Genomic DNA, 144,179 nt, shown 5'->3' with positions numbered 1-144,179 from the left:
CACAATGTAACTTACATTTTGTTTTACTATAAATCCACTTCAATTTCAAAACCAATGTTGTTGTGAGATGGAAACCCAGAACTTTTCATTCTTAAAATGGCAAACCTGCTCGTTTTTGGCCATTTTGATTCCCCCCAACCCCAAAACAGGCAATTCCTTGAACCCAACCCTCTCCCGGAAGCAGTTCCCGTTTTCACAAAGCAGGATTTTCTGCCCACAAAAGTTTTGTCAAGAAATTCCCAACCCACTGTAGTCCTCTTCCTTCAGCCTTGTTTTTGTGTATTTGTCTTACAAGAGCATTAGAGATGCTAGCCCAGATCAGGGCCCTGTTGTGCCAGGCGCTGCACAGACACAGAGTGACAGACCCAATGAGCTCTCAAACTAAATATACGAGACAGAACAAGCTGGGTGACAGGAAAGACCCAGCCTGGTGAACTGGGGCCCAGAGAGAATCTGTTACGTGTCCAGGTTTGCAAAAGAAGCCACCTCCAATCTGCTGCGTCCCAGTCTTAGCTACAAGCCCATCCTTATTCTCAAACCTTCCTTCCCCCTGCTGCCTGTCCCATCCCTTTCTGGGAGTTACCCTCCTGCCCATCAGCTGGCTGCACAGTTGCTGATGGGACATCAGATCATGGCAAGAGCCTGAGTCCCAGGCTGGAAGTGCGTGGCGAAGCGATGACAGACCAGTACGGCGCCTCCTAATCGTTGTCTCCGGAATTAGCTCTTCCTGCCCGGAGCGCCCTCTGCAGGCTGGTGTCTTGCCTGTCGCTGGCCCCGTGTTCCTCCCAGACCCCGGTGCCTCTCTATGTCAGGGTTCTGCCCCCAGCAGTAACTCACAATCTGGGTCTCCCCACCCAGAGGAACCCCCAACCCTCTATCCCCTCCTTGCCTTAGTGGCTACTGCCAGTCACCATCTAGCCCCCGCTCATGGGGGCAGACTGCAGTCTGTAAACCACTCATCATCGGCAAGGGGGGTTGGACCAGCTGCCTCTGCCTATTCCCATGCTACACCTCTGTAGTCCCAGTACCTTTCCTGGCCTTTAGCAAGGCCTGCAGCCTGGGGGTTTTCCAGGCTGGAGCTCCCCAGCTCCTCTGGCCTTCCCTCAGCCCTGCTCCACTCTAGATACTCTGCTCAGGTATCTATAGGATACCTGAGCAGGGCACCTATAGAAAAAGGGGAAGAGTCAATGAAGACTACACCAAATATGAGCCCCAGGAGGATACAGGATGGGTTGAAGAGGATTACAAGGGAGAATAGGAATGGAAAGAACTTGCAGCCAGAGGGATCAGGGGATAGACTGGAGAATAGTACCGTCACCAGGAAAAGGCAGGTCTATGTGATCAGGGACTCTTTACTGAGAAGAATAGACATGCCTGTAACCAGAGCTGATCCAGAGAAGAAAAGGGTATGCTGTCTTCCAGGTGCTAAGATACGGGATGTAGACCTGAGGTTGAAAAGGATCCTAAAGGGAGCAGGAAAGAATCCCCTAATTATCCTTCATATGGGAACAAATGATACGGCTAGATTCTCACTGGAAAGTATTAAGGGAGACTATGCTAGGCTGGGGAAAACGCTTAAGGAAATCGAGGCTCAGGCAATCTTTAGTGGGATTCTGCCTGTTCCTAGAGAAGGGCAACAAAGGTGTGACAAGATTATGACTATCAATAGATGGCTTAGGCAGTGGTGCTATAAGGAGGGCTTCGGGATGTATGGCCACTGGGAGGCATTCATGGACAGAGGACAGTTCTCTCAGGATGGACTTCATCTGAGTAGGGAAGGAAATAGACTTCTAGGATGGAGGCTGCCACAACTGATTAAGAGAGCTTTAAACTAGGAATTTGGGGGAGATGGTTGGGAGATGTTCAGGTTATCTCCATGCTGGATTTTAGCATTGAGAGGGAAGAAAACGAAGTAAGAAAGGATACAGCCGTGGGTAGGAGAATGTATATAAGGAGGAAGGGCAGTGTGGATACCAGTCTAATAGAATGTAGAATGACCGTGCCTAATAGGGTACAGAATGTGAGCGAGGCCAAACAGCAAAAATGAAGATGTTTGTACAGCAATGCGAGGAGCCTAGGTAACAAAAGGGAGGAACTAGAGCTACTGGTGCAGGAAGGGAAACCAGATATTCTAGGGATAACAGAAACATGGTGGAATAGCAGTCATGACTGGACTACGGGTATTGAGGGGTATGTGCTGTTTAGGAAAGACAGAAATAAAGGCAAAGGTGGTGGAGTAGCATTGTCCATCAATGATGAGGTAGACTGTAAACAAATAAGAAGCGATGGAATGGATAAGACAGAGTCCGTCTGGGCAAAAATTACATTGGGGAAGAAAACTACTAGAGCCTCCTCTGGGATAGTGCTTGGGGTGTGCTAGAGACCGCCGGGATCTAATTTGGATATGGATAGAGCCCTCTTTAAGGTTTTTAATGAAGTAAATACTAATGGAAATTGCGTGATCACGGGAGACTGTCACTTCCTAGATATAGACTGGAGGACAAGTGCTAGTAATAACAATAGGGCTCAGATTTTCCTAGATGCGATAGCTGATGGATTCCTTCACCAAGTAGTTGCTGAACCGATAAGAGGGGATGCCATTTTAGATTTGGTTTTGGTTAGTAGTGAGGACCTCATAGAAGAAATGGTTGTAGGGGACAATCTTGGTTCAAGTGATCATGAGCTAATTCAGTTCAAACTGAATGGAAGGATTAACAAAAATAAACCTGCAACTAGGGTTTTTGATTTCAAAAGAGCTGACTTCAAAAATTAAGGAAATTAGTTAGGGAAGTAGATTGGACTGAAGATGCAAGACGCCTGGGAAACAAGCAGGGAGAACTGGAAGTCCTGGCACAGTCAAGGAATTATGATGTGATTGGAATAACAGAGACTTGCTGGGATAACTCACATGACTGGAGTACTGTCATGGATGGATATAAGCTGTTCAGGAAGGACAGGAAGGGCAGAAAAGGTGGGGGAGTTGCACTGCACATAAGAGAGCAGTATGACTGCTCAGAGCTCAAGTATGAAACTGCAGAAAAACCTGAGTGTCTCTGGATTCAGTTTAGAAGTGTGAGCAACAAGGGTGATGTCATGGTGGGAGTCTGCTATAGACCACCAGACCAGGGGGATGAGGTGGATGAGGCTTTCTTCCGGCAACTCACAGAAGTTACTAGATCGCAGGCCCTGGTTCTCATGGGAGACTTCAATCACCCTGATATCTGCTGGGAGAGCAATACAGCAGTGCACAGACAATCCAGGAAGTTTTTGGAAAGTGTAAGGGACAATTTCCTGGTACAAGTGCTGGAGGAACCAACTGGGGGCAGAGCTCTTCTTGACCTGCTGCTCACAAACCAGGAAGAATTAAAACTATTAAAACTAGTGACAGAGGATGTGGAAAAAGCTAATGTACTCAATGCTTTTTTTGCCTCTGTTTTCACTAACAAGGTCAGCTCCCAGACTGCTACGCTGGGCATCACAAAATGGGGAAGAGATGGCCAGCCCTCTGTGGAGATAGAGGTGGTTAGGGACTTTTTAGAAAAGCTGGACGTGCACAAGTCCATGGGGCCGGACGAGTTGCATCTGAGAGTGCTGAAGGAACTGGCGGCTGTGATTGCAGAGCCATTGGCCATTATCTTTGAAAACTCGTGGCGAACCGGGGAAGTCCCGGATGACTGGAAAAAGGCTAATGTAGTGCCAATCTTTAAAAAAGGGAAGAAGGAGGATCCTGGGAACTACAGGCCAGTCAGCCTCACTTCAGTCCCTGGAAAAATCATGGAGCAGGTCCTCAAAGAATCAATCCTGAAGCACTTGCATGAGAGGAAAGTGATCAGGAACAGCCAGCATGGATTCACCAAGGGAAGGTCATGCCTGACTAATCTAATCGCCTTCTATGATGAGATTACTGGTTCTGTGGATGAAGGGAAAGCAGTGGATGTATTGTTTCTTGACTTTAGCAAAGCTTTTGACACGGTCTCCCACAGTATTCTTGTCAGCAAGTTAAGGAAGTATGGGCTGGATGAATGCACTACAAGGTGGGTAGAAAGCTGGCTAGATTGTCGGGCTCAACGGGTAGTGATCAATGGCTCCATGTCTAGTTGGCAGCCGGTATCAAGTGGAGTGCCCCAAGGGTCGGTCCTGGGGCCGGTTTTGTTCAATATCTTCATAAATGATCTGGAGGATGGTGTGGATTGCACTCTCAGCAAATTTGCGGATGATACTAAACTGGGAGGAGTGGTAGATACGCTGGAGGGGAGGGATAGGATACAGAAGGACCTAGACAAATTGGAGGATTGGGCCAAAAGAAATCTGATGAGGTTCAATAAGGATAAGTGCAGGGTCCTGCACTTAGGACGGAAGAACCCAATGCACAGCTACAGACTAGGGACCGAATGGCTAGGCAGCAGTTCTGCGGAAAAGGACCTAGGGGTGACAGTGGACGAGAAGCTGGATATGAGTCAGCAGTGTGCCCTTGTTGCCAAGAAGGCCAATGGCATTTTGGGATGTATAAGTAGGGGCATAGCGAGCAGATCGAGGGACGTGATCGTTCCCCTCTATTCAACATTGGTGAGGCCTCATCTGGAGTACTGTGTCCAGTTTTGGGCCCCACACTACAAGAAGGATGTGGATAAATTGGAGAGAGTCCAGCGAAGGGCAACAAAAATGATTAGGGGTCTGGAACACATGAGTTATGAGGAGAGGCTGAGGGAGCTGGGATTGTTTAGCCTGCAGAAGAGAAGAATGAGGGGGGATTTGATAGCTGCTTTCAACTACCTGAAAGGGGGTTCCAAAGAGGATGGCTCTAGACTGTTCTCAATGGTAGCAGATGACAGAACGAGGAGTAATGGTCTCAAGCTGCAGTGGGGGAGGTTTAGATTGGATATTAGGAAAAACTTTTTCACTATGAGGGTGGTGAAACACTGGAATGCGTTACCTAGGGAGGTGGTAGAATCTCCTTCCTTAGAGGTTTTTAAGGTCAGGCTTGACAAAGCCCTGGCTGGGATGATTTAACTGGGAATTGGTCCTGCTTTGAGCAGGGGGTTGGACTAGATGACCTTCTGGGGTCCCTTCCAACCCTTATATTCTATGATTCTATGATTCTATGAATTAGTAGGGGAAGCTAAAGTGGATAGGAACCTGGGAGGCAGTGACCATGAGATGGTCGAGTTCAGAATCCTGACACAGGGAACGAAGGAGAGCAGCCGAATACAGACAGAAAAGCAGACTTTGACTCCCTCAGGGAACTGATGGGCAGGATCCCCTGGGAGAATAACAGGAGGGGGAAAGGAGTCCAGGAGAGCTGGCTGTATTTTAAAGAATCCTTATTGAGGTTTCAGGGACAAACAATTCTGATGTGTAGAAAGAATAGTAAATATGGTGGGCAACCAGCTTGGCTTAACAGTGAAATTCTTGCTGATCTTAAACACAAAAAAGAAGCTTACAAGAAGTGGAAGATTGGACAAATGACCAGGGAAGAGTATAAAAATATTGCTCGGGCATGCAGGAGTGAAATCAGGAAGGCCAAATCACACCTGGAGTTGCAGCTAGCAAGAGATGTTAAGAGTAACAAGAAGGGTTTCTTCAGGTGTTAGCAACAAGAAGAAAGTCAAGGAAAGTGTGGGCCCCTTACTGAATGAGGGAGGCAACTTAGTGACAGAGGATGTGAAAAAAGCTAATGTACTCAGTCCTTTTTTTGCCTCTGTCCTCTTTTGAATCTGATGAGGTTCAATAAGGATAAGTGCAGGGTCCTGCACTTAGGACGGAAGAACCCAATGCACAGCTACAGACTAGGGACCGAATGGCTAGGCAGCAGTTCTGCGGAAAAGGACCTAGGGGTGACAGTGGACGAGAAGCTGGATATGAGCCAGCAGTGTGCCCTTGTTGCCAAGAAGGCCAATGGCATTTTGGGATGTATAAATAGGGGCATAGCGAGCAGATCGAGGGACGTGATCGTCCCCCTCTATTCGACAATGGTGAGGCCTCATCTGGAGTACTGTGTCCAGTTTGGGGCCCCACACTACAAGAAGGATGTGGATAAATTGGAAAGAGTCCAGCGAAGGGCAACAAAAATGATTAGGGGTCTGGAACACATGAGTTATGAGGAGAGGCTGAGGGAACTGGGATTGTTTTGTCTGCAGAAGAGAAGAATGAGGGGGGATTAGATAGCTGCTTTCAACTACCTGAGAGGTGGTTCCAGAGAGGATATTTCTAGACTATTCTCAGTGGTAGAAGAGGACAGGACAAGGAGTAATGGTCTCAAGTTGCAGTGGGGGAGGTTTAGGTTGGATATTAGGAAAAACTTTTTCACTAGGAGGGTGGTGAAACACTGGAATGCGTTGCCTAGGGAGGTGGTGGAATCTCCTTCCTTAGAGGTTTTTAAGGTCAGGCTTGACAAAGCCCTGGCTGGGATGATTTAATTGGGGATTGGTCCTGCTTTTGAGCAGGGGGTTGGACTAGATGACCTCCTGAGGTCCCTTCCAACCCTGATATTCTATGATTCTATGATTCTGTCTTCACTCACAAGGTCAGCTCCCAGACTGCTGCACTGGGCAGCACAGCATGGGGAGGAGGTGACCAGCCCTCTGTGGAGAAAGAAGTGGTTCGGGACTATTTAGAAAAGCTGGGTGAGCACAAGTCCATGGGGCCGGATATGCTGCATCCGAGAGTGCTAACGGACTTGGCAGATGTGATTGCAGAGCCATTGGCCATTATCTTTGAAAACTCATGGCGATCAGGGGAAGTCCCGGACAACTAGAAAAAGGCTAATGTATTGCCCATCTTTAAAAAAAGAAGAAGGAGGATCCTGGAAAACAGGCCAGTCAGCCTCACCTCAGTCCCTGGAAAAATCATGGAGCAGAGTCCTGCAGTTAGGACGGAAGAATCCCATGCACCGCTACAGACTAGGGACTGAATGGCTCGGCAGCAGTTCTGAAGAAAAGGACCTAGGGGTTACAGTGGATGAGAAGCTGGATATGAGTCAACAGTGTGCCCTTGTTGCCAAGAAGGCCAATGGCATTTTGGGCTGTATAAGTAGGGGCATTGCCAGCAGATCGAGGGACGTGATCGTTCCCCTCTATTCGACATTGGTGAGGCCTCATCTGGAGTACGGTGTCCAGTTTTGGGCCCCCCACTACAAGAAGATGTGGACAAATTGGAAAGAGTGCAGCGGAGGGCAACAAAAATGAATAGGGGACTGGAACATATAAGTTATGAGGAGAGGCTGAGGGAACTGGGATTGTTTAGTCTGCAGAAGAGAAGAATGAGGGGGGATTTGATAGCTGCTTTCAACTACCTGAGAGGTGGTTCCAGAGAGGATATTTCTAGACTATTCTCAGTGGTAGAAGAGGACAGGACAAGGAGTAATGGTCTCAAGTTGTAGTGGGAGAGGTTTAGGTTGGATATTAGGAAAAACTTTTTCACTAGGAGGGTGATGAAACACTGGAATGTGTTACCTAGGGAGGTGGTGGAATCTCAATCCTTAGATATTTTTAAGGTCAGGCTTGGCAGAACCCTGGCTGGGATTTAGTTGGGGATTGGTCCTGCTTTGAGCAGGGGGTGGAAATAGATGACCTCCTGAGGTCCCTTCCAACCCTGATATTCTATGATTCCATGAATTTATGGAGGCCTGGGATTACTTTAAATCAAAGCTGCAGAATCTATCGGAAGCCTGCATCCCAAGAAATGGGGAAAAACTCATAGGCAGGAGTCGTAGACCAAGCTGGATGAGCAAGCATCTCAGAGAGGTGATTAAGAAAAAGCAGAAAGCCTACAGGGATCGGAAGATGGTAGGGATTAGCAAGGAAAGCTACCTTACTGAGGTCAGAACATGTAGGGATAAAGTGAGAAAGGCTAAAAGTCAAGTAAAGTTGGACATTGCAAAGGGAATTAAAACCAATAGTAAAAGGTTCTATCGTTATAAAAATAAGAAGAAAACAAAGAAAGAAGTGGGACCACTTAACATTGAGGATGGAGTGGAGGTCAAGGATAATCTAGGCACAGCCCAATATCTAAACAAATACTTTGCCTCAGTCTTTAATGAGGAGGTTAGGGATAATGGTAGCATGACAAATGGGAATGAGGATATGGAGTAGATATTACCATATCTGAGGTAGAAGCGAAACTCGAACAGCTTAATGGGACTAAATCGGGGGGCCCAGATAATCTTCATCCAAGAATATTAAAGGAATTGGCACACGAAATTGCAAGCCCATTAGCAAGAATTTTTAATGAATCTGTAAACTCAGGGGTTGTACTGTATGATTGGAGAATTGCTAACATAGTTCCTATTTTTAAGAAAGGGAAAAAAAAAGTGATTCTGGTAACTATAGGCCTGTTAGTTTGACATCTGTAGTATGCAAGGTCTTGGAAAAAATTTTGAAGGAGAAAGTAGTTAAGGACATTGAAGTCAATGGTAAATGGGACAAAATACAACATGGTTTTACAAAAGGTAGATCGTGCCAAACCAACCTGATCTCCTTCTTTGAGAAAGTAACAGATTTTTTAGACAAAGGAAACGCAGTGGATCTAATTTACCTAGATTTCAGTAAGGCTTTTGATACCGTGCCACATGGGGAATTATTAGTTAAATTGGAAAAGATGGGGATCAATATGAAAATTGAAAGGTGGATAAGGAATTGGTTAAAAGGGAGAAAACAGCGGGTCCTACTGAAAAGTGAACTGTCGGGCTGGAGAGAGGTTACCAGTGGAGTTCCTCAGGGATCAGTTTTGGGACCAATCTTATTTAATCTTTTTATTACTGACCTTGGCACAAAAAGTGGGAGTGTGCTAATAAAGTTTGCGGATGATACAAAGCTGGGAGGTATTGCCAATTTAGAGAAGGACTGGGAAATCATACAGGAAGATTTGGATGACCTTGTAAACTGGAGTAATAGTAATAGGATGAAATTTAATAGTGAGAAGTGTAAGGTTATGCATTTAGGGATTAACAACAAGAATTTTAGTTATAAACTGGGGGCGCATCAATTAGAAGTAATGGAGGAGGAGAAAGACCTTGGAGTATTGGTTGATCATAGGATGACTATGAGTCACCAATGTGATGTGGCCATGAAAAAAGCTAATGTGGTCTTGGGATGCATCAGAAGAGGTATTTCCAGTAGAGATAAGGAGGTTTTAGTACTGTTATACAAGGCACTGGTGAGACCTCATCTGGAATACTGTGTGCAGTTCTGGTCTCCCATGTTTAAGAAGGATGAATTCAAACTGGAACAGGTACAGAGAAGGGCTACTAGGATGATCCGAGGAACGGAAAACTTGTCTTATTAAAGCAGATTCAAGGAGCTTGGCTTATTTAGCCTAACTAAAAGAAGGTTGAGGGGAGATATGATTGCTCTCTGTAAATATATTAGAGGGATAAATACCGGAGAGGGAGAGGAATTATTTAAGTTCAGTACCAATGTGGACACAAGAACAAATGGATATAAACTGGTCACTGGGAAGTTTAGACTTGAAATTAGACGAAGGTTTCTAACCATCAGAGGAGTGAAGTTTTGGAATAGCCTTCCAAGAGAAGCAGTGGGGGCAAAAGATCTATCTGGCTTTAAGATTAAACTCGATAAGTTTATGGAGGAGATGGTATGATGGGATAACATGATTTTGGTAATTAATTGATCTTTAAATATTCATGGTAAATAGGCCCAATGTCCTGTGATGGGATGTTAGATGGGGTGGGATCTGAGTTACTACAGAAAATTCTTTCCTGGGTATCTGGCTTGTGAATCTCAGGGTTCAGCTGATCGCCATATTTGGGGTTGGGAAGGAATTTTCCTCAAGGACAGATTGGAAGAGGCCCTGGAGGTTTTTCGCCTTCCTCTGTAGCATGGGGCATGGGTCACTTGCTGGAGGATTCTCTGCTCCTTGAAGTCTTTAAACCACGATTTGAGGACTTCAATTGCTCAGACATAGGTGAGAGGTTTTTTGCAGGAGCGGGTGGGTGAGATTCTGTGGCCTGCGTTGTGCAGGAGGTCGGACTAGATTATCATAATGGTCCCTTCTGACCTTAGTATCTATGAATCTAATCTCAGCTCCCAGGCAGCCAGGTCCTTCTCTCCCTACAGCTAGAGAGCGAGTCCGGAGTGTCTTGCTCACAGCCCTTTTATAGGGCCAGCTGTGGCCTGATTAAGCCAGGCACACCTGTGGCCAGCTAGTCACTCAGCTGCTTTTCCCAGCCACAGCCCTCTCCAGGGCTGCTTTTACTATTGGCTCCCCAGGCGCAGCCCTCTCCCAGGGCTGTTTTAGCCCCTTCAGGGCCAGAGCGGGATGACCACCCTGCTACAAGGCGCCACAGGGCGTTTTCTCCCGGCCACCCCTCGGCGATGACACATGCCCAGAGTGGAATGCTGGAGCACAGCGTTCAGACTTTATGTTCATAAGAATACATCCATCAAGTGGTGACAGGGCCAATCAATCCAGCGGCTGCTCTGGAACAGTCCTCGGGCAGGGAGCAGCAGTACCTGCCAGCTAGGCAGACCACTGCTCAGCTGCAGGATGGATTAGGGGACAGGTTGACAGTGGATGATGCCCCCTGCGCACACCAATTGAAACTGAACTACTGTGGGTGCAGGGCTGCCTACAATCTGCCAGGGGAGACGGGGACCCAATACAGTGCAAGGGCAGCCTCTCAGCAGGGGCTTCCCACCTGCGACCCTCGGGGTTCTGAGCAGTGGCCTGCAGGGCAGCTGTGCTAAGGGGAACTGTGACAGGTTTGCTCTACTCACCGCTGGCTGGCACCACCTTCTCGAGCTTCTGGGGATTAGCTGGGTCAGGCCAATGCCCCTTCCAGTAGGCACACCCCATCAGTGTCTCCTCTGCAGCTCCTCACTCTCTCTCAGAAACCAGTGTCATCTTCGCAGCTCTGCCCTCTGGCCAGGTGACTATTGGGGTTTCCCCTTCTGGGGGGAGAGTATATCAAGGTTCACGGTCTCAGGCAGTCTTCTGCTTCACTTCGGGTGACCAGGCATCCAGTTTTCAACCAGAACACCCAGTCGAAAAGGGACCTGGTCAGCACTGCTGACCAGGCCATTAAAAGTCTGTTTGGCAGTGCTTTGGCACTAAGGCAGGCTAGTCCCTACCTGTCCAGGCTGGTGCTGTGCCCTAGAAATGGCCAGCGGGTCTGGCTCCTAAGCGGGGGTCCACAGGGCTCTGGGAGCTCCCCCAGCCTGAGCACCAACTCTGCATTCCCATTGGTTGGGAACTGGCCAATGGGAGCTGGGGGGGTGATGCCTGTAGGCAAGAGCGGCACATGGAACCTCGTGGTCCCCCTGCCTAGGACCTAGACCTGCTGGCTGCTTCCGGGGCATGTGCAGCGTGGTGCCACGACAGGCAGGGATCCTGCCTTTATTGCATTCCAGTTCTCTGGCTCCCAATCCGCACATAGGTACAGTACAGTGAGAAGTTATTTAAAAACTTTGTTCACTATACAAAATGTTCTTCTGACCCTAAAGGGCCAGACATGTTACCAGGTCAATATTAGTTTGGATCTTACCCAAAATACCATGCTGCCAGCCAATCCTTTAGCATCTAACACTAAAGGTTTATTATAAAAGAAAAGAACATAAAGAGAGTTGTTGAAAGGTAAAGCAATCAGATACATACAGAGACTTCAAAGTCCATACATCAGGTCCTTAGCAGTATTGGTGAGTTTGCTGGCTTGAAAGTCCCTCTGCAACACCTCCAAAACTTGGATGGGTCAGTCAGTCCTTTGTTCAGAGCTTCAGTTTGTAGAAAAGTTACTCCAGGGGTAAGAAGCAGGAATGAAGACAAAATGGAGAAGATGCAGCTGCCTTTTATATTCTTTTGTCATGTGGCATGTACTTCCTTTGTCCCAAACACAAGCTTTGCAGCACATGGCATGGAAAAGCCTTAGGAGTTCTCTGTCCACAGGCATGCCCCTATGTCTTGCTGTGTCATAAGGTGTATCCCCTGGCTCCTTTCCATGGGTTCATTGTACCACTGATGACCCTTGATGGGCCATCTAACAGGCAACGCAGTGCTGACGCCAACCTGTCTGGGGGTGTCACTCAGAAACACAGCACAAGTTTGGAAATACAGATATACCCTACATATCTGTAACTCATAATTCAAAGGTGATACAAATATATAAACAAGATCATAATACTTGGCAAATCATAACATTTTCACTGACACCTTATATGGCATATCTGGCATGATTCATTGCAATTTTATAATACTGGTATTAATAATAATATAGAGTGTTTCACAATTCCCTACAGCGTCACAGACTCCTACTGGCAACAGACACTTGTGAAAAAGTTCACATGTCCTGAAAATGTCACTCATTTTAGTCCAAATGTTCATGTCTCTAAAAATGTACATCTGGAGATGCATTATTTACTATTTGCTTTAAAAGTTTGGGTCAATCAGTCAGGGAATAACAACACGTGACTGGTGACCAATCACCAACAATGACCAGTGAGCAGTTGATGAACAGCACAAAAAGGGCCAGCTTCCTCCAGGACACAACTGACTTTCTGCTGGGGTCCTCCAGAAACTCAACAAACATTATCCTTGTTATACACCAATGCCCCACACAGTGACGGCATCGCTACCTGCCTCAAATATTTACAAGATAATGGACAATCCCCAGATATCTACCCTAAACACATTGCCAAACTCATCCATTCCATCCTCAGCCACAAAAATTTTACATTCAACAACAAACATTTTGTCCAAACCATGGGAACAGCCATGGGTTCGAGGATGGTTCCCCAACACGCCAACCTTGAAGAAGAATTTCTGGATGAATGCACCACAAAACCAATGATATACCTAAGATACATCAATGATATTTTCATCCTCTGGACAAACAACCTAAACTCCTTCATAGATTTCCACCGCAACTTCAACCACCACCACCCATCCATTAAACTCTCTCTAGAACATTCCTAGACCAGCATCAACTTCCAGGACATTATCAGCTTCAACAATGGAACCCTACAGACTATATATAAGAAACATGTGGATCATCAAACCTACCTTCACAGATCCAGTAACCACCACTAAACACACCAATAAAACTGTTCTCTACAGCCAGATACCACAGAATATGCTCCAAGGAGAAAGTCCGGTATATACACCATAACACACTGCACCAAACAAGGACACTCTACCAGAGATATAGATCACTTCATGGAACAGGCCACCCAAATACCCTGAGAAAATGCACTTCAATACAGAAATAAAACTTTCTCCAACAGAACACCCCTAATTGTCACCTGCCACTTCATCCTGGAACCCAGACTGGGTATCAGCAAACAATTATACCCCATACTCAATGCGGACCACACCCTGAAAGAAATCTTTCCTGAACCCCCTCTTCTGGCCTTCAAACAATCCTTGCAACCTCTCCCAGCTCATCATCACAAGTAGGTTCCCCCACAGGCCAGGACACACCAACTCAAAGTAGTATGCCATGCTGCAAGAACAGCAGATGCAAAACCTGTAGACATATCTTCACTGCTATGATGATCAACACAACCCCCCACAACACACTGTCAAGATTCATGGTTCTTACACATGCCTATCACAACATGAAGTGTACCTCAGCCAGTGCACTAAATACCTCAATAATAACTATGTGGGTGAAACCAGACAATTACTATGGTCTCAAATAAATTCACACAGAAAAATGAGAAAAGACTAAAACACCATATCACCGGTGGGTGAACACTTTTCACAAAGTGATCACTTCATATCTGACCTCTCAGTCCTTGTCCTCAAAGGAAACCTGCACAACACCTTCAAAAGACGAACCTGAGAGCTTAAATACATAACTTTGCTAGATACTAAAAATCACGGCCTGAATAGAGACACTGGATTTATGGCTTATTACAACAATCTATAATCCACTAAACTCCACCCCCAAGCTTTTTTTCCCCCCACCTATGGCTGGAGAGGTGTCAACGGGCCACTTCACCTTAAATGGTCCCTTGAAATATGTATTATCTATTCCACCTTGTATTTAGCTATGACACTGAATACATTTCCCAGACCTGAAGAAGAGCTCTGTGTAAGCTCGAAAGCTTGTCTCTCTTACCAATAGAAGTTGGTCCAATAATATATATTGCCTCATCCACCTTGTCTCTCTAAAGCCCAGAGATACTCAGCTACAGGGAAGAGTCTGGAATAAACATAATTAAAAACCACAAAAAGAAGCTGACAATGTCTCTAAGGTGATCTATCCCTACACATAGCCTTCTATATATCTATCAGAGATGGTCAAAGAACATAAGAATGGCCATACTGCATCAGACCAATGGTCCACCTAGCCCATTATCCTGTCTTCTGACAGTGGCCAATGCCAGGTGCTTCACAGGGAATGAACAGAACAGGTAATCATCAAGTGATCCAGACAGAGGCTAGGGACACTCAGAGCATGGGGTTGCATCCCTACTCATCCTGGCTAATAGCCATTGATGGACCTATCCTCCATGAACTTATCTAGGTCTTTTTTCGAACACTGTTATAGTTTTGGCTTTCACAACATCCCCTGCCAAAGAGTTCCACAGGTTGACTCTTGGAACTCCATGGAACTCTTGGACTCCATGGGAAAATGTGTTTTTGTTAAAATCAAAACGTTTTGTGGGAATGTGTTGATTTTGAAAATTTTTTGACCAGTCTAAACAAAGTGTTTCAACTTTCCCATTTGGATTCTTTCTGTTTAAACTTTTGTATTACATTAAATGTTAATTTTAATATTACATATATAGGTAAGGTCTTATACTAGCAGTGGAAAAGTTAATAAGCTCATGGCAGAAGGAGGACATGCTCATTTGGGGCAGCACTTGGGCCTAAAGCTGCCAGCTCAGCTGTTAGATTTGCATTACACACTTGTTGTGTCCCAGGGTTAGGGTGAGACATCATTACAGTGCCTCACCATGAGACCATGTCATCAAGAAACATCATCATGCTGCGACATAGGTGATAACTTCACAACACAATGCTCAGATCAAAGTAACCTTCAGGAAACCTCCAGCAGTGGCTAATAAGGGAAGCTAAAATCAGGATCATCTCACTGAATTCAGGCTGAGGTGATCTGAGAGGCCTTGCTGGTGACTAACTCTGGTGCCCTCTTCCGAGAACGTCAAAAGGGCTTTCTCTAGATCTGTGCCAATGCTCAGCTACAAGTGAAAGATACTGTGCCAGTGGATTCTGAGGGCACCATGCAACGTAGGCTGGGAGATGTAGAAGGAGACATCAGTCAACACTGAATTCACTGAAAGAATAGAAACAAGGGATTGCAGAGAATTTTCAAAGCTTAGCTACGTCTGGGCCTGCTCCCCAAGGCATGACTGTTGTGCACCTTGGAGCCAGGGGTCTCACCCTGACTATGCAGAACCCTGTTGCTACCACATAATTGGCACTTTTTCACAGTGTTGTTGCCGGCACCCAGTGCCGAGAGGCTAGACAACAGCTGGAGTTGGTTCGCTACCCGGTGTGCTACACCCAATAATCACAACGGGGTGGAGAAGCAGAAAAGTTTATTTGCAGCTGCAAAAAGGTACAGGGAGAACAGAATCTCAAAATCTGCACCCAGAGCAGGAAGTTACACAGGCTTTTATACATCCTTTTTCCCAGCATACTTGTCCAATAGCAAGCTGCCCCAAGTATCCATATAGCCAGCCAATCCAGTTCCCAGCTAGTTCCCTTGTTCTCTGTATCATTTGTTAAACCATACATAAAGCTGCTTTATTCAGCATTGTTCTTCCATATCTGCCCTGTTTGGCCTTGCTTAGTTTCAGGCAGTCTGACTCTGCAACATATTGTTGCAGATCCTCAGCATAACTGCTGCAAGTGCCTCCAGGCGGGGGGGGCCAAGGACACTTGGGCCTAGTACGCAGAGCTTCTGCGAGTGCCTCCAGGCCGGGGGGGAGAGGGGGGGCAAGGACACCTGGGCCTAGTGCGAGGGGGCTTCATTGACACTCATGGTCTTCCATCCCCTCGAGTTACCTAGTGGCCATGCCCCAGTGTCCCCAACAGTGTTAACAGCTGGCATCTGAGAGTCCCAGCTGCCCCCACATCAGGGAAGCAAGATAAGAGAGGAGACTGTCTCTTCCCTCTGGAAGATAAATGCCTCCAGATTGTAGCCACTTGAGAGGTCCAGTGAAATTCATCAGTTTTGACTTGAAATGAAAGCTGTAATAAATCTTCACATTGAATAGAAGATCAAAGGCAGATCATTAGAGCTCCTGGATTCCCCTCTGAGATTGCATCCCAACACTGCCTTACTGCCAGCCTTTCTGGTGTCCAGAACCACCCTCCTCGAAAGCAGCGCTGATACGCAAGACAAAAGGACAATTTCCTCTGAACAGGCCCAGCCTAAGTCAACCCCCTGGCCACTCCCCCTTCTCCCTCTCCCCTTCCACAGGCAGCCTGCTTGCTGTAAACCACTTACTTTAAATGGCTCCCCCAGGAAGTCCTCACTACAAACCACAGCTTCACCTGGTCTTGAGATTGGAGAGCTAATAAGGGCTGGAATGGCATAGTCCTTCTGCAGACTGGGTTCACATTGCAGCAGACCTTTCCTTCCCTGTCCTGCAAGGACGCACACTGCTGCACTCTGGCCATTTCCCCCCATATGAGAAACGTCCCTTTCCTGAGGATTCAAGTCCCACAGCCTCATGGAATGGGTAATGTGCAACACAGTGGCGAGCCCCTGCCCCTCTAGCACACGCTGGGGAGTGATGTAACTTAGCGTTGCCTTCCCAGCTCAGGGCTTTGGTCCTTCGTGACAGAGTCTTGCCACCAGCAGGCACCACCAGCTAGTGATTCAGCAGAAGGAGAAAATTACTCATAATGCAACTGCAGTTCTTCACATGGAAGAAATTCCTCCCCTGACTCTATTGGGAACAGCCGATGCCCAGTTGATTATCCTTCTTCCATTACTGGGGAGTGATGCTGCGAGTGACTGGCGCTCGCCACTATATTATTACAGTGATGCCAGCCCCGGAGGCCAAAAAATCATGAGATTGGCCCCAAAACAATGGGACTTTTTAAAGAAATATCTTGGGTATTCATCTGTCTTCTGATGTTTGAATCCCCCTGCCCGGCGTAGCGCAAGAGGCTAGTGGCACTTCCCAAGCTCCCAAATGTACTAAGGTGATCTTGGGCCCTGCTGCAAAAGCTGTCACCCTACATCTGCCCAGTCCTTCAATTAATTCTGCACCCAGCCCCCCTGCAAGCTCTGCCCCCTGTCTCCCATCAGTTCTGCCCCAGCCCCCCCAGTGAGACCATCCTGTTCACGTTGCTCACAGAAGGGAAGGGAGAAGGGGGGGGGAAGAGCCGTCCTAACCTGCTGGATTCCTTAGCTCCCTCCTCCCACCCTGTGAGGACAGCCCATCCTAGGATGGAGCCCTGCCTGCTCTCCGCCACTGTTCTGATTGGCTGCTCTTCCCGAGGAGGTCGGGGGGGGGGGGGCAGGCAGCCAATCAGAGGGGTTTTCCTCAAGCCAGGTTAAATTCAGAAGGTGATAGAGTGTCCCCATCTGGCCAGAGAGCCCAGAGGGCATGACGAGCTGGCAGCTGTGCTGTCATCAGCCTAGAGGGTGGCACTGTGGGGCTGATCCTAATCAGAGATGGCCCTCGGCCATGGTGCTCGGAGGCGAGTTTCTCCAGGTCGCGTCGGTGTTTGAGCCAATCTCGGCTGGGCCTGTGTTATCACGAAACGCGCGGGGAGCTTCTCTCACTGGGGATGAGTCCCCTGTGAGCTCAAGTTCCCTCAAGGCAGCTACACGGCACAAGTGCTGTTGAGCTGGCAGCTGCAGGGTGACTCTGGTATAGGAGCAGCTCTTCTTGTGCAGCTGGTCCAGAAATGTGGGACTCAGACTGATCAGCATGTTCATGGCATTCAGTGCATCAAGAGAGGGACGTGAAGGGCAGCTCTTCCTCCCTCCACACCAGGAATAGCCCTCTGCCACTGGCAACGCAGAGACACAGAGACCTGGGAGTGCATCTGCACCGTGCTCAGCCCACATCGGGATCTCAATACCTGGAGAGAAAGATACCGAAAATAAAGCACAGCAGCAGACTTAGCAAAAACAAAAAGTAGCACGTGTGTGTGTCTGTGTGAGTGTGTGCATGTGTACACGCTCGTGTGTGCACACGTGTAGGTGTGCGTGTGCATGTGTCACGGAGTCCCTGGGCGATGCTCTGGAACTGCTCCCCATGAAGCCAGTCAGGACTCTGGGGCAGTCGCCTTTCTGTGAGCAGCCTGTCTTCAGGACACACAGCTCACACAGCTTCCACCTTCCTGGGTCTGACCTCAGAGCATTCAGCATCCTCTGCCCCTCCGTGCGCTTTCCCCCAGCGAGTCCGCTCAGGCGGGGCTCCTGGGGAAGCCAGAGGGTCCTGCACCCCAACTTCGCAGTCAGACGTGACTCTCAGCCAGCCAGTAAAACAGAAGGTTTATTAGACTACAGGAACATGGTCTAAAACAGAGCTTGCAGGTGCAGAGAACGGGACCCCTCAGCTGGGTCCATTCTGGGGGGCAGTGAGCCAGACAACCACGTCTGCACTTCACTCCATGTCCCAGCCAGCCCCAAACTGAAAACCCCCTCCAGCCCCTCCTCCTCTGGGCTTTGTTCCTTTCCCGGGCCAGGTGGTCACCTGATTCCTTTGTTCTCCAACCCTTTAGCTCTCACCTTGCAGGGGGGAAGGGCCCAGGCCATCAGTTGCCAGGAAACAGGGAGTTGGCCATTCTCTGTGTCCAGACTCCTGCACACACCTGCCCTCTAGGGCTCTGCAATGATCATACACCCTTACCCCACCCCCTAGATACTTAAGAACTGCCTAGGGGAAACGGAGGCACCCCCACACTATTCAGAGGAAACATTAAGAACAGTCCCACTTCGTCACAGCATGTTAATATATATGTGTAGAATTGAGTTACAAATCAAGTGAAAGGAAGAAAAAAACTATTTCCATTGCTGTGGGTGAAAAGTCAAAGCTACATTGTTAAAAATGCAGGAAATGTTCGATTCCTCCTCCCCTCCCCCCCCCCCCGCCCCAGTTTAAGGCATGCTGATCTTTTCCAATGCCCAGAGTTAGCTCCCATTGTTTGTTACTGGAACAAGCTGACAGGCATCATCAAATTCTCCCTCAGTCAGCGCCTGTCTGTCCAGCTGCTTCCCTCTGGGCTCCGACATGACAGAGATGACAGAGCCGGGGGCAGGTTCATTCCACCTCTGGCCAGAGGGGCTAGAACAGGCAGCCACATATAGGGGAAGGGCTTCTGTGTGCTGATCAGGATTCAGAATGAGGATGGAAAGGTGGTTTAACTCTGTAGCAAATGAGCTCCTTTGAGGGACATTGGAGTAATTAGCATTATTGGTGAGAGGTTTCCTTTGCAGGAGGAACCGACGTCAGCTGTTACTGAGCTTAACCTTAGAAACACAGGGTGAAATTTAACCCTTGTGTAATAGGTCCATTAACCTCAGTGGAGTTACCCCAAGCATAGGACTTGACCCACTGACCCCATTTTTATTGAGGACCAAATTCAGAGGGGATTCAAAGGGTGTAAAGCAGTAAGTGGGCATAACTGTCGCAGAAAGGGACAGATGAGCAGGTTGTAACAGGAAAAACAAGCACTAGGAGGGTGTGAGACGGTGTAAATCAAAGTGTCCGTGGGACTGTGGGATCAGTTGCCCTATCTGACATCCTGCTGCTGGTGACTGTTCCTGCTACAAAGCTACCGTTCCCTACCTGAAGTATGTGATGCTTCTCTTAAAGCCCCAGCTCCTAGAGTCAGGGGACTACAGGAGAATCTCAGTTTGCATACTTTTAAAAGTGAGTTTCTAGCCCTCCTGGTTCCAGAGACAAGCTTGACAAATGTTACACCTAAAGGCTCAAGAGCCAGAAGGCAGAGAAAAAAAGTCATAGGACTTGGAAGGGAACTCGAGAGGTCATAGTCCAGTCCCCTGCAGGACTAAGTATTTCTAGACCATCCCTGACAGGTGTTTGATTAACCTGCTCTTAAAAATCCCCAATGATGGAGATTCCACAACCTCCCTAGGCAATTTCTTCCATTGCTTAACCACCCCGACAGTTAGAAAGTTTTTCCTAATGTCCAACCTAAACCCCCCTTGTTGCAATTTAAGCCCATTGCTTCTTGTCCTATCCTCAGAGGTTAACAAGAACAATTTTTCTCCCTCCTCCTTATAACAACTTTTTATGTACTTGAAAACTGTTATCCTGTCCCCCTCAGTCTTCTCTTCTCCAGACTAAACAAACCCAATTTTTACAATCTTCTCTCATAGGTCTAGAAAACATGACCTATAATCATTTCTGTTGCTCTTCTCTGGACTTTCTCCAATTTGTCCCCATCTTTCCTGAAATGTGGCACCCAGAGCTGGACACAATACTCCAGTTGAGGCCTAATCAGTGTGGAGTAGAGCGGAAGAATCACTTCTTGTGCTTTGCTTACAACACTCCTGCTAATACATCCCAGAATGATGTTCCATTTTTTTGTAACAGTGTTACACTGTTGACTTGTATTTAGCTTGTGATCTACTCTAAGCTCCAGGTACCTTTCTGCAGTACTCCTTCCTAGGCAGTCATTTCCCATTGTGTATGTATGCAGTGATTGTTCCTTCCTGTCCTCATTGAATTTCACCTTATTTACTTCAGCCCATTTCTCCCAACATTGGTTTTAAAACCATGAGATTTAAAAAAAAAAAAAATCAATCTCTTGAATTTGGGGGCCTGTCTCGTGGTTTTTGAATGCCTGGGTTGACCATGCAGTGTGTGGGACACACTGCAGAGAAAGGGCTGTGTAAGTTTCCGTCACCTCTGACGTTCGCCCAGGTCTCCTGGTAGCATCAGCGGATCTTTAAGCAAAGCCGATGCCTGGTGTGTGCATGCCCTTGAAACTGCTCAGTCAGATCAAACCTGAGGCATTCGCGGGTCCCCTCCCTTCTTTCCCCAGCTGCCTGGCAAATCCTTCAGAGTGAAAGGGGAGCTGAATCCCTGAGTGGTTTTATGAAACAGGAAACTGAGATGAGCCCCCTTGGCATGGGGATAATCACAACATCCCAGCCGCCTGGCCCAAAGCCCTGGCACATGCACGCCGGGGAGATGAACTCAGGAACTGTCACCACTTCAGTGCTTGGATCCAGCAAAAACCAAACTTTTTGTTTCAGGTGGTGGTAGTTAAAACATGTGGCTTTGATCTCAAGTAAAGCTTTTATCACAGAGACTTCAGCCCCAGTGAGCGGAGAGGATTATCTTCCTTGCACACAAAAGGTCACATCTCTGCATGGGTCACGGGAGGGAGGATTTCACTCGAGTGAAAATGGTTTTCTCAGGGGCTCTCACCCAGAGTCCAGCTGGCAGCAGCTCCCAGCAAAAGCCTTTTATGAGCTCACTTACTGCCTCAGACTCTCCACGCCACTTCCTTTCATGTGCAAAGGGGGGGGAAATCTACAAAAAGTTCAAGTAGTGCAGGCTCAGAGGCTTTGCACGTTGGTATCACCGGGAGCCACCCTTAATAACAGGCAGGGCGAGAGCCCCTGGCCAGTCGCTCCCATTCCTCCTCTCTGCTCAGAAGACAGGCTGCTCTGCTGAGCTCTTGTAATGCTCAGTGGACTCCAGGGACAGTCAGCACCAGAGGCCTTGGACCATTGCTCTGGGATACGCCGGCCTGACCGGGCAGAGTAACCCTGACGAAGCCAGCGCAGTTGCTGTGGCTTTAGCCCTGTGTGGCTGTGATCTGGATCCGGCCGTGATAACAGAGGCTCCTGGCCCAGCCGATGAGAATAGCGACGCTTCACCAGCAAAACAGCTCAGCCCTTCCCTCTCGGTGCTGACCGCAGCACAGGGGCAAGGGAGTGCGAGGGAGACAGGGTTTGAGCACCCCACAGCTCATCACCTTGGTGAGCTGGTAGCCAGCAGTGTCTAGAACAAAGCCTCCCCCACTGCGGTGTCTGCATTAGCCATGGCTCCCGGGACCTGCAGGCAGAATCCAGCTAAGGGGGGAAATGAGGGAAGCTAGGGGGCCTCACGGCATCACAGCATAGGAGGGAGGTCCAGGAAGGGACATACTCAGCACGAGGATCCACAGGTAGGGCCAGCCAGGTGAAGCTAAGGTATCTCTGTGGCTAGAGAAGGGGTTCAGATTTCTCAGGCACTGGGGACCCTTTGGGGCAGGAGGTCCCATCCTGAGAGGGCAGGTTTATGGAGAAGTCACTATTATCACTACAGGCTCCAATTTCCTCACCCAGGAGCCGGGCTGCTGGCAGCTAGACACGGGGTTGAGGGGGGAGGTGGGGGTGTCAGCCCTCAGAGCTGGAAGGAGCCACAAGGGTCACTCAGGTTGGACACAAACATTGCACATGCCTGCGGGGGGCAGGAGAAGAGACCGGCCGGTGTCCAAGAGGAGAGCAGCTAATGAGACAGGGCTGGCGGATAATGAGGTTTGACCCCCAGGGAGGAGCTTGTGGGCGTGTGGGACAAGGTACCGTGCGGGGATTCTTCGTGATGGGAGTCCTGGGCAGGAGAGGTCATGGGGTGGGAAAGGGAGCCTGCCTGTTTTATAAAAGAGCCTCCAAAAGCGGGGCATGGAAGAGACAGCTGGGTGGGGCAGGGGGGATCTATTGAGTTAGAAATACTAACAGAACTGTAGCTCCCAGCTCCGAGCCAGGCTAAAGGTCAGGGTATGTTAACAGAGATTCAAGAGGCTGAGTTTTGCACTTAAAGCAGAGAGTCCATCTCTGTTATGTGTGAACAACAGAGTCTCCCCCTCAAACATACAGCACTTACGCCATGGGCCCCAAACATACTGGCACATCAGTCATTTAAAAAGGAGTATTTAAGAGTTTGGGAGGGGGAGTCGGGGTGAATCGAACCTGTTTCCATATCCCTTTCACCAAATCGTTACTGAATTGTGAGATTTAACAATTGCCTCCCTTCCAGATTTCAGCCAATGCTAAAGCACAGGGCTATTTTTAAAGTTTATTACTGTGTTGAATCTAAAATTACTACTAGACGTTATTCATGTATTTCAGTGCCGCAATGATGGGCGAATGTTTTAACCCTTGAATAGATCTCAGATGAAATGGAGGTTCCAGCATCTCAGCTTTTGTTCAAACAATCTGTGTTTTTGTGCCCTATGACTGAGAAGATAATCATAGAATATTAGGGTTGGAAGGGACCTCAGGAGGTCATCTAGTCCAACCTCCTGCTCAAAGCAGGACCAATCCCCAACTAAATCATCCCAGCCAGGGCTTTCTCAAGCCTGACCTTAAAAACTTCTAAGGAAGGAGATTCCACCACCTCCCTAGGTAAAGCATGGCAGTGCTTCACCACCCTCCTAGTGAAAGTTTTTCCTAATATCCAACCTAAACCTCCCCCACTGCAACTTGAGACCATTACTCCTTGTTCTGTCATCTGCTACCACTGAGAACAGTCTAGAGCCATCCTCTTTGGAACCCCCTTTCAGGTAGTTGAAAGCAGCTATCAAATCCCCCCTCATTCTTCTCTTCCGTAGACTAAACATTCCCAGTTCCCTCAGCCTCTCCTCATAACTCACGTGTTCCAGTCCCCTAATCATTTTTGTTGCCCTCCGCTGGACGTTTTCCAATTTTTCCACATCCTTCTTGTGTGGGGCCCAAAACTGGACACAGTACTCCAGATGAGGCTTCACCAATGTCAAATAGAGGGGAACGATCACATCCCTCAAACTGCTGGCAATGCCCCTACTTATACAGCCCAAAATGCCATTGGCCTTCTTGGTAACAAGGGCACACTGTTGACTCATATCCAGCTTCTCATCCACTGTAAACCCTAGGTCCTTTTCTTCAGAACAGCTGCCGAGCCATTCGGTCCCTAGTCTGTAGCGGTGCATGGGATTCTTCCGTCCTAAGTGCAGCACTCTGCACTTGTTGTTGTTGAACCTCATCAGATTTCTTTTGGCCCAATCCTCTAATTTGTCTAGGGCCCTCTGTATCCTATCCTGACCCTCCAGCATATCTACCTCTCCTCCCAGTTTAGTGTCATCTGCAAATTTGCTGAGGGTGCAATCCACACCATCCTCCAGATCATTTAGGAAGATATTGAACAAAACCGGCCCCAGGACCAACCTTTGGGGCACTCCACTTGATACCGGCTGCCAACTAGACATGGAGCCATTGATCACTACCCGTTGAGCCCGACAATCTAGCCAGCTTTCTATCCACCTTATAGTCCATTCATCCAGCCCATACTTCTTTAACTTGCTGGTAAGAATACTGTGGGAGACCGTGTCAAAAGCTTTGCTAAAGTCAAGGAACAATATGTCCACTGCTTTCCCCTCATCCACAGAGCCAGTTATCTCATCATAGAAGGCAATTAGATTAGTCAGGCATGACTTGCCCTTGGTGAATCCATGTGGACTGTTCCTGATCACTTTCCTCTCCTCTAAGTGCTTCAGAATTGATTCCTTGAGGACCTGCTCCATGATTTTTCCAGGGACTGAGGTGAGGCTGACTGGCCTGTAGTTTCCAGGATCCTCCTTCTTCCCTTTTTTAAAGATGGGCACTACATTAGCCTTTTTCCAGTCGTCCGGGACCTACCCGATCGCCATGAGTTCTCAAAGATAATGGCCAATGGCTCTGCAATCACATCCGCCAACTCCTTTAGCACGCTCGGATGCAGCGCATCCGGCCCATGGACTTGTGCTCGTCCAGCTTTTCTAAATAGTCCCAAACCACTTCTTTCTTCACAGAGGGCTGGTCACCTGCTCCCCATGCTGTGCTGCCCAGTGCAGTAGTCTGGGAGCTGACCTTGTTCGTGAAGACAGAGGCAAAAAAAGCATTGAGTACATTAGCATTTTCCACATCCTCGGTCACTAGGTCGCCTCCCTCATTCAGTAAGGGGCCCACACTTTCCTTGACTTTCTTCTTGTTGCTAACATACCTGAAGAAACCCTGCATGTTACTCTTAACATCTCTTCCTAGCTGCAACTCCAGGTGTGATTTGGTCTTCCTGATTTCACTCCTGCATGCCCGAGCAATATTTTTATATTCTTCCCTGGTCCTTTGTCCAATCTTCCACTTCTTGTAAGGTTCTTTTTTGTGTTTAAGATCAGCAAGGATTTCACTGTTAAGCCAAGCTGGTCACCTGCCATATTTACTATTCTTTCTACACATCGGGATGGTTTGTCCCTGTAACCTCAATAAGGATTCTTTAAAATACAGTCAGCTCTCCTGGACTCCTTTCTCCATCATGTTATTCTCCCAGGGGATCCTGAGATAATCCTGAGTCCATAACACATTTGTGCACAAACATCTTTCTGGCACCGTAGGGAGAATGCTGGGAGGGCGTTAGTGTGGTGGAAGGTGGGGATAGCAGTAAGCAAATGCTTGGAGAGTGGTTTCGAATTGAGTCTGAATGCTGTCTTCAGAGATGATTGCTGGGCTTTGCAGTGTTTGTGGCTTTATAAGGAAATACATTCCAGCCATGTGACGCCCAATGAATTCAAGACTTATTTTGTGCAGGAATAACCACAGCGGGGTGATGACCCATCACCATCATCTCGACGAGCAACATATTGTCAAGCTGGACCTGCTTTTCAGAGCAGCTTCGCTTGGTGCCGCCAAGAGAGAAGGCGAGTGGGACTCTGGCTAGGCAACTCCAGTGTGGGGCTGATAGCAGCCCCAAGCTCCGCTGGCCGTGTGGTTGTCTCTGCACTGTTAGGCCAGTTACCAACAAGTGCACGGAGATGCCCTGAGAGAACACGAGGAGGAGGAGCTCTGAGTGGGCAGATTTGGAAGCTGGTGAACAGATGGCAGAAGGGCTAAGTTAAAACAACTTGTCAAAGCGTGGAATGAGCCTGCAGGCAAAGAGAGACTCCATGTTCTAGGCACAGATGGAGCATGTGCCTACAAGCAGCAGCTATTGCACTATGGGGAGGGAAGTCAGAGAAGGGCACTCATTTGGGGGAAAGTGCATCCCACTTGGGAGGGAAGAACTGGACGGGAGCCTAAACAGTCCTGGCTAGGGTGCAAGCCTGGCATACAGGAGAGAGACACAGACCCATGAATGACCCCAGCACCATTCCCTCGCCAAGGAGAAGTAGGGAGGCTGCACAGGTCCGTGTGGGGCCCCAGCCTGGACAGGGTCATCACAGAGGATGGGAAACAGCAGGGCATTTTTTGGCTTCAGCCTGCCCTGTAGAAAAGAGAGGGACATGCCTGGTCCCAAATGCACAGTCCCCAGGAAATAGGCGTGCCTGGAGCAGAGCTGGCTCTGAAGAGGAAGCCAAGGAACTAGGCCCCTCGAGAGGCCTGAGGCCAGCTTGTCCCCAGGGGTGAAATAGCAGAGATGTGGATGAGGAAAGCAACAGCCTCAGCAACAGCAGCTCCTCTGGGGCCACTAACATGGAGCCAAAGGAGAGTCTCAGCATCCCTGAGCTGGCAGCCTCCCTCCAGGGCTAGGGACACACCTGCTGAGAGAAGAGGGAGAAATTGCATCCTCCACCCCACAGTGCTGAGAGCTGCATATGCCCCTCCCTCTGGGGGGGTGGGAGATGGCTCCTTCCCACAGTGTTACCCCATCAGACCCTGCAGGGATTTCCCACATACATCACCACGGACCCTACTCGAGTGACCCCCTCTGCACGCTGCCCCTGCCCCAGACCGGGGCTTGTATCAGCACTGCTGCTGCGGGAGCTGGGCTCTCCAAGTGGCTGGGCAGTTCTGGGGAGCAGCCCTCTCCTGCCCCTCCCCACAGCTGTGCACATTTGTGTTCACCACCCCAAGTGCACTGCACTCCTGTGATGCTATTGGAAGCCTCAGAAAGCCACACCCCTAGCAAGGAGCCCCACCTCCCCAAGAAGATCAGCACTCAGAAAGTCCCTCTGCAGGCCATCCCCCATAGGAGGATGGGTTAGGGCAGCAGTTCTCAAACTTTTGTACTGGTGACCCCTTTCACATAGGAAGCCTCTGAGTGCGACCCCCCTTATAAATTAAAAACATGTTTTTATATATTTCACACCATTATAAATGCTGAAGGCAAAGTGGGTTTGGGGTAGAGGCTGACAGTTTGCGATCCCCCATGTAATAGCCTTGTGACCCCCTGAGGAGTCCCAACTCCCAGTCTGAGATCCCGTGCGTTAGGGATAGGCCAGTGAGGGGCCCACCTGGCCTCCCATCGACAAAGGTGCAGGCCAGCTCCTCTGTCGTGATGGGATGATGCACTGCAATGGCCTCCCTGGAAAAGCATTTGGTGTCTTTACAGTGTCTACAGTGGGGGATTGTCAGGGGACCAGGTCGTAAGCGGTCTGGCATAGTGGTCAGAGCAGGAGTCAGGCCTACTGGTTGGAGCAGGAGGTATAGCCATGTAGTAATCATAGCAGTAGTCAGAAGATAAAGGGGGTAAGGAATTGATAGCAGGAATGCAAGAGACTCATAGATGTAGACCTGTCAGAACAGCTTAAGCAGTTAGTATGAGTATATGGCCTTCTAGCCTGAGTAGGAGTAGATGCTCAATAACTCAGCATAAGTAAGTAAACTAACAGTGACCTAAAGCCTCAAGATGGCATAAGACTTTGTTTATGGTTTTGTAATAATCACAAGTGTTGCAAACTGCTGGTCGGTAAGTGCAAGAAGGCAGGTTGTAGTACAGTAGAGTACTTTTGGTGAGGAATATCAGCAGATTCTCCACCGCAGATAACCACAGTAATCCAGTTGATGTATATATTAATACACTTAATTTCATTAATATACTAAGCTACAGAGTAAGGACACCCCAACGTAATGAGGTTGAGAAAGTTAAGATATGGTCAAGGAAGGAAGAACTATGCATACATATCCATGAGGACCATCAAGGTCTATAAAATGCCTGGTCTTAGGTACAGCTGTTGGAGTTCTTCATCACCATGCCAGAGCATCTGTCTCAACCTCTAGAGCTCTCCCCAAGGACAGAGCAAGTATATACCTGTAAAGGTGCCGGTCACTGACAGTGTTATATTACATCATCATAGTTGTGTAACCCTTCTGCCAGGTGGAGTCGGCAGCAACAAGGGCTGGGTTCAATAGTCAGGGATCCATCTTAATACAACACAGAACCGGCTCAAGCCCCCTCAGGTTTCTCAGTAACCTGAGAAAATGAAACACCACCCCTTGGCACCTCCACGAGGCAATACTTCCCTCTCACAAGCACAGAGCATGTGTATAGCAAAGAAAAGTTTAATAAAAAGGAGGGAAGTTACCCAGAATTAATTTGGGAAAATACTGCAAGCAGGATTCATAAACATAAAACCATGAGCCAACCTCCCTCCCCTCCAGAGTATGTTGGCCAGTGTCTTTTGCCTCAGGTTCTTGAGTCCAACAACCAAAAGTTCCTTTAACGTGTCCCTCCCTCATCCCTCCACCACACCCCACTCACAGTTGTTGTCCTTAGTCAGTGAAGACCCAGAGTTCAGAGGTGCTGCTGTATGAGTTCACCTCCCATCCCGGCTGAAGCGGGAGGCACCTTTCTCGCTCCATTGTCTGGGTGCTTGCTCTGGTGTCAGCTGCCCTGCTGGGTGACTGGCCACTTGCCGCTCTGCTCACCACCCGCCACTCCACCATCGGCCGCTCTGCTCCGCCAACTGCCCTGTGGTCATCAGCGATGCACAGTGTCACCTTCTGCTGCCACCTGCCTCTCTACTATAACCTCTGCAGGTTGGTTTCTTGAGGTTCCACCCGACTCTCAGTCATTGTCAGCTCTTAGTGGGGGAACCTCATTGCTGAAGCAGGCTGGACACAAATGCTGTCCCACAACTGATGATTTCAGCTCTAGTAATCACTTAATAAAACAAAAAAACTCCAAATAGAACCTTAATTATCTGTATCTTTGACCAGTGGGGAGGGGCACGTTAAACCATGCCTAGGACTCAGGCAGAGCCCACACCTCCCAGCAGGAACACCTGTCCCCACCCCCTCGAACCCTTCCCAGGCCTCTGGCATCTGAGCCCCCTGCTTAGCGAATTCAGTTCAGTTGAGGGTGACCCCCTCAATCAGGACAGGCCAAGCACAATTCTGCTGCCCTTTACTCCTACAACATTTCATTACCCCTGCACTCAGTACTACAGTGATTTGTAACCCAGCACCAGCCAAAGTTGATCACTTTGCCAACACAGCTCTGTCTGGCTCACACCTAAGCGGAGTGGGTGTGTCATGTAAATAAAGTCTGGCCCTGAAGCCTTTCCCCCCGCAGCTCATCACTAGCTGTCAGGGGAGAGCTCGTTCAAATCTTGCTTAGACTTATTTGGATTGTTTTATTTATTGGACTAATGATTGTAACAATAAAACTGTTACAGTTACAGAAGATCTTCCCTGAGTGTCAGTGTGTTTGTCACTGCTGTGCCCTGCATGGCTCCCAAAGCAGCAATTCTGACAATACTGGGTCTGCTCTTGGGACAAGAACCTACCAAATTACAGTGTCCTAACTGGGAAAACTAAAATCAATCATGACAGGTTTCAGAGTAACAGCCGTGTTAGTCTGTATTCGCAAAAAGAAAAGGCGTACTTGTGGCACCTTAGAGACTAACCAATTTATTTGAGCATAAGCTTTCGTGAGCTACAGCTCACTTCATCGGATGCATACTGTGGAAAGTTTAGAAGATCTTATTATATACACACAAAGCATGAAAGTATGAAAGCATACTTTCAACAGTATGCATCCGATGAAGTGAGCTGTAGCTCACGAAAGCTTATGCTCAAATAAATTGGTTAGTTTCTAAGGTGCCACAAGTACTCCTTTTCTTTTTTAAAATCAATCATCTAATCAACAAACAATCCATAGATCCTGCAACAGAGATCAGAGTCCAAATGCCAGAGCCAAAAGAGACAGAATCAGAACCACACATCTCCCTCTTGCATGCGCACCAGGTTATAGGCTCCGCACAGGTCTACTTTTGAGCAGAACGCAGTCAATCTAAAAGTTTGTGGATGAAAGGGAGCAGAGAGTTGTTCCAAACGGTCATCTTGTTGAGTGCCCAATAATCAGTGCAGGGTCCCAAGGAGCAGCCTTTCTTAACAAAGAAAACTGATGTGGATGGATGTGATGTGGATGTGGATGGATGGAGAAGATGTGGATGGATGGAGAAGCCCCTTCTATAGGTTTTCTTGCAGATAGGTGTGAAGAGACTGAAGTTCTGGTTCAGAAAGAGCATATCTCTGACTGAATAGAACCCCAGCTCTGGCCTGAAGGTGATTGGGCAGTCAGAAGTCTGGTGCTGAGACAGGGTGTTGGCGTTTCCTTTGTTAAACACGTCAACAAAATTGTGGTTCTTGTGAGGTATCTGTGGCAGCAGACTTGCCTGTGGTGGGGACTATGCATTCTTGTGGACTTGTTGCCTTGCAGCAGGGATTCTCTAGGAGGCAGTGGGAGCTGCATAGGGTACTGGGTTTTGGGAGACAAATTGCCAGTAATACTGGAGAATGATATCATCCCCTTACTCCAGTAGACACAGGGGTCATGGGAGATGAGCCAGAGCACCCCAAGGATAACCTGCGGGTGGGAGGCCTGGATTAACCCAAATTGGAAGGTTTCCTGATGGCCCTGGAGGGTTACCACCACTAAGAGAACAGTCTGACGGTTACTGGGCTGGAGAAGAGGAGGTCTCAATGGTCTCCAACAGGTTTTGTGCAGGAGTCTTAGCAAAGCCCTACTCCATAAAGTGGTAGGAGGCTCCTGAGTCAACAAGCACCTCCAAATGGAAACAGAATCTGCAACAGAAGCTGGAGGTGCATTGGGTGCTGACTTGCTGTTGCTACCATTCGGATGGGGGCACACCAAGAACTGCAAAAGGGAACAGGGAGCCACCCAATCCAGACCCCCTTGTTGGGATGTTTCAAAGATGGCTAACGTGGCTTGAACAAACTCTTCCAGTTGGCCTAGGAAGGGACTGGATTGTTCCAAGAGGGAAAAGGCTCAAGCCAAGGCCTTGCCAGTCAACAAACTAATGATAAGGCCGACTTGGGCTTGGTCGATGGGGAACAAGCAGGGATGTAATAGGAATAGGAGCTGGCACTGATTCAGGAATCCTCGCAATCGGCCATGATCACTGTCAGTTTAATCTGGAAGTGGGATCTTTGGCTCCCAGGGGGTTGGGGCAGCTGGCGGAACAGAGTGTGCCTGCAGGGTCATGTTCTGCACCCACAGGGCAGACACCCCTGCCTGTAGGTTCTGTACAGTGTCTACCAGCTCCATCAGGGAGAAATTGGTCTTAATGGGATTCATGTTGGTGAGCTGAATCCCTTGCCTTTGCATTTTTGGGGCTGGGCAAACTGTCAGGGGACTGGGCTGTAGGTAGTCTAGCCTTGTGGTGGGATCAGGAGGTCAGAACTTGAGTCAGAGTACAAATGCCAGAGCCAAGTGAGACAAAGTAAGAGCCAATAATCAGAGCTGTGGGTCAGAACTGGGTTACCTGGAGTCAGGGAAGGCAGGAGCAGGGCTGGTTCTGAGGCAGAAGCAAGGCTGGGACAGGACTGGAATGAAGCTAGGTGCAGGGCTGGGTCTAGGAACGAGGCCAGCACAGGAAAGCAGAGAATCTATGGGCATGTGTGTTGACCAGCTAATCTCTGTTGTTGCTGCTGGACTTATAAACCAGGCTGCTGATCCTGCAGGCAATCAGGTGCTGCAATTAATTTGGCAGTTCCAGGACAGTGTATCTGAGCCAATTAGTTGCCTAGCAGGCAAGTTAGCAGGGGAGCAGGCCAGTAGCTGGTCTTAGCTGGACTGACCCTGACAGGGATAAAGAGGCACTGCTGGCACCCTGCAACCTCCCAGCTCACTGGCCACCAGGCAGTGCTCCATGAGCTGAAGCTGGGGCCCTCTGGGCTTGAACAATCCTGGGAAGGGCTCATCTACACTGGAGAGTAAATTGGGATTAAGAAAGTATGATTTAAAGTGTAATAGCTATTACACTTGAGTCACTCCAGGTGTGTGGATGAGCCCTACTCGCCCCAACCAGCAGAGCGCAGTGAGGTTTAGCCCTGGGTAAGGGAACAGGGAAGGTTTTTTTTTTTTTTTTTTGAAACAGAAAAGAATTTTATTGTGTAACGCTTGCAAAGAGTTACCAAAGAAAACAAAACAAACTATGCAACAAAACAGCGCAAACAGAAGGTATAACACAGCAGCTTTCAGGAGGGATAAGTGTTCAGGCTAGCCTGGGCCCAGAGCGGGAGGGCTTCCTCGACACTCGTGGTCTTCCACCCTCCTGAGTTACCTGGTGGCCTAGAGCGGGGGGGCTTCCTCGACACTCGTGATCTTCCACCCCCTCGAGTTACCTAGTGCCACGCCCAGTGTCACCGATTATCCCTCTCCTGAGAGTGCCCGGCAAGATGGGCACGGCTGCGGGGTGGGCGGTTTGGGGGGGGTAGACACCCATGTATTATAGGACCCCTCCTAGATGACAGTAATGATGGTATCCACAGCGGCAACGGCTGGGGCTGGCGTCTCTCGCTCTTCCCCTCAATCAAAGGGTCAGACGGAGGGAACCGGACGGGGTCACCGAGCAGAGAACCCCGGACAGCGCCCACTGCTCCTCGAAGGCGTCAAGGGAGTCGGTGGACGCCGCCCAGAGGAACTCCGCCCAGATACGTGAATGAACTGAGGATCGAAAAAAGGCCTACAATCGCAGGACGCTTCATGGGCCAACCTCCCCTCTCTGGTTTTATAAATGGCTGTTTTAGCCAAGGCTAGGAGGAGGTTAACCAGGAGATCTCGTGATTTTGTGGGGCCACAGATGGGGAGTGTATAGATAAAAAGGTGAGGGGAGAAATGAAGCCAAAAGCGCAATAGAATATTTGTGAGGAGCCGGAAAAGGGGCTGCAATCTGGCACACTCTAGATATACGTGCGCCAGGGTTTCCCTCACATTACAAAAAGGGCAAGTATCCGGGATGGGTGTAAACCGTGTCAGAAAGACGCCCGTGCTCACAGCTCCATGAAGGAGCCACCAACTGATGTCCCCGATGGGCCTTGGGACCAAGGTGGAATACAGGCTGGCCCACCGAGGTTGCTCACCCTCCAAAGGTGGCAGGAGGTCCCGCCGCTTTGTATCAGGGCGGGACACCAGGGTGTGGGCGTGAAGGGTGTGAAGCGTGAGTGTGTATAAATATTTCCGTGGTGCGATTTGAAAACTGACCGGCTGCAGTTCATGCAGCCGGCTTGCAGTGAAAGGGTGAGGGGTTTGTTGGGATCGGCAGGGTAGGGGCCCAATGGAAAGGTCCGGCGGGCCTGGGGTAGAGGATGGCCAGGGTGCGCTCTCGCGCAAGGCTCGGTTGACATAAGCCCGAGCAGCGGGGGTCAAGGCGGCCTTCACCTCCTGAAGTACACACCGGGGGGTACAAGGGCTGGAGAGCCCCATGTGCCGAGTAAGCATCAGGGGATCCAGCCAGTCTCTCCGGTTGTAATCCAGGAGGTCTCCGACCCTCGTGACTTCCGCCAGGACCAACCTCTGGCGCACCGAGCGGGACTCCGCCACCTGCACACGGAGTTGGGGATTGTGTAGCAGGGGCTCCGTGAGGAGATCTGCTCCCACGGTGGCCGCCACGGACCTGGTCGTTAGAAACAGTTTCCAGGTCCGGAGGAGGTCCTGGTAGAAGACCGGCAGCCTGGAGAGGTCTCGCGGAAAACCTCTTGGACAAAGATAAAAGAGCTGCCGGTCGTATCGGAGCCCTTGGAAGCGTCGCAGGAAGGCGTGCGCCAATATGCTCCACGTTGAACTACCTGCACTATAAAGGAGCCTCTGCAGGGCCTGGAGGCGGAAAACGCGGACCTGAGTGTACAGACACTTCAGGCTCTGCCCTCCTTCCTTCAGGGATAAATGAAGAACTCCAACAGGGGCCCAGTGCATTCCTGACCAAAAGAACTCTAGAATCAATCTCCGGAGGTGGGTCAGGAAACCCAGGGCCGGGGCCAGGGTGTTGAGCCGGTACCAGAGAGTGGACAGGACTAGTTGGTTAAGCACCAGTGCTCTCCCACGGAGGGAGAGACATCGAAGTAGCCTCATCCATTTCCGAATCCGCTCTATCACCCCGCCCTCTAAATTTTGCCAGTTCTCTGGCGGGGAAGGGTGCGTGGCGGAAAGGTAAACGCCGAGATAGAGCAGTGGACCCGCACTCCACCGGATGGTCTGAAGCGCGGGTGGGAGAGAGCTTACCTGCCGCCAGTCCCCCACCGCCAAGCCAGAACTCTTGACCCAGTTGACTCGGGCGGAGGAGGCTGCCGAATAGATGGCCTGGCATGCCTCCACTCGCGCCAAGTCGCCCAGGTCCTGGATCACGAGGAGCACGTCAGCGGCGTACGCTGACAGGACCAGCCGCAGCTCCGGCTCCCGCAGCACCAACCCTGTCATCCTCCTGCGGAGGAGACAGAGGAAAGGCTCAATCACCAGAGCATACAGCTGGCCCGAGAGGGGGCACCCCTGCCGCACCCCTCACCCAAAGCTGACCGGTTTGGTCAGGGTCCAGTTGAGCCTAACCAAACACTCTGCAGAGGCATACAGCACCCGGAGAAAACTCACAAACTGAGGTCCGAATCCAAACACCTGCAGAATGCTCAGGAGGTACCCATGGTCTACTCTATCGAACGCCTTCTCCTGATCAAGAAACAGGAGGGAGAACGACAGACCATCTCTCCGCCCGAGTTCCAAAAGGTCTCAGACTAGAAATAGGTTGTCAAAAATGCTGCGACCCGGGACAGTATAGGTCTGGTCTGGGTGGATCACGTCCGCCATCACAGACCCTAGCCGCAGCAAGATTGCTTTTGCTACGATTTTGTAATCCATGCTAAGGAGTGAGACGGGACGCCAGTTTCGTAAATCGCGGCGGTCCCCCTTCTTCGGCAACAAGGCGAGCACCGCTCGCTTGCACGACAGAGAGAGGACCCCGCTCTGCAAGGACTCAGCCCAGACAGTGACTAAGTCTGGGCCGAGGATGTCCCAGAATGCGAGGTAAAACTCCATGGTCAGCCCGTCCATGCCTGGAGATTTATTGGTGGGCATGTAATGGAGGGCTTCCAAGAACTCGGCCAGGGTGGGAGGCAGCTCTAGCCAGTCTCAGTCGCCCACGCTGACTGTGGGGAGTTCCTCCCAGAGCACCCCGCAAGCGCCAGGATTGGTCGGATCCGGGGAGAAAAGGCTTGTGTAGAAGTCACGGGCCTTCCCACACATCTCCTCCGGATCCGTGAGGAGGGTGCCGTCTTTCGCTAGAAGGCAGGTGACGTGTTTCTTGGCCCCCGTCATTTTCTCCAGGGCATAGAAGAAGCGGGAGCCGCGGTCCATCTCCCGAAGGAGGCGGATGCGGGACCGAACGAAGGCACCTCGGGCCCAGTGGTCCTCGAGGGCCTGGAGCTCCTCCCGCTTCTCCCGGCACGCTCCGCAGAGGGACGGGTCCTCGGGGTTGGCGGCCAGGCGCCTCTCCATCTCTAAGACCTCCCGTTCCAACTGCTCTATCGCCGCATTTCTCCGTCAGCTGGTTCCCCGAGTGTAGTCATGGCAGAAGAGCTTGGCGCGCACCTTCCCTAGATCCCACCATCGCCGCACCGAGGGAAAGGCACGCCACTGCTCTTGCCAGGCCAGCCAAAACTCCCGGAAGGACGTCATGAAGCTCTCGTCCTCCAACAGGCTGTTGTTAAAGTGCCAATAGGCCGGCCCCGGTCTCTCTGCATGGAGGGAGACCGTTATGGTGGCTAAATGATGGTTGGAGAATGGGGCTGGCCGAATGGTGGAGGAGTGGGCCTGTGAAAAATGGAAACGGGATAAGTAAATACGGTCCAACCGAGAGTGGTGTGACCGATGGGCCTCCACCTGGACAAAAGTGAACGTGGAAGTGTCATCTGGGTGATGGTCACGCCCGACGTCCACTAGGGAGTAATGTTCGACTATTCCTCGGAGAATTTTCGCGGCGGCTGGGCTCGGCTCGGCCCCTGAGCGGTCCTGTTCCTCGAGGGTGGTGTTAAAGTCCCCTCCCAGGACCAGGCACTCGTGCGAATCTAGGGTGCCGAGAAAGTCGGACACCCGCTGATAGAATTGTGGCCGCTTTGGGCTCGTTTGCGGGGCATAGATTTTAACAAGGTTGACCACGAGCCCCTCCATATGGACTCGAAGGTGCAGCAGGTGGCCTGGCACGGCCTCAGTGACCCCTAGCACCTCGGGCCGTAGGGTGGGGGAGAACAGGGTCGCCACTCCAGCTTGCCAAGTCGTGAAGTGGCTAAAGTATACCCCGTCCCCCCACTCCAGCCACCACCTGTCCTCGACGGTCGGGTCCGTATGGGTCTCCTGCAGGAAAGCTACAGAGTATCCCCCTTCCCGAAGGTAAGGGAGCACCTGGGACCTGCGGAGAGCCATCCTACAGCCCCTGGTGTTCAAGGTTGCAATAACGAGAGGCGTCATGCGGAGGGCTGCGGGGGTGGGGGTTCCTTATTGGTGGGGGTGTTCGTGGCCCCCGACGGGTTGCGCAGCAACTCGTGACCCATCCCGTGGACGAGTAAAACTTTTCGGAAGCTGCGGGCCCGCTTGTAGGCCGCAGCACCGCACTTTCCTTGCCCCCTGCCCTCCTTTATAAGGGCCCTTGTGGCCTGAAGAATTTGATCAAAGTCCCCCCATAGCTGAAGAGCTAGCTGTACCCTGTTGCGGGCGCCATGGGTGTGTTCTAGGAACTTCCGCAGTGCATGCCGCAGCTCATGGGGGGGTGGGGTTACGACTTCCGGGGTGTTCCCTGGTGGGGCTCTTAATGCAGCCTCGTGGTCCGCTAAGGCGGGTAGGCAGGGTGCAGACCACCGGCGGGGCGTCTGACAGGCTGGAGTTATTAAATCCATTTCACGCCTTGGGGTGGAAGGGGATGGCGGGGGAAAAATTGCAACTCCTAATGGGGTCGCAGCTAGAAAGTGCAAAGGCTGCTCCCTGTGGGGGATCTGCGGAAGGCGGGAAAGAAATAACCCCAGGGGCGGCAATAGCATTGCAGGAGGAGGGGAACTGGGCAGGGACGGGGTGGGGGCAGGGGCAGAGGTAAGGCTCTGGGCTTCAGGAGGCGAGCAGCTAAAAGAAGGTGCCTCCTGAGCAGAGTCGAGGGTTAAAGGGTAAGGGAGGGGGCTCTCAGTGACGCTAGGCACTTAGTGATGCTAGTAACTTAGAAACCAATTTCTGGACCAGGCAACGGAGCTGAAACGTGGCTCAGCAAACTTGTTGGTTGGCCAGGGCCGAGAAGAGCGGAGATGGAGGGAGTGCCAGGGACAGGTGCAGATCACCCAGTCTGCCAAGGGCACTGGTAACTACAGGGCTGGGGTGGGGGGAGGCCAGGGGACACTGCGGTTTGTCAGTGGTGTGGCGGAGTGAAGTCAAGGTCTATGTTTAACTTGGTGGCATTTCTCTGACTGTAACCCACCCACCTGAGCAGTTCCAGACGGTCAGGAATGGTCTCGGCAGCACGGGCCAGAATGGGCCACAGGCCCAAATCCACGGGCCAGTGGATTTGGGTGAAAATTGGAAAAACCAAAAGGGGGAAGTGGGAGATACACATGGAGTCCCTGGCAGCTGGCCAGCAACTTTAACCAGCTCTGTAATGGCCCATCTGTCATCGACCCCGTCCAGCATCCTTCCCAGCTCCACCCTGTCATCCCAAAGGAGTCTGCCTGGGGACACCCGGAAATACGTTTCTCCCAGACGGAAAGAAAATACATGAGAATGGAGCGGGGGAAAGAATGTGGAGAAGAAGTTGCACACTGCAGCCCTGTGGGAGGAGGAATAAGGGACCCTGATGGGGGAGGAATGGGGAAGAAATGGGGGGGACACAGAGTCCCTGGCACTGTGGAGAAGGGGGACACAGGGGAAAAGGAGGAATGAGGAACCACACTGGCAATTCCTGTCTCCTGCCACCAGCTGTATGCACACAGAACCCCTGGTGGGTGAGGGAGGGGGATGGGTAGCACACAGAGCCCCTGGAATGAGGGAGGGTGCAGGGAGTCCCTCAATAGAGGGGGATTGGAGGGAGGCGTGGGGGAATAGAAGGAGGGATACAAGGGGCCCCTGCAGGGTGCAATGCACTCAGCCTACACAAGCTAGGAAGCGTCCATGCTTTTCTGTCAGGACCTTTTCATGTTGCTGTCACACTTTATTTTATTCCCATCCAAATCTCCTGGGAGTTTTCCTCTCCCTGCCCAATTTCATTGTTACAACTCTTCTGGCTTCAGCTCTCCCAGCTAGGATCCTTCCCCCAGACACCTTCTCCAGTGGTCCCTAAACCTGGAAAAGCATTTGCACTTAAAAAGCTGAGGAACACATAGCATGGGCCCACATGAGCAACAAAGCACGTGCCCCTCTAGTCTCTAATAGGAGCTGTTAGCCTGCAGAACTGCTCAGTTCTGTGAGTGTAACTCATCTGAAACCAGTGGAGTGACATGGGATTTGCACAGGAGAAAATGGGAACAGGATTGGGCCCGAGACAAGGGTAACTTAAGCTCGCACTTAAAAGCAGGAGCTGGTCACATGCAGAGCCCAGAAAGGATTTTATCCATCTAGATTATAGCGTAAGTGCCTGGATAAACGGGGGGTGTTTCCCTTTCCTGAGACATGTATACTATTGGTCCTGGCCAGAGGCAGGACACTGGAGGAGCAGGCCCAGTGGTCTGATCAGGTTTGGCAAATCCTATTTCCTCATTGATTTTCTCGAAGGGATGCTCGCTGGAGGACGCCGGATATATGTATTTGTGTGAGTGGGGCATATTAGAGCATCAGGGAGTGAGATTATAGCCTGTACTGAAGGTCATTCTCTTCTAAACCCCTCTTTGCAGTCACTAACAACTTTGAGAACGAATTCTTTGTGCTGAAATGTCTTATGCTTCGTCCTGGAGCAAAAGGTTGGGGGGAACTGGGAAGGAGATCTCTGGACATGCTCTGTTTTACCAGAGTTTAAAACCAGGGGGCATAAATACATACGTCACTCCCTGGTAATTCCATTCGTTGTAACCCTCCTCCTCCTCCTCCAGCGACAGCCATGCGGCCCCACTAGCGGATGCAGGGACGCAGAGGAGCCAGTACATGAGCATCCGTTGGCCCACTTCCTTTCCCGTTAGCAATGTCCAGAGCAACGTCATAGCTGGAAAGATCAAGGAAGAAGGGAAGAGACGCTCCAACCAAACACCCTCCCACACATCCCCAATGGAGAAGAGGGGACTCTGTTTACCAGAATAGCCAGTGTGTCGGGTGTTCCTCTCCTCCCAGCTGACCCAGCAGCTGCAATTGCAGAGTGCCCCAGGCTGTGAGCCAACGCAAGTGGGATTGCATTTCAAGGATGCTTGGAACCCCCACCAGCCACTCCGTGCCAAGAGACCCCATGGGTAATGCCAGGCTCAGGCATGAGATGACATAGAATCATAGACTATCAGGGTTGGAAGGGACCTCAGAAGGTCGTCTAGTCCAACCCCCTGCTCAAAGCAAGACTAATCCCCAATTTTTGCCCCAGATCCCTAAATGGCCCCCTCAGGGATTGAACTCACAACCCACGGTTTAGCAGGTCAATGCAGAAACAACTGAGCTATCCCTCCCCCCATGACGAGGTGCCTGCCTCTTATTGGAGAGGCAACTGCTGCTTCCCTCTGAGCCCAGGGGGCTGCCCTACCTCTTACCAAGAGCCACTCAATAATACCAACCTGGTCCTATACCAGTGGGGCACAGTCCACAGAGCCACTGTGGAGGGAGGCTTCTCATTCTTGTTTCACTCTTTAAAATGAATAAGCTGCTACGTTCCCTGCAGCTGCTGTGGAAAGGCAGAACAAGGAGCCAATGGCTGGAGGTTAAAGCCAGACAAATTAAAATGAGGAATTAGGCACACACTTTTCCCAGTGAAGGTGATTGTGCCAGTGGTTAAACTGCTAGGGGAAGTGGTGGATTCTCCATCTCTTGATGTCTTCATAACCAGACTGGTTGCTTTTCTGGCAGAGGCGTTAGCCAGACCCAAGTTACTAGGCTCAATGCGCTCGTAGCAGGGTGAAATTCCCTGGCCTGTGTTACACACGAGGTCTAATGGTCCCCGCTGGCCTCAAACTCTATGAATCTCTGAGTACAGGAGAGGTAAACCTGCAAGTAGAACTCATCTGACTCAGAGAGAGGGACAACAAGGAGAGATCAGCAGCGAGGTAAAGCAATTGGTTCATTAACACACAACTCCTCATTCAGAACAAACTCAGTGGGTGTAATGCTTTCGCTCTGCAGGCTAATGCCACTGGCACAGAACATGCTGCTTTCAGAGAAAGTGGTTTCCACCTACCTGAGGGGATACAGTCTCAGGCTACATCCCCTAAAGGTTTGAAGAGGATTCCAGGAGCACCTGGGACACCAGAGATAAGGTTTCCCCAGAGGCCCATTGGTCAATGCTTAGATCTCTGCACGTCGGGATAAGAGCCAAGTTCTCCACCTTTGTTGGGAGTGCAAGTCACTGAGATGGCTGGGGAGGGCCTGGGGCCAGGTTTCTCTGTCAGCCATCTTGAAACCAGCCAGAAGAAAAGCAAGGGACATACTAGAGGCAGCAGGAATGCACGTCACAGCGAGCAGCTTTCCTAACTGGTGGCATCCTGCTATGAGGAGCAGCCCCCTCCCCACCATCTAGCTATGTGGAGCAGCCCCCTCCCCGCCATCTAGCTATGTACCTGTACCTTCAGTTTCCACCTTGTCATTGCAAGGGTTGCGGCAGGAGGGCAGCTTGGACCTAAGAGTGGCCCCCCAACTCTAGGGGCGAATCCAGGGATGCGGCACAGTTAGGCTCATGTTCAATGTGGGTCTCATAAAGACAGGGAAAGGTTGTGCTACAAGAGCACTTAGCTAAAGGCCCCGTTGGAAAGGGTAGGGAAGGGGGGGATCTTGGACACGTGCAAATAGGGCTCGGTGGAGGCAGAGAAGGCAGCTGCGCCATCTGCATCCATTTCTATTGATCCACATCCTGAGGCTAATCTGGAAAAGCAATTCACTGGGGAATAAAGAGATCTTGTCAGCTTCCCTTGGGGACAAGGGACCTGAAGGCTGACTGGCCATTAAGCTATCCCCTAATTCCCAGATGCTTCCCTGCACGTCACTGGAGACTCACTAATGAGGGAAGCCTCCCCTACTGGCCAGTGTAGGTTCAGAATAAAGTCCTCAGGCAGCCTGGATCCAATAGCACTGCTGCCCTAACAAAGAGGCTAGAGCATGTACCTGTGACGAGGCTGGATGGGCCAAATCCCCAGAGCTGGGATGGACACTGTAGGATCTTCATGGGAATTCCAGGTAGGCACCAGGGAGCAGAAAGTACCAATCCGCCCTGAGATGGGGGGGGGGCCCTGCAGAGTTCACACGCTTGGGGTAGGTGGAGGCCCCAGGTAGAAGCAGTCTCTGCTATGGAGAGGGGTAGGGGCCAGGCTCTCCCCCTGCAGTGCTCAATGACCCATTGGTGAAGCGCCTATGGGGTAAAGTTGTGATAGAAAGCTGTTGTTTTCCTGTGTATGACAAGCCCACCCCACTGCAGCCCTGCCAACCTGCTCCCTCTACCCACTCCTCCCCTCCCCTCCCTAGAAACAAGCACAGAAACATCCCGCATCAGCCCTAGCCCATGTGACAAGCCTGCTATTTCCTCCCTGCCAGCTGGCAAATCCAGCAGCAGAACTTTGCATTGGCCCTGGTGTGACCGATGCTGGAATACTGTGCCATGTTCTGGTGCCCGCAGTTCAAGGATGTTGATGAATTGTAGCGGGTTCAAAGAGCCATGAGAACAATTAAAGGATTAGAAAACTTGCCTTATAGTGATAGACTCAAGGAGATCCATCTATTTTGCTTAACAAAGAGAAGGTGAAGGGGTGACTTGACCACAGTCTGTAAATACCAATATGGAGAATAAATATCTAATAACAGGCTCTTCAGTCTAGCAGAGACAGGTCTAACATGATCCACTGGCTGGAAGTGGAGGCTAGACAAATTCAGACTGGAAATAACAGGTACGTTTTTGACAGTAAGGGTAATTAATCACTGGAACAATGTACCCAGGGTCATGGTGGAATCTCCATCGTTGACAATTTTAAAATCAAGACTGGATGTTTTTGTAAAAGTGCTGCTCTAGGCATTATGGGGAATTTCCCAGGCCTGGCTTACACAGGAGGCCGGACTAGGTGATCACAATGGCCCCTTCTGGCCTGCAATTCTATGAATTAGTTGGGGATTGGTCCTGCTTTGAGCAGGGGGTTGGACTAGATGACCTCCTGAGGTCCCTTCCAACCCTGATATTCTATGAATCCCTGAACCCACCATCCTCTCCATCTTCCCCAGGCCAAGCGCAGCCATTCACATGTGGGATCTGTTGCTAAAGCACCCAGGCATGATGTTCATTCCCCTGAGAACTCACCAGCACACTGGGGTGACCTCTGTGACTCGACAGCGGGATCTGGTCTCTGGGCAGGGGGCTTTGCTGCTGGTAGAACCTTTGTGCTCTCCAGAGTGCAAACAAGCCAGGCTGCTTTTACGGACACTGGTTAGCCCAGGGGTCGGCAACCTATGACCCGCGTACCAAAGGCGGCATGCGAGCTTATTTTCAGTGGCACTCACACTGCCTGGATCCTGGCCACCGCTCCGGGGGGCTCTGCAATTTAATTTAATTTAATTTTAAATGAAGCTTCTTAAACATTTTAAAAACCTTATTTACTTTACATACAACAATAGTTTAGTTATATATTATAGACTTATAGAAAGAGACCTTCTAAAAACGTTAAAATGTATCACTGGCACGCAAAACCTTAAATTAGAGTGATTAAATGAAGACTCGCCACACCACTTCTGAAAGGCTGACGACCCCTAGGTTAGCCCCTCATTACGTATCTGTGTACACCTCCCCTGAAGGGAAATGACTGCTCCTTGGTATACAATTGTCCCGATGCGTCTAATCAAACTCTCAGCCAGCACCTGCCAGCCCTGGTTCTGTTCTCTCCAGCTGCTAACAGGCTTGTTACATGGGAAAGGAAATTGGGTTCGATTGGTGCAGTGAGGTGAGTGCCCAGCACCGTGTGGGTCACGGAGGAAGCACGGCAGCTCTGCCCAGAGCCTTCTGGCTAAACCCTTCACGCTCACAGCCAAGGTGTAATAGGGGAAGAGACAAGCAGCTGACATACCAGGTAAAGAAAGCAATTTGTCGTGCCAGGTTGTCTGACAGATGAGTCTGAAGTTGCCAAGGGAAGCGGCAGGGCTCCAGCCTGCATTCGTTGTGGCACATGGCAGTCTGGAGGAAAGGTGCTGACAGCACTGACACTGTCAAGGGACCCTTCTCTGCTGCTTCTGCGCCGAGTTGCTCCGACAAGTTCAGAATGATCACTCAGCAACGCCTGATTCCCTGTCAAATGCAAGGCCATCTTTCTGCAATGTCTAGCATTAGGTATGCGAAAGCAGTAGAGCCTTTTGCAGCCAGAAGAACCGGAGTAGAGGAAAACAACAGGTAACAATATGAGGGGAACACGACAGATACTAGCAATGAGGCTCCAGCTGCATTCTCTATTATTCCATCATTTCTGCTAATTCCAGTGTGTACGAGGGGCTGGGAGCTTGCTGCCAGCCCGGGCTAAGTTCCCAAGTCAAATCCCATAAGCAACACAAAGCTGGGACTGGCTAATACTTGGATGAGAGGTCTCTATTCCAGAGTTTCTCAACCCATGGGTTAGGACCCAAAATTGGGTCGTCAGAATGTTTCAAAGGGTTGCATGGTGGCTTCTGCTCCATGGGGCTGGCTGGGCTCGCCTCCCTGCTCCAGGCACGGCAACTTCTGGGGTCTCTGCGCCACTCAGATTTGGGCCAGCCGTCATGACAATGGGAGTCCGAGTAGGCCAAATTTGAGTGAGTGGCAGTGCAACCCCACAAGCCAGGTCACAATTCCACTCACACAAATTTGGTCCACTTAGGAGGACGGGGCCAAATCTGAGCAGCACTGCTACCTTGAAGCCTGCAGCACCGGGAGCAGAGAGCCTCACCCAGCCAGCCCCACAGCACAGAGCTGAAGGAGCCATCACTGTGGGGTGACTTCTGGGCAGGACCCAACCCTCTGGGGAGCGGGATGCAACCGAAACCACCCCAGGGCCTCCGTCCCCAGGTTATTTACTGGGTCACGACAGGCCATAAATTTTTACAAATAGGTCCTGAGCCCAAAAAGGTTGAGAACCACTGCTCCAGAGAAAGCCTAGGTGCCAGTGAAAGTGGTTTTGACAATTCAGTAGGTGGTACAATCCCCTGAGTCAGCACTGAGCCAGTGCTCCACTAGGGTGCTAGGGGGTGCTGTGCTGCTGGAGATGTCGTGTCTGATGTGATGTATAACCACAGTCCTGGTGATGGATGCCATGGCACTTTCTGCAAGAGTAGGAAACATTAGCCCCACTGTTTTGTCACATTCCACTCAGAGGGTATGTCTACACTACGGAATTAGGTCGAATTTATAGAAGTCGTTTTTTTAGAAATCGGTTTTATATATTTGAGTGTGTGTGTCCCCACAGAAAATGCTCTAAGCACATTAAGTGCATTAACTCGGCAGAGTGCTTCCACAGTACCGAGGCTAGAGTCGACTTCCGGAGCGTTGCACTGTGGGTAGCTATCCCACAGTTCCTGCAGTCTCCGCTGCCCATTGGAATTCTGGGTTGAGATCCCAATGCCTGATGGGGCTAAAACATTGTCCTGGGTGGTTCTGGGTACATATCGTCAGGCCCCCGTTCCCTCCCTCCCTCCGTGAAAGCAGCAGCAGATGATCGTTTCGCGCCTTTTTTCTTGAGTTACCTGTGCAGACGCCATACCATGGCAAGCATGGAGCCCGCTCAGGTAACCGTCACCGTATGTCTCCTGGGTGCTGGCAGACGTGGTACTGCACTACTACACAGCAGCAGCAACCCATTGCCTTGTGGCAGCAGACGGTACAGTAGGACTGGTAGCCGTCATCGTCATGTCTGAGGTGCTCCTGGCCAGACATGGGCGCAGGGACTAAATTTGGAGTGACTTGACCAGATCATTTTCTTTAGTCCTGCAGTCAGTCCTATTGAACCATCTTATGGTGAGCAGGCAGGCGATACAGATTGCTAGCAGTCCTACTGTACCATCTTCTGCCAGGCAGGTAAGAGATGAGGATGGCTAGCAGTCCTACTGCACCGTCTGCTGCCAGCCAAAGATGTAAAAGATAGATGGAGTGGATCAAAACAAGAAATAGACCAGATTTGTTTTGTACTCATTTGCTTCGCCCCCTCCCCCATCTAGGGAACTCATTCCTCTAGGTCACACTGCAGTCACTCACAGAGAAGGTGCAGCGAGGTAAATCTAGCCATGTATCAATCAGAGGCCAGACCAACCTGCTTTTTCCAATAAGAACAATTACTTAGGTGCACCATTTCTTATTGGAACCCTCTGTGAAGTCCTGTCTGAAATACTCATTGATGTAAAGCCACCCCCTTTGTTGATTTTAATTCCCTGTAAGCCAACCCTGTAAGCCATGTCGTCAGTCGCCCCTCCCTCCGTCAGAGCAACGGCAGACAATCGTTCCGCGCCTTTTTTCTGTGCAGACACCATACCAAGGCAAGCATGGAGGCCGCTCAGCTCACTTTGGAAATTAGGAGCACATTAAACACCACACGCATTATCCAGCAGTATATGCAGCACCAGAACCTGGCAGAGCGATACTGGGCGAGGAGGCGACGTCAGCGCAGTCACGTGAGTGATCAGGACATGGACACAGATTTCTCTGAAAGCATGGGCCCTGCCAATGCATGCATCATGGTGCTAATGGGGCACGTTCATGCTGTGGAACGCCGATTCTGTGCTCGGGAAACAAGCACAGACTGGTGGGACTGCATAGTGTTGCAGGTCTGGGACGATTCCCAGTGGCTGCGAAGGGCACTTTCATGGAACTTTGTGACTTGCTTTCCCCTGCCCTGAAGCGCATGAATACCAAGATGACAGCAGCCCTCACAGTTGAGAAGCGAGTGGCGATAGCCCTGTGGAAGCTTGCAATGCCAGACAGCTACTGGTCAGTTGGGAATCACTTTGGAGTGAGCAAATCTACTGTTGGGGCTGCTGTGATGCAAGTAGCCCACGCAATCAAAGATCTGCTGATATCAAGGGTACTGACCCTGGGAAATGTGTAGGTCATAGTGGATGGCTTTGCTGCAATGGGATTCCCTAAATGTGTTGGGGCCATAGACGGAACCCATATCCGTATCTTGGCACCAGAGCACCAAGCCGGCGAGTACATAAACCACAAGGGGTACTTTTCAATAGTGCTGCAAGCTCTGGTGGATCACAAGGAACGTTTCACCAACATCAACGTGGGATGGCCGGGAAAGGTACATGACGCTCACATCTTCAGGAACTCTGGTCTGTATCAAAAGCTGCAGGAAGGGACTTTATTCCCAGACCAGAAAATAACCGTTGGGGATGTTGAAATGCCTATAGTTATCCTTGGGGATGCAGCCTACCCCTTAATGCCATAGCTCATGAAGCCATACACAGGCAGCCTGGACAGTAGTCAGGAGCTGTTCAACTACAGGCTGAGCAAGTGCAGAATGGTGGTAGAATGTGCATTTGGATGTTTAAAGGCGTGCTGGCGCAGTTTACTGACTCGCTTAGACCTCAGCGAAACCAGTGTAACCCTTCTGCCCATCAGAGTTGGCAGCAACAAGGGCCAGGTTCAATATCTAGAAGATCCATTCCAATAACACAATGCAAACCGGCTCGAGCCCCCACCCAGTGACCTGGGACAAATATATACCACCCCCGCTGGGCGCCTCCCAGAGGCAATACTTCCTCTCTCACAAGCACCTAGTCTGAGTGTAGCAAAAAGCCTTTTAATAACAGAGAGAAACAATGTGGCATTATGTTGGGGAAACACCACGAACAGGATTCATAACACAACCCATGAGCAAAAAAACTCACCCCAAGCAAATTGGGGCATGTCCTTTCCCTTTGGTTCTTGAGTCCAGCAACCCCAAATCACCCAAAGTCCCAAAAGTCCAATGACCCAAAAGTCTCTGTCCCTGGTCAGGGCAGCCCCAGATTTCAAAAGTTTATCTGCAGAGCTTTACCTCCCAACCTGGTGGAGATGGGGGTGGGGGTAAAAGGCACCTTTTTTGATCTGATCTGATGATCTGAAGCTGACTGCCCCACAGCTCCATAGGCCTTCGCTCCGCTCCACCAGCCGCCCCACAAACTGCTTCGCTCAGCTCCGCTCCGCTCCGCATCCCACCAGCAGCTCCCACTGTCCCATGAACTGTTCCACCAGCCAGTCCACGAACTGCTCTGCTCCGCATCCCACCAGCAGCTCCCGCCGTCCCATGAACTGCTCCACCAGCCTGCCCACAAGGCACTTCAGCCGTCCCATGAACTTCTCCACAATATATCTTCAGGCTCCCCCACTACTTAACACAATGCTCAGGGATTTCAGCTCTTAGGTGAATTCAGCTTGTAGTAGGGGAGCCTCAGTGCTGGTGCACCATTAGCCCAAAGTGGACTTAGCAGCCTGTAACTAGACTCCTAATGGAATCAAAATTAGCTCTGATATTCCACAGTGAAGAGAGGAGGAAGTGCAATTAGCATGTAAGGCCCTCAACAAGGGGCCCATACCACCTAGTATTAATACTTGTCCCCAACCTCTCTCAATTTACAGAGTTTTGGAACCCATGACCCTTGCCTAGCGAGTGCTACTTAGTTGATGGTGAGTCCCTCCATCATAACAAAAGGCCAAGTACAGTTCCAAGCACAGTTCCCATAATCAGGGTAATAACAATTTATTCTTCCTGCCCCAATAACAGAGACACTGGGGATCCCACAGCAGCCAAAGTGACCATTTGGGCAGCTATGGCCTCATTCTAGGCGGGGTGGGTGTGCCTATGCAAATGAGATCAGCCCCTGAAGTTCTTTTCCACAACTTGCCACACCTCACCACCAGATGGCAGGGTGGAGCTCATCCTGACACTGCTTACACCAGTATTCCCACTGTTATTACTGCTTGCTGTGTGCTCCACAATATCTGAGAGAGTAAGGGGGAGACGTTTATGGTGGGGTGGGAGGTTGAGGCAAATCGCCTGGCTGCTGGTTACACGCAGCCAGACACCAGGGCGGTTAGAAGAGCACAGGAGGGCGCGGTACACATCAGAGAAGCTTTGAAAACCAGTTTCATGACTGGCCAGGCTACAGTGTGAAAGTTCTGTTTGTTTCTCCTTGATGAAACCCCCCACCCCTTGGTTCACTCTACTTCCCTGTAAGCTAACCACCTTCCCCTCCTCCCTTCGATCACCGCTTGCAGAAGCAATAAAGTCATTGTTGCTTCACATTCACGCATTCTTTATTCATTCATCACACAAATAGGGGGATGACTACCAAGGTAGCCCAGGAGGGGTGGTGGAGGAGGGAAGGAAAATGCCACACAGCACTTTAAAAGTTTAAAACTTTAAAATTTATTGAATGCCAGCCTTCTGTTTTTTGGGCAATCCTCTGTGGTGGAGTGGCTGGTTGGCTGGAGTCCCCCCCACCGCGTTCTTGGGCATCTGGGTGTGGAGGCTATGGAACTTGGGGAGGAGGGTGGTTGGTTACACAGGGGCTGCAGTGGCAGTCTGTGCTCCTGCTGCCTTTTCTGCAGCTCAACCATACACTGGAGCATACTGGTTTGATCCTCCAGCAGCCTCAGCATTGAATCCTGCCTCCTCTCATCACGCTGCCGCCACATTTGAGCTTCAGCCCTCTCTTCAGCCCGCCACTTACTCTCTTCAGCCCACCGCCTCTCCTCCCGGTCATTTTGTGCTTTCCTGCACTCTGACATTATTTGCCTCCACGCATTCGTCTGTGCTCTGTCAGTGTGGGAGGACAGCATGAGCTCAGAGAACATTTCATCATGAGTGCGTTTTTTTTTTCTTTCTAATCTTCACTAGCTTCTGGGAAGGAGAAGATCCTGTGATCATTGAAACACATGCAGCTGGTGGAGAAAAAATAAAGGGACAGCGGTATTTAAAAAGAAACATTTTATAAAACAGTGGCTACACTCTTTCAGGGTAAACCTTGCTGTTAACATTACATACATAGCACATGTGCTTTCGTTACAAGGTCGCATTTTGCCTCCCCCCACCGCGTGGCTACCCCCTCAACCCTCCCCCCTCCCTGTGGCTAACAGCAAACATACGCTGCAATGCTTTGTTGTATAATGATTCCTGAGTACGTGTTATTGGCCTGGAGTGGTAAAGTGTCCTACCATGGAGGACGCAATAAGGCTGCCCTCCCCAGAAACCTTTTGCAAAGGCGTTGGGAGTACATCCAGGAGAGCCGCGAATGCCAGGGCAAATTAATCCTTTCACATGCTTGCTTTTAAATCATGTATAGTATTTTAAAAGGTACACTCACCGGAGGTCCCTTCTCTGCCTGCCGGGTCCAGGAGGCAGCCTTGGGTGGGTTCGGGGGGTACTGGCTCCAGGTCCAGGGTGAGAAACAGTTCCTGGCTGTCGGGAAAACCGGTTTCTCCGCTTGCTTGCTGTGAGCTATCTACAACCTCATCATCATCTTCTTCGTCCCCAAAAACTGCTTCCGTGTTGCCTCCATCTCCATTGAAGGAGTCAAACAACACAGCTGGGGTAGTGGTGGCTGAACCCCCTAAAATGGCATGCAGCTCATCATAGAAGCAGCATGTTTGGGGCTCTGACCCGGAGCGGCCGTTCACCTCTCTGGTTTTCTGGTAGGCTTGCCTCAGCTCCTTAAGTTTCATGCAGCACTGCTTCGGGTCCCTGTTATGGCCTCTGTCCTTCATGCCCTGGGAGATTTTGACAAATGTTTTGGCATTTTGAAAACTGGAACGGAGTTCTGATAGCACGGATTCCTCTCCCCATACAGCGATCAGATCCCGTACCTCCCGTTCGGTCCATGCTGGAGCTCTTTTGCGATTCTGGGACTCCATCATGGTCACCTCTGCTGATGAGCTGTGCATGGTCACCTGCAGCTTGCCACGCTGGCCAAACAGGAAATGAGATTCAAAAGTTCGCGGTTCTTTTCCTGTCTACCTGGACAGTGCATCTGAGTTGAGAGTGCTGTCCAGAGCGGTCACAATGGAGCACTCTGGGATAGCTCCCGGAAGCCAATACCATCGAATTGTGTCCACAGTACCCCAAATTTGACCCGGCAAGGCCGATTTAAGCGCTAATCCACTTGTCAGGGGTGGAGTAAGGAAATCGATTTTAAGAGCCCTTTAAGTCGAAATAAAGGGCTTCATCGTGTGGATGGGTGCAGGTTTACATCGATTTAACGCTGCTAAATTCGACCTAAAGTCCTCGTGTAGACCAGGGCAGAGACAAGATAGGTGAGGGAATATCTTTTACTGGACCAAGTTCTGATGGTGACACAGACAAGTTTTTGAGCTTACACATCCCGCTTTGGGTGATTACATTCTCCCTATATTGCTCCTGTATTTTCAGCATTCCTCAGCATTCTTCTGCTACGCTGTCATTCAGCATTGCCCTGTGCAGTTAAACAACTGTTTGCATCATAAATCAGAGAAATATGGGTTAAGAGATTTTGGATATATAGCAGGTAAGACAGTCTGGGTTTCTTCAGAATTAAAGGCATTATAAAAATGTAAATCACTATGCACACACCATCCAAGTACTGCACGCCCCATGCCTCTTCAATAACAAAAAGTGCAATTCCAAATAAGCAAAGAAGATTCTATGACTCAGCAGACTCAGCTGTACCAGGGTTGAAACAATAATTTAAAAAGAGAATTGTAAAACACAGAGGAACCAAGTAGTATAGTTTCCATAAAGGAAAATCATGCATCTGCTACTAGAATTATTTGTGTCAATAAAGCAATGGATGAAGAAGAACTAGTTTATTTAATTGATTTGGACTTTCCAAAAGCCTCAGTAGAGATTGTTAAAAAAACCAAGAAATCACAGGGTGGGAGGTGAAGTTTGTCATGGATCACAAACTGGCTCTTCATGGCAAAAGATGAACAGTGAGGTTCCCCCAGGAACTGCACTAGACTTGTGTGTATTTAACAGAATGACTAATTATCTGGCAAGAGAAGGGAACAGTGAGGTGGCTAAATTTGCAGATGACACAAAATTATTTAGGTTAATTGAGACTAGAAAGATCTGTGAGGAACCTCAGAGGGAGCTAACAAAGCTAGGAAAGGGGGCAACACAACAGCAGATTAAATGTAATGTTGACAAATGCTAGGTAATGCACATTGGAAGGAACAATTTGAATTGATCTTGCATACTGCTAAATTTGAAATGTACTGTAATCATTCAGGAAAAAGACCTAGATGTTATTGTGGGCCGTTCAATGAAAATAACTTCTCAGTGCACAGAGACAATAAAAAAAGCAGTATGTAGAATGGGACAGTAGAAAATAACAATGAGAATATGGCCATGCTGTTAAATATAAATTGATGCCATGATCTGACTTTCGATATTGTTTTCAGTTGTGGCCACTTACAACGGGGCACTCACCTCCGGAGTTCCTGGAAGCAGCTAACTGGAGTTCCGCAGTCCTTTTCTCACCTCTGGTGCTCCCTGCAGGCTACCGGCCAACTTTGATGGGTCTTCAGTGACTTGGCCTTCCTGCCTGAATGAACCCCCTCTGGGGTAGAAGGAGTCCAATAAGTAGACAGTCTATTTGCCTTCACTAAGATCTTCAGCCCTAGATCTGGGCCCTTCAAACTCAGCCCTTTGTTCTGGCTTCCAACTAAGCCTGCTCCTCTTCTTGGGGTTTATACCACTTTAAACGTGGCCAGTGTGGGAACTCCAGGTTCCAACCCAGAGATTCTATAAACAGCAGCCACGAACAGCTCGATCCAATTCATTGCTGCTGCTTCTTCCCTGAGCCTCTTCCTACCTGGCCCCTTTAGCTTTGCCCTTATACTGTGGTATGGTTCTTATATCCTCTCTCTCCTTGCAAATCCAGTTTTGCAAAATGCAGCCAGAAAACAGACTCTGGCTAGCCCTCGAGTTTTCATAGCTAGAGAGGAGCACCATTCGTTCCCCCTCAGGTCCCAGCCATGAACTGACCTGCTAAGGCCTGGCAGTGCCTTTGATCTGAGCCTGCTGGGCTCTGATTGGCTGCTTCTGTGAGGCTTCTCTAGGCAGACTTAGAGGAATCCTTCCCCTTCACTTTGCTGCTTCCTGGGGCAGGGTGTAGTAGGACTGCCTCGCCACCTGTGGGGAGCAGCAAAGGCCAGATGTTACCCCGTCACACCACTCTATGTCAGAAAAAAGCAGAACTAGATAAGGACCAGTGATGGGGAACAATTCATAGGTTCGTAAAAAGAAAAGGAGTACTTGTGGCACCTTAGAGACTAACCAATTTATTTGAGCATAAGCTTTCGTGAGCTACAGCTCACTTCATCTGATGAAGTGAGCTGTAGCTCACGAAATAAATTGGTTAGTCTCTAAGGTGCCACAAGTACTCCTTTTCTTTTTGCGAATACAGACTAACACGACTGCTCCTCTGAAACAATTCACAGGTTGTAGATTTTAAGACAGCCCATCTCCATTAAAAGACTTCAAACGATAGAGAATCTGCCACCCCTCTAAATAGTTCCTCTGCTTAATTACCCTATTTAAAAATTGCACCTTATTTCCAGTTTGAATTTTTCTAGTTTCAATTTTCAGCCATTGGATCTTGTTCTGCCTTTGGCTATTAGATGAAAATACTTTCTAGTATCAGAAATATTCTCCCTGTGTAGGCGAGAAGCTGGATATGAGTCAGCAGTGTGCCCTTGTTGCCAAGAAGGCCAATGGCATTTTGGGAGGTATAAGTAGGGGCATAGCGAGCAGATCGAGGGACGTGATCGTCCCCCTCTATTCGACATTGGTGAGGCCTCATCTGGAGTACTGTGCCCAGTTTTGGGCCCCACGCTACAAGAAGGATGTGGATAAATTGGAAAGAGTCCAGCGAAGGGCAACAAAAATGATTAGGGGTCTGGAACACATGACTTATGAGGAGAGGCTGAGGGAACTGGGATTGTTTAGTCTGCAGAAGAGAAGAATGAGGGGGGATTTGATAGCTGCTTTCAACTACCTGAGAGGTGGTTCCAGAGAGGATGGTTCTAGACTATTCTCAGTGGTAGAAGAGGACAGGACAAGGAGTAATGGTCTCAAGTTGCAGTGGGGGAGGTTTAGGTTGGATATTAGGAAAAACTTTTTCACTCGGAGGGTGGTGAAACACTGGAATGCGTTACCTAGGGAGGTGGTAGAATCTCCTTCCTTAGAAGTTTTTAAGGTCAGGCTTGACAAAGCCCAGGCTGGGATGATTTAATTGGGGATTGGTCCTGCTTTGAGCAGGGGGTTGGACTAGATGACCTCTTGAGGTCCCTTCCAACCCTGATATTCTATGATTCTATGATTCTATGAATTGCAGATTGTGATCAAATCACCCCTTAATCTTCTTTTTGATGCACTAAATGGATTGAGTTCCCTAAGTCTCTCACTGTAAGGCAGGTTTCCAGATCTTGAACCATACTGGTAGCTGTTCTCTATACCCTCTCCAACATCCCTTTAAAATGTGGACACCAGCATTGTGCATAATATTCCAGTTTCACAAATGATCAAATCTACGATGCGTGCAGAGGTAATACAATTTTCCTACTCCAACTTGATATTTCCCTTTTAAAGTATCCAAGTATGGTCTTAGCCATAGCATCACTCGGAGTTCACATTCATTTGGCCAAGTCCTTTCCAACATAACTGCTTTGTAGGATATCTCTGTAAATGTAAGTGGCTGATGTACTTTGTTTCTAGTCATATAACCTCTATAACCTTACATCTGGCCATACTAACATATACATTGTTTAATGGCACCAGGCTTACCCAGAAATCTAGATCACTTTGTTATAACTCAGCTGATCTCTGCATCATGAGCAAATATTATCTGCAATGACTTTATATTTTCTTTCAGATCACTGACAAAACACTGGGCTGAGAACCAGCTCCTGGCAGGGCTCCACCAAAAGACCCCCGTTTGATGATGAGTCCCCGTTAACAATTATATTTTAAAATCTATCAGTGAACGCTACACAAAATCAACATGGCACATCATAAATGGATTAAAAACTGGCACATTTTAAATCAGATTTCTATGTGTGGGGAGATGGATAACATTAGGACAATTTAGAGAGGACACAGAAAAGAGGGGACAGGGCAAAGCTTTAGACCAAAAAAATCATCTAGAGAAGGTAAAGTGAGGGCTCCCGTTTGCACTTTTTGACATAATACATAATTAACTTGTGGAACTCATTGCGATAAGGTATCACTGCAGTCAGGGGCATATTAGTATTAGCCATTTATTTGGATAATGGAAACATTAGTTAGGGTAAAAAAAATATTCTAGGGACAGCAGGTAGTGACCCCTGTATTTATTCTAACACTCAACTGTTTCTTTGAGAAGCTCTCACACCTTCATTGTTAGAAGCAGACATTTGATATTCAGGAAGGTGAATGCCCTTGGACTACAGAAGTGCCTTTTCTTTGTCCCATGAAATTCTGTTAAGACAATCTGCTAAAAATCTCCATTTCCTTTCTCTGGCTTGCATTCTTTATACTTTTGGCAGTCTGGCAGAATAATAAGTAAATATGCCAAAGCAGCAGCAGCCACTATACAAGGAACATCGGGGAGCTCCTAGAGCAGCTTTGGGTGGTATAAAGGAAGTTGGTATAAAGGAAGAGAACCAGGATGAGGTCCTCCCGAGCTGGCACATAGTCCTAGCGGCCCTTTCTTCCTCCCCTCACTCTTGGAGCCACCACATAGAATCATAGAATATCAGGGTTGGAAGGGGCCTCAGGAGATCATCTAGTCCAACCCCCTGCTCAAAGCAAGACCGATCCCTGACTAAATCATCCCAGCCAGGGCTTTGTCAAGCCTGACCTTAAAAACTTCTAGGGAAGGAGATTCCACCATCTCCCTAGGTAACGCATTCCAGTGTTTCACCACCCTCCTAGTGAAAAAGATTTTCCTAATATCCAACCGAAATCTCCCACACTGCAACTTGACACCATTACTCCTTGTTCTGTCCTCTTCTACCACTGAGAACAGTCTAGAGCCATCCTCTTTGGAACCCCCTTTCAGGTAGTTGAAAGCAGCTATCAAATCCCCCCTCATTCTTCTCTTCTGAAGACTAAACATTCCCAGTTCCCTCAGCCTCTCCTCATAAGTCATGTGTTCCAGTCCCCTAATCATTTTTGTTGCCCTCCGCTGGACTCTTTCCAATTTTTCCACATCCTTCTTGTAATGTGGGGTCCAAAACTGGACACAGTACTCCAGATGAGGCCTCACCAATGTCGAATAGAGGGGAATGATCACGTCCCTCGATCTACTGGCAATGCCCCTACTTATACCTCCCAAAATGCCATTGGCCTTCTTGGCAACAAGGGCATATTGTTGACTCATATCCAGCTTCTCGTCCACGGTAACCCCTAGGTCCTTTTCCGCAGAACTGCTGCCGAGCCATTCGGTCCCTAGTGTGTAGTGGTGCATTGGATTCTTCCATCCTAAGTGCAGGACTCTGCACTTGTCCTTGTTGAACCTCATCAGATTTCTTTTGGCCCGATCCTCCAATTTGTCTAGGTCCCTCTGTATCCTATCCCTACCCTCCAGCGTATCTACCACCCCTCCCAGTTTAGTGTCATCTGCAAACTTGCTGAGGGTGCAATCCACACCATCCTCCAAATCGTTTATGAAGATATTGAACATGTGACTAAAGCTCCCCCTACTCCCAAGGAGGGTGGAGAGAGAGCCCTCACAGCAGGCCAGGTTCCCTCCTACCACCATTGGTACCACCATACGGACCCAGCATCACATCCCCCCCTCTTGAGGCAACAGAAGGGACGAGAACTCCTCCAACTTCAGGGAGGAGGTGAAAAGAGAGAGTAAGGCGGGACTGAGCTCTCCCCCAAGCCCATCCTGAGGACTGAGTCCACCACCAACCCTCCAGGCTCACAGAGTTCTCTTGCTGCCCACTAACGTAGTTAGTCCTGAAGCTCACGTGGTCTAAGTTGGTGCTGTAATGTTGAATGTTCAGGTTCTAACTCTGCTGAGATGCCTGATGGGTATTCTGTACGTACTAGAATTCAGTTTTTAAACTTCCTGAAAAGAAAAGGAAAACAAAAACGCAACCCAAAACAGGAAATTTCCTAGAAAAGACTAAAGAATGTTATTTAGAATGTAAAGTCAAGCACTCAAAAGTTAAGAAATGCCACTTTACCATTACTGTGCAACCTTATTATGGGCCCCTTGGGTATCTACTTTATGAGATAATCTTTAATTAGATGATTACAGACTGTTTTTTCAACAGGATCCTGCCTCACACAGTGCACACAATGGACACATGAACGGGATGGGCAACAGTTGTTTCCTAACTTTCAGATACTCAACTTTAAAATGTAAACATCATCATTTTAACAGATTAAAAAAAAAACCCCACAATAAGGGCTATAAACTTTCCTGCTTCAGGGCATAAGCCAACAACCATTAATTGATCCTGGTCAGGAAGAAATTTCCCCAATGGCCTCGTTATTCCCTGACTGTCCATTACAAGGTTCTTTTGCAGGTTCTTTCTTGGAAGCATCTGATACTGGGCACTGTTGGAGACCGTGTAAAGGGCTAGATGGGCCCAGTTCTGCTCAGGTCTGGCAGTTCCTATGCAACACAGCCTATGCTGCACGTGACTTAGGCCCAGCACCTGGCTGCCTTCAGGATGGCGCAATGTTTTAGAGACACAACAGAACTCCACAAGTCCAGGTGCCCACTTTCTACCCCACAGCTGGGAGAGCAGTTGAAAATCACAGATACAGGCAATTTCTAAAACCGCATTTTCCTCCCAATCAATCAATTCATTTACATTTTGCAGTGCAGTTACATATTTCATCTTTCACATTTTATTTTTATAGAAGAAAAGCAAATGCAGCATAAAGTAAGAAATTAGCAATCAATACCTTACATTGTACATACTCCATGCTAATATATGCTCTGAAAAATACACTTTCTTTCTAGATAGAATGCAGGTGCCATTAATGTTGCCATTTGCTCTGACATATTCACTGCAGAAAGAGCTGGAAGTGGGGGGTTGAAGTATTATTCTCGCAATGATGCAGGAGATGCTTGATGGACTTTGTACAATGGCAATACTCTGGCTAACAGTTCACAGTGCTGGTGCCATCCTCTATCTCCTTTCTGGGGTAGGCCTTGCTGCAGCACACAGTGGCACAATGCAGGAGTCTGGAAGGGAGATGTGGCTGTGCCCAGGAAGACATGCATAGGGCCCCGTTCAGGTCTTCCACGGGGTTTATGCTGTTGCAACCCCACTGCTTCAGTGGAATGGCTCCTGGCTGAGGGTGATGGAGGAGCTCAGAACCAGAACCGTGCAAAGAGCTACTCCCCTTCCCAAAATGATTTGCTCACATTCGATAAGGACATCCTTACCCAGCCACACCCTCCCTCCATTGTTGGTATCTTCTCTACCTCTAGCCATGAATAGTCTAAAGAAGCAACTTATTACAAACGGACCCAAACTCTATGTGTAGGGCCCTTAGTTCCCAGCTTTTCACCATGATAAATCTGCTTATTTCTACCCATTACTAGGACCACTTTCACTCTGATCCACTACAAGCATAGTAGGACACCTCTGGTAGAATCGTCAGCAGTGGGGATTGAACCCAGGATCTTCAAATCTAAAAGCAGGAGGCTTTACTGTCAGCTGAAAGACCCAGCTCCATTAGCTGAGGCTTGCTCACCAGTGAATTCCCATCTAACATCCGCCCTGGCTTCTCCAGAGACTTTCAGAAGTGAAGACATCCTGCTGCATTGACCCAAAGGCTAGCTCTTCACCCCTTGCACTGTCTGGGCTTGATCTGGGATGTCAGCTCTAGGGTCAGGCTCTGGGCCACTTAGTGCAGAGGACACCTACAGAATTGAGATAACATTGTCCCTTGGGCACAAACCTGTTTTCCCGTCTCCGGGGAAACGCCTGCAGGCACATCACTACTCTGGGGATTGCAGCAGCACAACTGGCTCTGCTATCACACTGCCCATTCTGAACACCAGCAAGGATTCCTATGAAAACCAGGTTCGGCCTGCTGCTGTAGGGAGCAGGAGTCTGCCATGCAGCACAAGGATCCAAGGACAGGACCTGGACCTTGGCGGGAGGAAAGCACAATGGAAGGGATTTCCATAGGGGAAGAACATGTTGGGAGTGGGAACCTTTGGATCTTGAGGGGGAGTGGGGGAGCGGGGAGCTTAAACACCTCAGGCCACAGTCTGCAGAGAGCAGCAGAGCTTATTGGTACAAACCTCCTCCTGAATAACTGCCCAATGTACAGGGAATTTGAGTAGATTAAACAGATGCCATGGGAGTCCTTCAAGATACCCACAGCATCGCAGATCCTGCAGGATGGACACTCCTGGGGGTTTGGATCCCCAGAGGGGAGGGTATTTTGTTTCCAACAGCCCACGTACAAATGCAAGAAGCCGACACCCTAAATGGGTGGACTAGTCTGTTGGTTAAATCAGACCTTGTGTTAGATTGGGTGAGAACACCAAGAGCAGAAACAGCGCTGCCTGGGGCTGTCCTGCTGGTGAGTGACTGCACCGAGCACAGGGCTGGAAAGGCCAGGCCTATCATAAGTTTCCACCTCTCAGGAGCAGTCACTGCAGTAACAAATTTCTCAGGCATGGCTCCAGCCCCAGCCCCTAATTTCACGCACTGTAGAGGGAAGCTTGAGGCATTAAACAAGAGTGCTCAACTAGCAGCTGAGATGCTGATGACAGCACAATAGTACTGGGGGCCTGAGGCCTAATCCATGGCAGTCAGAAAGAGTTACTCACTAACTGCGGTCCTTCGAGATGTGACTTGGATGTCCGTGCATGTCCCGAGCACCAGAGCCAGAGAAATTTGCCTAGCAGTACTCACAGAGGGGCAGTACTCTGATGCAGATGGGATGGAGAGTAAGTCAAGGAATACACGTCTGCTTCACATCTTGAAGAACCAGTGACCATTTCTTCTTCTTCTTCGAGTAGATGCAGCTATGTATTCCACCTAGGCAACTCACAAGCAGTACCCTCACCCCAGGAAGCAGGGCTTGGAGTCCAACTAAACAAGGACCGCAGGACTGCTCTACCAAAGCTTGCATCTGCCGTGGAAGACACGGTTATGGCATAATGGTCCATGAACGTAGGTACTGACAACCATGTAGCAGTCCTGCAAATGTCCAATATGGAAACGTCACTGAGGGATGCTACAGGCATTGCTTCTGCCCTTGGAGAATGAGCTCACATCTGCTGAGAGGGGGTAGCCAAGGCTATTTCATAAGCAGTCTTGATGCAGGATGTTATCCATTTGGAGATCATCTGCGAAGAGACCACTCGGCCCTTCATGCGATCTGCACATGACCCAAACAAACGAGGCAAAGCATGAAATGGTTTAGTCCTGTCCAGGACATCGCCTGACATCTAGGGTGTGGACCACACTGCCCCTCCTGAGATGGATGCAGCTTAGGAAAACACAAAGGCAAATCTATCACCTGGTTCAACTGAAACCGAGAAACCACTTTAGACAAACATTTTGGATGCTGTTGTAAAGCCACTTTGTCTTTCGAGAGTTGTGCATAAAGAGGCCCAGCCATCAGAACCTGCAATGCATACACTCTCCTGGTAGATGCTATTGCTACCAGGAATGCAGTTTTCTGACACAAAAACAGAAAGGGACAAGATGACAGGGGCTCAAATGGAGGTCCCATTAAGACCGCTAGGACTGAGTTAAGGGTCCACAGAGGAACTGGCTTTCGGATTCAAGGATGTAGACAGAGACCTTTTAAGAATCTTGCTGCCATGGCATTGGAGAAGACTGATCTTCCTTGAATGGGGGGATGAAATGCTGATATCGCTGCCAGATACAATTCTAACGAACTAAACACAAGCCCCAACGATTGACGTGCAGTAGCTACTCCAAAATGTCCTGGATAGAGGCCAGTGTTAGTTGGATTCCATGAGCTAATGACCACACTGAAAATCGCTTCCATTTAGCTGAATAGGCCATCTGGTGGAAGGTTTTCTACTGTTGAGGAGCACCTGCTGGACAGCCACCGAAGATTTAGCCAAGCAGCAGCCATGCCATGAGATGCAGGGAGCTAAGCGCAGGATGAAAGGTGCAGCTTTGGTTCAGAGTGAGTAAGTCAGGATGGAGAGGAAGCGGTATGGGAAGTTGAATAGACAGTGTGAGAAGGTTGGAGAACCAGAACTTACTGGGCCATGCTGGGGCAACGAGAATAAGCTAGGCCCAATCCACCTTAAGCTTGAGGATGACCTGAGGGATGATCAGGAGAAAGGTATATAGGAGAGCCGACTGCCAGCTGAGGTGGAAAGCATCAGACAGGGAGCTTGGACTGAGGCCCCCCCAATAGCAGAAACGACATTTCCTGTTGTCCCTTCCAGCAAACTGGTTGATTGTTGGGATGCCCCAAGCTTTGAAGATGACCTGGAGAACACTTGTCTTTAGGGACCATCCGTGACTCAGGGAAAAATACCTGCTGAGATGGTCCGCAAGATGATTCCAAACCCCAGGCAAGTGAACACTTATTGGAGTAATGTTCTCCTCAGGGCCAAACTTCCACAGCCAGAGGAAGAACTTCCACAGCCTGTTGCTTCCACAGGCAGAGCAACCTGGAGCATGCTCCCCCTTGTTTGTTCACATAATATATCACAGTGGTATTGTTGATAAGCATATGAACTACGAGTCTCTGATACGATCCCAAAAAGTGTGACATGCACTGTAGACACTCTAAATCTCCACCATGTTGTGAGGACTCCTGCTCTGACCACAATCCCCCTACTTTCAGCACCCAGGTGCGCCCCCCAAGCCATCAGGGAGGGATTGGTAACAACCAACCTGGTTGGCAAGGGATGGACAAAGGGAACACCTTGGCAAATGTTCTCTGGACACATCCACTACTACAAGGAGTCCAGGAACCCTGGAGGAAGATGAACTGGTCTGTCTAGAGCAGGGGTTCGCACAACAAAATTTGTCGTGCTCAGAGTTCCTGCTGGTGGCTGCTCTGACACTTTTTCATAAAATAAATTAATTAATTTTAGAAAAAACAAATAACTATGCACATATACACACCCAAATCATTGCAATGTATTTATGTAGGTTTATTTTTTGCAGACTCAGTAATAAAAATAATGCACAGTTGTCTCTGTTCTTTAGTGGACCTAAACACCATGGTTTGATGTCTGTATTGGGGAATAGGGGGGGCAGGCATGGCAGATTTAACCAGGGCTGGTCTTTCAGGAGGGAGATGTGGGTGACCTCCCAGGGTGCCACTGCCAGATGGGGGGCCGTGGTCAAGAGGTGAGGAGCAGGGGCGGGTGGGGACTGGGTTGTGAGGCAGCAGAAGAGAGTCCATGGCAATGGGGGAGAGAGGGAGGCAGCCAGGCCTGTGAGCGATTGGCTGGGGGGAGTCCGGGGAGGCAGTGGGGGCCAGGGGCAATGGGAGGGGTGGGGACACTGGAGAGGCAGCGGGGGACATGAATGATGGGATGGGAGAGAAGCCCAGGGAGGAAGTTGGGGGTCAGGGACGATGTGGGGGTGGGTAAGTGGTGAGTCCTGCCAGCCTGGGGCTGGAGCCTGAGCCCAAAGCCAGAGGTGGATTAAGATTTATTGGGGCCCTGGGCACAAACATTTGGGCCCCCCACATTCCCTTTCCCCCGTGATGGGCCCTGCCCTCTGCTCCTCCCCAAGAGCAGCCCCTGGCACATGTCCCTGACCCCCAAGGCATGCTGCCCAGGGCAGGTGGTGGGTCCAGGGCTCCCCACAGCAGCCCAGGCTCCCTGGGCAGCTCTGACCACAGCCTAGGGCAGTGGGTCCCTAAAACTGTAGGGCACGCCTCCTAGGCGGGCACAGAGAAATGTTCGGGGGGGCACAGTGGGGCCCTGACCTGCCCCTGCTGTGACTCTGCTCCTGGCTGCAGCCCCAGCTGCAGCTCCAATCCTGTTCCCAGCTGCGGCCCCACTCCTGGCCCCCAAATCCAGCCCTGCTCCTGGCCCAGCTCCCAGGGTGGCACGGACTGGGTAAGGGGGGAGGGGCATAACCAAAAAAAGTTTGGGACCCCAGCCTAGGGTGACCATATGTCCCATTTTGGCCCCAGATGTCCCAACTTTTTTGGTAAAACTGGGCATTTGTCCAGTTTGCTCTTGGCAACTGATCACCAGGGCAGCAGGGCTTGGGCTCAGGCTCTGGCCCCGGGATGGCAGGTCTTTGGACTCCCTGCGTGGGAGAGGAGGGAGACTTGGACAAGTGGCTCAGGCCAGCCCTGCACAGAGGTATGGAGGGGCCAGGGCCAGCTCAGCTCAGCATGGAGGAGGGATGACCCTCGGGCCAGCTCTGCTCTGCATGGGGGACAAAGGGAGAGGGGCTCTGGTGTGCAGCTCAGCCAGCTCTGTGTGGGGGCAGGGGGAATAGCTCACCTTACCACAGGTTCCATCTTCCAGCCAGGCCAGGGGGCAGGGCCTCAGGGGGAAGAGGAGGAGCAGTGAGGAGGAGCCCGGGGCAGGGAAAGGAGCAAATTGTCCGGGGCCCCTAGGCACGGGCCCTGTCGGCCCATGCAGTAATCTGCCACTGCCCAAAGCACCGCTGCCGGAGCCCTGGGGCCCAAGCCTGAAGCCCTGCCATGCCGGAGCCCGAGCCCTGCTGCCCCTAGGAAGGTGGGTTCCCAGCTGCCTGCAGAGTCCAAGGCTCCCCTGGCACTGTGCCCCGAGTGGCTCCAGAGGTGCTGCAAGGCACCGCTCTATGCTGGCGGCGCCAGCAAACACAAAGTCGGCGCATCCAGGAGCAACAGGGAGGGGAGGGGCTGCTGCTTTGTCCCCCAGTCTCCCAATCACAGCTCAGGAAAAGTGGTCGTGGCCGCAAAAACAGCCGCTGGTGGCTGTTGGAGGCCACATTTGAGAAACGCTGGTCTAGAGAATGACGAGTAGGATGGTAGATCATCCTGAGACACATTTGAAGGGGGTGAAGGCACATCTTTGCAAAATGGACTACCAATGCACATGCAGACATGTGGTCCAAGAGCCTCAGACATGTCTGAACTATCATGGAGGACTGAGATTGCAGACTGAGGCAAAGATGGCTAGTTATCTGAAAACGGTTGGTTGGCAGAAACACTCTCAATGTCAGGGAATATAACAGGGTTCCAGTGACCTCGATTTTTTGAGTAAGAGCCAAGGTTGACTTTCCAGTGTTTAGAACGAGACCCAGACTGTTAAACAAATGCAGTGTTGTGCTGACACCAGCAAGAACTTCTCTGAATCTTCTCCTCAGTAACCAGTATTCCAGATAAGGGAAGATGTGAATTCCCTTCTTCCTGAGATACAATGACCACACATTTGGGAAAAACCCAGGGGGCAGAGGAGAGGCTGGATGGAAGCACTGTGTACTCAAGGTGGTGTTCTGTCACAATAAATTGAAGGAACTTTCTGTGGCTCAGCAAAATTGCCACATGAAAGTGGACATCTTGAAGGTCCAGAGCATCAAACCAATCATTCTGAGACAACATAGGGAAAATAGTTGATAGAGTGACCATTCAGAACCTCATGTACCTGATATATTTGTTGAGGCTGCGAAGGTCAAGGATGTGTCTTACCCCTTCTTTGGATTTGGGTATCAGGAAGTACTGGGAGTAGAAGCCATGACCCTGGTGTTTCAGTGGAATCTCCTCCACCGCTCCAAAAGCCAGCAAAAGACAGACATGCTTGAAGAGTGGTATTTCATGAGAGGGATCCCTGAAGAGGGGTGGGGAGTGAGAATGGGGAGATGCTGTGGAGTGCAGTCAACAGGGAATAGCTCCTCTGTTTTTTCAGAGAGGCACCTGCTCCAGAACGTGAGGCGGCAGTGCTCTTGGAACCCAAGGGTGATCTAAACAATCTGCAGATTGTACTGTTACACTGCATCCCATATTCCTCATAATGGTATAATTATGTTATGATCATGACAATTATGATGCACCTTGTACAAAGTGTATCAAGTGAGGTGTCTATTGAAAAGTTATGATTTGCTGACTATGATTATCCTATGTGTGCATCTATCATTTTTGTATCTGAAATTATGAATATTGACTATGTATCTGTATTTCAAATGTGCTTCCTCTGGGTAACACCCACAACTAGCCTTTCAGGTACAACAAGAAGAAGCTAGAGACAGTGCTAATGGCCCATCAACAAAGACAATGGACTATGGAAAAGGCTTGTCCTCATCTGGGAATGCTTCAGCCAGCCTATGATTAATGGCTGCTATGAGTCAGCAAAGCATGCAACCAGACCACATGATACTGAATTCCATTTTGGTACATGTATTTTTCCACAAACTGGGCTGGGAACTTGGCTTAGGACAAAGGGGTTCCAGCCCTATGGAGAGACTATAAAAGATAGGGAGTGACATCTTTTCGGGGCATAGGCGCCAACTTCCTCTCTGCCCAGTGAATGCTCGACATCCCCCCATACCTGGCCCCACCCCTGCCCTGCTTCTTCCCACCCCTGCACCGCCCTCACCCCACCCCCATTCCACCTTTCCCCAAAGTCCCTGCCCCACCCCGCCTTTTCCCACTCCAGCCATGCCCCCCTTCCCACCCCTTTCCCCCAAATCCCCACCCCTGCCCTGCCTCTTCTCCACCTCCTCCCCTGAGTGCGCCACGTCCCTGCTCCTTCCCCTCCCTCCCGGAAAGTCCTAAGCTCTGCCAAACAGCTGTTAAGTGGCAGGGGGGTGGGAAGCGCTGCGAGGGAGAGAGTGGGGATGTGGCATGCTCGCGGGGGGCGGGGGAAAGGAGGTGAGGAAGAGGGAGCTTGGCTGCCGGTGTGTTTGGAGCACCCGCTAATTTTTCCCCGTAGGTGCTCCAGCCCTGGAGCACCCATGCAGTCAGCGTTTATGTTTTGGGGCCTCATTCCCCACACAAGAGAACACCTGGAAATGCCTGAGGAACAAAGACTAAACTGGGGGAAGTGCTGGTCTTGGGTTAAAGGGATTTCTAGCCTGTATATGGAAACTTGGTGGACTGCTTGTATCATCAGTCAGGGTGAGATATTGCTGATTCAAATCCTATTAGTATATTAGGCTTAGTTTGCATTTTTGTTTAATTTCCTAGGTAACCAGCTTTGATCTGTTTGTTATCACTTATAATCACTTAAAATCTGTCTTTCTGTAGTTAGTAAACTTGTTTTATCTTAACCAGTGTGGTTTTGAGTGAAGTATCTGGGAAAATCTCAGCTCAGTTAACAAGGGCTGGTATGCATTGACCTCTCCACATCAAGGGACAAGTGAACTGGGTAATAAATTCATACCGATCGGGTTTTTGACCAGAGCAGGACAGTACAGTTCTGGGGTCCTAGGCTGGGAAGTGGGGGGTATTTTGGCTGTAGCCTCTCTATTGTTGGTTCATGCAGTGGATGGCTAGAGCCTACATGTAACTGCAGCTGGGTGTAGTCCTGCCTGTGTGAATGCTGGTGGAAGTGTAGGACCAGGAGCAGTCTACAGCTTTGTCACAGCAACACAGTGTGAGAGGAAACCCAGGCTGGTGAATCAGAGGTCTCAGTGGTATCACAGTTCCAGGTTGCACCCCGGGGGGGGGAAGACGACGGGGGGGACTCATCACACGTACAATGCTCTTTGATGTGGGCCTTGCTGAGATTGAGCAAGCATCGTGTGTGGGGATTGCTCTCCCACATGACAGACCTATGTTTAAACCCCAGTGAGGACACCACCGAGGGAAACAAACTACTACAACGAACACTTCTCTAACATGAAGGGTACTACTAACTAGATCAGGGGTAGGCAAACTATGGCCCGCGAGCGACATCCGGCCACTCAAACCATTTAATCCGGACTCAGCTCCCGCCGGGGAGTGGGGTGGGGGGTTTGCCCTGTTCCGGCGCTCCAGCCAGGGAGTGGGGTCGGGGGCTTGCCCTGCTCTCAGTAAGCAGCTGGCATGACCCAGCCTCCAGCTCCTACATAGTACACAGAGGGGTGGCCAGGCGGCTCTGCGCGCCGCCCCGTCTGTAGGCGCCGCCTCCACAGCGCCTATTGGCCAGGAATTGCGGCCAATGGGAGCTGCAGGGGTGGTACCTGCAGTCAGGGCAGCGTGCAGAGCTGCCTGGCCACGCCTTGGAGCCGGAGGGGGACATACTTCCGGGAGCTGCTTACAGTAAGCGCCGCCCAGAGCCTGCACTCAAGCCCCCACCGTGCCTCAATCCCCTGCCACAGCCCTGATCCCAATCCTGCCTTCCGAACCCCTCGATCCCAGCCCAGAGCCCCGCTTGTATCCCAAGCCCCTCATCCTCAGCCCCACCCCTAGCCAGAGCCCTCCCCCATCAGCCTGCCCCATCCCTGATCCCACTCCTGCCCTCTGAACCCCTTGGTCCCAGCCTGAAGCCCCCTCCTGCACCTCAAACCCCTCATCCCCAGTCCCACCCGAGCCCTCATCCGCCCCCACACTCCAACCTGGAGCCCCCTCCCACACCCTGCACTCATTTCTGACCCCACCCCAGAGCCCGCACCCCCTCCCACCTCCCTACTCCCAATTTCATGAGCATCCTGCAAAGGAAAGACGATTATATTTAGATATGATAAGTATCAATGCTATTTTCTTCACTGTTCTTGTTCGAAGGAGGAATTGTTCCTGGACCATTTCATTGCTGCTAGCAGTAAGCAGCAGCATTTTTACCCTCCCTAGGGAGAGGGGGTTGGCCCTAAGCCTCATCAAACCAGTTTCATGCTGTGTTAACAGAGTGGTGCTTTAACTCTTGGGGTGCTAGGTCAAATTCTCAAGAGGCCCAAGAGCCCAGCAGCGAGAGAAGGTTTGGAAATGTCCAAGGAGAGCTTCAGCAAAAGTTAGCAGAGGCCTTTCCACTGCAATGACCTCCCAAGACCTTGAGCACCATCTCCTGGCCATTCTTGGATTCAGGGTTAATTTAAGTGTCTTCGATTTGCTTGGATTCAAGGTTAATTTAAGGGTCTTCGATTTGCTTCTGACTTAAAATCCCCAGGGACAGACAGCCTGAGCATGTGCGTGCCTGAGGGAGAGATTCAGAGGTAGGAGCACATCACTACACACTGTGCAGCATTTCAGCGACATCATCATCCGTCACCCACAAACTCATGCTGCAGAATGTCTGCTTCTCTGGGCCTTTGCTCTCAGCAAGGAAAATGGCACCTTGGCCATTTGCTCACATCCTTCAAGTTGAAATAGGGGCATCAAGCAAGGTGATTGGCAAGGAAAGCTTGGACTATTTAACAACAGTCTCAGGCTAGTGGTTGCAAGGAACCAGCACAGGATGCTGTTGAAAAGCCAGGGTCTGTTCATCTTCTGCTCTTGTGTGGCTCTGGGCAGTATGATTACATGGGTATAGCTCACTGTGGGGGCTCGGCCCATGAGGATCACTGTTCAGCATGTAAATGGTGCAGTGGCAGAGTTCAACCTTCTGGCATGAGGAAAAGGAAGATAAATGCTACTACTTCCCTCTGAGCTGCAGGAACCCCGCATCCATCTACTCGCACTTCGTAATGGGTTCAGCAAACCATTAATTATCAGATTATATTTTAGGAAACTGCAGATAAGAATGCTTTGTGAAATTTATTCTTAAAGGGGCCATTACACAGCAATGAAGGTTTTGCATTGTGCTGGCACAGACAGCGAGCTTTATGCAAGGTATCTGAAAGCGTTTCACAAAGCCATGTATTGTGTGCTGCAGGGGAATGGCTGTGTACAATTCTGGCAACCATTATGTGCTCGAAGAGAAATATTTGCATGAGCGCCAATTCATCGGTAATAGTATTAAACGCCTGAGAAATGATGGGCCACAGCACTCAGATTAGCTGCTTCTCTCTTCAAACACTGCAGCTTCAGCTGCACTAGAGGAGGCAGGGAGATCTTGCGGCTTTGTCATCTTACAAAGAGGCTACAAGCTGTAGCTGTCCAGCTGTGGGTCTGACCCTACTACTTAGTGTAGGGCATGAACTGTTCTGATAGCCTTGGAAGTGATTTGGCCAGGATTAGGCTCTGCCTACACAAGGCATTGCTAACCCTTGCTGGAGACAGGTTAACGGAGCCAGCTGCAGATATTAGGGGCTATTGGAGGCTAGTGTTTTTTGACTTTGGGTTAGAGCTTCCTGTATACCATTTTAAAAGTTGTGCAGTGCTGAGGGGGATGCAAGATGTGGGATGGATGGACAGCCAGCTTTCCCAGGAGGACTCGGCCTGAGAAAGGCAAGGGCCACTTGCTGAAATCCTACAAGGCTCCAAGTAGTCCCCAAGTTAGCAAGATTGGTGCTTAACGGTCCTGACTAAAGGAGAGAATGAGGCTGGGCCATTCCCACCTGCTTAGCAGCCACTTTCTGAATAACAGACAGCTAATTAGATATGCTACATCTGCTGAGAGAGGTAACCCAACATCCTGTAACTGTGCACAATGGTTTGTCCCACGTGCTTGATCCTGAGACCCTACAGCTGCCAGCCCCAGACACCTTATTTTCATTCCCATGACTAAGCTTTGGATTTCCCTTTGTCAGGTTAAGACAGACACTTAGGGCAATGCCCCTGAAACTTCAGCTTGAGCAGAGATCCAAGGGGAGGGCCCAGCTGCAGCCAAATTTTCTATGGGTATGTCTGGGCGTCAGAGCTCAAGCCCAGTCATGTACATGGTTGTTCTTAGTGCTGTAGAGTGAACCCTGTGACCTTGAGCCTGTAGACCCAGGCTCTAAGACTTGCTGCCAGGGGTTTAAAATGCAGTGTAGACACATCAGAGGCCTGAGCAGTGTAGCATGTGAGAGGGGGCAAGAGAAGAAATGAAGCAGTGTACCAGAAGCTGCCTTATCCACACAGATCTATGCTCTCGCAAATATCGTGTGTGTCCATGTACAGCCTTTATACTCTCTGATTTCTCCATAAGCATCTGTCACCAGCACCCCAACATAGCTGAGAGCAGCGCTTAGTCTGGTTCTTGATTATTGAACGGGCAGCCCCTAACTCTTTCTATGACTGAATGAAATTCCCTCCATCTCCCTCTTCTGCTCCCCACACAAGCCCCACACATGCTTGTGCAGAGCCTTTGCTTAGCTGTGCTCCATCTCTCTTTTCCTATTACTCAAACCTGGGCTGGAAGGGACATGTGGCCCGCTCCCTCAGAACCAAAAGCTGCTGCCCACCGCCCCTGCTAGGGAAGGACGCCATCCTGGATCCATGACTTCCAAGCAGGGTGAGTACTGCCAATCTCTCACATTCTCACATGTGCTGGGCCTGCAGTGTGTGTCACTTCTTTTGCCAGTCTCATATATCCCAGTTTTTTGCTGCAAAAAACCAGAATTTCACTGCCAGAGCAGCACACCTCGGTACGTACAGCCGATAAGCCAGCTTGGTGGTTTCCCCTCCAAGTGCTCTCAGCCATGCCTCACTTAGCCTCTTCACAAATCAGAGTTACTTTGTCATCAAACAAGTCCTCCATAGTCACTGCCACCAGCTCCGAGCCAGCTTGGTTAGTTTGGGGATCTGGCAATGTCACAAAGAGTTGGGAGTCAGCAAGCTGGGCTTCGTCCAAGGTGATCATCTGCTCAGCTGCTTCTCCTTGCTCCGATGTCTGAATCACCTGAATGAGAGAGTCAAGGAGACACTTAGAGCATGCTTTCCTCTAAATTGCTCCAACGTCTGCATCATTCATTCTCAGCCCAAGCTCTAATGATAACATTTACTTTCACGCCAGAGGACTGCAATTACAATACGCATGAGCCTAATGGGAAACTCCAAGCTGCACGCACCAGTGATGCAAAAGAGAAGTCAGGCAAGCAATTTTAATATTTCTCTTCACAAAGCTGCTATAATTTAGCACCATATGCAGTCTTGGATCATAAAGATTCTATGATAACACACGAGTGGAACACCATCCCAGGGAATCTCACACACCGGGCTCCCACATCCAAAGAGTTATTCTCTACTGATAGCGTCAATATTAAAGGGACAGTATGGGGTTCCAGGCCTAATTTGGCCTTCTACAAAATAGTTATAATCTAATGGGGAATGTCATCTGGATTCCAACAGACTCTTCCTTTGAGTAATCAGTCTGCTCCACACATCTCGCCAACACCTCTGTCTGAGTTCCCCGAGAGCATGGGTGAGAATGGGAGTCTGGGTCTGTGGAATGGAAAGCGTGGAGGTAAAGGGCTGTTCATGATGGGGAACCAATTCAGTTTGAACAAAGCCTCAGCACTTCCTGTTTACCCAAACCCTGACTGATGTTAAAGTATTAACATACTGACAGGGCTCCCTCCTTCCTCCCCACCAAACCAGTCACACCCCTGTGTTTTGCATACCAGAGCCCAGGGAGCTCCAAGCAGCCTAAGGACCTATCAGACATGGGGCTCACTGGAGTCACGCTTTTTTGCGGGGGAGCTGTGGAGCAGGAGTGGAAGTAGGGGAGCTGGGGATGCCCACCAATGCAGAGAATAATGGGGCTGGGAGGAGGCAGGGGAGGAAGGAAAGGGATGGACCCCTCAACCCTTAGTAGGGGAAGCTGAAGTGGATGGGAACCTGGGAGGCAGTGACCAGGAGATGGTCGAGTTCAGGATCCTGACACAGGGAAGAAAGGAGAGCAGCAGAATACGGACCCTGGACTTCAGAAAAGCAGACTTTGACTCCCTCAGGGAACTGATGGGCAGGATCCCCTGGGAGAATAACAGGAGGGGGAAAGGAGTCCAGGAGAGCTGGCTGTATTTTAAAGAAGCCATATTGAGGTTACAGGGACAAACCATCCCGATGTGTCAAAAGAATAGTAAATATGGCAGGCGACCAGCTTGGCTTAACAGTGAAATCCTTGCTGATCTTGAACACAGAAAAAGATTACAAGAAGTGGAAGATTGGACAAGTGACCAGGGAAGAGTATAAAGATATTGCTCGGGGATGCAGGAGTGAAATTAGGAAGGCCAAATCACACCTGAAGTTGCAGCTAGTAAGAGATGTCAAGAGTAACAAGAAGGGTTTCTTCAGGTATGTTAGCAACAAGAAGAAAGTCAAGGAAAGTGTGGGCCCCTTACTGAATGAGGGAGGCAACCTAGTGACAGAGGATGTGGAAAAAGCTAATGTATTCAATGCTTTTTTTGCCTCTGTCTTCATGAACAAGGTCAGCTCCCAGACTGCTGCGCTGGGCAACACAGCATGGGGAGTAGGTGACCAGCCCTCTGTGGAGAAAGAAGTGGTTCGGGACTATTTAGAAAAGCTGGACGAGCACAAGTCCATGGGGCTGGATGCGCTGCATCCGAGGGTGCTGAGGGAGTTGGCGGATGTGATTGCAGAGCCATTGGCCATTACCTTTGAAAACTCATGGCGATCGGGGGAAGTCCCGGACGACTGGAAAAAGGCTAATGTAGTGCCCATCTTTAAAAAAGGGAAGGAGGAGGATCCTGGGAACTACAAGCCAGTCAGCCTCACCTCAATCCCTGGAAAAATCATGGAGCAGGTCCTCAAGGAATCAATCCTGAAGCACTTAGAGGAGAGGAAAGTCATCAGGAACAGTCAGCATGGATTCACCAAGGGCAAGTCATGCCTGACTAATCTAATTGCCTTCTATGACGAGATAATTGGCTCTGTGGATGAGGGAAAAGAGGTGGACATGTTGTTCCTTGACTTTAGCAAAGCTTTTGACACGGTCTCCCACAGTATTCTTACCAGCAAGTTAAAGAAGTATGGGCTGGATGAATGCACTATAAGGTGGATAGAAAGCTGGCTAGATTGTCAGGCTCAACGGGTAGTGATCAATGGCTCCATGTCTAGTTGGCAGCCAGTATCAAGTGGAGTGCCCCAGGGGTCGGTCCTGGGGCTGGTTTTGTTCAATATCTTCATAAATGATCTGGAGGATGGTGTGGATTGCACTCTCAGCAAGTTTTCAGATGACCCTAAACTGGGAGGAGAGGTAGATACGCTGGCGGGTAGGGATAGGATACAGAGGGCCCTAGACAAATTGGGGGATTGGGCCAAAGGAAATCTGATGAGGTTCAACAAGGACAAGCGCAGAGTCCTGCACTTAGGATGGAAGAATCCCATGCACCGCTACAAACTAAGGACCGAATGGCTCGGCAGCTGTTCTGCAGAAAAGGACCTAGGGGTGACAGTGGATGAGAAGCTGGATATGAGTCAACAGTGCGCCCTTGTTGCCAAGAAGGCCAATGGCATTTTGGGATGTATATGTAGGGGCATTGCCAGCAGATTGAGGGACGTGATCGTTCCCCTGTATTCGACATTGGTGAGGCTACATCTGGAGTACTGTGTCCAGTTTTGGGTCCCACACTACAAGAAGGATGTGGAAAAATTGGAAAGAGTCCAGCGGAGGACAACAAAAATGATTAGGGGACTGGAACACATGACTTCTGAGGAGAGGCTGAGGGAACTGGGATTGTTTAGTCTGCGGAAGAGAAGAATGAGGGGGGATTTGATAGCTGCTTTCAACTACCTGAAAGGGGGTTCCAAAGAGGATGGATCTAGACTGTTCTCAGTGGTAGCAGATGACAGAACAAGGAGTAATGGTCTCAAGTTGCAGTGGGGGAGGTTTAGGTTGGATATTGGGAAAAACTTTTTCACTAGAAGGATGGTGAAACACTGGAATGCGTTATCTAGGGAGGTGGTGGAATCTCCTTCCTTAGATATTTTTAAGGTCAGGCTTGACAAAGCCCTGGCTGGGATGATTTAGTTGGGGATTGATCCTGCTTTGAGCAGGGGGTTGGACTAGATGACCTCCCGAGGTCCCTTCCAACCCTGATATTCTATGATTCTATCAACAGAGGCATTTCAACTTTGGGAGCTTATTCCAGCCTCCCCTACATGAGGTGTGCCTGGCACTCATGGTGACTGCCAGTGACTGGAGGAATCAGTTACCTGCACAAGCTGGGCAGTGGTGGCCTGGCATTCCATGAACGTCACCTTTGGGTGCGCAGCGCTGTAATGACTCTGCAGCTGCTCCCGAGTAGTGAAAAGCTCCCCACACAGCCCACAAGTGAAGGTGCTCTCTGTCTGCTTAAAGTGCTCCGTGGTGATATGGTGCTGCAGGGCCCCCGGGAAGCGGAAGGAGGCCATGCAGTACAAGCAGCGAAATGGCTGGGTCCCTGTGTAAGAGACATGGAGAAAGCATCACTCTGAGTGGAACATACTGGAGGAGCAGAGAGCCAGGGCTGGGGTAGGCATGGGAGGAAGGAGTGTGATGCTGGAGACAATGAGGAGCAGTGTGTGAGAGGCTCTGCAATGAGCCGCACAGTAGTGTGTGCAGGGGTGGGACACTGAATACGATGGTGAGGGATCCTGCCCGCACTTTGTGATGCAGTATGGCATGGATTGTTGTGGGGGTTTGGTTTTATCTTGCCCATCTGCCTCTCACCCATAGCTCTCTCCACCCCCCTTCTGCATCACAGCCTCCATCCCCCTCTTCCCTGCATTGATTCAATTGCCTCTTCCTGTTACCCTCACCCCTCTACAGCTCCCACCAGCTCCCGCCTTCTCTTCCCATCTCCTTCCACCAGTTCAAATCCAGATCCTATATCCACACTCCCCTTCTCACCTCGGGAGATATTTGCCCCAAACTTGGCCCTCCCTCCATCCCCCAACCTCTCTACCTGCCAACCCCATCCCTGCCACCACCTCCACCCCTCATACCCATCTCTCGCCTTCCCCCTTCTCTTGCTGTCTCTGGAACACCCACTCCATCTCCACCAAGATCTCAGCCATCCACGACCTCTTTTTACCTCGCTCTCTCCAGCTCCTGGCTCTCACACAGACCTGGATCCCTTCAACTTGATACTGCCTCTACAGCTGCCCTCTTTCTCTCATACTCCTTGCCCTGTATCAGACTGTGGTGGGGCTGTTGGGCTTCTTCTCTCCCATTACTACTGCTGCCAACCTCTCCCTCCTCACTCCTTCTCCTCATTTGAGCAGTCCTGCATCTGACCCTTCTCTCCTCTCCCCTGCCACGCTGCTGTCATCTATGATCCACCAGCCTTCCTCTCCAATCTCAACTCATACATTCATAGAACATAGGGCCAGAAGGGACCACTGTGATCAGATAGTCTGACCTCCTGCACAACACGGGCCATAGGACTGCCCTGAATTAATTCCTGTTTGAACTAGAGCAGATCACTTAGAAAAAACTTCCAATTTTGATTTAAAAAGACCATTGCAAGATCTGCCTTCACAACGCTCAGCCCCAGCTCACCCCCAACATCTGCTTCCTCCACTTCTGCTCCAGCGTGTCTTGGGCCAAATTCCTGGAACCAAAGTGACTTCCTCCACTACATATTTGTTCTCTCCTCCGTCAATTCTGCCATCTTCCTAGCTAAACACATTCCTTCTCCAACCTAACTGAACACCATGTCCTCTATCCCAGCCGCGTTTTCTGTCACCTTTGACTCATTCCTCCCTCCTTGTCCTGCTTCCACTTCTGTTTCTACATGGGAACTTGCTGATTTCTTCCATGAGAAAATTGACAAAATATGACAGTGACCTTCCCCCTCCCCTCAGCTTGCCTTCCCTTCCCGCCTCCCCACCTACAACATTCTCCTCCTCTGCTCACAGACACAGAAGTTTCTCATCTGCTCTCCTCCTCCAACCCCTTGACTTGCCCCACTGAATCCATCCCATTTCCTGATCTCCCTCACACCCTCCCTTATTCTTCTCCTTAAACTCTCATTCTCCTCTCTCATTCCCCTCACAAGACAAACATGCTTTAGTTTCTCCCATCTTAAAAACACACCCTTGACCCCACCTACCTCACAAACTATTGCCCCATCTCCCTCCTTACTCTCTACAATCACTGTATGGAACTGGAAAAGTGGAACTCCATTCCAGAACCTCTCCACAGTAGCTTCCTCCCCTTCAGCTCTACTGAAACTGCTCTCATCAAAGTCTCCAGTGTCCCCCTTTTAGCCAAATCTCAGAACCAGTCCTCTATCCTCATCCTCCCTGACCTGCCAGTCACCTTTGACACCACTGACCATGCTATTCTTCTTGAAATCATCTTCTCCCTTGGCTTCCCTGACTGTCCTCTCCTGGTTCTCCTTGTACTTCTCTAATTCCTCCTTCAGCATGTCCTAGGAGGATCCTCCTCATACCCCACCCCAGCTGTCTTGTGGTGCTATCACAAGGCTCTGTCTTTATCCCCTTCTCCTCTCCCTTTACAACTCATCTGTGATAATCTCATCTGCAAACACAAATTCAACTACCATCTCTATGTTGAGGGCTCACAGATCTACTTCGCTACTCCAGACCGGTCTCCTTCTGTCCTAACTAAAATCTTGACCTGCCTCTCTTACATCCCCTTATGGATGTTTAGCCATTAACTGAGGCTCAAACAGAGCTCTTAATCTCCCCAGCCCTCCAAACCTTTCCCCTACCTCCTTTCTTGATTACTGTGGACAACTATCCAACCAAGCTTGTCACACAGGCCCATAACTTGGGCATCATCTGTGACTTGGAATGCACTCTAGGGCCTCACATCCAAGCTATGTCTAAATCTTGCAGATTCTTCTTCCATCACATCCTTAAGATACGGCCTTTCCTATCCATCCACACAGCTACATCTCTCCTCCGGGCTCTCATCTCATGTCTTGATTACTGCAAGATGCTTCTCTCTTGGGCCTTGACAAAGGCAACCTTGCCTCACTCATATCCATTCAGAATGCTGCTGCAAGGATCATTCTCTTAGCTCGCTGCACGGACCATGACATCCCCCCTGCCTTTTGCGTCCCTCCACGGGCTCCCTCTTCTCTAGCGTACCATACATAAGCTATTTGTATTCACTTTCGAGACCCTTCACAGCCTATCCCCACTCTACCTATCATCTCTCATTCACTATTGAGATGTTGACTCCCACCTCTAATTGGCTCGTGATGCCAGCCTCCATCACCCACTTGTTAAATTTTCAAACAAGAACCTTTGTGCTTTCTCCTACACTGCCCCTCATGTCTGGGAGGCGCTCCCCATAAACACCAACAAAGCCACTTCATTAGCCTTCTTCACATCCCTCCTTCAAACTCTCCTTTGCCATGATGCCTACAAAACACTTGACAACAGTTAGGCTGCTGGTGAGCTGAGTCCGCTGGTGCTGACCAGTAGTGTCTGACTGTTTCCTTGTACTCCCCCTTCTGTTCAGTAGCCATCTGTTGTCTTATATTTAGATTGCAAGCGCTCTGGGGCAAGGGCTATTTGTTCTGGGTTTGTACAGTACCTAGCACAATGGGGGCCTGGTCCATGACACAGGTTCCCTAGGTGCTATGGGAATACAAATAACAATAAAAAAAGACCTGAGTGCCTGCACTTGACATGGACCTGCAGCAGAGCCAGCGTGGGGAAAAGCTCATTACACTTCTCACACTCATGGAACTTCACATCTGAAAAGAAGAGCATGGGGAGAGGTGTGGGCTCAAAGTTCCTTCCAGATCAGACAGTCACTGTGGACCAGGGCTCCCGACCTAGACAGACGCCATTTCTCAAGGGGCCATGGCAGCAAGAGCCCATCTCACTACAGTAACAAGAAGCATCTTAGGAGAGATGACTTAGCAAAGGGAAGTTGTTACAGAATGAGTTAAATCACACAGAGGGTATGTCTACACTGCAATTAAACATCCACGGCTTGCCTGTGTCAGCTGACTTGGGCTCGGGCTGTGGAGCTGTTTAACTGTGGTGTAGATGTCCAGACCTGATCTGGAGCCCAGGCTCTGGGACCCTCCCTGCTCATGAGGCCCTAGCTCCAGCCCAAGCCCGAATGTCTACCCTGCAATTAAACAGTCCCGTAACCCGAGCCCTGCAAGGCTGAATTACCTAACACGGGCCAGCTGCGGGTGTTTAATTATAGTGTAGACAGTCCTAGAGAGGGGACTCACTGGAGGAGACTGGTTTGATGGGATATAGTGAATTTTAGTGCCGTCTCAGGAGACGGCTGTGCACAATCCTGCCAGGTTAGGGCTGTTTATGCAGCTCACTTCGAACTGCACAGCACTGGCTCCCCAGAGCCCACAGTGCTGGATTCTTACCTGCATGTTCTGCCTTGACGTGCTTCTTGTGAGCAGCAGTGCTGGAGAAGGTTTTGTCACAGGAGCTGCACTGCAGTGAGGAGAACTTGGAAGAGCGGTGATTCTGAGCTGCAAAGACATCAGGGTGATGGGTCCGGTTGTGATACCATAACCCTGACAATTGCTGTAAAGATAGAAAGCAAACCATGTTACGATGGCAAAGCTGTCCCACAGGGTAATGTGACAGCAACAGGCTGTGGTCATAAGGCCACATGGATACAGCAGCTGTGCGCCGTGGGAAGAGACACAGCAAACTGTACTGCTCATCTGATCTGATCCCAACCCACCCTGTGCCACTCAGCACAGTTGATACTTTGCTTGTGTTACTGTAACTCATTTACATCAGCAGTACAGCATCCTGAGTGGGGCTTAGAAAGCATGTGAGCTCTACTAACAAAATTCATCCCACAGCCTCTGAAAAGCCCAGCACGACTCGTTCTCTCCCATCCTCCTCACTACAGGCCCATTTGGCGCTAAATTTTCATACCTGCTGCTTCACTAGGGAGCCATTTGCAAAATGGGGAATTCTATTCTAACGGATCTTAGCAGCCAAGAAGGCTAGAAACTTTATATTGAAGCCAAAGCTCAGATTCTGGGGAGTCCAGGGCAGGAATTTATCTAGATCTTTGCAACTGGCACATTTTCAGAGCCTACAGATTTCTATTGTCCTTGTTTGTACGCCTCCCTTCTTTCTACTGGTCACAAGACTACCCCTGCTCTGAACAACGAGTCGTCTTGTTCCTTTTGCAATGGAGGCATTGCCCTGTGTGAGTGTCTAATTGCACACTGTCAGTGAGTGGTTTCTCTGAAAAGCAACATGCAATGGGGTATGCTGGAGGGGTGGGATAACACGTGCATTAGGGTACTTGGGATGTTGGGGTAACATGTGCACTGAGCCCAGCCCACCTGATAGGCTTTGTCACAAATCTCACAGCTGAATGGCTTCCCTCCAACATGGGTCACCATGTGGCGCTCCAGGAGGGATGGAGCACTGAAGACTTTCCCACAGGTAGTGCAGGGATGGTACTCCCTGGAGTGGGCCTCATGAATGTGCTTGCGATGCTCCTGCAGGGTGGGGAAGCTCATCCGACATTTCTTACAATCATACGGATCCTCAATATCTGCTCCCACAAAGAGGTGGTGAAAAGCGGGGGGGGGGGAGGGGGTGAGGAGAGAGGAAGACAGACAGATCAAGAAGAAAAGAAATGAGAAGAGGCAGAAGAAAGAGGGGAGCAAGAGAGGAAAAGAAATGCTAGTTATTTCCAGGCAATAGCAAACATTTGAGTTTTAGGATCTTTGCAGGTAAGTACTATTCCCCTCTTTCTTCCCCCGTCACTTACAGTGATGAAGATTCCCAGTTGGTTCTTTGGAGCCCCACTTTCCCTTGGCCTGTGTTGTTAGACGGTGCTGTTGTTTCCTTGAGAAGATCCCACCCCTACCTCCACCATGTAAAGCTTAACAGCCTTTTCCTTTCCAGGAGGGAAAGTACCATCATGGAAGCACCAGTGAAAGACCAGACTGCAGTCCTTCATATCGCCCATGAAGCTCCAGGACACCAGGACTGCCCCTTGCATTGCCTGGCAGAGCAAGGACTGCTGTGGTCTGGAACATCAAGCACTTGAACATGGCATTGCCCCTTCATCTCTGCCTCTCAGTCACATTCTGATGGCCATTTGTTTAAGGAGCTCCAACAGCTCTGTTCTGCCTTATGGGAAGGACTCTATTTGAGGCATGGCAGGGCTCAGATACTCACTGTGGAAGGTGCGCAGATGGATGGAGAGCCCATTAGCCTGCCTGAATCCTTTCCCACACTCCCTGCAGACATATGGCTTATCTCCGGTGTGAGTCCTCACATGACGAGACAGCTCAATGGACTGGGCGAATACCGCATCACAGTACTGGCAGGCATACATCTTCCCTGCAGTGAGAGCCAAGATCAGAGGCTGGAACTTCTCCAGCTGGCCCTGACAAGGGGGACAGAATTTCTGGACATCATAAGCTCACTTCTCAGGAAAGGAGGCTGGAGGTTACGGAACACAAAAGCTCTCATGTGAGCAAGGTGTCGGTTCCAAGACAAACTTCCAGACAAAAGCAGTCCTTCCCAAAGACGCTGGCATCAGAACCACAAAACCTTGTGTGCAAAAGGTGAGCTCTCTCTGACTATAAACACAGACAATACCATACGTGCAGCTACAGTGCAGACCATTTAACTACTAGCTGTTCTGTAGACACAGTTTTATTATTGTAAAACATCTATGCTGTGCCACAAGTTTGCAATGTGCTTCACAAACATAGCAACACGTTCTCTGCTCAGAGGAGCTTACAAGCTTCCACGAGACAAGGAAACACACCCAAGGCAGCAGTCTGTCAGGGATGGTCTAGAAAATACTTAGTCCTGCCATGAATGCAGGGGACTGGATTAGATGACTGCTCGAGGTCCCTTCCAGTCCTATGATTCTATGATTCTGTGAGGGAGGATGTAGGAAGCATTGATGAGTAGAGTGAGGTGGAATATTTCTACTGAAACATTTTCCAGCCTAACGTGCAATTTCCTTGAAATTTAAATGTTTTGGAAAAACAGTTTGATTTTTATATTTTTCAGTGACAAAAATTAAAATGAAGCAACATTTTTTCATTTAATTTAATTTTTCAAAACCTTCCAAAAATGGGTTTTGATTTTGGGGGTTCCCCTCACCTTCTCCCCATTTCCTACTTTTTGTACCTTTTTTCCAGAAGGGAAAAAGAGGAAGGAAGCTTTTTCTTTGTTTTTTTTAAGAAGAGAGACAGAGAAAAAAGGAATAATTTTTTTTTTTTTTAAAAAGCAGGAACTTTTTCAGTTTTCGAAAACCAAAATGGAAACGTGTTGTGTTTGGATTTGTTATCAAAATGTACCATGGGAAAATCTATTGCAGAGAAGAGGGGAAGGCAGGCTGCTTTCATAGATGAGGCCAGAAGAGATAACTATACTAGTCTGACCTCCTGCAAAGCATGGGCCATAGAACTTCCATGAATTCAATCGTGTTTGAAACAGTGAGATTGGAGGCAGAGAGGGCATCAGGCAGGCAAGGACAGCAGGGCTGTTCCAGGCAGAGATGGAAGTGCTTAGAAGGTATAAAGCTCAGAAAAGGAGGAAGAGACAAAAGGGGAAGAGAGGGGCAGAGGCCTGGGACGAGAATGGGGGGGGGGGTGCAGTGGAGGAGGAGAAAGAAACAGGGACTAGGTGGGGACAACAGTATGTGCTGCCTTCCAGGCAAGGTCTTGGAGCTTGTATGGGAGACTGTAGAAGTCAGAATGCCAACCCAGGGATTCCAGGAGTGGGTACTGAGGTCAGAGGAGTTTCACAGCTGTGGCTGGGACAGACTAGAGAAGCAGGACAGCCAGCAATAATCAAGGCAAGAGATGACCCAGGTGGGGATTGGGGTTTCAGCAGTGGGGATGGAGAGGAAAGGGCAGGTTTACCAGACAGGGAGAAGCATTGATTCAGCGAAGGACTCAATGTAGGGCTGAGGGGAGGAGTCAATAGACACTGGAGCTGTGGGCCCAGAAGACAGGAAGGGCAGTGGACACAGAGAACAAAGGCAGAGAGAGGGAACACAGGAAGGTCTGTTTCAGAGACAGAGTGAGATGGTAGCTGGGCAGTGACAGGGTGATGTTAGAGGCAGCTGGAGCTGGGGAATGATCTGCATCAACTGCTAATGTGAGTAGCTGAAACCATTGTCAGCAGATAAGGTTAGAGAAAGGCAGGCAGTCAGGGAGACAGGCACCAGCCAAGGACAAAAGCAGAGGAGCCATTACCAGGGAGGCTGAGGCAACAACCCACCAGCAAGGCAGGAGCAGTAGAGGTAGCCAGGCGTGGATGGATGAAGCCATGACCCCTCACATATGTAAATACTAATATCCCATTCTGCAGCCAGGGCACCTATAGTGCGGCCCTGTGCTTTAACTGCCAGGCCATGCTCCTCCTCTAAGCATACACAAAGGCACACAGGCCCTGGGGCACAACAGGGACACAATGACTCCAGCAGGCTCACCCTCAGAGTGCTTCTTCTTCGTGTGATAGGCCAGGGCGGAGGCCTGTGTAAAGGTCATGAGGCAGTGCTTGCACATGAAGGGGCGGTCTCCGGTGTGCAGCCGCAGATGGTTCTTCAGGGTGGAGTTGGCCGCAAACTTGGCACCACACTCTTCACAGGAGAAGGGCTTCTCGTCAAAGTGCTCCGTTAGCTTATGGTACTGCATTCCTGGGGGTAGGAGACCAAGGGCAGCAGTTAATGCCCGGCACAAAGGTATTTTGTACAAAAGCAATACCCCATCCCAGCCGTGACACCAGGTGACTGCCTAACTTCACATCCAAGGAGCTGATTTTCTTAGCAGCCAGCAGTCCCACACTGCTTCCCTAGCTGCCACTTGCTGATAAGAGGAAAGAATGACATGGCAGTGAACTCCTTCTTCCCATAGAGCAGTGTTACCCCATCCACCACGCTGAGAGCAGGGAGGCTTGGGGTAAGGGGAAAAAGAACCCAGAGCACTGAGAAGCTTTGGCCCTTTTCTTACCACCAGCTGAAGAACTGAACAGGCCATCTTGCAGTGCAATTATTTCTGGAGGCCTTTTTAAATTGCCAGCAGCCCCACTTTTCCGACATAAGCTTCATGCAATGGTGGAAAAAACAATCACGCAAGAAGCTGGGGCAATCAGCAGGGCAGGTGAAATGAATTGAACTGCATTTCCCTCTCCACAGTGCAGTTCAGAGCTTCTCAATCTCCCCTAGAGTCCCCAGTGCATAAGTGAGGAAAGGGGCTCTGATTTCAGGCTATCTAATGTGTTGTCATTATGGCCATTACCCTGGTATCTAAGCACCTCTTCCCCGGCTGCTTGTGGAATCTCTCCCAGGTCTAATCCTACCTGAGGCATGAGCAAATTCTCTTCCACAGATGTCACATGTCACTGGGAGCCGCTTCTTCTTCTTTTTGGCTGTCCCTGCAGCTCCAGGCCCTCCGTGGGCTTCCAGCTGATGCTTTTCCAGCTCCTTCTTGGAGGTCTTGATCTCACTGCACTCTTTACACTGCACTTGCTTCCCCTTGGCCACACGACACCGCTTTATGTGCACCTTCAGACGGCAGTAGAAATGGAAGCTCTTATCACAGGCCTTGCAGACAAAGTTCTTCTTGGAGGGAGCTTTCTCTTGGGGCTCCTTCTGCTCCTTGGCGCTTGCACCCCCAGCCTTCTCCTCCTCCTTGTCCATAGCTTCAATCTGGGATTCACTGTTCACCTTCCATTTCCTGATTCCAGCCTTCTCCCCACTTCCTTCGGTCAGGAGCCCTGTGTGCACAACTCCCATTTCAGTGCTTACTGACAATTCCAGGTTCTGGCCTTCCTCACCCCATGCCTACTAAGAGGTGTGAATGGATGCCTGAATGTGTACAGAACATGGTCACATCCAAATGGCAGCACTTCACATTCACTTTGTGAAGGTCGCAATGACAATATCAGGTGCAAGGAAGTGGAGCATCAGGCCTGAATTTCTCTGTCAAAAATGCCAATATCTACAGAGGGTTGGATAAAGCGACAGAGCACCTGGGCAGAATTTCAAAAGAACTCAGCTCTCATTTCAACACCAATGAGAATAACCAGAGCTGCAGGGAACTCAGCACTTCTGAAACTGCCTCCTACTCACATGAGTGAAATTACTGTGTGGTAAAGATTTGCAGGTTTGAGGCCTTTGTTATGATGGCATCCTAGTGGCACCAGAGATAAGGCAGCATTGAATTTTCCATTTAAAGTGAATACAGATCCCTTAATTGAACAGGGTAAGTCCCAGGAATCCCTCTCCATCATAGCCTGTTTCTAAGAGGACACACTAACGCTCTGGGGTGCTTCATGCTCTTCTGGGAAGACCGCTACTGGATTTAAAATCACTCATTAGTGCCCCCTTTCCAGAGATTCTAACAATTTTTCAAGCCCCAGCAACAGCACAATCCCAAAAGGCACAAACTGGAAAATGTACACCAGACTCCAGCCTACAGGAACCCCCCCTGTGGTAATCAGTGTGGGGGAGGCAATACAAATATAAACAGTTATTTGGCTTCTTCATTATAGGTAGAATTCTGCAAATCTGTGGCCATGGAAACTAGTGCAGAATTCAGCCCTTGCCACAGCACGGTTCTCAGGAACTCCAGGCTGCATTTTTGAAAGTATGTTTCTAACTTTTGTGGTTATGGAGTGAACCTTGCAAATGTAAACTGAGTGTAACCAATGCAGTGTTGTCACCCTGAGTTTGTAGGCAGCCTGAAAAACAGCTGAGGGACGTTAAATACCCATGCATTTTAATGCATCATTAACTCTGAAACCTAAAGATGTCACTCTGTGGCATACTGAAAATGTAGAGAGTGTAAAATAAACTCTAAGATAAGCCTCCAGTTCACCCTCCCTTGCCAAGACAGCACCATCCATATCTCACCTCTTCCATTTCAGCCCCACTAAAGTTCCACTCTACTCCCCTCCCACAGACCAAATCTACTCCCCTGACACCAGCACAGGAAGCTTTTCCCACTCACAGCATTGAGGCTCCCTGTAGCCTTCAGCACCTTAAATCATCTTAAATAGGTTTTTGTGATTAGACAATACACACTCTTTTGGATATGCTACAGAGAACATTCTCTAAGATATGAGCGGCAAGGAACTTGGGACTTAAGATGTTCCCAGGCCCTGGCTGACTGATACGGCATCCTGGGTGAAAATCCTGACCCTACTGAAGTCAGTGGGAGTTTTGCCATTGACTTCACTGTGACCAGGATTTCACCCCCTGAATTGAACTTGCCATTGAGCTGCAATACTTATTATAGTACATAAACTACCCAAAGAATGCACAGGATGTGTATATGAGGCAGGTGCGTAAGGAAGACTCTTAGAGCCCACCTCCTGTAATCTAGGTCACTGCTTGTAAGACACCAGCAGTCGAATGTATATAGACAAGCACTCAATGAAGAAGAAATGATTTCTCAAATTACAGGAACTGTAGTTCCTCAAGACTGGTTGTTCAAATATATTCCATAACCTGCCCTTCTTCCTGCTACTGCGAGGTCTGATTAAGCCTGGACTCTGTATTGGTGAAGGAACTGAGGGGCAGGTGGGGTCACCCTGCCCTTTTGCCCTTGGTTGGGAGCACCTGGACACTTAGTCCCCCAACAGCCACCTTTGGCCAACAGGTGCTGAATTCGATTGCACCAAACACTGGAATAGATGTGAACAACACATCTCAAAGAACCACCATTGCTGTAAACTAAGCAGGAAACCCCCCTGTTTTCTGAGGTGCTCTGAGCAACCCCACATCCAGATACCTCAACAATGATTACAGGATAGACCAACCAGAACGAGCATCAGATCTTGGTGCTTCCACCATTGAGTAAAGCTGGTTGCTGCCGGACATATTTCTAGTATCAGAACACTTCTCAAAGAAGCGACAGAAGCTGCGTGTGCTCTAGCAGAGCGCACTGTCACTCTCACTGGTGGGTCTATGCGGGCTAAGAATAAGTAGAAATCGAGTTAGGAAGTCTCTGTGTTGAAATGGCCTGACCTTTCATCTGCATAAGCTATGAACAGACTGGGGAATACCCTCAATGCCTTAGTTTTATCAGTGTAAAAGGAGCACTCTGCGAACAGCTAGGGTGTGACACTTAGGTTTGCCTTTGTTTGAATGTGGTTTTGGGGAAAACACAGGTCATGTATAACCTGGTTTAGGTGGAAGTCAGAAACTATGTTCGGTATAAATTTTGGATGATGTCTTGAGGACACCCTGTCATTATTAAAAATCATATGTGGGGGCCCTGTCATTAGTACTTTTATCATCCTTACCTTCTGATGTTATTGCTACTAGAACATCTGTTCTGGTAGAAAGATGAAACAAGAAACATATAGCTGGTGGCTCAGAAGGTGGGCCCATAACCCTGCCAGTATAATAATTAGATCCCTAGCATGGGAAAGTTTTCTGTATGGAGGCTATACCCTCATACGGCCTTTTAGGAACACCTAGTCACCGTAGGGTCTGAAAAGGTGGAATACCCCTGAACTGTAGGGTGGAAAGGTGAGATGGTTGCTAGGTGGACTTTCAGAGAGCTTATCAATGACAGTAGGACTGCAGGATGCCTGGTATCAGAAGCAGAGATGGCAATAACTGGCATTATTGTGTCGAGATAGTGAATCTTTTACACTTGGCAGAGTAAGTCTCAGAGTCCTTTCTACTGTGGAGGAGAACATTTTGTATCTCAGCTGAAGAGATTCTCTGTGCTGATGTATGCCAGCCAGTATCCATGCTATGACAGACAGGGAATGTGAATCTGGATGGAGGATCTGTCCATCTGTTTGAGATATCATATCTGTATTGGAGTTTGGACGGGTCTGAGAATCAGAACAGCCTCAGCCATGCTGGCACTACCATGATCATTCTGGCTGTATGCAGCCTGCTCACTTTGAATCAATGGAACTAGAGGGTAAGCATACGTACAATAGGGCCAAATTAAGAATACACTGGGAAAAACAGCCTGAATGTTCAAACAACCACTAAACTGCATAGTCCTTGTGCTATAGGGTTGTAATATCACTACAGACTTGTGCTGGACAATACCGTTATCTTAGGTCAACCTATGAGATGGCTAATATATTTACAATATGAACACAGAAACGTACATGGATCCAGTATCATGTGAACAGCCAGGGCTGAGATAGCTCCACATGAAAGTAAACCAGTGAACATGCAATGCAGCTAACAAACAGCCTGAGTGTTTCCTGAGCAAAAGCCTAGCCCATGAAATCACATATAAAGGTAGTGGGTGAATCACTGAAGTTAGAGATGGTCGACACCTATTAAGCCAACCAATCCATGTCCCTGCTAATGTAGGAATGCCCTTGCAGTACATTTCCTAGTACTAGGGGACATGCATGAATCCACTAGGATCCCAAGCACACCTTTAGTGAATGCCCCATTCTAATAGTACAATACAGGGGTTGGGCAGGCAACAATTCCATGCTGTGATCTCACATTAAACCACACACAGCTCCAATTACCAGAGACTGGTGTAAGCGAACTGGAGTGGTACCTGCAGGTTTCTTACCCACATGCCCCAGCTCCTGCATCACTGGTTGTAGGCCTGGGAAAGACTCATGAACAGTGCATAACAGCTGACAGATCTTGATGGCAGGTACAGACTTCTCCTGTGCAGCGCTCAGAGCTGCTTTCAAGGAGGCCTCTGAACTCTCCTTCTGAGAAGAAATACTCAGTAGCTAAAGAAACACAAGAGAGAAGAAGTAGTCACATGGCAGACGATGTTTTTTTCATTCCTGTAATTGCTTTAGCTTGGTTTAGACCCCTGTATGAGAAACAGAAGAACATGCCTTTCGCCACAGAGCTCAGAACATAAGAACAGTCATACTGGGTCAGACCAATGGTCCATCTAGCCCAGTAACTCATTTCTGACAGCAGCAAGCGCCAGATACTTCAGAGGGAATGAACAAGCCAGGCCAATTTTGAGTGATCCATCCAGTCATCCAGTCCCAGCTTCGGGAAACTGAAAATTTGGGGATGCACAGAGCATGGGGTTGCATCCCTGACCATCTTGGCTAATAGCCATCAATAGACCTATCATGCATGAACTTCTGTAATTCTTTTTTGAACCCAGTTATACTTTTGGCCTTCATAACATCATCTCCAGGCAACAAGTTCATGACAGTGAGTTGTGTGAAGAAGTACCTTCTCTTGTTTGTTTTAAACCTGCTGCCTATTCATTTCATTCAGTGACCCTAAGTTGTGTTATGTGAAGGGGTAAAGAATACTTGAAATAACAACCCTTTCTCCAGACCATTCATGATTTTATAGACTTCTATCAGATCCCTCAGTCGTCTCTTTTCTAAAATGAGCAGTCCCAGTCTTTTTAATCTTTCCTCCTATGGAAGCTGTTCCGCACCCCTCATTGTTTTCATAGCCCTTCTCTGCTTTTCCAATTCTAATTTATCTTTTTTGAGGCGAGACAACAAGAACTGCACACAATATTCAAGATGCGTGTGTACCATGAATTTATACAGTGGCATTATTATGTTTTCTTTCTTATTATCTGTCTCTTTCCTAATGGTTCCGAACAGTGTTCGCTTTTTTGACTGTCGCTGCATATTGAGCAGACGTTTTCAGAGAACTATCCACGATGACTCCAAGATTGCTTTCTTGAGTGGTAACAGCTAAGTTAGACCCCATCATTTCGTATGTATAGTTTGGATTATTTTTTTCCAATTACTTTGCACTTTCCAACACTGAATTTCATCTGCCATTTTGTCACCCAGTCAAGTGAGATCCCTTTGTAACTCTTTGCAGTCAGCTTTGGACTTAACTATCTTCAGTAGTTTAGTATTGTCTGCAAATTTTGTTCAGCCCTTTTTCCACATCATCATTTATGAATATGCTGAATAGCATGTGTCAGTACAGATCCTTGTTGCCAAGAAGGCCAATGGCATTTTGGGATGTATAAGTAGGGGCATTGCCAGCAGATCGAGGGACATGATCGTTCCCCTCTATTCGACATTGGTGAGGCCCCATCTGGAGTACTGTATCCAGTTTTGGGCCCCACGCCACAAGAAGGATGTGAAGAAATTGGAAAGCATCCAACGGAGGGCAACAAAAATGATTAGGGCACTGGAACACATGACTTCTGAGGAGAGGCTGAGGGAACTGGGATTGTTTAGTCTGCGGAAGAGAAGAATGAGGGGGGATTTGATAGCTGCTTTCAACTACCTGAAAGGGGGTTCCAAAGAGGATGGAGCTAGACTGTTCTCAGTGGTAGTAGATGACAGAACGAGGAGTAATGGTCTCAAGTTGCAGTGGGGGAGGTTTAGGCTGGATATTACGAAAAACTTTTTCACTAGGAGGGTGGTGAAGCACTGGAATGCGTTACATAGGGAGGTGGTGGAATCTCCTTCCTTGGAGGTTTTTAAGGTCAGGCTTGACAAAGCCCTGGCTGGGATGATTTAGTTGGGGATTGGTCCTGCTTTGAGCAGGGGGTGGGACTAGATGACCTCCTGAGATCCCTTCCAACCCTGATATTCTATGATTCTATGATCCTTGGAGTACCCTGCTATTTACCTCTCTTCATTGTGAAAACTGCCCATTTATTTCTACTCTTGGCTTCCTATTTTTTAACCAGTTACTGATCCAAACCTTCCCTCTTATCGCATGACGGCTTACTTTGCTTAAGAGCCTTTGGTGAGGGTCCTTGTCAAAGGCTTTCTGAAAATCAAACTACACTACATCCACTGTATCAGCCTTATGTACATGCTTGTTGACTCCCTCAAATAATTCTAATAGATTGGTGAAGCATGATTTCCCTTTACAAAAGCCACGTTCCCGCTTTCCCACATATTGTGTTCATTGGCGCGTCCAATAATTCTGTTCTTTACTATCGTTTTAATCAATTTGTCTGGTACAGAAGTCAGGCTCCCTGGCCTGTAATTGCCAGGATTGCCCCTGAAGCCTTTTTTAAAAATAGGTGTTACATTAGCTATCCTCCAGTCATCTGGAACAGAGGCTGATTTCAATGATAGGTTACATACCACAGTTAGTAGTTTTGCAATTTCATATTTGAGTTCCTTCAAAACTTTTGGGTGAATACCATCTGGTCCTGGTGACTTATTACTGTTAAATTTATTAATTTGTTCCAAAACCTCCTCTATTGCTGACTTTCCTTTGGCACATATTGTGTTTTACTTAGTTTATAACTCTGCACCAGCTGAAAGGGCTTCTGGGGATTTAAAAAAAGAAAAGGTTACATGATTTCAATTTGCTGCTTTTGGACTGAGCCAACCTAGCACTGCTGCTCCAAGGAAGTGGGGACCATTTCAATCCCCAATAGCTCACTTTCCTTGAGGGTAATGACATGGTTAGCTAACTGGTAACTCCAGCCTTTCATTGGGAGATAGCATTGATGTGCTGTGATTTATAGGACATTAAAGTCATCATTCCGATGGCCTTTGGGTGTTTCCCTCCCCTTCAACTCTGACCCCATGCCACTATACCCACTGTAGCTCTTCTTCGCCATAGAAGCATTAACTGTGTATGAGATAAGCAACAGCATGGGAAGAGTTGAGGATGTTACTAGGGAGTTTGCATCAGGTCAAGGCTTGAGAGAACTTTCCATTTTAACAAATATTTACAGTCAGTCTAAATAACACCAAATCCTCAGAGAGGCTGCAACACCAATTAGAAGAGCAGAGCTGATCAGCTGAAGGCTGCTCTGTGAATAAATTTCACCCACCAGCCAGCCACTGAGGAGCCCAGCAGATGCTTTTGCCTCTTTTAGTTCTACAGGCTCGATGTGGCATAGTCTCCCTTTCCTAGAGGTGAATGCCAAGGTGGGCTCGCCAACATTACAAGACAGCTAAAATCCACCAAGTCATAGCAACAGCCATATCATTCTCAGCATGTCCCCTATGAATACTTCACTTGTTTGACAGGCAGTCTGGAGGCTGCTGACCTACAGGACAGTCCACACCATGCTAGTTGACAGCTGTGCTTTCCCTAAGGCATCTATGCCACTTTGCAGAGATGAGCTGGTACTGTACGGCAGGGCACCCACATTTTGCTCAAATGAGGGCCTATTGGTAACTTCCAGGAGCCAGAGCTGCATGCATACCTTGCATAAAATGTCTGTCAACCCCTCATTCTCAGAGAAGGGTAGCTCCGAGAACACAGATGCCAGTATGCCATGTTCTACTCTGATCTAAGTGGTTTCAACTTGAATCAGGATGGAACATTTCAAGCTAGGAGCCGTCAATATCATGGAATGTACATTGCATTAAAGCAGAGGACAGCTGTGGGCCACCTTACCACCCCATCAGTACCTCTTTCACTGCCTCTGTGAGGCCCACTTCTCCTGGAGCCAAGCCCTCCAGTCCAGCTCTCTGCTTGATGGCCTCCGTGATCAGCTTGCTGTGTCTCAGTATTATCTCGATGGCTGTACTTTCACTGGTGGCCACTGAAGGAAAAGAATATATTAAGAATGGAGGGGGTTCCTGCAGGCTCTTATCTCTATTCACCCCATTTCAGATAGGGGCACCTCCCCTCAGTGGGAACGCTTCCCTTTGAGAGCTGGGGGAGGGTCAAGGACTAAGGTGAAGACTTTGGTGGCATTAGTTATGGCTGTGAAAACACCATTCAACAACTAATCCAATTAGAAATAAAGCAGGAGTAACAGTGTTCAATGCTTGTCCACTTTGGAGCGTGGGGTGAGAAGAACAGGTTTCGTGATTCTTTTGAAGGAATTTCTTTAAAGAAACACAGTCAACTTAAACAATCATCACACTTCTCTTTGAGTGCATCCTGCCTGCTTTTGTAACCAGCAGTGCCTAAGATTGCTGTAGTGGAACAAATTAGAGGATAAATATATTTTCTCTAGTTTTTCCAGTGTGTTTACCTGGTACATTTAACAGCAGTTTGTGTACAGTCAGCTTCACTCTTTCCCAACATTGCGAGTCAGCCAGCTGAGCGCCACTCTTGTTTGTGTGAGATTATTATTCAGTAAGTGGGGAAAGAAAAGCATTTTAAAGTAGAAAAATGTAATTATAGTTGGCAGGGAAACTCTGAGGCAGAAATAAGTTCTAGAGGGTCAGGCAGTGGACCTGTACCAGCTGTGGCCTTGGAGTTACCATTAGCTTATGTTTTCAAACTGATAGGGTTTCAGTTTGATGGTACCTCTTGAATTCTTTCAAATCAGTTTTTTACTGAAGGTGCTAACCAGGTGCAGGGAGGTGACAGACTTGCATTTTCGTTACCTGGCAGGACACCAGGGAGGGGGAACTGAGTCAGGGAAAGACAAACACCCTCCCCAGGCCCCAAAAGCTTTGCTGATTTCTAGAGACAAATGCTGCGCTGTTTGAAAGAGTTTAGTAAATATCAGTTCTCCAGTCCTGCTGTGTCCCCTTATTTCTCATTTCAATGAGCAATATGCTACACGATTCTAGCAATGCATAACACCACATGAAAAGCTGTTCTGGTGTTTCCGGCTCCAACTATAAAGAGTGGGTGCTGGAAGTCATACAAGTAAGATGGCTTTCACCATTTTTCCAGCCACGTTGGGGGGTGACCCAAGGGATTCAGACACACAGCCAAACCTCTAGATGCTTATCTGAACTCTGAAGCATTTAGTCACCACTTCACAGGATTGTGGTGAGAACTGTTGTACATCTCTACATCTGCAGCAGGGGGGAGTGCAGGAAGTGAGAAGATCTGGTGGGATCTGAGAGGAAAGCACCTCTAAAGCATAGGAGGAAAGTAGACTGAGTGAGATTTGTTGTTGACTGCGGGAGGGAGGCTCTGTAGATAATCCATTTCTGATGTCTGCGGGGATGAGGGGGAGACGGATGGGTGGGAACAATGAGAAAGGCACCTCAGGGAGGATCTGGTGGGATCTAGAAGGAAAGCATCTTTGTCCAGAATACAACATCACTACCTGTTTGGAAGAAAAACTCTGCATCGGGTTCCTTCCGGATTTCCTCAATGAGCAGGTTCAGAGGAAGCTCTGCCTCTCGCACTGCCAGCAGCAGCTGCCAAACAGCAGTCACCGACACAGTTTGTTCTTCCAGTGCTGCAGATACGAGTGAGCTGAAACCACTCGAGTCAGTCTCCCTCTTCACAATCTGTTCCATTACCTTCAAGAAACAGGCACCAAGACACTAAGAGGAACTTCTATGAATCTGCCACAGACTAGCCAACTAGCCATCTGCCTGCTGGAGATCTGGACGCGCATTTTGATACTGCCCTGCTGCGACCTATACCAGGAATATGTGTCATGTGACCAAAATGCTTGAGCCATGCAGCAGCTAATGTGCAGCCAGACTGGGTACTTACAGGAGTACCAGTGTGCGATGAGACATGCCAGCACCAAGAGAAACTGAAGCCATTCCCTTGGCTGTGGAGTGAGTAGTTGCTATTTGGCAACTTTTAGCTCCATGAATCCATCTTTTGCTGTGTTTTGCTGCACCTGGTGAAAGCTAACAAGACATTAACCCAACTTCTGCAATAAAAAAACCCACATCGTGTTGCACTGATGAATGAAATAATCAGGTCCTCTTTAGCCTTCCACATACAAATCAGGGTTTAGGACACCATACTCTAGTCAAATATGAAGACAGACAATCCTCTCACCTCTCTTTCTCCAGGAGCTAAGTTTTGTGCAGCTGAGATCCCTCGCAGCAGCATCTGTGTGTCCATGAAGAGCTCTGCAAAGTTTTCTTGGTATCGTTTCAGTAACTGGGTCCCATAATCCTCTGGGGTCCTTCTGGCTGAATGCAAATGAAAACAACAGTTCAATATGTTGTGCCTTTCTGATGCTCAGAGCTAAGGGGATAAAGCAGACAGGGGACCACACTGGCACACTAGGTTACTGCAGTAGCCTTTCATTTGGAAGACCTGGGTCCAAATCCAAGCACAGGATGCAAGGTAAAAATAGGTTTCAGTTCTAATCACTAAGGATCTGTAAACTGAAAATTGAAGGAAGCACAGATTCTCCTCACAAGAGCCTTGGAGGCCAGGGGGTTGCAGGACAGGTCTGAGGTGTCTTGGTAGTACTGTGCTATGAATATCAGAGTTAGATACTCCAGTCAGGATGGAGTGTTACTGGCAGAGCCCCGGGGATCAGAAGGAATGGATGGCAGCAGGTGTGAGGTGCACTGCACTGGCTGAGCTGTGTAACAGAAGTTTGCAGTGTCCACCTGCCCTTTAGTGAGGTCTAGCCAAAGGCTATTAGCCATTCAGTTGTCTGAGCTCTAAACTTATCCATATAAAAGGAGACATTATAAACTGTACAGTGTGTGTATACACATAAAAGTCTCCTGGCTGCAGATAGATATTCCTAGTCTATTCAAAGCATCAGTCACAGTCCTCCTAGTTCAGAAGATCAAAGGCTCAGCTTCTTAAACAGACCTTATAGTCCAGCATATGAAGACAATATTGTGAGACGATCCTTCACAGTTTCTCCTTTCGATTCCCCTGTAGTTAGAAGGTTCCATTGCTGACTTTTAGTTGTCGTTAGATTGAGGGCGCCTATGGTCTATAAGTCACAGACTGTGAGTAACTCTTCAGGTGTGTACAAGTAATATATAAATACACTACACCATTTCCCAAACAACCACATGGCCAAGATAATCTGGGTCAGGGTAGGCGGGGTTATCTTTGATGAGAATATTTAGGGGAAAGTAAAGCAAATTGTGGATTGCAAAACAGCAGCCAAAAAACAAACAAACAAAAAAACCCCAATGCCTCTTCTGAAGACCTGAGAAATGAGGAACCTAGAATGCCACATTCCACTGTAGGCACAGCAACACCAGAACGTAGTTGAAAACTTGAGTGAATCAGGAAAGAGCACCAATGAGATTCAGATGCTGAAGGAAGGAATGAGTTACAATTACAGAGCTATTGGGCTTTTGGGGAATAGATAGAGAGTCTCAAAGAATTGGAAATGTACACACTGTAAAGAGAGAGCACAACTCTTTAGGGTGGTGAAAGGGGGCAATGGGAATTAATGGATGAAATTAAGAAAAGGAAGATTCAGAGTGAACATCAGAAAAAACTTCCTGCCAGTGAATTAAATGAGACAGTGGCCTGGTCTCCCAAGCAAAGCGGTGAAAGCCTCATTGCCCAATCTAGCGTTAAATGTAGCATCCTGGAGCTGTAAGGAACAATCCTGCACTGAGCAGGGAGCTGGGCTAAGAACTAGTAGGTTTTTTTCTCATATTTAATGTTTAAGATTTCATTAAACAAACATTAATTCTTAGAATTGATTCCAAATCTTGTAATCATGTCTAGCCCTGAAAATGCATGCACACTTAGTATGAGTCACTTAAACTCTGTTCATAGCAATAAGGTACATTTCACATCACAGTAATACTCTACCAAATCCAGAGCTGTTCAATTTGACACACAGTGCATAAAATCATAGAATCATAGAATATAAGGGTTGGAAGGGACCCCAGAAGGTCATCTAGTCCAACCCCCTGCTCGAAGCAGGACCAATTCCCAGTTAAATCATCCCAGCCAGGGCTTTGTCAAGCCTGACCTTAAAAACCTCTAAGGAAGGAGATTCTACCACCTCCCTAGGTAACGCATTCCAGTGTTTCACCACCCTCTTAGTGAAAAAGTTTTTCCTAATATCCAATCTAAACCTCCCCCACTGCAGCTTGAGACCATTACTCCTCGTTCTGTCATCTGATACCATTGAGAACAGTCTAGAGCCATCCTCTTTGGAACCCCCTTTCAGGTAGTTGAAAGCAGCTATCAAATCCCCCCTCATTCTTCTCTTCTGCAGGCTAAACAATCCCAGCTCCCTCAGCCTCTCCTCATAACTCATGTGTTCCAGACCCCTAATCATTTTTGTTGCCCTTCGCTGGACTCTCTCCAATTTATCCACATCCTTCTTAAAGTGTGGGGCCCAAAACTGGACACAGTACTCCAGATGAGGCCTCACCAATGTCGAATAGAGGGGAACGATCACGTCCCTCGATCTGCTCGCTATGCCCCTACTTATACAATATGCAGTACGGTATCAGTGGACTCTCCCACGCTCTTTATTTCCATGGTAAAGAACTGTGCTTCTATTTATTCCAATTTCAATTCCAGAATATGCAACTCATGTAATGAAGGAATGCTCCTCGCTGGAATGGGTATTACCATTAGATAATTAACCATATTCGTAGACTGATGTTTCAAGGGAAGCAATGGTGCTCAACAAATGATGAGGTAAACTGTCTGCCTGGAATGTTTGTCACAGAGGGATTTCTCGGTATTATGAGCACAAATTTGCTTTCTATTAAACTTTCATTTACATTTCACTGCATTTCAATTTAGTTTTTAATTTTTAAGTGGCTTCAGCACTGATGAAAGATGCTGGCCTATTTGAAGTCCAGGAGGGAGGACCTAGGCCCACACAGGATAGAAGGTCCAACCCCACTCAAATGAGGGATGGTCCTCAGAGCTCAAAAAACAGAGCTGCTGTGGCCAGGGAGAGGCACCCTTCCCCCAGCCCTGAGCTGCTGCAGCGAGAGTGGACTGGGGGAAGTCCTCTCTCCCCGCTGCAACCTGCATCCCAAACCCCTCATCTCTGCCCCTCCCAGAGCCTTCAATGCCAGCCACAGCCCTTGCCCCCCCTACACCCCAACCCTCTGCCCTAGCCTTGAGCCCCCTCCTGTACCCCAATTCCCCTACCCCACTGTACCCCAACCCTCTGCCGCACCTTGAGCCCCCTCCCACACTCTGAACCCCTCGACCCCACCCCGCCACACATCTCCTCCATATTGGTGCACATAACAAAAAATTCATTTCACACATGGATCTAAGAAATTAGATGGAACATTGCTGAGGAGGAGGTGCGGTGACTCAGTGCAGCCATGGACAGGGAGTGCCTAAATAGAGAAGGTGCAACCAGAACCTCAGCTGGAGGTTATAGAGGAGCCAGAATAGGGGCTGCACTGGGCACACTGGAGGTAGGCATCTGCCAGGGTCTCCTGTGTGGGATTGAATGCCTTGGAGCCTGAAATCTTTCACAGAAATGACTATAAATGCATTCATAGTGGTTATTTGGGAGTTACACTCTTTTCTCCCCAATGCTGTGGTGATCCATACTTTCGTGGTCTCGAGCTGCAATTACACTTTGACACTGCCCAGCAACCTAATCCAAACTGCAGCTGTGGCAAAACACAGCAGCACAATTACTCAAGGACTTTGCATTCAACAGATATTAATGCAGACTCAAGGACTCCAGCAGCAGCCATCACATAGGGACTGCTTCAAAGGTCTCATTACTACCACACACTATGCTTAAACACAGTAACAGTGCCAGTCTATGTGACAGCCCTAGGTCCTGTCCCTGGGAAAGAACTACTGACTCTCCCATGTTACTATATCGACATTTACCTGTGACACAGGAAAGCCCCTCCCTTTTAACTTGCTCTGTGACACATCTGTGAGACCCTCCTGGGTAAGGCCAAACACCAATTCTAGATTAGATTATTAGAGCTGGATTTTCATAGGGCTACATTATAAATTTACAAAACAAACTGTATAAATGCCAACTAAACACTGCAGGATTGCAGCCATTAACGGAAAGAGCTCCAAGGGAGGGCCTGGATTCAGTGTGGGAACCTATATTTCATATGGTCATTCATGATGTGGAAGGTGTAACTGTTTTAAGTGTCCCATCTGCTGCAGAGGTTATAGCTTTGCCCACTCTCCAGCTCTGGTTCTCTCCTTAGTCCTGTAAATTATATCTAGCTCTCTGATTAAACCTTGTAAGATCCTGAGAGAGATCTCAGGGACACCCATCAGCTCTGGGAGACTGTAGGGCTTATATGTTCTGCAGAACCAAAGAGACTCCTGTGGAATTTAGTGGGTCAGATTCTCAGCTGGCATCTGATTTCAATGGATATACACAAACTGAAAATCTAGCCCACAATCTCCACATGAGTCCCAAGCCATGGGGAAAGGCACTCAAAACCAGCCTTCTGAAAGAAAGCTAGTCACATCCTGCGCTCTGGAGAGAGACTCATTTTCCTCAGCAGTGAGATTGGCTAACATGAAATACTGGGCATGAAAGGCGATGTTTGTGCTTGAATGCTTTGGTATCTGTGAGATTTTGGTATCTGCTTTTCTCACATAAGGGGACACCTGTACGAGCAGCCAAATATGCCACTAATACATCAGTGCATCGAACAGTGGAGTTTGGCAATTTTGCCTATAAAAGGAACACTGTATGCAACCTTAGGTTTGTCGCAGATACCAGTGCTGTTATGTTCATGTGATTAACTAAAAAGCTTATTTGTAATTAGATACTGGACAGAAACACACTTGTATTTAACAGATTAGCTTTAAATCATTATATTTAAATTTCACCAAGAAGCAGTTATGGGCTTGCATATGGTAACACTTGCTCTGTATCATAACATGGGCCTGGGGAGGGACAGACCATTGTCACTGGCAAGGTCCTCTTATCCCATTGTTCTTTCACTCATCTGGTGTTTTGTGAAAATAGTCTCCATTTCTGCTTTTATAAAAGTAAGCTTTCAGAAGTGCACTGAAGTCCAGACAAACATCCAAACTTTCTGGCCATTATCTGAACACTTTGAAGATTTCACAGACTCACGGATTCTAAGGGAAGAAGGGGTCACTGTGATCATCCAGTCTGATCTCCTGTGTAACACAAGCCACAGAACTGCCCCACAATAATTCCTAGAGCAGATCTTCTAGGATAACATCCAATCTTGAGTTAAAAATTGCCAGTGATGAGAATTTGCCTTGGTAAATTGTTCCAGTGGCTAATTCCCTCACTGTTAAAAATTTACATCTCTTATTTCCAGTCTCATTTTGTCTAACTTCAACTTCCAGGCACTGGATTGTGTTATACCCTTCTCTGACAGATTGCAGAAGCCATTATCAAATATTTGCTCCCCATGTAGGTGCTTATAGACTGTGATCAAGTCACCCCTTAGCTTTTCTTTGTTGAGCTAAATCCATTAATACCTGTGCCATCAGACACAACTGCTGCTGCCACCAAATTGTCTAGCAGAAGGTGCAGATCAGGGAATGATGCTTTTACAGCCCCAAGGAGTTTTACCAAGCTCTCAGCTTTCAGGGTCTTCTCTTCCACCACCTTCCTGAGCAGACTCTCCATTGCCTCCCTGTGGGAGCTGCCTTCACAGCAATCCAGAATCACCTGAAGGAACAAGCAAACAACCAGTTATGAGAAATTCTTAATGACTTTTATGTCTGAATGACTCAAGATGGCCTAAAATGGCATAAGATTACACAATGCTCTATTAGTTTTGTATAATCTTTTTACACTTTTTCTTGTATTGCACCTACTGTATCCATTGCTTCAGTATTTCACATCATACTCTGAAGTATTTATAAGGTGCCTGTAACTTTGGTTTATAAGCACACTATATGTGACTGACATTTGTCAACCAGAAAAATAGGTTGTGAAGAAACACGTCTGGAGGATAAAGACTGAACTGGGGAAGGTGGTCTCTGGCTGAAAGAGACTTCCAACCTGTGTATGGAAGATCTGTAACCTGTTTGTATTATCTATCAGGATGAGACACTGCTTGATTCAAATCCTGTCTAGTTTATAGAACTCAGATTGCAATTTTACTTTTATTTCTTATGTAACCAACTTTGATCTGTACGCTTTATTATTTATAATCACTTACAATCTGTCTTTCTATAGTTAATAAACCTGTTTTATATATTACCTAAAACAGTGCTTTTTGGTTGAAGAGCTTAGGAAATCCGCTCAGATTGTAAGGGCTGGTGGACGTCCACTTTCCTTTGTGGAAGTGGCAGATTGAGTAATAAACTTACATTGTTCAGGCTTCTGACCAGGGCAAGATGGTACAGCCCTGGGGCGTCAGGCTGGGAAGCTGCGGGGAATTGGCTGGAGTCTCTCTACTGCTGTTGTGTAAGTGCAGTACCTGGAAAGGTTTGCAGCTTGTCACAGCATCACAGTATGAGAGGGAGCCCCGGTTGGTGGCACAGACTGCTCAGTGGCACCCAGTTCCAGATGGCACCTCGGGGAACCCGTCACATAGGTATATGTAGTTTATTGACCTCCCTCTATGCACAAGGTCAGATCATAGAATCATAAAATATCAGGGTTGGAAGGGACCTCAGGAGGTCATCTAGTCCAACCCCCTGCTCAAAGCAGGACCAATCCCCAAATTTTGCCCCAGATCCCTAAGTGGCCCCCCTCAAGGATTGAACTCACAACCCTAGGTTTAGCAGGCCAATGCTCAAACCACTGAGCTATCCCTCCCCCCAGTGGGATTATGTTTTCCCACTGAACCTGGCAGTTAGAGTTGGTCAAAAAATGGAAAAAACATTTTTGACAAAGAATTTCAATGTTATTTTCATTCTGCAGGTTCCAAAAAGATTGTTGATTTATTCAAAATAAATTTCCTTTTAAAAATTTTTTTGGTTTTAGTTTTTTTTGTTTGTTTTTTCAGTTTTTTTTTCTTTTTTTTGCTCCTGGAAAATGGGTGGAAGGGAGAGAAAAAACTTATTATTTTAATAAATATCTTATTTGTTAACAGTGATTTATTTATATGACCCAGCCATGGACCATCCCTTATGCATGGTATAACAAATACTTAGCACAAGATTAAAAACACACTCTGAATACAAGATTGCACTTCTCGAATACAGGCAGTAGCAGAAGAGATGGTCTTTTCACAAGGAATAACAGATACCACATTCCAAACACAGGCTAGCATGGACACTATGCAAGAAAACCCTTTACAAACAGCAGACTCTACATTGCTCTGCTGTCAGCAAATAGTTGTGAAACCCACTGGAAAAGTGTGTTTCATCTCCTTCTGCTACTGCTACCAATTACTCTGTTAGCTCAAGTTGTAGATCTGTGCTGTGACTGTAAAGGGTCCAGACCCTGCTAATGACACAGCCTGGGGGTCAGCATGGTTCTACATGATGGAATTTGCATTTTTTCAATCTGTTTTTTAAATTAGGAAACTGCATCAAAAAGTTACGTTAAAAGAATATTAGGATTGAAAAGTCAAGCTCTCACAAGCTAGGAAATGCCACAGTTAAGGTTGCACATGCAACCTTAATCCAGCCCCCTTGTCTGTATGCATTATGATAGCTTTTAATTACAAGATCACATACTATTGTTTCCATGGGACCCCTGCCTCATTCAATGCACAGGATGGAACTGCTCTTGGGGTGAATCAGCATTGTGGGGGAAAAAAAAAAAAGAAGAGAGAGTTACTCACCTTTTGCATAAACATAGGTTCTTTGAGATCTGTGTCCGTGTGGGTGCTCCACTTTAGGTGTTTGTGTGCCCCGACCTCATAATTGGAGATTTATGGTAGCAGTGCCCGGTTGAGTCACACATGCGTGGTCCCCATCTCGCACCACTTCAGAAGGCTAATTGGCGCCATGCGACCAACCCCCTCTCTGTTCCTTCTCTACTACAGAGCACTAGTGTGAAACTCCGAAGTACAGGGGAAGAGGGAGGGTAGTGGAGCACCCACAGGGGGACACATCTTGAAGAACTTATGTTACTGCACAAGGTGAGTAACTTTCTCTTCTTCTTCTTCTGCCCTCCGGTAGGTGGAAGGGGCTTCAGAGTTGAAGTCATAGCAGATGAGAGTACAGAGAGTCCAAACAGGGTAGCGGAGGTTGCATGTTGTTCTAAAGCATAATGTTGAGTAAATGCATGGACTGAGGCCCAGGTTGTAGTCTTACAGATTTCTGTAATGGGAACATTGTTAAGGAATGCTCTGGGGGTTGATAAGGCCATGGTGGAATGAATGAGAATCCCCAAATGGGGTTGTTGGACATGCTGATGGTAACAGTTTTATGCAATTCGAAATCCATTTGGATAGCTTCTGTGTGGATATGGCATTCCCTTTCGATCGTTCAGTGATTGAAATAAACAGTTTTGGAGACTTACAAAAGGCTTTTGTTTTGTCTACGTAGAAGGCTATTGCCCTGCGTACATCCAAGGTATGTAGTCTGGACTGCCATCTAGCCTCGTGGGGCTTGGGGTAGAATATCGGTAGGTGGATAGGTTGATTGAGGTGAAAAGATGAGGCAATTTTAGGCAAAATCTTACGAGGGAAACTATCTTTGAAAAAGACTGTGTATGGTGGGTCTGCCATGAGAGCGCCCAATTCTCCCATCCATTTGGCAGATGTAATAGCCATAAGAAAAGATGCAACAAAAAGCATGTCATCCTGCGTTCAAATGGAGGGCAGGTGAGTATTTGAAGGACTAGATTAGATTAAGGTCCCATTGTGGGGTAACTTTTCTCACTTCAGGGTAGAAGTTGTTGAAGCCTTTGAGGAACCTTTTGGTGAGCGGGTGAGCAAATATAGATAATTCGTCTACCTTGTCGTGAAACGCTGTGATAGCGGAGAGATGCACTGCAATCAAGCTCATGGAAAGAACCAACTTTTTAAGTTGTAATAAGTAGTCCAGTATTAGTGGCAAAGGGGCTGAAATTGCTGCAGTTCATTTTTGTTGGCGCCATGCATCAAATTGTTTCCATTTGTATAGGTAGGTGGTGCGGGTGTTTGTTCTGCAGCTATGTAGCGAAGTGTTTTGTACTTCATTCAAACACCTTATTTCAGATCCCTTCAGCCACTGAGTAGCCACGCTTTGAGATGGAGTCTTTGGGGATCCGGATGAAGAATGTGACCTGTGTTCTGAGACAGAAGACGAGGCAGAAGCGGGAGTGTCTGTGGTGGGCATACCGAGAGTTTGAGAAGGTAAGGGTACAAAGTTTGGCAAGGCCATATGCGGGCTAATCAGAATTACCCTGGTGTTTTCATGTCTGATCTTGTGGCTCACCGGGGTTAGGAGGAGGGCTGGGGGAAACGCGTGTCGATTCATAGATATTAAGGTCAGAAGGGACAATTATGATAATCTAGTCTGACCTCCTCCACAATGCAGGCCACCAAATCCCACGCACCCACTCCTGCAATAAACCGCTCACCTATGTCTGAGCTATTGAAGTCCTCAAATCATGGTTTAAGGACTTCAAGGTGCAGAGAATCCTCCAGCAAGTGACCTGTGCCCCATACTGCAGAGGAAGGCGAAAAACCCCCAGGGCCTCTTCCAATCTGCCCTGGAGGAAAATTCCTTCCCAACCCCAAATATGGCGATCAGCTGAACCCTGAGCATGTGGGCAAGATTCACCAGCCAGATACCCAGGAAAGAATTCTCTGTAGTAACTCAGATCCCACCCCTTCTAACATCCCATCACAGGCCATTGGTCCTATTTATCATGAATAGTTAAAGATCAATTAATTGCCAAAATCATGTTATCAAATTATGTAAAGGAGAGGAGCTTTCCACTTCACAAGGAAGCGTTACCCAGAAAGCGGTGACCGAGTCCTGCCTTGGAGCAGAACAGTGGGCATTTGGTGTTTTGTGCCATTGTAATCAGGTCTATCATAGGGAATCCCCAATTCTTGAAGATGTTCTGGAGAACGTGTGTGTCCAGTTCCCACTTGTGGTCCTGGAAGAAATTCCTGCTTCATGTATCTGCCATAGTGTTCTGGCAGCCAGGTAGATATTGTGCTGTAATGTGGATATTGTGTCTGATGCACCACTGCCAGAGTCTTATGGCTTCTACACAGAGGGAGTGTGATTGTGCTCCCCCTTGTCTGTTTATATAAAACATGCAAGCCACATTGTCCGTGAGGATCTGTATGGTCTTGCCTTTGATGATCAATAAGAACTGGGAGCAAGCATTGCGAACACTTCTCCGTTCTAGAAGATTTATGTGCAGAAGAATTTGCATTGGGGACCAGTGGCCCTGGATAGAATGCGGGTGTAAATGTGCTCCCCAGCCCAGAAGTGAAGAATCTATCGTGATGGTCATCATTGGGGGAGTTTGTGTGAATGGCATACCTAGGCAGACATTGTCTGGTTGAGTCCACCAGAGTAGAGACTCTTTTACCTTGTTTGATATTGTGAGGCACTTGTTTATATTGTATCTGTGGAGGACATAAGCCAATTGGAACCAGGCTTGTGGGCACCTCATGTGGAGTCTTGCATGCCTGACGACATACGTTGTGGAGGCCATGTGGCCTAGTAGTTGCAGGCATGTCTTGGCAGTGACTTGAGGACTGATTTGTACCATGGAAATCAGGTGGGTTAAGGTGAGGAATTGTTGTTGTGGTAGAGAGGCCATCGCCTCGGGAGAATTGAGGTACGCTCCAATGAACTTAATTTCTTGCACTGGTTTCAGTGTAGACTTTTGTGCATTTATCTGGAGGCCTAACCTCGTAAAGAGCGTGAGTGTCTGTTCTCAGAGTAACAGCCGTGTTAGTCTGTATTCGCAAAAAGAAAAGGAGTACTTGTGGCACCTTAGAGACTAACCAATTTATTTGAGCATGAGCTTTCGTGAGCTACAGCTGTGGCATCTAGTGCCGCTTGTTGTGTCGGTGCTTTGAGCAGACAATCGTCCAAGTATGGGAATATCATAATTCCTTTTCTGCATAGGCAGGCAGCCACAACAGCAAGGACCTCTGAAGAAACTCGAGGGGCAGTGGATAGGCCAAAAGGAAGGAACTTGTATTGGAAGTGATCCTGTCCTATTGCCAACCAAAGAAACTGCCGACATGAGGTATGGATGATTATATGAAAATACACATCCTAGAGGACCAGTCCCCCTTTTCTAATGCCGGGATTATGGAGGCTAGCATGACCATCTTGAAGTGTTGGGTTTTTATGAAATTGTTGAGAAGTCTGAGATCGAGAATGAGTCTCCATCCTCTTTTTTTTCTGAGAGAGAAAACAACATGAATAGAAACCCTTCCCTTGCTATTTTGATGGTACCAGTTCCACTGCTCCTAGATGCAAGAGATGGGCAACCTCTTGTTACAGTAGATGTTTGTGAGAGGAGTCCCTTAAGGAGGATAGAGAGGGAGGGTGGATGGAAGTAAATGGGATGGAGTATTTGATCTTGATTATCTCCAATACACATCCGTCTGTTGTGATGGACTGCAAGTCTGGGTAGTATGGGATAAGACGGTCTGAGAAGGTCTGAGATGGGAAAGGGTTCCAGCGTTGAAAGATGTAGCGTTCTCGGGCCCTCGACCAACACATCGAACTTGCTGTCTAGAGGATGGTTGGTGGACATGGCAGCTTGTGGTGGAGACTGTTGTCTCCTTAAAGACCTTTGTTTACAACCCTGAGGTTCGTACTGCCTGTTTGATTGTGTATATGGTGTAGATTGGAACTTTTGTGGATTGTAATATTTGCTCTGTCTTCTCGTGTTCCTAGGGATATAAATACCCAGGGATTTGAGAGTTGCCCTTGAGCGTATGTAAAGACTCATCAGTTTTGGCCGCAAAGAATTTAGGTCTATTCATGGAAAATCTTCAGTGTCAATTGCACCTCTCTGGCTTCCCCAGAGAGATGCAACCAAGAAGCTCTCCTCCTGACTATCACAGTAGCTGTAGACCGGGCTGCCATATCTGCAGAGTCCAAAGCAGCCTGCAAAGCCATTCTGGCAATCAGCTGTCCTTCAGAGGTGAGTGATCTAAATTGTTCTTTTTTCTCCTCGGGGAGAAATTCAATACAGTCTGCTAATTTTACATAATTTGTGTGGTCATATTTTCCAAGTAGTGCTTCATAGTTGGCAATTTGAAGACGGAGAGTCACCAAAGAATAAGCCTTGCGGCCGAAGAGGTCAAGCCTCTTCCAGTCCTTGTCATATGATGTATTTTTGGGGAATGGTTGTCTGCCCTGTTTGTTGACTGCATCAACAACCAAAGAATTTGATGTGGGGTGGGAAAAATGGAATTCTGTGCCCTTCAATGGCACATAATATTTTCTGTCAGAGCTCTTACAAGTTGGTGGAATGGTTGCTGGAGGAGTCTGCCAAATCAGTCTAACTGGTTCCATGATGGATTCATTCATGGGTAGGGAGATTTTAGATGAGGTAGACATCTATAGAATGTCAAGAAGTTTGTGTTGTGTTTCTTGGATTTCTTCCAGTGAGATGTCCAAGGAGCTTGCGACCCTCCTATAGAGGTCTTCAAAATTGTTTAAAGTCGTCCCCAATGTTTTTTTTGGGGGGAAGAGGCAGGCGGAGGGGATGATGGTGTCATCAGGAGAAGATGAAGAAAAGTGGAGGGTAGGTTCAACATCCTAGTCACAGGGTTCATCCTGTTCTGCAGGCACCTCCTCAGGGGGCTGAGATGGTCCCGGTACCATGGACTGGGAGGTTTGCAGTGGTAAGAGGGATGTGTCATTCGTGGTGTCCAATATGACCATTGTGGTGGAGGTGTCATGGGTGTCATTCATGGGTACTTGTACCACTGAGGTTCTTTGGCCTTGGCATGATATCCTCTCTGTGATGGGGCATGCCCTGCCGGATTGTGAATGGGAAAAGAGTGTTGGGAGAAATAAATCTCTCCATTATCATCATCATCGTCGCTTGAAAGGGGGGAGGAGCTGACTGAGGCGTAGTGGAAAGGTGACTTGGTACTGAGCGAGCTGGGGGACCGCTGGTGCCGAAGATGGGTAATTCAGGCATTGAAGAGACCGTCAAATCCTTTTGTAGCTAGAACTGATTCAGTACCGACTGTGGCGGTGCCACGGGGGCCGTAGCGGTTGGTGCTGCTGATTGTGTCGGGACGGGCACGCACGCCAGCTGCAGTATATCACCAGTAGGTAGCAGCATGGCTTGCATTAGCGGGGAACTGCTGGGTGCCAGGTTGGCTTCGGTGGTGCAGAAGCATGGGGTTTCATTTTCTCCTTACTACTGTGTCAGAGCTGACTCATTTAGAGTCCTTAGCTCTCGCTGTATCCATGGAACCGGAGGGTGCTGCTACCTCAGCTGTAGAGGCTTATGGTGTGGTCGGTACAGTCTGAGCATGCTGGTGCGGGGAACGCCTTTTCTTGGCCGTTTCCCGAGTTGGCGAAGCCGCAGGATGCTTTTTAGCCGCCTTTACAGTTGAGTGGTCTGTTGTCTGAGCCTTAGTAGAAGAGCCTCTGTCAGAGGTTGCCATAGGTGATTTGTGTCTGGGGTGTGTGTGTGGGGGGAAGGCAGGGGGTGGGTGTCCTTGCTTCCAGCTCAGATGCTGGCCTGAGGGACTTCTCCATTAGGAGTAATTTTAGTTACAAGTTCCTGGCTTTCCTGGTCCTGGTTGTTAACTTATGGCAGTGCGAACACTTTTGAGGGATGTGTTCTGTCCAACACTGGTATCGACAGCCTTACAGGTGAGGCAGCGTTTAAAGCCAGGGGAACAGGGCATGCCCCTGAGAGGAGAGCTTCGTCCCCCCATGAAGGGAGAACTGGGAGTAAAGGTTCAACGAAAACCTACTTCTAGTCAGGAAATAGGATTTTGGGGAGGGAGGGGGAATAAACAGGGACAAAACAAATGAAAACAGGTTGACTATTTCTAATAGTATTAGAACTAACTGGGGTTATTCTACACTAAATAAGCTCTGAGGCACTGCTAAGTGAACTGACTCACAGCCAATGGCGGTAAAGAAGGAACTAAGGACAGTTGGTCGCACAACGCCAGTTAACTGCCTAAAGCAGCACAAGACGGGGACCGCATATGTGCAACCCAACTAGGCACTGCTAACATAAATCTCCGATTATAGCTCGGGGCACCCATAGGGACATCACTCAACGAAGAAGTCTGCATTACATTTCACAATTTCATAAATAAAACACCACTACAAAGAAAAAAAAACAACAGAATTTTTGGGGGAGTACTTAAGATTTCAAAAAAAGATGGTTTTTCAAAAAAAAAAAAATTGAAAAATTTCAGCTAGCTCCACTTGCTCTTAATGCATACAGATCTACACTCCTGATGCAGCATCAAGGACCAAGAGCTCAGATCCATGCAACCTCTTGGAGCATCTGTGCCTCAGGCTTTGTAATACCTGTGGTGGATGCTCACTGCTTTGTGTGACTCTTCCTTCTCATGTACCCACTCCCATTTAATCATGTCTCCTTCAATGGAGGAAGTTTACCAAACATTGGGCTAATCTCTAAAGCCAGGAGGGGTAAACTTGGGATTCTGATAATAGCACCTTCTCTGGCCTTCTAGAATGGCTGGCAGCACAGTTCATGCTCAGAGACATTTTGCTGGGAGCAGTTAATAAAAGGAGCCTGTAACAAACAGTAATTTAAGAGACTATCATAGGTAAGAACAGAGATTCTCAGCTCAGGTGCTGTGGCCTCAAGTCAAACCCACTCACACAGAAAGCAGGCTTCATTCACACCAATGGCCTCACGGATACTCTCTATTCATTGCAATACTGTGTCATAGGGCAACAAACAGCCCCAACTAACTGCAACAGAAATGAGGTTGCAGGCACCTTTACCAAATATATCACAGGTCACACACAAGAGAATTCAGAGTTTTGGTGTACGTAGATGGATTGTAAACAGCCTTCCCCAAACAATGCAGAAAGTGCTAAACTGTATAAAACAGAAGGTCCTTTAGGCTAGGCCAGTCTGTGTGCACAATGCAGTCACTCACAGGTGAGCACTGCTAATCCACCAGGAAATACTAAGAGTTGCAATTAGTAAATTTCAACTATGCTGAATGTTAGAGAGCTTATTCCTTCACTCTCCCACTTCCCTGGTCCTTCTCCAATGAACAGAGAGCAACAATACCCGAAGTCCGAAGGTGCAAACAATTCGATGTTTATTGGGGTGAACTTCCAGCAAGCTAAAATACAAGTTCCTTTTTCCTTATTTTCGAATCCCAACTTACTTCCTGTTTGCCCCTAATTTATATAGTAATATTCTTAGCTATACCTTAACCAATCATTCTACTGAAATTTAACTAACCAATCCTAACATATTGTAATATGATTAGCTAACCAATTATATCCCACCACCTTAATTAGTTTACACCCAGCAAAATTAATTATACAGCAGACAGAAACAATCACAGAACCAGACAGAGACCATGCCAATAAACAATAGCAAAGTGGGAACTATAATGACAAAACAATACAGAAGTGAGGATTTCACATCCTAGCTATTGATAAGTGAGTTCTTGCCAGACAGGATGCTATCAAACTAAGTTTCCTTTTACATTTTCTAGGTACTTCCCTTTCTCTGGAGGTGATAGGAATACAATCCTGTCCTGATAGTGCCTGACAGCCCAATAGCACCTTATTTCAATGTGACTAGTTTGGAATGTGAGGATGTGACTGTTCGCTTCCTAGCTTATGGCTGCCTCTGCTGCTTAGCCAAAGGCCTTAGCCTAAGAACAAGGCCTCAAACTGTCACAGTTAGAGAAGGCCCTTACACCAGCAGACAGTGATTTTGATTCTTTCTTTTATACCTCTAGAACTAGCCAAGTGATAAGAATACCCCTAAATTCTTAAAGTACAGGCCTTTGCAGACAGGCCTGAATATCTATATCCTAACACTGAATATCAAAAATTGAGAAGAGGATGTTCTGCATATGGCAATGTTTTACACGTATGAACAACTGTTTTTCCAGTTTAAGTAAACCAAAAGCTCTGGAGAGTTACCTGAAAGATAACTTAACAACTGAGACAAACATATACAGAATGACATGCCTACTAATTAGGCTGGGGTGTGGGTATTCAACACTGGTGTTTTAATTTCCTGACCTGACCTTCACAGCCCTGTGGTAGTGCATTGCTCTCTGGGTTCACTACAGTGGACTTTCACAGAACTTATAAAGAACACTAGTTGCCTCCCCTCCCCCAGCTTGGCCAGTGGGGCATTCGGTACATAGACCTGGGACTGGGAGTGCTCATCTCAGTGATGAGCCTTTGCAATTCAGCTCTCATATTCACATGGTTCAATTAGAAAGTTAATGGGAGGACCTGAACTATTTCTATTCCATGCTATGCAGGGAAAATAAGGTAGTTACCAGCCCAGGGAAGCAACTGTGACCTGGCAAATCATGTGATAAGTGCTGTGGAACCACATGTACACCTCACACATACAGAGCTTTCCTTATTTCAGATTTGTTACCCGCTTCTCCAAGCCAGTCAGGAATCCCTCCTCTCCTGTTTCTAGGAACTCTACGATGGGGCTCAGCTGTGTTACGCTCTGAATCAGCTCTTCCCTGTATTCCAGTAATAAAGCAGACAGGGTCTTTCCCTCTTCTGTGCTCCCTGAGGAAGAAAGATTTGGAAATGCAAGAGAAAAAATAAGTCACGTTTGAAAAAAGTGACAGCAAGAGATTTTCCAGTGAGAGAAAGATCTAAGTGAATAGTAAAGCTTATCCTGAGCATAAGTAGCAGAGAAAAACACTTCACTATTCTCTTTAAACTCTATGAAAGAAAAATGTCTCACTTATCTAACAGAGCACAAAGCCGCAAAGCAAACTGGAGGTTAATGACAGGTTTGCGAGGCCACTGCTTTGTGTCAAACTCAAATAAGAAAGGAACAGTCAATCCTGAGGCACAGTCAGAGAACTGGCCCACGCTGGCCACCTAGCCATTGATTTAGACCTAAAGTGAGTGAAGGGCAAAGAAATTTCTGAGATTGCTCCACTGCAGGCAGTCAGAGTGGAAATGCAAAATCCTGCTCCGAAAAGCGTGGAGATCTCGGTTAGCGTTTGTGGCTATATCACACACAACAGAGAGCTAGGGCCTGAGTGAAATGAAATCCGCATGCCTGAATAAAGAGTGCTGGGAGAGCGGCAGAAGGGTTTTGGAGGACCCGGTGAAGAGCTGTTCTCATGCCCATGGGTGTGCCTGCCCTCCTACCTGTTTGCTGCAGGGTCTCTCCACTGTCCTGCTCTCTCTCTAGCAGTGCTGCTTTTATCTTGGGATGTGTGTTTCGGAACAGCTTCAGTACAGACACAACAGTCTCAGCATCCAGACTCTGCTCATCCCTCACTTTGCTGAGCAAGCTCTTGAACGCTGACTGTTCTTTGGTGTCTTCCAAGCATGCCACTAGCATCTGTAAGACAACAGGAAAATGCTAGCCGGGGTTAATAACACAGTTAACTGCCCTGTGCGGACGTACACAAAGGTCAGCCACCCACAGCCCCTAGCTCAGCAGAGTCCTTCAGCCCACTGACTGGTGAGGTGCCCAGTGGAGGGGTACATTCATCTCTCCAACCACATCAAATTCTGTATCAGCTACAAGAACACTTTTAAATTCACCCATAAGCCTTCAGGAAGGAGAACGACAAGCCTACTTGACCAGCTTTTATATTTATTGTCAGTCTGACAAATTGCAGCTGGCAAGTGGCCCTATTTCAGGCCTGAATACATCTCTTCAGGAGCCTGTGCATGAGCCAGATTCCAACAGTGCTGAGGTACCTAATAAAACACATTCAAAGCAGTTTTGGCAACTCAAGGCCGGAGTGGGGAATACTAGGTTTCACTGCAAAACAAGGAGGTCACTTGTGTGCATAGAGAGAGGGAAGTTTTTTTTAAGCAAGACTATCTGGGAACCTTTGACCTCAAGTCAGAAAACCAGGCACACCACACCGAAAAAGGTTTGGTGCCTGATGTTCAGCAATGCCAAGCACACAGAGCTTCAGCTGGTAGTGGTAAGATCAGAATGTGGGGTTCTAAAGTCTATCACTATGTCCCACACCAGCACAATAGGGTGGATGTGCTTGTGCTGCTAGGGAACCTATTAATCAGGGATATAACAGGGGAAAAAAATAAGCTGGAGCTCTCATGGCCATTCCTTAGAGCCCATTAATGTTGTAAATACCGCCCCTTAAGACACAAGCTGTCTCACTCTCAAGGAGAGAAGGCATCCCTTCAGAGCAGGCATCCTTTGGTTAGTCTCTAAGGTGCCACAAGTACTCCTTTTCTTTTTGCATCCTTTATTAAAGACTCCAGGGATGTTACAAAAGTACCTTTGAAGTTGAGCGCATAGCCCAGCTCCAGGGAGAATGGCCATTTTCTGCTATCATAGTCACTTTCATTTCTATGGTAAAAAGACTGAAGATAACTGCTTTAGGCCCCATCGGGGATGGTGTATTTGCTTTTTGTAACAGGTATAAATGCTCATGTATTAGTACTGTGTGACAATGCAATGAGCTATTGCAAAGAGTATCCACAGAGGGAGAGCTGCATGAGCCCCAGCTCTTACCCTTCTAATGGCATTTTTACTGCCAAAGAGAGGAACATGGACATCAAGGGTTCCGTTATAAAGGACCTGTGGGAAGAATGGTGATGCAGACATGTTTGGAGTATTGACTTAAAGATCTTTAATGTGAAGAGCATTTTGGAATAAAAAGTTGATAACCAGACCTAGTAAATTCTCTGGTTTTGCACACCCGGCCCCTTTCTTTAAGGGCCTGATGCTGTGAGATGCAGAGCACATTCAACTTCCACTTAAGTGAATGGGAGTTGAGAGTGCTCAACACTTTCCCAGGATCAGACTTTCACTGCTTATATGAGAAAGTAAGTAGCATTGTTCGTAATTTTTTTTTAAAAGGTAAACAGAATAGCTAACCCAAGCACCCGATTGCAGGTCTTTCTCAATGGACTACTTTGGTGAATGCAGTGCACTTGTAGCTGTGTAGGTCCCAGGATATCAGACAGACAAGATGGGCCAGGTAATATCTTTTATTGGACCAGTTTCTGTTGGTGAGAGAGACAAGATTTTGAGTCACAGATCTGGGAAAGGTACTCCAAGCATCACAGAAAAATGCAAGATACAACAGATTGTTTAGCATAAGTAGTTAGCACATATGCTAAGGAACTGGTCAAGGTGTGGCTCGAAAGCTTCTATCTCTCACCAACAGAAATTGGTTCAATAAAAGATATTATCTCACCCACCTTGTCTCTATATTGATGAATGTTTTTCCAATTTGTTTGGGACTTGTTAGGATGGGTGTTCTGAAGATGAAGAATCCCACTGTTCTCAGTGTTTCTAGAACAGCCTCTCTCAGACACAGCCCTCCATGAGAACTAGAACCTTCCAGCATTTTGGGGGAAGACTCAATAGTGCATCTTACAATTATTGGCTATGAAACTTTAAAAATGCCTCAGGTCCTGGAAAAGCTTAAGAAATATCACATTTAGATGGAATCTAAGCTTTCACTTATTATAAATTAACATTTTAAACCCTTTTCATTGTAAAGAGCCTTGAACACATCAAACCAATTTTTCTGAATAAAACACTAAGTTCCCAAACACCCCATCTGCATCAGAGAGTTGGTGCTTTTCCAGCATTGTTTAGAATGCTCATAAAACCCTTCTCCTGGGACCAATATGACAAACAACACTGCACACAACAGTTGGTCCAGTGAGTTTTAACAAAAAGAAAAGGAGTACTTGTGGCACCTTAGAGACTAACCAATTTATCTGAGCATGAGTGCTCAAATAAATTGGTTAGTCTCTAAGGTGCCACAAGTACTCCTTTTCTTTTTGCGAATACAGACTAACACGGCTGTTCCTCTGAAACCTGAGTTTTAACAGAAACTCATGCAAGAGAAACTGCAGAACTTATAAATTCCCTAGGAATTCCTTACAAGTGCTGCTGGAATTGCTATTTACATCTGAATTTGGTCAGCTAGTAACTAGTACTACAGCAACAACGTGCATCAACATTAATAACTTCCTTGGTTTTAAACCGAGTCTTGTTATTAGTCAGGTTGCGTGTACTTCTCCTGAAAGACAAATCCTGACACATTTATGAGAGTTAGCTGGGGCAGTAAGCAGTACTCTCTAAAATCAGCTGCACTATCTGCAAAATGGCTTGATTACTTAACCTAATGAAAGTCAAAAGGGCATTTTCTCAAAAGTTATGATGAGATGTGATAAAAACAAAAAACCCCAAAAAACCACACACCAGAGTTTAGAACAGGATACCAAGCACACCTTAGCTACAGAGCAACTCACGTGACTCCATTACTGCGTGATTTGCTCCTGCACAGCACTTTCACAGAGAAAGTGATTATCTGAGGGACAGCAGAATGGATCCTTGGAACTCAGGAAAACTACAAGATATAAGGGTCATGCTCAATGTAGAACTTCCCTCATCACACTCTACCACACCCCCTCCAAGGTATATTTGGTTAACAAAGTCATCCCTAAACAAGGTAGTTGCTGATTCCATAATTCAATCCCATTTATATGCTCTCAGAGACAGGCTGTACACAGAGTTCTAGCTGAGCATTGCTGTAAAGTCTCCTGCAACACAAGGCTTACCATCTATAAAAGGAAGGTTTCTGCTGGGAAAATTCAGAGACATAATGATCAATCCTCTGTGAAAGGAAGTTGTTATTTTAGTGAGCAATTTTTGAAGTGCACATACTGAAGCAAAAGTAAAAGACTCACAGAACCTTCCCCTCTCAATACAGACAGAATTGTTATCAGCATAGATAGCACAGGAACTAGTTTTACATATCTGAACCATAGAAAAAACAAGCAGGTTATAACCGAATTATAAAGTTAATCAAAATGTCATGATGCACACAGAAGTCATAGAGAAAATCTGCACTCCGATTCCAACGCTGCCAATTCAGATACCAGAGGTCTTTTTGTTTTTCTAACATGCATTCTCATGGACAACTGACAAGTGGATCCTTAAACAACGGTGATGTCGCTAGAGAAGTCTCATCTCAACCTCAGCCCACAAAATGTCAATCAACTGACAAACTAAAACCAGGGACAAAGGCCTTGTCATAGACCAGAACTTCAGGATCCTTTTTCCAGCAACAGAGAGCATTTCTCTAGCACTGCCTTTAGTAAAGAAAGTAAAGTTTCAGCCAATTGCCCAATATTCAGGATGCAGAGGATAAAGGAGTTTACTCCCTCATAACTTTGTTCAAAAATTCCTGCTTTTGCAAAAAGAGAGCAATAATTGGGCAGGCTCATATATAATGGAAATGATCCACAAGCACAGTGACATTTACTCTACATGGAAAAATCAACACTCCTTTCGCTTCATCTGAACCTCGCAGTAAATGGAACAAATGAGCTGTGCAATAATTTGAATTGAGTTTCTCTAAGACAGCACAGGAAGATAAGATTTGACACCAGCAAAGCTCTTCCATGCTTCCCCAAATTACTGCAATTTTAGTCTCCTTCTCATTTCCAAGCAGTTTTCAGCGAGCCCAGAACCAAATTATATAGGAATAGTTTATACGAGAGGTACACAGAGAGATTCTAACCAAAAAACCTCAGATCTCCCTAAATCAAGGGTGGACAAACTATGGCCCACAGACCGCATCCAGCCTGTCAGGTCTTTTAAGCTGGCCCTTGAGCTCCCACTGGGGAGCAGGGTCAAGGGCTTGCCCCACTCCGGCACGCCAGCCGGGGAGCAGGATTGGAAGCTTGCTGCACAGCTCCCAGAAGCAGCGGCATGATGTCCCCCCTCCAGCTCCGACATGTAGGGCCAGCCAGGGGGCTCTCTGCATGCTGCCCCTCCCCCAAGCACCGCACCCCGCATTTCCCATTGGCTGGGAACCATTGGCAAAGGAGCCAGAGGAGGGACATGCTGCTGCTTCTGGGAGCTGCTTGAGGTAAGCGCTGCCAGGAGCCTGCACTCTTGAGCCCCCACCCCCCTGCGTCCCAACCCCCTGCCCCAGCCCTAATCCCCCTCCTGCCCTCCGAACCCCTCAGTCCCAGCCCAAAGCACCCTCCTGCACCCCAAACCCCAGCCCTACCCCAGAGCCTGCACCCCCAGGCAGAGCCCGCGCCCTCCCCCCCCCCGCCGCAGCCCAGAGCCCACTCCTGCCCTCCAAACCCCTCAGTCCCAGCCCGGAGCACGCTCCTGCACCCCAAAACCCCCATCTCCAGCCCTACCCCAGAGCCCACACCCCCAGCCAGAGCCCTCACTCCCCACCCCCCAGCACCCCAGAGCGCCCTCACACATCCTGAACTCATCCTTTCTGGTGCCACCCCAGATCCCGCACCCCCTCCCACACCCCGACACCCAATTTCGTTAGCATTCATTGCCCGCCATACAATTTTTATACCCAGATGTGGCCCTGAGGCCAAAAACTTGGCCCACCTCTGCCCTAAAGAGAAAAGTAACTCATCAAGGGCATGTCTATATTTTCCATCCCCAGAAGCAGAGACTGTAGAGTCAAAACTGGAGAAACTAAGGGCTAGTCTACACTAGAAGTGCTACATCAGCGCAGACACTGTAGTGTGTCTAGTGAAGACGCTCTATGCGGACTCTCAGGTCAGTGTAACTTATGTAGCTTGGGGGTGGCTTATTCACACCCCTGAGCAATGTAAGTTATACCAAAATAAGTATTAATGTAGACCTGGCCTAAGATTTCTCATGGATTTAAGAGAATGGGTCCACTGAGCCATGAGCCAAAAGATTACTTAAGGAAGAAACCCTGTGACTTTATACACCTTAACTGGATGTGCCAGGAAATAATGAAGTGGTACCATAGAGGGAAAATGTGAGCATAGTGTAGCCACCTTCCTAGAAGTGCCATGTGTCCACTGTAAAGAACCAGGTACCCCTTCATGGATGAGGAAAGGGTCCAAAAAGCTAAAGAATACAAAATGCTTAAGGAACAGAGAAATTGCCGGCCATGTCCAAGGCAAACCACTGCTGAAACCTGAGGAGCTGAAAAGCCAGGGTTGCCTACGATTTAATGGGCATCCTTGCAAAATCGCCATAAAATTACCAGCTATGGTACAGAGTCTGCTTGCCCTCTCTTGACACGTTATTAAAAATACACATATTTCACTTGCCAGCAGAGAAGAGTTACTCACAAAAGAGGCACTAGCAGAGAAAGACGGCTCTGAAAAGTTGGAAAGCTCCCCTAGACCAGAGGACTTAACAGCAGTAGCTAGCATGAAGCAGTGTGAAGCAGAAAGAGGTGCTCCCTGCACACCTGGTTACTGCTCTTCTCCGAGTATGCTCCAGTGGCTCCAAAATGGCTATTACCTGCTATCACTGCCCTGGTCATGCTCCCTTGCTGGACACTCATCCAGCTGGTGTTTTAGGACCCACATGCTGGGCCCAGGTGCTTTTTAAAGATCCCCTTTGGTCTGAGTAGGCTCCAGGCCCTCTTCTTCTTTAGCCTCCGGACTTACTCCCTGGGCACAGACTCTTCATGGAAGCTGCTGTAGGACCCAAGACCAGTTTTGAACCCGTCACACCTCTCTCACCCTTCCCAGAACTCCACCCTTGTGAGCGCTCTGGTTTAGAGTTTACCCTTTCAAAGACACATGATAATTGAAGTAAAGAGACAGTCTTTGTGAAGGATATCTAAAACAATCACTCTTCACTTTCGACAGTACAAGAGATATACAGAGCCATTCAAAATATGTATGCCATTCCCTGCCTCAGTTTCCTCAACATTCTTGAGTGGTCTTTGTTATGTGGGACAGAGTCCTTCCAGGATTCCAAGTCTCCTCTCTTGGACCTCCAGCTCATGGTTTCTCCTCTGAATCAGTCTCCCCTCAGACCTCTGAAGCCACTTAAGCCTGGTCTACGCTATGGGGGGGGGAAATCGATCTAAGATACGTAACTTCAGCTACGAGAATAGCGTAGCTGAAGTCGACATATCTTAGATCGACTTAGAATCACTTACTTCACATCCTCACAGCACGGGATTGACGGCCGCCGCTCCCCCATCGACTCCGCTTCCACCTCTTGCCCTGGTGGAGTTCCGAAGTCGACAGCAGAGCGATCAGGGATTGATTTATCGCGTCTACACTAGATGCGATAAATCGATCCCCGATAGATCGATCACTACCCACCGATTCGGCGGGTAGTGTAGACGTGGCCTTAGAGTCATAGAGTTCAAGGCCAGAAGATCATGTAGTCTGACCTCCTGCATGGCACATGTCATCAGATCCCACCTAGCCATCCCCACACCAAGCCCAACAATGCAGACTGGACCAAATTATTACAGCCCTCTGGAGACTAAACTATTGTATGCCACAGGCAGAGAACAGGTGGGACCAAAGTGCACCAATGACTGAGGCCCCAGGACTGGCAGGGAATTAATTTGGTGAGATATACCCAGGTAAACCTAGCAAATGACCTGCACTACATGCTGCAGAGAAAGGAGAAACACCCCCACTTCTTGTGCTCAAAGGTCCCTGCTAATCTGACCTGGGAGAAAATTCCTTCCCAGCTCCCAGAATGGAAATCAGTTTTACCCTGAACATGTGAGCAAGACCCACCACCATGCAGCTGAGAAAGAATACTCTGTACCAATTCAGAGCACTGGCCCACACCATACAGCATCCCATCTCCAGCCACAGCCATCTCTAAATCTTCAGATGAAAAAGAGAAAAATAAAATAAGACTATCTCAGGGAGGGAAAAGTTTCCTTCCTGACCATTAGGGGAAACTAGCTGAAGGCCTGAAGCATGAGATTCAGGACATAAGAGACTGGGCCAGAAAGGATCCCTTGGGCCATCAAGCCTTGCCCCCCACCTTCGCCCCGCATCATAGAAGGCAACCATGTCAAACAATCCCACTCATAAATTTATCAAACACTATCTTAAAACTAACTAGGTTGTTTGTCACCACTACTTGGCATAGAGAGTACATTTATAAAGTTTGTGAATGATACCAAGCTGGGAGGGGTTGCACGTACTTTGGAGGATAAGATTAAAATTCAAAATGATCTGGACAAACTGGAGAAATGGTCTGAAGTAAATAGGATGAAGTTCAATAAGGACAAATACAAAGTACTCCACTTAGGAAAGAACAATCAGTTGCACACATACCAAATGGGAAACGACTGCTTAGGAAGGAGTACTGCAGAAAGGGATCTGGGGCCATAATGGATCACAAGCTAAATATGAGTCAACAGTGTAACGCTGTTGCAAAAAAAAAAGCAAACATCATTCTGGGATGTATTAGCAGGAGTGTTATAAGCAAGACACAAGAACAGGTTTCAGAGTAGCAGCCATGTTAGTTTGTATTCGCAAAAAGAAAAGGAGTACTAGTCTCTAAGGTGCCACAAGTACTCCTTTTCTTTTTGCGAAGACACAAGAAGTAATTCTTTCACTCTACTCTGAGCTGATTAGGCCTCAACTGGAGTACCGTGTCCAGTTCTGGGTGCCACATTTCAGCAAAGATGTGGAGAGAGTCCAGAGAAGAGCAACAAAAATGATTAAAGGTCTAGAAAACATGACCTATGAGAGAAAACTGAAAAAAATGGCTTTGTTTAGTCTGAAGAGAAAACTGAGGGGGGACATAAGTTTTCTAGTACAAAAAAAATGGTATTACTAGGAGAGGTAAATTGCTCTCGTTAACCTCTGAAGATAGGACAAGAAACAATAGGCTTAAATTGCAGAAAGGGAGATTTAGGTTGGACATTAGGAAAAACTTCCTGCCTGTCAGGATAGTTAAGCGCTGGAATAAGCTGCCTAAGGAGGTTGAGGAATCTCCATCACTGGAGATTTTTAAGAGCAGGTTAGACAAACACCTGTCAGGGATGGTCTAGAAAATACTTAGTAAGAAAATACTTACAAGTGTAGAGGATTGGACTGGATGACCTCTCGAGGTCCCTTCCAGTCCTACAATGCTATGATTCTATTGGGAGGCTGTTTCAGAGCCCCACACCTCTGATGGTTAGAAATCTTCTTATGATGTCCAGCCTAAATTTATTCATGGCCAGTTTATCCCCAGTTGTTTTCGTGTGAACAACTTCCTTTAGCTTAAATAGGTCTCTACCTTACTGGTGTCTTCCCCCAATGTATTTATAAAAAACGATCAGATCCCCTCTCAGTCTTCTTTCTGGTAGGCAGAGCTGTCCCTTGGGTAGGGTGATTTGGGGGAACCGCCCTAGGCTCTGCACTTTGAGGGACCCCGCAGTTTGATAAAATCGGGACTGTCCCAATATTTAGCCCTTTGTCCTGCATCCCGACTGATGTATAATAGGGACGCCATTTGTCCCGATAGTCAGGTGAGGAGGCAGGTGGGAAGGTGAGGCGGGAGGGCGGGGTGAGGAGATGAACAGGGAAGCGAGCAGCAGGTGGGGAGGTGAGAAGGCAGGCGGTTGGGCGGCAGTGAGGAGAAGAGCGGCGGTCAGGCAGATGCTGCCGGATGGAAAGGAGACTAGCAGGGAGGCTGATTTATCCCAGGCCCCGCACCTCCTAGAACCGGCCCTGCTGCTAGGCTAAACAAGCCAAGCTCTTTCAGACTTCTCTCTTAAGACAGGCTCTCCATTCTCTGTCCTGTTGCAGTTTGAATTCATTCTTTCTTGAACACAGGTGAGCAAAATCATACACAGTATTCCAGATGAGGTCGTACCAATGCCTTGTACAATGGCTTTAATACTTCCCTTATCTCTACTGGACTACACTGACACTGCAGCGGCCTAACTACATCATGCTTTACTTTACGCTGCTCGTGGAGGTGGAGTTATTAAGTTGGCATAGCCAGGTAGTTACATTTGCGGGAGTGAAATTTAAATGTAGACACTTCCACAGTTAGGTTGACATAAGCTGCCTTGCATTGACCTATCTCTATCATGTAGACCAGACCAAAAAAGATTTCCTCTTCACTCAGGAAACATGTCCCTTTCTTCCTTTCTCTTCAACATCTCAGTCTCTGTGGTTTTAAGACCTTTAGGAACACTGCTGTCTCCGTTTTCCACTCTTCCTCCTCTAGAGATTTGGAGGGCTGGTTTCACCTAGGTTGCAGTTACCCCTTTGTTCTGCCAGGACCAGTTTAGTCACTTGGCTATAGTTCTTAAGGACTGTCTGATTCAGAAGTACAGACTCAGGCACCCCTCCCTGTCTCTTTAGCACAAGGAGTGTCTCTGGAAAGATGTTAATTCCTTGGGTATGACTACGGCAATAAAATAAGGAGTGCAAGCGAGTCTCAGAGCCCAGGACTCCGGCTCGCACTACAGTACTAAAAATAGCCCAAGGGTTTCAGAGCCCAACCTTTAGCCTGAGCTACAGATTGTAGACTAGGGCTCTATAGACTCAGGCTTTCAGACTTGCTGCTGCAAGGTGGGGTGTTTGTTTTTTGCAGTGTAGATGTACCCCTTGAAACCAAAGCCTGGGCTACACTTAAAAATTAGACCAACTTAGCTTCATCGTACAGGACTGTGAAAAAATTTGAGCCCTCAGTGCCATAATTAGGTTGACCTAATCCCAGTGTAGACATGGCTAGGTCGACAGAATTCTTCCACAACCTAGCCATCACCTCTCAGAGATGGATTAACACATTGATGGAAAAACCCCTTCTGTCAATGTAGGGAGCATTTATACCACAGTACTGTAATGGCACAGCCATAGGTGTGCCACTGTAGCTGCTGTAGTGTAGACATGCCCCAAGTAGATAGCAATACAAGTGGGCAAACTGAGGCACACAATATTCATAGAAATCCAGAAGTTTCCCAGGTTTTCCACTGCTGCCAGAAGGCATATATGAAAGATTCCAACAAGCGACTGGCAAAATAACACCAAGGAAAGAAAACTCTTTCAATCCTACCACTGACACAATTACAGCCTTAATTATATGTCCTGAGCTGGATTTCTCTGAGGTGAACTTGCACTTTAAGCATCACTTCAAAACACAGCACTATGTTTCCCTGAAGACGACACCAGGACTCCCTCCCTGGAAATGGTGCCTACAGAGCCTGTTTATCCCAGCAGGAAGCTCAGGAAATGGATAGTTCTGGCTGAGTGGGGAGTTTTAGTCTAAGCCCTCAGTTACAATGGGTTGAGGTTCCTCCTCCTCCACAATTACCTTTGGGACAGAAATTTTTCATGCTTGTTCACAGCCCAGAAATGATTTTCTGGAAGGTTTGAAGAAAATCCATTTCTCATTTATTTGGCATTTATATATAGCTGCTGAAAAATTGTCCAAGTGCCGTTGTGCAGTCAGACAGCTACAAAATAATGCGGATTTCAAACTGATCCAGTGCAGGCAGAATTCTGTGCCTGCAGGAGCCCCAGTGAAGTCAAAAGGGCCCTACATGGGCTCAGGGGTCCACGCGCACCAACTCACTGTAGGATCAAAGGAATGCAAACTTCACCTTGTTTGAAAAATTTAGTTGGGGATTGATCCTGCTTTGAGCAGGGGGTTGGACTAGATGATCTCCTGAGATCCCTTCCAACGCTAATATTCTATGATTCTATAAAGTGGTTTCCATCTTTGCTCATGCTGAAATATTTTGACTTGAGTCACCGCACTCACTGAGTCCAATGGGAGCAGTTGAACTCCAGCCAGCCAGATTAAGACATGGAGTCCTTGACTAGACAGTTAGTCTGGCAGTTTACTTCAAACAGAAACTGAAACTTCTAAATCTGGGAATTCCCCTTCTTTGTTTGCTAAACAAACATGTAATATTCATTGCTAAACAAAGAAGAGGAATTCTTAGATTAAAAAGTTTTTGTTTCTGTTTGAAGTAGCCAAGGCAATAGCATACAGCTTTAGGTTAAGGCTCTTTTTTATTTTATTTATAAAATTAAACACCCCACATTATTGCAAAACTATTATCAAAATCCTAAACATTTTTCAGTAATTTTCATTAGTATACTGAAACAACAATTTTATTTTCCCCAGTTTAAAGTAGTATTTACCAATGTCCTGTCCTAAACTAGTTTTTCTGCAGGGACTTGCCAGTCCTGTCCAGCGGTCTACTCCCTCTCCCAATCACCCACCACTGAGTTGGACTTTTCCTCTTTTATCTCCTCCCTCCAGGCTTGACACCTTGCACATGTACAAAGGGGTGAGGATGACTGGGCCCACAGGCTCTCATGAACTCTTTCTTGGCAAGTGAGGAGTCTGTATACCCCATCATACCAAGTTTAATTTTCCCATTTCATATATCAGTCCTTTACAATAATAAACTGATACTGTTCCTGAAGAGAACACCACAAACAGGAGGCAAGCAGCCAGTACTAGTGAGGACTAGAGTCAGAGGTGAAAGTAAGCCGGTTCGTCCTGGTATGGTGTACCGGTAAGAGCCGGTGCACCGTACTAGGGCAGCCCAGCTTCCCCAGGGGGCAATTTAAAAGGCCTAGGGCTCCCAGTAGTGGCTGGAGCCCCAGGCCCTTTAAATTGCCTCCAGGGCCCTGCTGCTGGAGCCCTGGGGTAGCGGCTGCAGGGCTCCGGCAGCTATTTAAAGGGCCTGGGGTTCCCCTGCTTCTACCGCCCGGGCCCTTTAAATAGCTGCTAGAGCCCCGCTGCCACTACTCCAGGGCTCCAGTGGCTATTTAAAGGACCGGGGCGGCAGAGGCAGCTGGAGCCCCGACCCTTTAAATAGCCCCTGGAGCCCCCCCTACCCCAGGGCTCCATGGGCTATTTAAGGGACCAGGGCGGTAGAAGAGGGAAGCCCCGGGCCCTTTAAATAGCCCCCGGAGCCCCGGGCTGCTGTTGCTACCCTGGGGGGGGGGGGGCACAGGGTGGGCTGGGGCTGGCTCTGACCCCCTTAACCCCGCCCCTTCCGGGGGCCAGAGCTGGCGCCAGAGTACCGGTAAGTCACTGGACTTACTTTCACCCCTGACTAGGGTACAAACGAAAGTGCCTTCAGACATAAATTTAAATCTCTGGATTACATGCCCCAGCAAGCTTGCTTTCACACATGCTTCTCTCACAGGCATCGTTCTCTCAAGGGCGTTGTCCTGCAAGCAACATGACACAAGAATCTGTTTCCAAAAGGCCCACTCCAATCTCCCTGCTGTTTGGTTTTGTAGATCTGTTGCTTTGTGTTGTCCATCTGAAGAACAAGCATACTTTACTGAGAGAGGATCTTGGAATCAAAAGCTTATGGCTGATGCCTATCAGCGGTCAAAAATTTTCAGGAACACAGACACATACACCTGACTTACTAGAATTTCTGGCAAACTTCAGGAAGGGATTTCCTATACAGAGACCATTAAAAGGGTGAGGGAAGGGGAAAAGCCTCTTGCTTGTCCGGCAAACCACCTACCTGTCTCTGAGACCCTTCAATTCCCCTGCACTCATCCAGTCTCTTCAGCACGGTCTTGGTATCAGAAAAGGCCTCTGAGAAAACACCTTCATACTGAAGCAGGAAATCCAGTTTACAGGTTTTGCTCTCTGCTTCTGCATGTAAGAAGTGAGCCGAGTTACTCATTTATTGAAAGGATTCATGGAAAGTATAAGACGATGGACAGTCATCAGTTTATAACTAGCACTTTACACAGGGTTTATATCACCTCTGATATAATAGGGAAAAACTGACTCACAGATTCCTTTTACAGGTCATCCAGCCTGCAGGGGAGAAAGTGTTTAACACTAGTTAGAACCATTTACTTAAAATGCAACCTTTATTTCCTCCCATGGTGAACAGAAGTTTAAAGGCTAAAAGTACTATTAGCAGACTTATGTGGTCACCTATTGCTCTGCAGATTGCCTTACCCACCTCCCTTCCTCTGCACCAAAAATGGATTCTACTGTATGTCAGATGCAGAAGTCCACATATAGGCAGAACAGGCTTTGCTCACAGCAGCTCAGGTGAAATAACAACAGTACATGGTCAGTTTAGATGAGCTATTACCAGCAGGAGAGTGAGTTTGTGTGTGTATGGGGGTGGGGGGGATGTGAGAAAACCTGGATCTATGCAGGAAATAGCCCGACTTGACTATGTAAAGAGTTGTCACTTTGGATGGGCTAGCACCAGCAGGAGAGTGAATTTGTGTGGGGGGGTGGAGGGTGAGAAAACCTGGGTTTGTGCTGGAAATGGCCCACCTGTTGATCACTTTAGATAAGCTATTACCAGCAGGACAGTGGGGTGGGAGGAGGTATTGTTTCATATTCTCTGTGTGTATATAAAGTCTGCTGCAGTTTCCACGGTAAACATCTGATGAAGTGAGCTGTAGCTCACGAAAGCTCATGCTCAAATAAATTGGTTAGTCTCTAAGGTGCCACAAGTACTCCTTTTCTTTTAACAGTACATCAGGAAGCAGACTTTGTAACGCCCAAGGCAAGAAGGGATCTGTTTGGGTTCAAAGGAGAAGAGGGCATCCACTGAATTCTTAGAAGGGGACCCTTGTTTCAGAGTTAGGCATTAGCAGGGGAACACATGCCAAACTAACCCCACCCACCCACCCAGACACAAGGAACCAATTAAGGAGCTCAGTTGCAAATTGCTGAAAGACAGGGTTGTGACTGGAGTCCCAACTGCTCACCTGGATCACCAATTTTTCCTTTCTTCTTCACGGGCTCAGTAACCTCCCCTTCCTCACAGCTGTCCTGCCTGGAAGGGGAATGGTGGTCAGCATGGGCATTTGAATCCTCGTTGCGGGATTTTGAATCCATTGGGGTTTCCTCCTCCAGAATCTCCTCATGGCCCAAGGCGTGAGTCACAGTAATTTCTTGTGCTGTGGTGGAGGTGACTGTCTCCATTTCAGGTTCTTCAGAGCCAACAGAAGTTGAAGCCTTTTCAGTAAGCTGAGCATCTGTAGCATCTTCAGCAGGAGGGTTTTCAGTCTGGGGTAGCTCATTAGCGTCAATATTATTTCTGGATGAATCTACTGTCTGAATGGAGCTGTCCCTCACTCCCTGATTCTGAGTGGAGCAGTTGATGAGGTCACTGAGAAGGTTTTTGCAACTAACAGCCACATCAAACATCTGCAGACTGTCAGCCACAGAGATAACTTTGGTAAAGTTATGTTTGCCAAGTGGTAGCTTGCCGGTATACACCATTTCTAGCAGAAGAGCAAACTCATCAGGAGCCACCACAGAAGCATCAATGGAGATGGTGTCTGTGCTATCCAGCAAGGACTTAAAGAGCAGACTGGCAGCAGCCAGCACAAGCTTGTGTGCTCTGAAGTGCACAGTCCCAATGAAGATGGTGCAGTCACAGAACTGCTGCTCTTTGCAAAGCGTGTAAAGCTGCTGTAGAAACTGCCTGCTGTAATTGGGAAGCTCCATTGCTCCAGTGGTCTACTGGCCTCTTCCTCCTTCAGATGCCACACTGCTTTAATGCGAACCAGCTACAGATAAAACAAAATACCTTGTTAGCACTTTACTCAGCCAATAGCAAGGTGGAAAGAAACAGCTAAAAAAACTTCCTGTTTTTGTTTAAAATTTTCATTAATTTTCTAAGGAATGGCCACCATAATTAAGGTATATTTAAGAATGGGGAGAATGAACAGACAATACAAACAAAATCACATTTTTCCCCAACATAAAAACAGTCTTGTGACTTCTTTTTTAAATCTGCTTTTAACTCATAACTGCTCAGAGTTTAAATTTGGCAGAGAAATAGCACAAGTGCAGAGAAGAGAGTTCTAGTGAAAACTGGTTATGCCCACCATCTGAACATTACACACGACATCTTGCAGGAATCTTCTCATAGGGTGAAGTTAGCCACATGCAGAGGGCCCACACAAAACCTATGCACCACCCGAGTCCCATTAAATCTTGTCTTGGGAGCTCAAGCAAGCCTGAAGGCATACATGACTTTTGCTGGGCCACTCCACACAGGTGAATTTCACTCCTGAAAAGCACACCTATGAAATACTTACCAACAGTGTAAAGGGGCTCAGAAGTCACAGAATTATTAAGGTGTGAGGAGTCTAGTGTTAGCTACTGCCTCCTTGATAAGAAATGCAAGTGGGAGGCCTGTTGTGCAGCATCTTTGACACTGTAAAGATATAAACTATGGCCCAGATTCACAAAGGTACTTTAGCACCCAAATCTCAATTTTAGGCTTCACTGTGGTCCACAAAACTCCCACTGAACAACTGCAGGCACCTAAACTGTCTCAGCACCTAAATTTCCACTGTAAAAGTTCCCTAGATGCCTATATTTCTGCCTGTGAGCATGTGCACTACTGCCTCATTGTAGGCATCCAGATGCCTATTTCCTGCCTAAACCCCAGAGCGATCCACATACTGGGGAAGAGAAGCATTCCATTTTGGACAAATAATTAAAACATTATTGAAGCAGAGGGACTAGACCCTGGATCTCCCACCTCCAAGGTGAGTGCCCTACCATTTGACTATAAAGTCAATATCTCTCTTACTTTTTGGCCCAATGATTCTTTAATTATTGATACACAGTGGAGCAGCTTCAACAGGAGGCACCAAGGGAGCCCCATATCAGAATATCCTATATCTCAGTGGTTAACACACACTCCTGAGAGGTGGAAGTCCCCTATTCAAATCCTTTCTTCTCCTCTGGCAGAGGGGAAATTGAGCATGGATCTCCCATATCTCAGGTAAGTGTTCTAATCACTAGGCTAAAAGCTATATGGTGGGCAGCAGCTACACTCCCACCCTGTTTTCTGTGGAGCAAGTCAGGCACCTAACTCATTCCCACAAGAAACCCATTAGGTGCCTAAGCCACCTGACTCCAGCAGAGGAGCTCCCATTTGTATATTGCTCTCAGAAATAGGCACATCTCTGTAGCCCAGACTTGGGGAAGGGCTTAGGACACCCTCCTCTGCTCATCATCTTCCACTGGCTAGCTTACGTGGCTCCCTGCCTAGTGTGCTGGCTTTTGTGGATCACATTATTAAGCGCCCAGCTCTCCCCATTCTTTGTAGTGAGAACTCAGGCTTTGTGGATTGCAGTGTTGTTCCTGTGATTTTCTAGGCACCTAACTCCCATTGTGGACCCCACACCGATGTCTTCAGTTGCCTGGTGATGAACGCCCATTCTGTCAAACGGGTGCAATTCATAATGTCATGTGCCTCAGTATACCAGTACATATGAGAACAGACGCCGAATCGTAGTGATGATTGGAGAGCTCTCAACCATGCTTGTAGTGGTTTCCATCGCTTCACATTGACTCAGACATTTTAGGGTTCAGCATGACTCACTGACGGAGTTGTCTGCAGTTCTGTTGTAGCTGTGTTGCTCCCAGGATAGTAGAGAGACAGGGTAGGGGAGGTAATATCTTTTGTTGGACCAACTTTGGTTGGTGAGAGAGACAAGCTTTTGAGCTACACAAGATGCAGGAGGGCCGGGGAAATAAATGCATTTTCAAAATGCGTCAAGGAATGCCCAGAGTACAGCATAGAGGCTCCTTTCCCTGAATATGTATAAATCTGAACACTGAACAGCTCAACCTTCTGGTTCCCTGGATCAAAGGTAGACATGGCTTAGGTGTGTCACTATTACCACTGGTTGTCTGTAACTCTTCTCCATTGCGTGGGAAGTGCCAGATCGGCTACCTAGGCTCAGGTTTACTAAACATATGTGCTCAATTATCCTCCCACAATACTGTAAATCAGGAGTAACAACTCACACCAGTGGAATTACACTGGCATATGTGAGAGGAGAAGGAGGTGCATTTTTCTTCCCAGATTCAATGTATCAGCAGCATTTCCCCAGCTGCTGCTTGCCTAGAGCTGAAGAATCTCTAGTATCTGAAATGGGATTTGATCATGATTGGTGTGGAATAAAAGAAGGGATATTCCCTGTGAAAGGAGAATAGGGAGCATCTATGTCCTGGAAGAAGAGTTCTCTACTCAGCCCCATCCTCAAAATCTTTTCCAAAGTGTCAGTCTCCTCCACCTGTTTGCTTAAACATCACAGTGCCAAGGCTGAAGCCAGAGTCTTCTTCCCACCATGCTAATGGTCAGGAGTAGTGAAGATAAGGTTGCAGGGTCAAGACATTATACAAGAAATCCAAGACCAGCCTCAGAGGCCCCTGCCCCTTCTCCAAGACAGACAACATTGAAGCAGAGGGTCATAGACCATGGCTGCCAGTGCTGCTGAGCCACTAAGTCATAGCCCCTTTTGCAGTCATCCACTTGCAGAGTCCTAAAGAGCCACTGAGATCCCAAAGAGAATGGACATTTTCTTTACACTAAAGGTGACTGCTATGTTCAACCTCAGGACTGTTGTCCAAGATGCATAAGCTCCCTGGGCAGATTACATATCTTTTATTCATAACATTTAAGGCCAAAGGGGACCATTATATCATCTAGTCTGACCTGTATATCACAGGCCATTAAATTTCACTCAGCTACCTCTGGATTGAGCCCAATAACTTATGTTTGGATAAAGCATATCTTCAAGAAAGGTGTCTAGTTTTGACTTAAGGACATCAAGAGATGGAGAATCTACCTCTTCCTTAGGTAGTTTTTTCCAATGGTTAATTACACTCACTGTTAAAATGTGTGTCTTCATCCTAATTTGAATTTGTCTGGCTTCAGCTTCTAGACACTTTATGGATGACTTTTGGGAAAGCTGGCTTACTGCCTGGGCTGTACAGGGAATATTTTCATGTCATCATTATTACTTGTTATTTATCTACTAAGCACTGACAGCATGTTCTCTTTGTGCCTCTTGCCATCCCTGCTTGAAAGGAAAAGGCAATTTTATTGTTTTTTCAGCCTGAATCGCTGAGGCCACTTCTGAGCCAAGCTCAAGGATTTGAGAGCTCACTTCTTTAGGGATTTCAAACCCTCTGTACAGCACAGCTTAGCTGTGCAGTTATTGGTTCCTCTGGGGCATGGGAGCCATCTGAACATTGTTCCTCTTCTGATCAGAAAGCTGCCTCTGTTCATTTTCAATGCTACTCCATGGCAATCTAAACAAAAGAAGGGGCTGTGCGAGGGAGTCTCCTGGAGAGAAGGCCAAGACACTTGCTGAACTGAGTTAGCCCCTCAATTATAATCTTTCTTCATGGATCAAGAGAGGAAGAACCATATGAGGAAAAGCAGGCCATTTCATGCCTTCTCATCCAGGGAGCTTGCTGCCTTGGAGGGGAACTGAGGACCATTTTCACAGATTCCAAGGCCAAAAGGGACAAATGCAATCATCCAGTCTGACATTCTGTATAACACAAGCATATAGAACTTCCCCACCCCACCAAGCCCCACTCCCCCAGTACCTGGACCCCCTCCTTACACTGAACCCCTACACCTAGAGCCCCCCAAACCCTGACCCCCTCCTGCTGAGCCCCAACCACCTTCACCTAGACCCCCCGGCAGAGTCCCATTGCCCCTGCATCTGGAACCTCTCACCAAGCCCCTGTGCATCCAGATCCCCCCTGGACCTGTCGCCAAGCCTTCCACACCCAGATTTCTCCACACAGAACCCTCTCACCCTACACCTGGATCCCCCCCACTACGTCCCTCTACATTTGGATCCTGCTGGGCTAAGCCTGCCTGCCCATACCTGGTACACCTGGCGTGAATGGGCAGGACCTTGTGCTGTGTCAGGGTCAGGTATGGCCTCATTGCCAAGTCCCCATCCTTCTGGAGTGGAGAGGGGGAACTACAGTGTGATCTCCCACCTCCATGCAGCCAATGGCCTGTGCTCCCCACTGCTGGAGCCTCCATGTTCATTTACTGACCAATAAAATCTGCAGAATTTTGCATAATTTTAAAATATTGTGCACAGAATTTTTAATTTTTTGGCACAGAATTCCCTCAGGAGTACCTAGTGCTCTCATGCCATTAGAAAGCTGTTAACATCAGGGATTGTCAGAGGGCCAGTGCCATTGCACTCATGAAGATCTCATATCCTTGGCACTGCCATAACTAACATATAAAGTTCTGACCAACACCTCTGCTGATACTGATAAAAATACCAAAACCTGCTTTAAACATTGTGTTTAAAGATTATTAGAACCAAAGTGACTAACAATTTACAGATTCACAGTTGTGGGCTCCCCCCGCTGACAGAACTTTGCTAACAAATGCTATTGCCAGACCTGGACAATGCAGACACTGGTGATAAAAGCAATGTGCAAAAGAAGATAATATTGCCTAATAAGGGGCTAAACAAGGGAATGCTGTTAAACACTCTGAGTGTAAGAACATTAGGGGAAAATATTTTATATTCAAGCTTATAGGAAATTACAAAGCATGCAAAGTATATAAAATGAAGGTGTACTGATCAACAAAGAGAATAATCCAGCCTGCCAGCTATAAATAAAAGTCACTTCGGTCTGACAGCTGATGAGTCAAAAGCCCGCATCATGAAATATCCTATCACTGTCGTCACTAGTTGGGCCCCCTTGTTTGCACTCTGCTTACAGTAGCTAAGCCCTGAATTGGTCGTTGGGGCAAACGTCCTTCTCTCTCCTAAGATGACCGCTCTCAGTGAGAGGTGAGCTTGCCTTGGCAATGCCCATGTTGCACCTGCTCAAATCATGTTTTTAAAGGTTCTCATCTAAACCAATAAACACAAGTGAACATAAAGCCGACGTTCGTTCCGTCACATTCTTTCACTGTGCTGTCCCTTGGCCATTGCAGCAGTCTCTGAAAAGTGAGCGAGGCTCCATATCAAATGCTGTGTAAATGTGAGAGTTAAGGACAGAGTGACTGTCTTAACTCAGAATTTAAATACTTTTTTGTGTGCATGTTACCAGTTTCCTGTCTTCTTGTTATCAAGATGATGACCTTAGAAAAAGGGTTATTGGAAAGCCAGAACATCACATACATGAATGGATTATCTTTCCTCTCCCACCAAAAGTGACAGTCCTTTGAAGAGTTGAAAGAAACTGAGGGGTCATTACCTTCCTCTTGGGTGATCCAAAGTGCAGGAGCAGGCAATGCTCCCAGAGGATAATGCAAAAATCAGTATGATGAGCCAGAGCATACCAATTTGTTTTTCAATCTATTTTTATTTCAGTTCAAAGCATCAGTGCAGACAGATAGAGGAAAACAAGCAACACTTTGACTATATTCAGTCTTCCTCAATCTCTAAACGTGGCAGAATACAGCCAAAGCATTGCTTGTTTTCCTAGGCTGTCTGTCTGCACTGATGCTTTGAATGGAAATAAAATAGATTGAAAAACAAATTGGTATGTCCCAGCTCTTCACAGTGAGTTTTCCATTATCCTTTGAAGCAAGGGTTGCCATCTATCCTACTTGGAACACTGTAGCCCTAATCAAAGTACAAAATTACAATCATGGAAGTCCTGTCGAAATCTAAAAAACAAAAAACAAAGTCAAAGTCTGCTTTAAGAAAAGGAGTACTTGTGGCACCTTAGAGACTAACAAATTTATTTGAGCATAAGCTTTCGTGAGCTACAGCTCAGTTCATCGGAGCTGTCGCTCACGAAAGCTTATGTTCAAATAAATTTGTTAGTCTTTAAGGTGCCACAAGTACTCCTTTTCTTTTTGCCTGTCTGGATACAGTGTCTGGATACAGACTAACACGACTGCTACTCTGAAAGAAAGTCTGCTTTGAAACTCTGTTCCTAGCATGCCTCATTGTGCCCAAAAATGCTGAGAGAAATACTGAGATTATACAAAAAGAAAAGGAGTACTTGTGGCACCTTAGAGACTAACCAATTTATTTGAGCATGAGCTTTCGTGAGCTACAGCTCACTTCATCAGATGTATACCGTGGAAACTGCAGCAGACTTTATATACACACAGAGAATATGAAACAATACCTCCTCCCACCCCACTGTCCTGCTGGTAATAGCTTATCTAAAGTGATCAACAGGTGGGCCATTTCCAGCACAAATCCAGGTTTTCTCACCCTCCACCCCCCCACACAAATTCACTCTCCTGCTGGTGCTAGCCCATCCAAAGTGACAACTCTTTACATAATCAAGTCGGGCTATTTCCTGCATAGATCCAGGTTTTCTCACATCCCCCCCACCCCCATACACACACAAACTCACTCTCCTGCTGGTAATAGTTCATCTAAACTGACCACTCTCCAAGTTTAAATCCAAGTTAAACCAGAACATCTGGGGGGGGGGGGTAGGAAAAAACAAGAGGAAACAGGCTACCTTGCATAATGACTTAGCCACTCCCAGTCTCTATTTAAGCCTAAATTAATAGTATCCAATTTGCAAATGAATTCCAATTCAGCAGTTTCTCGCTGGAGTCTGGATTTGAAGTTTTTTTGTTTTAAGATAGCGACCTTCATGTCTGTGATTGCGTGACCAGAGAGATTGAAGTGTTCTCCGACTGGTTTATGAATGTTATAATTCTTGACATCTGATTTGTGTCCATTTATTCTTTTACGTAGAGACTGTCCAGTTTGACCAATGTACATGGCAGAGGGGCATTGCTGGCACATGATGGCATATATCACATTGGTGGATGTGCAGGTGAACGAGCCTCTGATAGTGTGGCTGATGTTATTAGGCCCTGTGATGGTGTCCCCTGAATAGATATGTGGGCACAATTGGCAACGGGCTTTGTTGCAAGGATAAGTTCCTGGGTTAGTGGTTCTGTTGTGTGGTATGTGGTTGTTGGTGAGTATTTGCTTCTCTACAAAAGAAAAAGGACACTAAACTTTCTAAACTACTACATGCTACAAGGGGCCACAGCAATGGTTCCCTCACCCCACCTAGCAATATTGTTAACCTATCCAACTATACTCTCAGCCCAGCAGAAGCAGCTGTTCTATCTCGGGGCCTCTCCTTCTGCCCCTCCACCCCCACGAACATGATACAGTTCTGTGGTGACCTAGAATCCTATTTTCGACGTCTCCGTCTCAAGGAATATTTCCAAAATACCTCTGAACAACATACTAATCCACAGAGGTCTCCCTGCCAACACTACAGAAAGAGGGATTCTAGATGGACTCCTCCTGAAGGTCGAAACAGCAGACTGGACTTCTACATAGAGTGCTTCCGCCAACGTGCACGGGCTGAAATTGTGGAAAAGCAGCATCACTTGCCCCATAACCTCAGCCATGCGGAACGCAATGCCATCCACAGCCTCAGAAACAACTCTGACATCATAATCAAAAAGGCTGACAAAGGAGGTGCTGTTGTCATCATGAATAGGTCGGAATATGAACAAGAGGCTGCTCGGCAGCTCTCCAACACGAGTTTCTACAAGCCATTACCCTATGATCCCACTGAGAGTTACCAAAAGCAACTACAGCATTTGCTCAAGAAACTTCCTGAAAAAGCACAAGATCAAATCCGCACAGACACACCCCTGGAACCCCGACCTGGGATATTCTATCTACTACCCAAGATCCATAAACCTGGAAATCCTGGGCGCCCCATCATCTCAGGCATTGGCACCCTGACAGCAGGATTGTCTGGCTATGTAGACTCCCTCCTCAGGCCCTACGCTACCAGCACTCCCAGCTACCTTCGAGACACCACTGACTTCCTGAGGAAACTTCAATCCATCGGTGATCTTCCTGATAACACCATCCTGGCTACTATGGATGTAGAAGCCCTCTACACCAACATTCCACACAAAGATGGACTACAAGCCGTCAAGAACACTATCCCCGATAATGTCACGGCTAACCTGGTGGCTGAACTTTGTGACTTTGTCCTTACCCATAACTATTTCACATTTGGGGACAATGTATACCTTCAGATCAGCGGCACTGCTATGGGTACCCGCATGGCCCCACAGTATGCCAACATTTTTATGGCTGATTTAGAACAACGCTTCCTCAGCTCTCGTCCCCTAAAGCCCCTACTCTACTTGCGCTATATTGATGACATCTTCATCATCTGGACCCATGGAAAAGAAGCCCTTGAGGAATTCCACCATGATTTCAACAATTTCCATCCCACCACCAACCTCAGCCTGGTCCAGTCCACACAAGAGATCTACTTCCTGGACACTACAGTGCTAATAAACAATGGCCACATAAACACCACCCTATACCGGAAACCTACTGACCGCTATTCCTACCTGCATGCCTCCAGCTTTCACCCTGACCACACCACACGATCCATCGTCTACAGCCAAGCTCTGCGATACAACCGCATTTGCTCCAACCCCTCAGACAGAGACAAACACCTACAAGATCTCTGTCAAGCTTTCTTACAACTACAATACCCACCTGCAGAAGTAAAGAAACAGATTGATAGAGCCAGAAGAGTTCCCAGAAGTTACCTACTACAGGACAGGCCTAACAAAGAAAATAACAGAACGCCACGAGCGGTCACCTTCAGCCCCCAACTAAAACCCCTCCAACGCATTATTAAGGATCTACAACCTATCCTAAAGGATGACCCAACACTCTCACAAGTCTTGGGAGACAGGCCAGTCCTTGCCTACAGACAGCCCCGCAACCTGAAGCAAATACTCACCAACAACCACATACCACACAACAGAACCACTAACCCAGGAACTTATCCTTGCAACAAAGCCCGTTGCCAATTGTGCCCACATATCTATTCAGGGGACACCATCACAGGGCCTAATAACATCAGCCACACTATCAGAGGCTCGTTCACCTGCACATCCACCAATGTGATATATGCCATCATGTGCCAGCAATGCCCCTCTGCCATGTACATTGGTCAAACTGGACAGTCTCTACGTAAAAGAATAAATGGACACAAATCAGATGTCAAGAATTATAACATTCATAAACCAGTCGGAGAACACTTCAATCTCTCTGGTCACGCAATCACAGACATGAAGGTCGCTATCTTAAAACAAAAAAACTTCAAATCCAGACTCCAGCGAGAAACTGCTGAATTGGAATTCATTTGCAAATTGGATACTATTAATTTAGGCCTAAATAGAGACTGGGAGTGGCTAAGTCATTATGCAAGGTAGCCTGTTTCCTCTTGTTTTTTCCTACCCCCCCCCCCAGATGTTCTGGTTTAACTTGGATTTAAACTTGGAGAGTGGTCAGTTTAGATGAACTATTACCAGCAGGAGAGTGAGTTTGTGTGTGTATGGGGGTGGGGGGGATGTGAGAAAACCTGGATCTATGCAGGAAATAGCCCGACTTGATTATGTAAAGAGTTGTCACTTTGGATGGGCTAGCACCAGCAGGAGAGTGAATTTGTGTGGGGGGGTGGAGGGTGAGAAAACCTGGGTTTGTGCTGGAAATGGCCCACCTGTTGATCACTTTAGATAAGCTATTACCAGCAGGACAGTGGGGTGGGAGGAGGTATTGTTTCATATTCTCTGTGTGTATATAAAGTCTGCTGCAGTTTCCACGGTATACATCTGATGAAGTGAGCTGTAGCTCACGAAAGCTCATGCTCAAATAAATTGGTTAGTCTCTAAGGTGCCACAAGTACTCCTTTTCTTTTTGCGAATACAGACTAACACGGCTGTTCCTCTGAAACCTGAGATTATACAGGTTTTCAGTAACACCTGCAATACATACATGATGCCAGTTGCAGATTTCAATTTCTGTTCATGTTTACGTCACACATATAGATTCCACACTGTAATTCACTGTGGTGTTTACACTGTTTTGACCAGCTCCTTCGTGCCAGTCTGCTTTCAATAAAGCACAGAACATACTCTTCCAGTGAGACTGTGATAAATGAAAGGGGGTGGGAGTAGCTCTCTTTTATGGGCACCCAGCCAGCTAGTAGCTATAAAATCCCTCTTAGTAGCTGTTTTCTAATTGCTCTACCTGTAAAGGGTTAAAAAGTCTCACTGCTATGGATAGGTAAAAGGAAGTGAGTGGGCACCTGGCCAAAAGAGCCAATGGGAAGACTAGAACTTTTTAAAATTGAAAAAAAACTCCCCTTTTGTCCGTCTGTTGTTGTTCCCCCGGGGAGAGAAAGACAGGGCAACAGCTATGCTATAAGAAGCTTGGGCCAGGTATGAAAAAATCATCAGTATCATACCTAGAAACTACTCATTTAAAACCCCAGATATGTAAGTAGGTCAGGAAATGTCTAGGAAGACGCAATTTGGTTTATCCTATTTATTTCGTTATGGCTTGTGGACAACTCTGTGCTAACCCCAAGTGTTTTTGTTTTGCCTATAACCTTTAAGCTGGACCTCAAGAAAGCGATTCTTGGTGCTTAATTCTTGTAGTTGCTCTTTTAAAATCTAGCAGTAGCTTAAGTTTCCAGATGTATTTTCTTTCTTATTAATAAAATTTACCTTTTTTAAGAACAGAATTGGATTTTTGTGTCTTAAGAGGTTTGTGTACACATTGTTTAATTAGCTGGTGGCAACAGCTGATTTCCTTTTTTCTTTCTTTCTTCCTCAGCTCTTTCCTGGAGGGGGGTGTATGTGTGAAAGGGCTTTAGGGTACCCCACTGGAAGGAATTCTCGAGTGCGCCTTCCTTGGTTCTCAAAGGGGTTCTGCACTTGGGTGGTGGCAGCATCTACCAATCCAAGGTCAGAGAAAAGCTGTAACCTTGGGAGTTTAATACAAGCCTGGAGTGGCCAGTATTAATTTTTAGAATCCTTGCAGGCCCCCCCACCTTCTGTACTCCAAGTGCCAGAGTGGGGAATTAGCCTTGACAGAGACGGATATCAGACAGGGCATGAAGCAGTCCATAATGATCCTCACTGAAAGTCTTCTAAAGGAAAACCTTTTGGAAGGACATGGTGTAAGAATGGTCAGCCCAAAATGGTGCCTATTTTCCTCAAATTTGTTTGTAAAGTCCATAGAATTATTCTATTCCAAAACAAATCCCTCAGTACTGCTCTATAAAAGCAATACCAGCTGCTCTGCTCTCATAAGCAACTTCACAACAACCAGCATGTCCAGCTAATAGAAGAGAAGTGGGACGGGACCAGATGGATCAGTACGTGAGACTCCTTTATCTACTCCTGGGGGAATTCTGTGCTACTGTGCGTGTGCATAATTATTGAGACATGCATATTTTTAATTTATTGCGCAGAAAAAAGCTTCTCCCAAAATGTTGCTTCAGTTCTGCCTTTTGCCCACCAGAGGGCGCTGTGGTGATAGAACAAAGCAGCAGCTCCAGGCCAGCTAGGGAAGAGAAAGAACCTGCCTTCTTTGCAGCGCCTGTCAGGCCACGTCAGGAGACAGGGGCTATGGGGAGACAGACAGCTTAGGGTGCGGGGGGGGGGGGGGGAGAGGGATCAGACAGGGGCTCATAAGGGATAGTGGGGGAAGAAAGACTGGGGCAGGAGCTGAATGGGAGTGGAGGCACAGGTCCACAGTGGGGAGGGAGGTGCAGAGCTATGTAGGGATGGGGGTGGCTGAGTGGAGGCACAGAGATACATGGGAACAGGAGGAGGGGTACAGGGACACATTGGGACAGGGGAGTGTCTGGGTGGGGGCACAGAGACACATGGTGATGGGGGGAAGGGGTATAGAGCCACACAGGGTCAGGGGGAGGGGTGCAGGACCACATGGGGATGGGGAAGTGGGTGTCTGAGTGAGGGTGCAGGGACACATATGGACAGGGGGTGGAGGGACACATTTGGACAGGGGGTGCAGGGACACATTTGGACAGGGGGCAGATGTTCTTGACTGAATGAGAGAAGCTAGGGATCACCCAGGGTCTGCATGGCAGAACTCCCTAACAATCCCTCCCCACCCCCCAAAAAACCTGTTCCATACTTTTCCCACCTATACCCAGCAACCCTCCAAGTTCACATTCAGGCTCCTTCCCAGCAATTTACTTCCATCTCCCTCATCTCCTCTGTTACCCCTGACTCCCCCAAGCCTTTACACTGCTTCTGAGGAGTGCGGGAAATACGATTCTGTATTGTAGTTTAAATGAATTATTACTGAGAGTTCTGTATTAATATGTCTAGTAAGGAATCTATTTGTCAGAAAACATTTCCTGAATCTTTGTTGTTGTCTGTATCGTTACAGACATACTTGCTGACAGGTATTTTGAAATAAATGACCAAAAATAATTGAAAGTGGTGTGATTATATTGTGTTATTTTGACAAAAAAATATGCGGAATTTTGAAATATTGTGAGCAGAATTTTTAATTTTTTGTTGCAGAATTCCCCCAGGAGTACTTATCCCCAAGAGAAGCATCTTGGCCTCAGAGGATTCACAGCTGGTTGTCTTCTCTGCATTGGCCATGGAGACATTTTCTAAGATTTTATACCCTAAAATCTCTCTCTTTAGGTACTGATAAGGCCACCATCACAGTCATTAATGAATGTATCCTCACAATTCCCCTCTGTAGTTGGAAATACTACTATTTCCATTTTACAAATAGGAAGCTGAAGCACAGAGCAATTAAGGGCCAAATTTCCAAAAATACTTCATATTCATCAGCTCCCTTTGAGAACAGTGCCCAAATGGGAAATTAACTCTTTCTGAAAATCTGGCCATTTATCTGAGTGTCCAAATGGAAGCTTTTGGATGCTGAACTTTTTTTTTTTTCCCACAAAATCTGCCCCATGTGACATCCCCAAAGTCACACATGAAGCCTGTGGCATCCCAGTCTAGTGCCTTAAACGTAAGCCCATTCCTTCCTCCCACTAGCTAAAACAGCACTAAAGATGGCTAATAAAGCAGAGATTATTGGGATTAGCAAGGGTTCTGATTTTATGGTACGCAAAAAGAACTGGGAGATGGTTAAGGACCATGGCTCTTTATAAACCCTCATTTTTTATTTTTGTAACACCAGAGATATGAAGGCATAAATGCAGTCGCTACTGGCTACTGCTTTCCAGATCACAAGCTTATATGGGGAGGGATATGTACAACCCAAGGGTGAAAAGAAAAGGAGTACTTGTGGCACCTTAGAGACTAACCAATTTATTTGAGCATGAGCTTTCGTGAGCTACAGCTCACTTCATCGGATGCATACCGTGGAAACTGCAGCAGACATTATATACACACAGAGATCATGAAACAATACCTCCTCCTACCCCACTGTCCTGCTGGTAATAGCTTATCTAAAGTGATATCAAGTTGGGCCATTTCCAGCACAAATCCAGGTTCTCTCACCCCCCCCCCCCCAACTCACTCTCCTGCTGGTAATAGCCCATCCAAAGTGACCACTCTCTTCACAATGTGTATGATAATCAAGGTGGGCCATTTCCAGCACACATCCAGGTTCTCTCACGGAGAACCTGGATGTGTGCTGGAAATGGCCCACCTTGATTATCATACACATTGTGAAGAGAAAAGGAGTACTTGTGGCACCTTAGAGACTAACCAATTTATTTGAGCATGAGCTTTCGTGAGCTACAGCTCACTTCATCAGATGTTACCGTGCCACAAGTACTACTTTTCTTTTTGCGAATACAGACTAACACGGCTGTTCCTCTGAAACCTGTCATTGTGAAGAGAGTGGTCACTTTGGATGGGCTATTACCAGCAGGAGAGTGAGTTGGGGGGGGGAGGGGAGGGTGAGAGAACCTGGATTTGTGCTGGAAATGGCCCAACTTGATATCACTTTAGATAAGCTATTACCAGCAGGACAGTGGGGTGGGAGGAGGTATTGTTTCATGATCTCTGTGTGTATATAATGTCTGCTGCAGTTTCCACGGTATGCATCCGATGAAGTGAGCTGTAGCTCACGAAAGCTCATGCTCAAATAAATTGGTTAGTCTCTAAGGTGCCACAAGTACTCCTTTTCTTTTTGCGAATACAGACTAACACGGCTGTTACTCTGAAACCCAAGGGTGGGAATCTATGAAAGAAATGCATAAAGAAAGGAGAAAATATCTATAACATTTTTAAAATAAAATACATCATCCTAATGCAAGTATAAGTTGGGTCCTTGATCATGAATTAAATTATACTTGAAAAGTAACTAAAGAAGATATTTAGTTTTTTTCTTCATAAATTTACATTCTAATTTATTTGCTTAAATAAACATTGTATTTAACAATCTAAATAAAGTGACCTCTCTCCCCACCTTGCAAAGAAAGAATCTGAGTAACACTCATTAGTTGGGCACACCTGACTGCGCAGGACAGGCTTTTCAGCTTTCTTAAGTGTGCCTTATATATGTTCAAGAATGAGGAGATTATCATAATAAAGTGTACAGCATAATTCTGAACCCTAACAGCATTCTAAGAATTGGAGCACAATTGTGAAATCCTTGAAAGAACTCCACACATACAGCAACTGGGATTTTAATTCCTACCCCACTAAGTAGTTTTAAAATATTTTTATAAGACCAGCAACCAGTGCAGCAATTTTTAAGCCAGTTCATGTTGTCAGATGAGACAAATACGATAATCTGGTTTTCAACATTTTAGAAGAGCAGACAGGGCCATGGGCCCAGAGTAAGAGATCTGGGAATGTCCCTAATTATTAAGGCTATGTTTATGTCACAGAGGTCATGGAAGTCACTGAATCTCTGACTTCCAGAGACCTCCCTGACATTCTCTGCTCCAGCCCCTGGGATTGCAGGACTCTGGGACTGACAGCCAGTGGGGCCCCGGCAGGGAGTGACAAGCAGCAACAGGGGGCCCCTGCAAAGTTCCTGGGACATGTGACAGATTCCTGAGGGGGCCCTCCTCAGGGTTCCAGGGACGGTGACAGGCTCGCAAAGGGGGAGCGGTTGGGGTGTCCCATTTTCTCTTGGGGAAATATGATCACCCTACAGCTCCAGCTGCCATGGGCAGAGCGGGAACCCCACAGCTCCCAGCCACCACGGTGGTGGGGGAACCAGGGAGCCACAGCAGCAAAAGTCACAGACAGGTCACGGCTTCCAGGATCTGTCCCTGACTTTTACTAGAAACAACCATGACAAAATCTGATCCTTGCTAATTATGTCCATCCAATTTTTCTCAGTTAAAATGTGAAAAATCGCTAGGGACCTTCTCAACAGAGTCCCCCAGAGACCTGGGCGGTCCAGACCCGGCACCAAGGCCCAGAGCGCACCGGGGCAGCGCAAAAGCGCCTCCGGGCATGGAACGGCGCCTGGGTTGGAAGCCGAGCCTCCGGCGCGCCCCGCCTCACGGCGGAGGGCCACGGCCTGGCCCCGGGGACGCCGCTGCGCGGGCGGGCGGGGGGGAGCGGGGAAAGAGGCCCCCGAGCACTGCGGCCCCTCCAAGGCAAGGCCCGGCTCGCTCTCACTGCAGCAGGACATCGTCTGCCAGAGGGCCCCACACCCGCCGGGGCTCTCCTCAGCCGGCACGCGGGGAGCGGGAGCGTGATAAGGGACAACCCCGCCCCCACAGCGGCTCGAGGAGCAGGGGCGTGGGGGGGTCCCTCGGCTCGTGGGGTGGAGCCCTCAGGCCGCGGCCGGGGAGAAAGGCGGCGGGAATGCCCCGTTCCCCTGAGGCCCCGCCCGGCTCCCTGTGGCTGTTACTGCCCGGCCCGGCCGTTTCCATGGTTACCTTTATTGGGAGCGGCGCGGCAGCAGCAGGAACAATAAAGCTTCAACAACAGGCTCCCCCCGGCGGTGCCGGGCCCCGGCCTGCGCGCCGCCATCTTGAAGCCACAGCTTACCCCCCCCCCCCCCCCGCCCCTGCACGGCCGCCTATGTCACGTGGCGAGAGCGGGTCTGGCGGGTACTACCGCGGAAGCGGCTGGTCCGGTCACGTGATGCATGTCCAGTAGGCTCCCATATCACGTGACGAGGGGAGTACACGAGAAACCCCCCGGGGTTGGGCCTGGGCAGGTGGGGTGGTGGGTTGGCCTGTCCCCGGGGCCTGGGCGGGGCGGGGCTGCTAGCACGGGGCGCGGGGCCTGGGCGGCTGCATGCTCGAGCCTGGCTCGCAGCTGTGTTACTTGGTTCGCGTTTTCAGTGAGTTCCTGCAGTCGGGAGGACTGGACCCTTCCTGTCCAGTGAATGAGCGCTGGGACTCTTGTGTGATCGCCTGACTCCGGGAGCTGGGGCGTGGGGCCCAGGCCTATGGCTTAGGCTGGAGCTATGGTCCAGCAACATGTGTGTAACCCACTGGCAAAGTGTGGGTCAGATTTTCCCCAGAGGTTAGTCCACCTCCCCATGGACTGACAGCCTCCTGCTGTTACTAGGTTAGCCCAAGTGGAAGTGGTTTGGGATTGTGTTCACACATTGGTGACAGGCCATCTGGGATAAAGGAGTTTGTCTCTCTAATATCCTGGGAACAACACAGCTACAACATTGCATATAACAGTCAGATTTAAAAACTGTAAATTAAGTCATATGCTCAAGGGCCAAATTAAGCCCATGGAAAGTCAAATAGGTTAATATTTTTCGCCAGCACTAAATCTACACTTCCAAAATAAAACTAAAGCTTATGCTTATTGTTGTCTGCTAGGAGTAACAGGCGTGACAAAGACCTTGATGTTTTCATCACTTCCCTTTAACTTTCTAGAAATTAGTTTTTGTTTGCAGTTGAAGATTAGACCTTGATGTTTATAGAATAAAAAAAAAGTAGGTAGGGTTGTGACATTCCCCAGGGTACAAAACAGCTGTGTCCTGTCAGCTCTCCAGCCTGAGACACCTTTTATAGTGCTTTGCTGGTGAACAGCCACCCCTCCAGATTCCACCCACACCCAGCCTCTCACATGTAATTTGCCCGCAAGTATACAGTATTGAGTGCTATCGCTAGATACTCAAGAATTAAACTGCAGAGCAATGCCAGCAAGTTGTCTAGTTCCAGATTTCTACCCCAGAGATATGTGTCTTGTACTTCCTAGTTTTTTCACTGTGTAGCCCAAGTTCATATGAAGTCTGACATTCAAGCAAAAAATAATGTTTATGCACCCGCCTTCTTGTCTCAAGTGAAATTTCCCAAACACTTCAATCAAACATACTGTCTAGTAGGCAGCATGAAATGGTAGCATTTTACTCACACTTCGTACTGGTGTGATTCTCTATAGTGACGTGCACCCAGAGAGAGAATGGAGACCACCTGTAAACCCCATGGCTCAGTAAAAGAACTAATTGCTTCCATAGTGTGGGGATGGATGTGGAAGAGCAGAGATGTAATGAGCTACAGTGAGCTACTTCATCGGATGAAGTGAGCTGTAGCTCACGAAAGCTTATGCTCAAATAAATTTGTTAGTCTCTAAGGTGCCACAAGTACTCCTTTTTATTGAATGTTTGTTTGCCTGCTCTTAGCCTGTGGGTGCCTGTGTCCTGTAAAGCACCATGTGTATTTCTGATGCTGTATACATGATTTATAATTACATCTCTGCTCTTCCACATCCATCCCCACACTATGGAAGCAATTCAAACCCCCTCATTCCTGCAGTTTAGGCTCATGAGGACACCACTTGACAGGCCAAGTACGCTGCCACTACCTGGAACATCCCATATGCCCTCACCAAACTACCTCTGGGGGTTGTACATGTCATCTTTTTACATCTCCTGCCTCACACATGCCCTGCATTACCTGGGCATCTCCATGAACTTCCCCTCATCCCTACCTGTTTTAAACACTCCTGCTTTCTGATGAAGTCCCTCAACCTACACACCCAAACATCCGACTCCCTTCTTCCCAAGGGCTCTGCTGGTTCCTCAGATGCAGCTGAGCAATGCAACCTCTAGTGTCTCTGTACGGCCCTCTGTATGAAGGGCTCTGCCACTTTCATAGAATCATAGACGATTAGGGTTGGAAGAAACCTCAGGAGGTCATCTAGTCCAACCTCCTGCTCAAAGCAGGATAAACCCCAACTAAATCATCCCAGTCAGGGCTTTGTCAAGCTAGACCTTAAAAACCTCTAACGATGGTGTCATAAACATACAGCTAAGGGTAGCATAAAATCCCTCCTTTACCTGTAAAGGGTTAATCAGTTCCATTAAGCTACTTGGCACCTGACCAGAAGGACCAATGGGGAAAGAAGATACTTTCAAATCTGGGGGGGAAAGGTTTTTGTTTGTGCTCCTTGTTGTTCTCTCCAAGACAAAGAGAGAGACCAAGCAAGTAATCCAGCTCCTACTGAATGATACATCTAAAATTACAGAAATAGTAAGTAATAGCAAGGAAATGTGTTCGAATATCTTTTATTTTAGTTTGTGAATTTTTCCTATGCTAAGAAGAAGATTTAGCCCTCTTTTTTGTAACTTTAAAGTTTTGCCTAGAAGGGAATCTTCTGTGTTTTAAATCTTATTACCCTGTAAAATTACCTTCCATCCTGATTTTACAGAGGTGCTTCTTTTACTTTTTTTTTCTTTATAATAAAGTTCTGTTTTTAAGAATCTGATTGGGGTTTTAGTGTCCTAAAAACTCAAGGGTCTGGTCTGTGTTCACCTTGTTTACTCTCAAGCCTCCCCAGGAAAGGGGGTGAAGGGGCTTGGGGGGATATTTTGGGGAAACAGGAACTCCAAGTGGTCCTTTTCCTAAATCTTTGTCTAACTCACTTGATGGTGGCAGCGATATTGTCCAAGGACAATAACCTCCATGAATTTATACAGTTCTCTTTTAAACCCTATTATAGTCCTAGCCTTCACAACCTCCTCAGGCAAGGAGTTCCACAGGTTGACTATGTGCTGAGTGAAGAAGAACTTCCTTTAATTTGTTTTAATTATTCACTTTCTCCACACCACTCATGATTTTATAGACCTCTATCATATCCCCCCTTAGTCTCCTCTTTTCCAAGCTGAAAAGTCCTATTCTCTTTAATCTCTCCTCATATGGGACCCATTCCAAACCCCTAATCATTTTAGTTGCCCTTCTCTGAACCTTTTCTAATGCCAATATATCCTTTTTGAGATGAGGAGACCACATCTGTACGCAGTATTCAAGATGTGGGCGTACCATGGATTTATATAAGGGCAAGAAGATATTCTCCATCTTATTCTCTATCCCTTTTTTAATGATTCCTAACATCCTATTCACTTTTTTGACTGCCGCTGAACACTGTGTGGACGTCTTCAGACAACTATCCACGATGATGCCAAGATCTCTTTCCTGATTAGTTGTAGCTAAATTAGCCCCCATCATATTGTATGTATGCTTGGGGTTATTTTTTCCAATGTGCATTACTTTACATTTATCCACATAAAATTTCATTTGCCATTTTGTTGCCCAATCTTTTTGAAGTTCTTCACAGTCTGCTTTGGTCTTAACTATCTTGAGCAGTTTAGTATCATCTGCAAACTTTGCCACCTCACAGTTTACCCCTTTCTCCAGATCATTTATGAATAAGTTGACTAGGATTGGTCCTAGGACAGACCCTTGGGGAACACCACAAGTTACCCCTCTCCATTCTGAAA

At 47.9% G+C, this 144,179-nt stretch overlaps 1 protein-coding gene across 7 annotated transcripts; it reads right to left on the bottom strand.

The window, feature by feature from the left end:
* Nucleotides 1–67,593: 67,593 nt before the first annotated feature.
* On the bottom strand, nucleotides 67,594–140,478 carry ZBTB40 (zinc finger and BTB domain containing 40). 7 transcript variants are annotated; one of them, XM_075121225.1, is made up of 18 exons: nucleotides 140,371–140,478; nucleotides 123,651–124,457; nucleotides 122,432–122,565; nucleotides 109,347–109,542; nucleotides 108,607–108,749; nucleotides 97,617–97,809; nucleotides 92,253–92,389; nucleotides 91,558–91,756; nucleotides 89,951–90,084; nucleotides 86,167–86,350; nucleotides 81,977–82,393; nucleotides 81,108–81,314; nucleotides 78,830–78,994; nucleotides 77,983–78,197; nucleotides 77,038–77,200; nucleotides 76,309–76,395; nucleotides 72,896–73,122; nucleotides 67,594–69,620 (listed from the first exon to the last, which is right to left on the bottom strand). In XM_075121225.1, exons 2-18 carry the CDS (start codon nucleotides 124,393–124,395, stop codon nucleotides 69,426–69,428), a joined length of 3,741 nt encoding a protein of 1,246 aa, XP_074977326.1. In that variant the 5' UTR covers nucleotides 124,396–124,457; nucleotides 140,371–140,478; the 3' UTR covers nucleotides 67,594–69,425. The 7 variants fall into 7 exon arrangements, with proteins under 7 accessions (XP_074977326.1, XP_048680847.2, XP_074977327.1 ...); XM_048824890.2 differs by having other exon boundaries at nucleotides 86,182–86,350; XM_075121226.1 differs by lacking the exon at nucleotides 76,309–76,395.
* Between the last annotated feature and the right edge of the window lie 3,701 nt (nucleotides 140,479–144,179).

This window comes from Caretta caretta, chromosome 18, assembly GCF_965140235.1.
Source record: "Caretta caretta isolate rCarCar2 chromosome 18, rCarCar1.hap1, whole genome shotgun sequence".
Lineage (NCBI taxonomy): Eukaryota > Metazoa > Chordata > Testudines > Cheloniidae > Caretta > Caretta caretta.
Note: the sequence above shows the minus strand (reverse complement) of the source record. Positions and strands in the feature narration are given on the sequence as shown.

What these genes read in the sequence shown, in the direction of transcription:
- ZBTB40 (XM_075121225.1), bottom strand. Translation starts at nt 124,395, where the DNA reads ATGGAGCTTCCCAATTACAGCAGGCAGTTTCTACAGCAGCTTTACACG. An exon ending in TTGAAGGGTCTCAGAGACAG is followed by an intron (nt 109,543 to 122,431) that starts GTAGGTGGTTTG and finishes GTTGTCTTACAG; the next exon opens with ATGCTAGTGGCATGCTTGGA. An exon ending in TGTCAAGTGCAGGCACTCAG is followed by an intron (nt 73,123 to 76,308) that starts GTCTTTTTTTAT and finishes TCTCTTACACAG; the next exon opens with GGACCCAGCCATTTCGCTGC.